General features: G+C 40.7%; 5 protein-coding genes, 2 long non-coding RNA genes and 14 other non-coding genes across 23 annotated transcripts; 5 read left to right on the forward strand and 16 right to left on the reverse strand.

Moving 5' to 3' along the window:
- Window positions 1–18,895: 18,895 nt before the first annotated feature.
- LOC130420356 (E3 ubiquitin/ISG15 ligase TRIM25-like) lies at window positions 18,896–37,719 on the reverse strand. Of its 3 annotated transcripts, XM_056747592.1 has the most exons (7): window positions 37,560–37,719; window positions 22,041–22,073; window positions 20,943–21,513; window positions 20,616–20,849; window positions 20,382–20,541; window positions 20,195–20,254; window positions 18,896–20,069 (listed from the first exon to the last, which is right to left on the reverse strand). In XM_056747592.1, exons 3-7 carry the CDS (start codon window positions 21,498–21,500, stop codon window positions 19,540–19,542), a joined length of 1,542 nt encoding a protein of 513 aa, XP_056603570.1. In that variant the 5' UTR covers window positions 21,501–21,513; window positions 22,041–22,073; window positions 37,560–37,719; the 3' UTR covers window positions 18,896–19,539. The 3 variants fall into 3 exon arrangements, with proteins under 3 accessions (XP_056603570.1, XP_056603568.1, XP_056603569.1); XM_056747590.1 differs by lacking the exon at window positions 37,560–37,719 and adding an exon at window positions 22,171–22,241 and having other exon boundaries at window positions 20,943–22,073; XM_056747591.1 differs by lacking the exon at window positions 37,560–37,719 and having other exon boundaries at window positions 22,041–22,226.
- LOC130420355 (tripartite motif-containing protein 16-like) lies at window positions 22,524–40,081 on the forward strand. Its single transcript, XM_056747588.1, is given in 7 exon segments — window positions 22,524–23,354; window positions 23,357–23,640; window positions 24,665–24,760; window positions 24,836–25,069; window positions 37,636–37,795; window positions 37,953–38,012; window positions 38,688–40,081. Coding segments are annotated over 7 exon segments (1,683 nt in total). The 5' UTR covers window positions 22,524–23,053; the 3' UTR covers window positions 39,236–40,081.
- Window positions 40,082–40,596: 515 nt separating this feature from the next.
- Window positions 40,597–44,425, reverse strand: cdkn1d (cyclin-dependent kinase inhibitor 1D). The gene is made up of 3 exons (XM_056747593.1): window positions 43,988–44,425; window positions 42,722–43,155; window positions 40,597–42,355 (listed from the first exon to the last, which is right to left on the reverse strand). Exons 2-3 carry the CDS (start codon window positions 43,149–43,151, stop codon window positions 42,306–42,308), a joined length of 480 nt encoding a protein of 159 aa, XP_056603571.1. The 5' UTR covers window positions 43,152–43,155; window positions 43,988–44,425; the 3' UTR covers window positions 40,597–42,305.
- Window positions 44,426–49,129: 4,704 nt separating this feature from the next.
- On the reverse strand, window positions 49,130–57,632 carry LOC130421016 (uncharacterized). Its single transcript, XM_056748648.1, has 15 exons — window positions 57,510–57,632; window positions 56,556–56,758; window positions 56,338–56,409; window positions 55,969–56,202; window positions 55,785–55,891; window positions 55,446–55,614; window positions 52,622–53,564; window positions 52,279–52,397; window positions 51,822–51,944; window positions 51,621–51,686; window positions 51,368–51,456; window positions 50,141–50,246; window positions 49,744–49,849; window positions 49,576–49,631; window positions 49,130–49,420 (listed from the first exon to the last, which is right to left on the reverse strand). Exons 1-15 carry the CDS (start codon window positions 57,628–57,630, stop codon window positions 49,325–49,327), a joined length of 2,610 nt encoding a protein of 869 aa, XP_056604626.1. The 5' UTR covers window positions 57,631–57,632; the 3' UTR covers window positions 49,130–49,324.
- A 3,108-nt stretch (window positions 57,633–60,740) lies between these two features.
- On the reverse strand, window positions 60,741–62,121 carry LOC130421017 (uncharacterized). The gene is made up of 2 exons (XR_008906745.1): window positions 61,439–62,121; window positions 60,741–61,317 (listed from the first exon to the last, which is right to left on the reverse strand). It is a non-coding gene; the product is annotated as an uncharacterized LOC130421017 (long non-coding RNA).
- A 7,038-nt stretch (window positions 62,122–69,159) lies between these two features.
- LOC130421261 (uncharacterized) lies at window positions 69,160–72,391 on the forward strand. The gene is made up of 7 exons (XM_056749058.1): window positions 69,160–69,463; window positions 70,729–70,889; window positions 71,006–71,101; window positions 71,176–71,365; window positions 71,713–71,870; window positions 72,029–72,231; window positions 72,325–72,391. Exons 1-7 carry the CDS (start codon window positions 69,256–69,258, stop codon window positions 72,389–72,391), a joined length of 1,083 nt encoding a protein of 360 aa, XP_056605036.1. The 5' UTR covers window positions 69,160–69,255.
- Window positions 72,392–81,608: 9,217 nt separating this feature from the next.
- Window positions 81,609–86,518, forward strand: LOC130421476 (uncharacterized). The gene is made up of 2 exons (XR_008906817.1): window positions 81,609–81,944; window positions 86,063–86,518. It is a non-coding gene; the product is annotated as an uncharacterized LOC130421476 (long non-coding RNA).
- Window positions 86,519–107,730: 21,212 nt separating this feature from the next.
- Window positions 107,731–107,847, forward strand: LOC130421552 (U5 spliceosomal RNA). Its single transcript, XR_008906866.1, has one exon. It is a non-coding gene; the product is annotated as a U5 spliceosomal RNA (small nuclear RNA).
- A 255-nt stretch (window positions 107,848–108,102) lies between these two features.
- Window positions 108,103–108,174, forward strand: trnae-uuc (transfer RNA glutamic acid (anticodon UUC)). The gene has a single exon. It is a non-coding gene; the product is annotated as a tRNA-Glu (tRNA).
- A 14,355-nt stretch (window positions 108,175–122,529) lies between these two features.
- On the reverse strand, window positions 122,530–122,603 carry trnaf-gaa (transfer RNA phenylalanine (anticodon GAA)). Its single transcript has one exon. It is a non-coding gene; the product is annotated as a tRNA-Phe (tRNA).
- Window positions 122,604–126,814: 4,211 nt separating this feature from the next.
- On the reverse strand, window positions 126,815–126,887 carry trnav-aac (transfer RNA valine (anticodon AAC)). The gene has a single exon. It is a non-coding gene; the product is annotated as a tRNA-Val (tRNA).
- A 521-nt stretch (window positions 126,888–127,408) lies between these two features.
- trnav-uac (transfer RNA valine (anticodon UAC)) lies at window positions 127,409–127,481 on the reverse strand. Its single transcript has one exon. It is a non-coding gene; the product is annotated as a tRNA-Val (tRNA).
- Window positions 127,482–130,501: 3,020 nt separating this feature from the next.
- trnav-aac (transfer RNA valine (anticodon AAC)) lies at window positions 130,502–130,574 on the reverse strand. The gene has a single exon. It is a non-coding gene; the product is annotated as a tRNA-Val (tRNA).
- Window positions 130,575–132,770: 2,196 nt separating this feature from the next.
- trnav-uac (transfer RNA valine (anticodon UAC)) lies at window positions 132,771–132,843 on the reverse strand. The gene has a single exon. It is a non-coding gene; the product is annotated as a tRNA-Val (tRNA).
- A 1,306-nt stretch (window positions 132,844–134,149) lies between these two features.
- trnav-cac (transfer RNA valine (anticodon CAC)) lies at window positions 134,150–134,222 on the reverse strand. Its single transcript has one exon. It is a non-coding gene; the product is annotated as a tRNA-Val (tRNA).
- A 2,096-nt stretch (window positions 134,223–136,318) lies between these two features.
- trnav-cac (transfer RNA valine (anticodon CAC)) lies at window positions 136,319–136,391 on the reverse strand. The gene has a single exon. It is a non-coding gene; the product is annotated as a tRNA-Val (tRNA).
- A 192-nt stretch (window positions 136,392–136,583) lies between these two features.
- trnav-uac (transfer RNA valine (anticodon UAC)) lies at window positions 136,584–136,656 on the reverse strand. Its single transcript has one exon. It is a non-coding gene; the product is annotated as a tRNA-Val (tRNA).
- Window positions 136,657–137,444: 788 nt separating this feature from the next.
- Window positions 137,445–137,517, reverse strand: trnav-uac (transfer RNA valine (anticodon UAC)). Its single transcript has one exon. It is a non-coding gene; the product is annotated as a tRNA-Val (tRNA).
- A 3,614-nt stretch (window positions 137,518–141,131) lies between these two features.
- trnav-cac (transfer RNA valine (anticodon CAC)) lies at window positions 141,132–141,204 on the reverse strand. Its single transcript has one exon. It is a non-coding gene; the product is annotated as a tRNA-Val (tRNA).
- A 192-nt stretch (window positions 141,205–141,396) lies between these two features.
- trnav-uac (transfer RNA valine (anticodon UAC)) lies at window positions 141,397–141,469 on the reverse strand. Its single transcript has one exon. It is a non-coding gene; the product is annotated as a tRNA-Val (tRNA).
- Window positions 141,470–142,257: 788 nt separating this feature from the next.
- trnav-uac (transfer RNA valine (anticodon UAC)) lies at window positions 142,258–142,330 on the reverse strand. Its single transcript has one exon. It is a non-coding gene; the product is annotated as a tRNA-Val (tRNA).
- Between the last annotated feature and the right edge of the window lie 1,849 nt (window positions 142,331–144,179).

Below are 144,179 nucleotides of genomic sequence, written 5' to 3' on the forward strand. Positions count from 1 at the left end.
CCCTCTAACATAAAAATGACAATCGGTTTTGCCAACACTCCCTTTATTGGAAGTGTATTTTTAACAGTAATGTCAACAATGTATCTCCTGACATTTTAAGTTGAATTTAAAGACTATTTCCTGAAAAAAAACATGTTTTAATTAAAAATAATATAAAGACTGATTTTCTTGATTTCACTTAATGTAAATACTTGTTTTTATAAAAATAAAAAAACAGCTTTTCTTGACCTGACATATTTAACTGTTAACACTTTAATAATGGCAAAACCTACTATTTATAATCTAAATTATTTATAAATGTAATTTCTTTTTTTTTACATGTTTTATGAACATTGAACCTGTTGTTCACAGAATTAGAGTAGCAAGGAGTGATTTACAAAACAAGTGTAAAACGCACGAAAAGAGAGCATGTCAATCGTGTTTAAGGGCATTTTCTAGCACTGTCTTTGTTTATAAATACTTAAATCTTATATTTCGATTTAGCACACACATGATGTACCATTTTAGAGGTACCAGTCTTATGCCTTTCATATACATACAGTGCCTCACAGTCGTTGCATATTATCTACCCAGTACTTGATTCATCCTGGTTAAAACCACTTCGCTAAAACGCTCCCACACGGTACTTTTCTTTTCTACCTTTTTTTTTTCTTTTTAATTCTCCCTTTTTACATTTCTCTCGGATCTGTTTTGCCTCCATTTCTGCTTTAAGAAATAGACCGTCCTCTACCGCCACCACACACTCACGCATTTTTTTTAAATTAATGCAAATTAGCGCCTGATGAAAAATGCATTTAAAAAACATTCGTATTTTTAGAGAAATGTTGTTAATATTGTGTATTAGATCATCCACCCGTGACCCACCCGCAAATTAATCTGAATGTATTTTTTATCACCCGACCCGCGGATCATCCGCAGCGCCCGTGGATTTAAACTCCATCCGCGCATCACTACTGCCCAATCATCTTCTTCAACTGTCCCCCACTTACTGTTTTTGCACCAAAGTCCAGCATTTGTTGTTCTGGTGGTAGGCGATCTGCTGCTCTCTGCTTCGCACCACCTGGTTGGACTTGCTCTTTAAATTGGTCTGTGCAGTGCTGCGACTCCACTTGTTTCTTCAAATTTGACATAGTGTTTTTGTAGCTAGATAGCACTTTGTCACCAGCACAGAGAGTACAACAAACCTTAATATTGTCATCTAGCGGACACAAACTCGTGACTGTATTTCCAGCTAGAAATGCGCATCTCTCTTCTCCCTCCATTGTTGTTTACGTTTGTGTCGCTGCGTGGTAGGGGCTATTTCACGTGAATTGTCCTCATGCTGAAAACGTGACTTGTCGCATAATGCTATGTGACTTCACTCCCTGAGACGCAAGAAGATAGCAAAAAATACATATTTTTACTAAGGAAAATGACAAAAATAGTAACACACAGTGACTTGGATAAATAACTTTAATCTGATTAATGGTTTAGAAAAAGTAACTCATTAGATTACTCCATTCCATTCCATTCCATTTTCTACCGCTTATCCGAACTTCCTCGGGTCACGGGGAGCCTGCGCCTATCTCAGGAGTCATCGGGCATCAAGGCAGGATACACCCTGGATGGAGTGCCAACCCATCGCAGGGCACACACACTCACTCATTCACTCACGCACTCACACCCTACGGACAATTTTTCCAGAGATGCCAATCAACCTACCATGCATGTCTTTGGACCAGGGGAGGAAACCGGAGTACCCGGAGGAAACCCCCGAGGCACGGGGAGAACATGCTCCACACTCCACACACACAAGTCGGAAGCGGGAATCGAACCCCCCAACCCTGGAGGTGTGAGGCGAACGTGGTAACCACTAAGCCACCGTGCCCCCCTCGTTAGATTACTCGTTTCTGAAAAATGTGATCAGATAAGAGTAACGTGTACTAAGTAACGCGTTACCGGCATCACTGATGTTTACATTAGTCATGTGGAACCTGACAGGCCGGTTTCAGTATTTCTGTAATGATTGTCTATGTAATCAGAAGAGAGGGATGCCTTCTACTTCTCTAGTGAATCTACATATGCCCGGAAGTGTACCCATACCTTGATATCTCTTTGAGATATCTATTTGATGTCTGCCTTCATATATGCAAGACATATTTTTATGATTGTTTGCTCATCTGCAATACATATCACACAGTATTGATAATAAAACAAATTATTTAGGTAACGTCATAACTAGGTTATCGCAATCATCTCCGGATCCAACTGGATCGTAGCACTTTTTGCCACAAAAAATGTAGATACATTGATGACCACAAAAAACAATTGTCACCATTAATTGCTGGTGCAAAAGTGATATAGATTCAATGCCATTAACATTGAATCAATGTTTAAAATTGTTGATGGTTGCTTGCTTTCAGGGCAGGTCCGTCTGTAATGTGTCTGCTAAAGATCTGGAAAATATTTGCTGTGTAAAAACATCTGATAAACAACTAAAAATGGTATTTCCCTTTCCGTCTGTCTCTCGACGTTGCGTTGAACCGACAGATGGGGTTCGCCCTTGAGAACCTATAAACTTCAACTAGATTAGAAAATATATTTGTTTTGGATATCCGGGTATAAAAGGGTAAGGCGTGCTGCATTCATTCACCTATTGTTCCCTGGAGACTTCACACATGATCGACGTCGAGACTTCAAACTTTACGCCGAATTACTGCTGGATTCTCACGACGTGATGCAGCGGACTGTCCCTTCCTGCTGCGACTCCCACCGTCTTGTTCCTCAAACACGTATTTGGAAAAGGTGCGTGATTATGAAGAGGTGTCCCTTAAAGCACCGGAGGGTGACTTACTGACATCTGTCTCCGAAGATTCCTTGCAGCTCCCTCCTCCGGTGGGTTGAGCTCAGGAAGAAGCAGATGTCGAAATGTCAGCCATGCTTTCTCGGGCCGACGTGAGATTTGGAACTGCCTCTGTCAGCGCTCGCGGTCGGATACATGGTGCCTCGGGTTTGCGTGCTGTGCCTGCACCAAGTACAATCTTTCCGGGAAGTGCATGAGGAACTCGGTAACGACCTGGAAACGCGCTGGGTCAGTTTTAACCTCGTGGAGCTCTCTTAAATGCCCTGGCCTGATGGACCTGCAGGATTCAATTCAATTCAAGCTTATTTATATAGCACTTTTCACAATGTGTATTGTTTCAAAGCAGCTTTACAGGGGCAAACAGGAAAAACAGAAAAGTTAAAACACAGCACAGTGCATAGTATTTATACAACGAGTAAGATCATTCAAATAAATAATATATAATTTCTAATTAAATAAATAAATGAATGAATGCAGTCTCCCGGTGAGCAGGCCAATACTGCCCTGCTGTGTCGAGGAACCCAAACTCCAATGATTGATTAATGGAGAAAAAAACCTTGGGAGAAACCAGGCTCAACCGGGAGGGCCAGATCTGTCATAGCTGCACTCAAACTGGTGACATGTGATTTTAGTTTAGCATTTAATACCAAATATTGTAACTTCAGCATTAATAAGACAAATAGTCCGTCTTTGCTCTTGGCTGGGGATGTAGTGGTCTGAGCTTGGATGGTCCGATGGACAGCCATATTTCTCTTGGCTGGTGGTGGAATTGCCTTAGATGGTAAGGCAATTCCAACAGATGCCCATCCCCAATTTGAGATTACGCCAGCTGCAGCTGCAGACTGACTGACCATGGGGTGACTGACTGGTCAGTCAGTCTGCAGCTGCAGCTGGCGTAATCTCAAATTGGGGATGGGCATCTGTTGGTCGTCTGGACATGGTGGAACTTCTTCCTACCTCGGGATGGGCATCCGGAGGCAGAGGCGGAAAGAGAATAAAGAGAATAATTAGCGTAGCTTCTGTTCATTAACTATGCATTAAGTGAAAGCTTGGCTGAAAAGATGTGTCTTTAATCTAGATTTAAATTGGGAGAGTGTGTCTGACCCTCGAATAGTATCAGGAAGGCTATTCCAGAGTTTAGGTGCTACATATGAGAAAGCTCGTCCCCCTTTGGTGGATTTTGTTATTCTAGGTGTTGTCAAAAGTCCTAAGTTTTGAGATCTAAGAGAGCATGATGGGTTGTAACGTGATAAAAGCTCGGTTAAGTAAGTAGGTGCTAAACCGTTCCGGGCTTTGTAAGTAATTATTTTTTTTTTAAAATCAATACGATACTTAATGGGTAGCCAGTGAAGCGATGATAAAACTGGGGTTATGTTATCGTATTTTCTTGACCTAGTAAGAACTCTGTCAGCTGCATTCTGAACTAACTGTAGTTTGTTTATCGATGATACAGGACAACCACTAAGTAGAGCATTACAATAGTCAAGCCGTGAGGTCACAAATGCATGAATAAGCTTTTCTGCGTCTGCAACACACAAACTATATTGTAATTTGGCAACATTTCTAAGGTGGAAGAAGGCTGTTTTTGTGATATTTGAGATGTGATTTTTAAATGACAGATTGCCGTCTAATATAACGCCTAGGTCTTTAACTGTATTTGTTGAAGTAACAGTTCAAACTTTCAATTTGTTGCAAACTTTCAATTTGCAGGCTGTAATCGGAGATATTCTGTTTACTTGATTTTGGTGCTATAAGTAATATTTCTGTTTTGCTAGAGTTTAGGAGGAAATTACTAGTCATCCAATGTTTTATGTCCTCGATGCACTCTGCCAGTTTGGATAGCTTAAAGGAATCATCTGGTCTTGATGAGATATATAGCTGAGTATCATCTGCATAACAGTGGAAGCTAATTCCATGTTTTCTAATAATGTTGCCGAGGGGCAGCATGTATATGGAGAAAAGCAAGGGTACTAAAACCGATCCCTGAGATAATCCATAATTTAATTGCATAAGATTTGACGATTTCCCATTTAAATGGACATATTGATACCTGTCTGTTAAGTAAGATCTGAATCATTGCAGTTCCTGTCCCTGAATGTACAGCTGCTTTGTAACAATGAAAATTGTAAAAAGCGCTATATAAATAAAGTTGAGTTGAGTTGAGTTGAGTTGAATACAGGTATAATTGTGTAAACGATCTAGTAGTATTTTATGGTCTACAGTATTGTAAGCAGCACTAAGGTCAAGCAGGACTAAGAGTGAGATGTTACCTTTATCTGATGCAATAAGAAGGTCATTTGTAATTCTAACGAGCGCAGTTTCAGTGTTTTGATGCGGTCTAAAGCCAGACTGAAACTTTTCGTTCATGTCATTATTTTGTAGGAAGGTACACAGTTGAGTTGACACTACTTTTTCTAGTATTTTAGACAAGTACGGGAGATTTGAAATCGGTCTATAACTTCCAAGTTCATTGGGGTCTAAGTTTGGTTTTTTGATAAGAGGCTTAATTACAGCCAGTTTAAAGCGTCCTGGGACATTGTAACACATCTCAATAAAATGGAAGGAAGGAGTCGGGAACCGGCAAACATTTAAACATTTAATAAAGTAATATAACAGCCGGCGGCCCCTCACGGACGACTGCCGGCGAACAAAACATAATATAAATACAAACATAAGTTCGGGCCCGGTCCTCTCTCCTCGACGGTCCGGTCGCTCGTTCCTTTTATGCTCCCATCTCCTACACACCGGGCTCGAATCACGTAGGAGATGGGAGCATAAAAGGAACGAGCGACCGGACCGTCGAAGAGAGAGGACCGGGCCCGAACTTATGTTATGTTTGTATTTATATTTATGTTCATGTTTTGTTCGCCGGCAGTCGTCCGTGAGGGGCCGCCGGCTGTTATATTAATTTATTAAATGTTTAAATGTTTGCCGGTTCCCGACTCCTTCCTTCCATTTTATTGAGATGTGTTATAGACATGTCCTAGATTAATTGACGAGTTGATTATGTTACAAATGGGCTCAATTACAGCAGGTAGTAACTCTTTTATTAAAGTAGTAGGAATGGGGTCTAATAAGCATGTCGTCGGTTTGGATGTTGCAATAATTTTAATTAAATCTTCCTGATTTATAGGAGAAAAACACTCTAGCTTTTCTTTTTGGGTGACGGTTGAAACTAATTCTTACGACACACTTGGAGGTTTGGTTTTAGCTATGTTGTCTCATATTATTTCGATTTTCTCAGTAAAAAACTTCATGAATTCATTGCTACCAAGGTGCGGCGGAATACCCAGGTCAGGTGGAGTCTCTTTGTTTGTTAGTTTAGCAATTGTACTAAATAAAAACCTTGGATTGTTTTTGTTATTTTCTATGAGGTTACGGAAGTGCTCGGCTTTTGCTGCTTTTAGTGCCTTTTTGTAACAGCTTGCACTCTCTTTCCATGCAATTTTAAAGACCTCTAATTGGGTTTGTTTCCATTTTCGCTCCAGTTTACGCGTTTCTCTTTTTAGGGCGCGAGTGGTGTTATTATACTGATGATCTAGTGATGATCTTTTCATTAATCTTTTTTGACTTCATAGGTGAGACCACTTCTAATGTATTAGAGAAAATAGTGCCCATGTTGCGTGTCATGTCATCGAGCGATTCTATATTAGTTGGAAAGGTTATTAGAGGAGTCAGATCTGGCAAGTTCTTTACAAAACTATCTTTAGTAGTTGAGGTGATTCTTCTACCCTGTCGATAACGAGATATACAACTGATTTCAGCAGTGCGCAGTGTACATGTTATAAGATGGTGATCGGAAACATCGTCGCTTTGAGGTATAACATCGATATTGGTTAGATCGGCTCTGTGAGATATAATCAAGTCTAGGGTATGATTAAGGCGATGAGTATGTCTATTGATGTATTGTGTTACACCACAAGAGTCTAGTAGTTCTTTAAACGCCACAGCTAATGGATCGTTAGCAATATCTACGTGGATATTAAAATCTCCAACAATCAGTACTTTATCGACGTTAACCAATAGATCCAATAAGAAGTCTGCGAACTCTCTCAGAAAATTAGTGTAAGGCCTATAGTGTAAGGTCTATACACAGTAACCAATGTAAGAGAGACCAATGGTTTTTTACTTTTATTTGGAACAGTTATGTTCAACGCAAGCACTTCAAATGATTTAAATGTATGCATTGTTCTCTGAGTAACGGTAAGAAAGTCTCTAAAGATTGTTGCGACACCACCACCTCGACCAACCGGACGTGGCTCATGAATATAACCGTAGCTTGGTGGAGTAGACTCATTTAGACCACAGTAATCATTTGGCTTAAGCCAGGTTTCAGTAAGGCAAAGTATATCAAAACTGTTGTCTGTGATCATTTCATTTACAATAAATGCCTTTGGATTTAGTGATCTAATATTAAGTTGCCCAAACTTTAGGCGTTGGTTTTGCTCATTAAATATATTGTCTTTTGGTTTAATCATGATAAGATTTTTTCTCTGACTTTTAAATAAATTATTATTTGGTTGTATTATTCGGGGGACAGACACAGTCTCTATGTATTTGGAAGCAGTAACATTCTTAACAGGTGAGTGAGAGCAACACAGTCTATGGTTAAAATTTGTACTTACTAGTCAAATGGTGCGTAGCGTCTTTGAGATGTTGTCAGACAGAATTTCCGCTCCAATGCTGCTGGGGTGCAGCCCGTCGGGGCGGAAGAGTCTTGGTCGCTCCTAGAACAGATCAAAATTATTTACAAAGAGCAGCTTCTGTTCAATACACCATGACATTAACCAATTATTAAGCGTAAATAGTCTACTGAACTTTTCGTTCCCTCGTCGGTAAGTAGGAAGCGGCCCTGATACGATGATCCTGGCTGTGGGAGATGCGGTCGGTTTTACCCTAGTGGAGCTCTCTCAAAGCCATGGCTTTGAGAGAGCTCCACTAGGGTAAAACCGACCCAGCGCTTATGCAGGAACTTTGCACTGGCATCGACCTCACTCACAGGCGACCAAGTTGACCGCGCGGGCCCTGGGTCAGACGATGTCCACACTAGTGGTCCAGGAGAGATACCTCTGGCCGAACTTTGCACAGATGAATGACGCTAAGAAGGTTTGCCTTCTACACCAACCCATCTTGCAAGGGGGGCTGTTCGGTGATACTGTCGAGCAGCAGTTCTCGACAGTAAAGAAGCAGACAGAGGTTATCAAGCTTTTCTTCCCCTGCCGGCCTCACCCATCAAGATCCCGTGCACCGTCTGCTTCCCATTAGCCCTGGTCCTCTTCGACGCACTCCTCACTCAGACTCACCACCCCATCAGCAGTTGTACAGATCAAGAATACCTTCGGGCCCGACCCCAGCCATCCCATGGCTGGTTGGTCGATCCGGGACGGGTCCTGCCCCATCCCAACAGCCCACTTCGAAGAGTTTCCTCTCTCTCTGGGTGTTTCTCACAGCCGCTCTACATGACGGTGTTCGGCCACTCATCGTTGCCTCATGGCGAGACACAATGTTGAGGCTAATTAGCAGCCCTCAGCACTCTCAGTCAACGGTGCGTTGTGGTACATCATCGCCAGGCATGTAAGTCATGACAGCCGATCTCCTCCCTGGAAGCTTCCCCACGGCGAGAGATCCGCACTGCCAGCCTTTGAACCACCCCCCTGGAGGTCGATGAAGCAGATCGTAGAGCAATCCTCTTTCTCGGTATGGAACTCAACTCTGTCTCCATGACAGTGCGCAGTACATCAATGCGCGCTCAGTCAGTGTTGAACTGCCTGGAACAATTCAGGCAGTCAGCGATCCCCCTAAAACGCAGAGGCTCCTAGGACAAATGGCATCCTCCGTGGGGGTGATACCCCTCGGGTTGATGCACATGAAACCGCTCCAACACTGGCTATAGAGTCGAGTTCCGTGAAGAGTGTGGCACACCGTCAGCAGGTATTACGCCTCTCTGCCTATGCACCCTAACCCCTTGGTCTTCAATTACCTTTCTACGGAGCAGGTCATGAAGTGCGTCTGGGTGACGACAGACGCATCCCTGCAGGGTTGGGGTGCAGTGTGCAAAGGACACACAATGGCATACCAATTTCTTAGAGGTGTTGGCCGTGCTACAGGCACTGAAGCTACAACCTCCCGTGCAGGACAAGCACGTGCTGATCCGGTCGGACAACACAACTGCCATAGCGTATATCAACCGCCAGGGTGGCATTCACTTACGCCAGTTAACACGAATCGCCCAACGCCTCCTTCTGTGTAGTCAGCAGGTGACCCGCTCCCTGGGAGCCACACATATCCCATGCGACCTGAACCAGACAGCCAACTGTCCTCTCGTCAGTCGACGCCTTGCGGAGAGTGGCGACTCCATTCTGCGCAGTCAAGCTCATTTGGGTGCAGTTCAGGCAGGCTCAGGTAGACCTGTTTGCCTCCCAGGACACCACTCATTGCCCGCTATGGTACTCCCTGTCCGAAAACTCCCTCGGCACGGATGCTCTAGTGCACACCTGGAAAGCAGAAGTACGCCTTCCCGCCAGTGAGCCTCATTGCACAGATCCAGCCCCTTAGGCCGGGTACCAACTGAGTTATCCACCACATAGCTCTAATCGGACCTAGTGCAATCTGACGTTGTAACCCCATTTAGGTGATTCCATGTCATGTATCCTCATGATTGGTTCCCACCTTGGTAACCCATGACCTTACCTAGGTGGACCTCCACCTTGCGATTAACTACTTCAGTCCGCATATTTTTCCCATGAACTCTCCCTTGACAGCGAGACCATGTTGGTGTCACCAATGAAACGCCTCACTATGGTAGGAAGGGGTCTCTCATACGGCATCGCACCGTGGCGTTTTCCATAAGACCCCCATCTGTCGGTTCAACACAACGTCGCGAGGCTGACAGAAAGGGAACGTCTTGGTTACGGATATATCCTCAGTTCCCTGATGGTGGGAACGAGACGTTGTGTCCTTCATGCCACAGCACGTGCCACCTGCTGTAGCAGTAGTGAGAGGCTTGGGTGAATGAATGCAGCACTCACTTTTATACCCGGATATCCGGGGGCGGAGTCCGGCATGCAAATTTCATTCGCCAATTTCATTCGCCTTTTCTAAACTAGTCAGAAGTTGATAGGTTCTCAAGGCGAACCCCATCTTTCGGTTCGAAGCAACATCTCATTCCCTTCATCAGGTAACTGAGGTTACATCCGTAACCAAGACATTTCAGGAGTGATGGTATTACTGCGCTGAGGTCGAAGTACTGCGAAGTGCTCTTCCAACATACATTATAGTGCAAGCCTCTCTCCCTAATGTGAGACTCACGAGAATTCGTTCATTTATGGACTCTGTTCGCGCTCAGTCACTAAACGTGAATTGCTCTTCCTGCTTTGGCATCTAAATTTTGCTATGAGCATCATTCCAAGGTAGGAGTTTTATTTCTCATCTGTTAAATGTAGCCCACTCTGTAAACGACATTGTTCACTGTGAGGAAGGATGTTAATCAGATCTAAGATTCTGGTCTCACTGCTTGATAACTGGAACGGATTCTCCTTCTTCCACAATGACATTCAGGAATCACCTGTCACTTTAGAACCCTTCACAGACGCCAATCCCGTTGGTATCGGGGCTTTTTTTCAAGGTCAAAGGTTTGACGAATCTCGCCTCGTCCACTCTTTATGAGCTTTACCCCATAGCGGTAGCCTGCATTCTATGAAGTTCAGCTTGGTCTCGCAATTTTGCTATAACGAAGCGGCAGTTGCTATAATTAATAAAGAAAGATTGCCCTGTCAAGTTATCATGTCTATCTTGAGAAGGATTATCTGGCAGTCGGTTATTCACAGTTTTATTATTAAAGCTGATGTAGTGTATTTCGGGGAAAACTATGGGTTTAACCACAGTAAAATACGTATAATTAACTAATTCGCCGCCAGCTTCTTTAAAAAAAGTTGCCAGCCTACGCCAGCGTTTTTTAACATTTTCACCTAACTTTAATGGCTCACAGTAAATTGTCTGTAAATAATATATGGACAAAGAATATGTCAAATGAAAGAACAGAGTCTCAGCTTTTAAACAAATTCTTCTGTCTTCATTTGTTTGTTTTTATCACTCCGTAGATGTGGGTAGGTTTCATAAAAAACGCATCATTTTGATCAAACAGCTGAGATAATTAACATATATGTTCTAGGTTCAAGATTCTTTACTTTTTCCCAGTGGTGTCCAATAGCGCCACGTGCTGTACAACAGTACAAACACTGATTGCAGTAATAACTCGTCTTTGGCGAGGAAGCGTTTTTTTTAAATGACGAGATAACTCGTCAATGACGGTGAAAGAGTTAATGGTGATTAACCATACGTATTTTTACACACTTTACCTGATGCAGTAGACCTAAGAATAGCGACAAACTAAATGCACTCGTCCAGCGAGTGATCAGCAGATCGTATATCGACTCTAAGAAATATTACTTTCCTGGCCTTGGAATCATAACACTCTTACTGTACTGCAGTACCGCTTCAAATTGTTCACAGAAACAATTTGAGCTGGAGACAAATGCGGTTTTATTCACCACACTAAAGGGAAAACAAGTCCATCCATCCATCCATTTTCTACCGCTTATATTTCACGTGAATTGTCCTCATGCTGAAAACGTGACTTGTCGCATAATGCTATGTGACTTCAATCCCTGAGACGCAAGAAGATAGCAAAAAATACATATTTTTACTAAGGAAAATGACAAAAATAGTAACACACAGTGACTTGGATAAATAACTTTAATCTGATTAATGGTTTAGAAAAAGTAACGCATTAGATTACTCCATTCCATTCCATTCCATTTTCTACCGCTTATCCGAACTACCTCGGGTCACGGGGAGCCTGCGCCTATCTCAGGAGTCATCGGGCATCAAGGCAGGATACACCCTGGATGGAGTGCCAACCCATCGCAGGGCGGAAAACAAGTCGTCTAACTAAAAAATAACAAACGCTGACAAACAACACATGAAACGTAAAAGCAGTAAAGAAATGGAAGAAGTAGACGAAGCAACGAGTGGCAGTATTACAAACAGCTATTCACATCTGCATGAACCATCGAGGACAGTCTCCTTAGTTAAAAGGGATTACTTAAACGCAGCTATTTAGAATATAGTGGAGATACTTGCATTGGCTTCCTGAGTGTGCTGGGACAAGTTCTTGTGCGCGTGGAAAAGGGTTTTCAGAGTCCTGATGGTTTCAAAGCAAGCGTGTAAGTCTGTCTAATTATTTTGTAGAACCGGATTGGCTGACGAAGGTAGAACGAATTTAGCTGAAGCAAACGGCCTGAAGAAGCTGTCTCCAAGGCGAGAGACAGGTCTCGATGACGTGCCAGGCAGGAGCTTGAGAACAAGCTTTTGAGCATTGTTTGCTCCGTTCACAGATGTTTCAAGCCTAGGAGTTTCACGCCCCTCCAAGGTGGGCAATCCAATGCGATGAGATGATTTTGGGCACAAAATCAATGTCTCTTTGTCCTCATTTGCATTTCTGGTCACCTAGACTTTGAGGCTGTCATACTCTTAGAATAAGATAAAATGAGTATGGTATAAAATACATTACTGTGCTATACACCATATTTTAAGGAATGAAGAGAGAAACATTTAGATGTAAAACATGCCAGGATTATAAGTACATTGACCTGAAGTTTGTACAGGAATGTAAATATATTCAGACTACAACCAAACACAAATGCTTTTGAGGTTATAGGTGAGGCCGAATAACATGGGGACAAGCATACAATCTGGAAAAAGAGATGTATACCCATTTAGACCATTCTTTTGTGGTTAAGGAGAAAGAAAGATAAATTCAAGATGAATGAAACTATTGGCCGCATTCCTTTTTAAGCCATATGGTCTTCTCGCTTGGGGTAGCACTCTGTCCTACCCGTTGGGACTCCTTTGACGTACAGTGGAGTGTATTGGAATCTATTCTGGTCAAATGATGGATGCTTTAAGAGAGGGCAGTTGGATCAGACTTGCTGATGGCGATTAGATTCCTGCGGAGAGGTCATGCTGTTTTACGATGCCCAAATGGTCACCTTTGGTGCGACCAGATCCTACACTGAACACATTCCAAGTTACACCAACGATATTGCTGACTCTCTCTCTTGGTCTCGCTTTCAGGCTTTCAGACGACTCTCTCCAACGGCCAATCTGGTTCCAAGACCCTGCCTGAACCCTGCAAGAATCCTTCTAGATTAAATTCTATCCGTAAACTGATCAAATCAGCCAGTTATTATATCGCTTGTGATGTTACATCTTCCAAACTTAAAACTTGTAATTCTGCGTGGTGACTGTTCACGGCGTTCTTCTTGGCTGATCAAATCATAATTTTTCCAATCATATTTACGACCGTATTTGCCTTGCTAGATAATAATTCCTAGTTCGCAATTTGAAAGTATTTACCTGTGACGAGTCACCCGTTGCGCAATCAGCATCGCCATGGAGACGGGGGAAATCAATGAGACACACCTGCCGGTCGATAAAGGCACAATCCCAACAGCTATAAAAGCTGTTGGCATTCTGAGGGAAGAGGAGCTTGATCTACACAACCTTACTGAGTAACTTACTCACGTCTCATGTTATCTTCCTCCTAGACTCAGAAGGCTGAAGGACGGACTGGACCACCAGATTCATACGGCTGGCTATAGCGCTGACCCGGATATTCCCTCAACGTACTCGTCCACGAGACCCCGAGACGACTGCCACTTTCCCCCGAAGATCAGCAGCACCTTCGACCTTTGTTTATTTCCAGCTATGCCATCAACTCTAGCCCTGTTCAGTCTTCGTGTTTCCCTATAGATAAAACTTCCCCTAGGGCATCTGGGATAGTGAAGTGACAGCTCTCTCCTCGGAGGTGTCTGCCGCTGTGCGTCCAGAAAGGCCGGAGAGTTGGACCTTCTTTACTGGGACCCACCTGGAAGCCCTTACTTCATGGCCAGGTCTATTAAATAAGTACCAGCCCCTACTGAGATGCTATAGGCAGAAAGAGAAGTCCAAACCCTCCTTTCCCCTACTTTAAACTGTTTAGTTTGTCCATGTTGTTTTGAGCTTAAATGCCTCCCTAGGCTATATGACATCATAGCGCCCCCTACCTGCAGGTCCCGTCATAACCCTAGTGTTGCCAACCAGCTGAGCAAAGTAAAGCAAACCTCTCTATTCTCTTTTCTATGTGTCTATTTTTGTTTTGTTATTGATTTAATCATGTCCTGTTTTACCTTCAGTTTCCTAGAAGACTGAAACTGACTGAGCCATCAGGGATTTCCCTGGTTGACCCTGGTCATTTGAATGACACCCTAAGTTTCAACCCATCGACACATTTGCTCAGATTCTTTCCCTGTGCCCACATACTCACATAAGCACCTACTATCCACACTTCCAATTCACCGCCAAGATGAATAGGTGTTTAAGTTTCGCCACTGACTGTTCACCCCAGTTAGCTGCACAACACATGAAATATAAGTGTTGTAGAGCACACTAAACTTGTAGGGACTTTCATTGGCCTTTTGTGCTCTTCTCTCTCACCCCAGTGCGACAGCATGTCCAGATCATCCAACCCTGCCACCCAATGACAGAGGCCCTCCTGCCTGGGGTGACCAGGGATCACAGGACCTGAGCCGTGAGCACCTGGATGATGACTTGAACCGGCTGATGGCCCCCGATCCAAGACAGAGCTACACCTACAAGGAGCTGGCAAGGATTAGATTAGATTAGATTCAACTTTATTGTCATTACACATATACAAGTACAGTGTAACGAAATGTAGTTAAGGTCTAACCAGAAGTGCAATTAGCAAGTGCAGGATATACAGTGTGAATAAATACAGAATACAATATTAGGAAAATACTATACAATGGGCATGTACTATGAAAATATGACAGTCGGTATGTACTATGAACAATATAAACAGAAGGCTGTTCTGTTTATATTGTGTGCTGTACTGTGCTGTACTGTGAACATTAATGTAGAGGTGGTTATGAACAGATAACAATATAGACTATACAATAGTGCAAGTGACTTGAGTGTGCATTAGTTACAGACATTAGCTTTTAAAGTTACAGTGCAGTAGATGAGTGGAATGTTGGCCTGCTCACCGGGAGACTTCATTCATTCATTTATTTATTTAATTAGAAATTAGATATTATTTATTAGAATGATCTTACTCGTTGTATAAATACCATGCACTGTGCTGTGTTTTAACTTTTCTGTTTTACCTGTTTGCCCCTGTAAAGCTGCTTTGAAACAATACACATTGTGAAAAGCGCTATATAAATAAACTTGAATTGAATTGATGCGGTTATTAAAGATACGGTGCAGTACATGAGTTAATGCAGTTATTGAAGGTTATAGTGCAATACATGAGTAGATGCAGTTATACATTTACAGTGCAGTAGATGAGTTAGTGCAGTTATTGAAGTTACAGTGCAGTAGATGCTTTAATGCGGTTATTAACGTTACAGTGCAGTAGATGAGTTAATGCAGTTATTGAAGTTATAGTGCAATAGATGAGTAGATGCAGCTAGTTATGCAATAGATTCAGTAATGCAGTAGATGAGTTACAGGGCAGTAGAGAAGTTGGTGCAGTTATTGAAGTTACAGTGCAGTAGATGAGGTAATGCAGTTATGAAAGTTACAGTGCAGTAGATGAGGTAATGCAGTTATGAAAGTTACAGTGCAGTAGATGAGGTAATGCAGTTATGAAAGTTACAGTGCAGTAGATGAGGTAATGCAGTTATGAGAGTAGTCCATTAGTGCAAATGAGCATTCAGTGTAATATTCCTGGTGTGCAAGTGAGCAGTATAGAGTGCAAATGATGCTATGTGTGTGTAAACAGTCCGATAGAGCAGATAACATGAAGTACTGGTGTGTACAGTTCAGTCATGCATGGCAGCCCTGTAGTGCAACGTAAACAATGTAATAGCAGCATTACCGTTAAAGTTATGAGGGGTAGTGGAATCAGTGGGGAGCAGAGTTCAATAATGAAACAGCTCTGGGAAAAAAGCTGTTTCCTAGTCTGCTGGTTCTTGTCCGGAGGCACCTGAAGCGCCTACCGGAAGGCAGGAGAGTAAACAGTCTATGAGCGGGGTGAGAGGAGTCCTTGATAATGCTGCGAGCTCGACGCAGACAGCGATTCTTTTGGATGTCCTCAATGGAAGAGAGTGTAATCCCTGTGATGCGCTGGGCTGTTTTCACCACCCGCTGCAGTGCCTTGCTCTCAGCAACAGAACAGTTCACGTACCAGACTGTGACACAGTTGGCCACGATGCTCTCTATCGTGCAGCAATAGAAGTTCACCAGGATAGTTGAAGCTATGTGGCCCCCAGAGACTGAGAACCTCAAATTCTTACAAAAAGAATGCCTCTTTCTCTCTCCTTAGCCACAATGAATGGTCTAACTATATATAAATATATATCTCCAGATTGTATGCTGGTCCCCATGTTATTCTGCCTCACCTGTAACCTCAGAGGCATGTGTGCTTAGTTGTATTCTGTTTATATTTACATTCTCCTACAAACTACAGATCAATGTACTTACAACCCTTTCATGTATCATGTCCTTAATGCTTAATGCAGATCTGATTAGCTGATGTTATACTGCCACGCTTTGCTTTGCTTTGTCTATTTCTTTCAATCTTTACTGCTTTTACATTTCATGTGTTGTTTGTTAGCGTTTGTTATTTGTTAGTTGGTTGGTTTGTTTCCCCTTTAGTGTAGTCAATAAACCCGCATTTGTATCCACGCTTGAATTGTTTCTGTGTTTTTCTTATCACATATTAATGTCACTTAAACTGCTTGATTTCGTTATGATTTCTGAAGCGTTACTGCATTACAGTGAGAGAATTTTGTTTCCAAGGCCTGGAAAGTAATATTTCTTAGAGTTCATATACGCTCTCCTGATCACTCGCTGGATCAGTGCATTTAGTTTGTTGCTATTATTAATTGTGTTGCATCAGGTGAAGTGTATAAAATAGGTATGGTTAATCACCATTAATTATACGTATTTTATTGTGGTTAAACTCATAGTTTTCCTTAAATACTCTACACATCACTATGAAGCCTCCTTACAGCTTGTGGCCTAACACTCATGCTTCTAACCCCACGTTAACATCATTTGAGTTATCTGATTAAATATCCATGTTCTCTGCCCGTTTACTCTAGGAACCTTAGTAAGATACTTCACCTTGTCTTTCGGTGTACATTTAGTCATTTAGCAGACGCTTATATCCAAAGCGACTTACAGATGGTGTTAACAATGGAAGCAATTGGGACAGCATAAGTGCAATCAAAAAGACTGGTCTCATATAGCCTACCACAGTTATAGAGAGCTTATCCCTCAGGATTCTTACCTTGGACAGGGCCTACGCCAAAGATCTTTATATAACATGTTATAATTCAAGGTCCTATTGTTCAATAAATATAATTTATCATTCGCCTGCCTCCTCAGTCTTTCTGGTAGAACTGGAAATCCTTCTCAACCAAACGAGTTGAAACTTGTGTAACATTCTTCCTTTCTGCAGAACACATTGGAAAATATTTTGAAGTATGTTGGTAACTGAACAATAGTGGCACTCATTTGATTGGATTGTTGCAACAGAAGTCAATGGGTATGGGTATAGCCGTTGTTTGAAGTGTAAATAATGACAGAATTGTAAATAGTGTTTATAAGTAAGTAACAATTTATATAATTCCTTAATTAAGTCTAAGCATTGAAAGTCCAAATGTGAACGTGACCACAGGTGTATATTCAAAGGTAAATCCAAAATATGAAACTCACTCAAATATTTTGGTGTTTGGTGAGTGTAGTATTGAGTACCATGCTACCTTTTTTATTCTGGCTACTTCCTGTTTCATGTTGGACCAGGGGTGCATCTCAATATGCCTCATCTTTTCCTGACTCCTCCATCCTATGACCCGGAAACCGATCGAGCTCACCCATCTTTAAGGACGTTTTAATTCTCTAATTGCACTGGGAGGAGGCTTTCTGAGGAGTCATGAGCGAGGATAAACATGTTCTCTTTACGGAAGTGTTTTATCGACTAAACCTGCCGGGCGTATTAATTCTTCTCCCCCTGCACATCGTTTCATCTTTAGATCATATTCAAACACAAGATGCAAAACCTGCTGGAACTGTGAGAAGATCATTAAAACTAAATTTTATTATTCATTTAACTTACAGTGAACAAATTTATAAATAAAATAACTAATGAGAGTTTTGACTAAATATAAGAAAAAATTATTTTGATGGTTTTACACTGCATACGAAAGCATCATGTTCGTCTTTCTCTCACCCAGCACATGCAGGGAGAGTGTCTACAGCAACATGCCAAAGTCTGTTTAACAAAAGTCATATGGCTTTAACAAAAGACAGCCTTTCGGACAGCTATTTACGTTATAGCATAGCTATTTAGCATTGCAGTTCTTCCAGTTTATTGTAAAGGCATTGGCGCATTGGCTTGTATATATATTATCTTTGGCCTTGCCCATTAAAAGCGGGGTTGTGGCTAGAAAGGATACAACTACGACCGGAAGTTATGCAAAATCTCACCTTAAAATTACAATAAGTAACATTAGTTAAAACCCCTTCACCTATCCCCAACCCTAAACCGACCCTTACAATAATACAAAATTAGTAATTAACTGCTGTCAGCAAGATAAAAATTAGGCGGTATTGAAGTGTGCATGCCCAGTGGAGGTAGCTGTATCCCTTCTAGGAATAACCAGTGAGCGGTAGTGTTTGCAGTGTTAAACGCACACCGCACATTTGTCTGTTTACTTCGATTACAGCGATCGCGATTGCATTATGTTATTTTAAATACTCTGATGCGCAAAACCTTTTCAAGAAGCTTATTTTACAGGCAGGATGATGAACAGTAAACCAAGAACTGCTGTGAGCTGCCATGGTAAATCTTTAAATTTAATCAATACACCAGGAATTGTACAAGCAGAGCTTTGCTTAAAGAGAATAAAATAAGTCCCGTCAAATAAAGAGAATTGCAATAAAATAGCATTTTTTCCTTCCGAACTTCTTAATATTCCTGTCACATAAGTTTAAATTCACCTTTATTATCATTTATTGTCATAAGCATAGAATAATGAAATAACCAAGCCTTTAGAACTGAACCGAAAACCGTGGGAAAAAACCGAGGTACGTATTGAACATGGGTGAGCTGTATTGTTGCCTCCCTAATAAATAGGACTGTACAAAGAGGCAATCATTCAGTATTATATCTACCAGCCTGTTATATACACACTAAGCAGTGTTCATGTCATCTGGGCTAACCAATGTAGGGCCTATATTGAACCCATGGAAAAAAACGTCTGAGACTCAGATACACAGCCCACATCAAACCCATCTGCGCCCAAAGTGTATTTTCTGGCTGGGACACAAGCCATCACTGAACACAAGTCATTTACAAATCACATACACAAAAGCAGTGAAACAAAAGTTGATGTAAAAAATATGTGGAATTAAATTATTAGTGTAATCCTACTGTTAATGATTCTACCCTTGAGCTGTAAACAAATATAGATTACAAAATATAACTTCATCTCTGTACCATCTACGTCAGTGGTTCCCAATGTCTCCTTTTTATTTTCATTTGATCAACCATTTATAAATAAATAAACATCCTCAAATCAGATACTGTAAGCTCACATGCTCACATACTTTACCTGCATTTGAAACCACTACATTGTTAGATCGCATAATGTCACTTTACCATTCAAAGAAAGTCTAAAGCCAGGATACAGAGGTTGTGTGAAGGTGGTGTTGATGCTGTGGATGAGGGTCATTGTATCTGAGACGTTAAAGAAGGACAAAGTTCCTTCATTATGACCCACATACACTCCTATTCTAGCAGATCTAGACACTACTGGGAGTTTAGTCTCAACATTATTGTGCCAGAATGAACAACTGGAGTCAGAGCAGGACAAACTCCAGGATTTATCATTACGTCCAAACTCACACTCATTACCCCGTCCCTTCCTACTGATGCTCTTATACGACACTGATATCCCCACCTTCACACTCCATTCAACCTCCCAGTAAGAGCGTCCACACACACTCTCTCTACACAACACTTGAAGCAAAGAATTAAATCTGTCTGGATGATCAGAATACTGTCGGGCTCCTGTTGTGTAGGTTACCACTCTGTCCCCCTCAGACTGACGGAGGCGTTCATTCAGTGTGTTTGGATCCAGTGTCAGCTGATGAGAATCTGAGGAACATGAAAATATTTGGAACACCAAATTGTGAAGAATTATATTAAAGTTCCAATTTCAATAAACTGAAAATGAAATTAAAATGTAAGTATTTTTCATAGGGGTATCTGATCTAACTTACATTGAAGAAAAGGCTCCCGGTTGTTGGGATCAGGGCTAGGAATAGTCTCTGTGTATTTCACTTTAAAAACCAACAGACATTTTATTGTAAATGTGAACTGAAATCATTTCTAAAAGTTAAAGATTCATTTTGACATGCATTGAATTTCTACATGATATTTAATGATGGATTTGAAAGAGTGCTTTACCCTTATCAGAAAGCTTTTCTAACTCTTCCCTGCAGAAATGCTCCAGTTTCTCTCTCAGTTGGGATACAGAACTTTCTACATAATCAAAAGAGAGGAGAGGGCTGAAAGTGATGATCGGTGAGTCTGAAGATTCAGGAGGAGCAAAGAGCGACTGGAAACTCTGCACAAACACACAGACAAAAACATTCCAGTGTCTGTAAAACATGACCACTGTTCTAATCACATCTCTGTTACCTGCTGGAATTGCTGGTGATCATCCATGCATGACAGCTGCTCCAGCTCAGCATCTTTCTTCTTCAGGTCATCAATCTCCTGCTTCAATTGCTTCAAGACTCTTTCAGCTTGACTCAGTGCAGCTTTTTCCTGATCTCTGATCAGCTGTGTCACCTCAGAGCGGCTTTTCTCAAAATATGAGATCAGTTCGGTAAATATAACCTCACAGTCCTCCACTGCTGTCTGTGAAGAGCGCTGTTGGGACACACATCACAATCAGATTAAACAACTACATCACAAACACCACAAGTATGCCATTGTGGGCTTGTCATTCTGACGAAAACTCACCTTGTAAGACTCGACACCTGCTCTTAACTCATGAAGCTCCTTCTCTCTCTTCTGGATTCTCTGTCTCTGAATCTCCTTCAACTTACAATAAGGACATACTAACAGCTGACCAGTCCAACATTTAACATCCTTCATTTTACCGTGTACAGGGCAGATCATATCCGGTCCTCTGGTGGCATCCTTGTCTCGCTTCCCTGAGTGAAAATTCTCATGTTGCTCAAGATGATTCTGACAGTAAGAGGTTTGACACTCCAGACAGGACCTAATGGCTTTGTGTTTTCTTCCAGTGCAAACGTCACAGTCCACATCTTCAGCTTGGGATTTTATCTCAACCATTTCAGCCAATATCGGGTTTTTATTCAAAGCAGGTCTAGGACTGAAGGTTTGTCTGCATTGAGGGCAGCTGCAGACTTTCTTTTCAGCTTGATTCCAGTAATCAGTGATACATTTCATACAATAACTGTGTCCACAGGGAACAGTGACAGGATCCTTCAGTAGATCCAAACACACTGAACAGTTTAACAGTGCCGGAGATACTGAAATACTGGATTCTGCCATTTTACTGCATGTACTCAATGACAAAATACAAAACTCATGTCACATATTTGTCATTAGACAACAAGCAGTGATATCAGAAGTTTGCACCCTAAATAGTGCACTTACTGTCATTACTATAAGCATAGAACCATGGTGAACACAAAGGCTATGATGAAAGCATTAAAATAAAGCAATTTATTAAACAGTTACCCAGCTGCCTTTTATGCAAGCAGAAGTCCAAAAAACAAAGAAAAAGATTAAATATCCCCCTCTTGTGGTGAGACAAGATATAAGTTTCGATTATACATTTCAAACGTAAACAGGAAGAAAATTTTGCAATTTTACAGGGATTTCGACATGGAGAAAGAAACAGTCCTACACAAAGTTATTTCACCGTAAGATTTTTTTTAGACTAAAGTAATATGTGAAATGTCAAACACATGACATTATGTATTCACATAATCACAACAAAACATCTTTGCGATATAGAAGTAATTTGTGTCTTCAATGACAGTTTGTAACTTTGATAAATGTCTTAAAGCACTCACGGGCGCAACTTACCGGTATACGCTCTTCAGAAGCCTGTTGTAGACCCTGTGGATTTCAGTTTATATCAGCGGGTAGAATGACATAAAAATTCATATCAGTTTGTATCCAGGTATTAAAACTCTTAAAACTCTTAATGATTTACATAATAACAGCAAGTCTTGTTTTTTTCCGAGCTGATTTTCATTCAGGAATCCTCTGCTGCCGAGTAAACCGAAAGTGAAAGCGTTAGTTATTCCTGATAGACTTAAAGGGATACTCCATCCAACAATAAAAATTCTGTCATAATTTATTTACTGTACCATAAAGATGTTCCAAACCTGTATACATTTATTTGTTCTGTTAAATACAAAAAAAGTTATTTGGAAAAACTTAAGCAACGGAAATTATTTGATTATTGGTGGTCATCTCTTGAAGAAGGAGAAATTAATAATTCACTTGAGAGATAAACTTCAATTAGGTAGCTACAACAAAATGGTAAAACTAAACCAAGTTTATTTTATTACCTAATTGCGTTTTAAACATAACATTTATTCATGTAGTTTGCATAAAACAAAACTAAATACCATAGGCCATTTTACATATTTATACTAGAAAATAAAAATGCTGTTGAGTGATATTTTAAGTATTTGACCGCGTTGTGCACTTTTACTCATCAGATTTGTAAAAAACTTGATGAAACAGCAATAATAGCTTCTACACTGTATCTTTTGCAAATTGACAAAATTTTTGTGTATTTCTGTACATGTATAATTTACACAACTAGCAATTCTTTTCTTTCTTGTGTGTAGTCTGTGAAGAAGCATTCACAAAAGTTTTATATTGTACTTCTACTATTGACAATGAATTTGCATCAGGCAGTTTATGTATGACACCTCCATCTAGTGGACATGTTGATTATTGGACACTCCTATTTGCACATGTCACTTAAGCAAAACAACCAGAAATTCTTGATTCCAGATAAATGAAACTGAACTTACACTGAGCTGTTGTTCATTTCGACATACTAAGTATCTACATACAGTGAGATGGCAGAAGCCAGTATTTTATGGTCTGAGGAACAGTTCAGTTGTTCAGTGTGTTTGGATCTACTGAAGGATCCAGTCACTGTTCCGTGTGGACACAGTTACTGTATGAGCTGTATCACAGGCTGCTGGGATCAGGATGATCAGAAGAGAGTCTACAGCTGCCCTCAGTGCAGAAAGACCATCACTCCAAGAACTGCTTTAGGTAAAAACACCATTCTAGCTGAAATGGTGGAGAAACTAAGTAATACTAAGGAACAAGCTGCTGTTCCTGCATGTTATACTGGACCTGGAGATGTGGATTGTGCGTCTGTATTGGAAGAAAGCGTAAATCTGTCAAGACCTGTCTGATGTGTCTGGAATCGTACTGTCAAACTCATTTCAACCACCATGAGGGATTTCATTCAGGCAAGCGACACAAAATAACTGATGCCACTGGACAACTACAAGAGATAATCTGCCGTCAACATGGCAAAATTATGGATATATACTGTAATACTGATCAGCAGCAAATATGTTATTTGTGTATGGTGGATGAGCACAAAAACCATGAAACTGTAATATCTGCAGCAGAACGAAGTGAGAAACAGGTATGAGTTTAAAGCATTCTCTCTTAATTGTGACACTGTAGACACTTCACGAAAGAATCACAAAAAACTGCTTTAACCAGAATCTCAAGAGGGAGAGTATATTTTAAGTTTATTTTGTAACAAACTAGTTATCAGGACTCACAAACGTTATACTGACTGGCACAGTTATTCATAGCAACATTACATTATACCTCAGGGCTGTTGAATGCTTCAATCTGATTGTTTGACCAATGTTCTTTGGGTATGCTTTAACTTTCGGTAAATGCACACCTATGAAGATGTTCCTGGTCTGCTGACAGCTTCACAGTTCCATATTGCTTCGCAAAGATAAAATAACAGAAAGTTATAGTGTAGCTACAGTTCATCACCGCCCACAACAGCACCCTGCTCTTCATCTGGCATTTATAGTCAAACTTTACTGTTGATGTAAATGCGTGCAGTTTTGTCTCAATAAACAAAGCATTAAAAAAAACAATATAGAAATACATATACTGAAATCAAATAAATCACATAGAAAAACAAAATTAATGAATATACACTGTTAGCCTACTGGTTCGTTTTCCTTTTAATGCTGCTTATAACTGATAACTAATATATTTGGATAGACCTACTCTTTCAAAAGTTTGCGTGATTTTTTTACAGCTGTGATAAAAACAATACGTAGAATAAATGATATTGTTATCACCTGGTTTTCTGTCACATAGCAAACACGCAGGTGTCTCTTGCTCACTAACTCACAAGCCTCTGAGTCCGTTCCCTCTGACATCTGCTAAAATGAGATGTGCAAAAAGGTAGTTCTACCATTTTAAAGAGAATAACATGAATAACTGTGAAATTAAACATTTGAACAATGTCATGTGGTGTGGTTACCGTGGTATAAGCGGAATAATTGACTCTGGTCCGTTCAATTATTCGAAAGTTCATGCATTAACTTTCTAATAATTGAATGGCCCGTTGTCAGTTATTTCTTAATACATTATTATTCATTATGATTTACATTAAAACTGTGTTTTTTTTTGTTCAGATCCAGTTGAAGGCGATCCAAGGAAAATACCAGCAGAGAATCCAAAAGATGCAGACAGAGTTTCAGAGGGTAAGAGCAGTTGTGGAAACATACAAGGTAAGTTTCAACAGAACAACAGCAACTGACATATGGACAACTGAAGCCTGCTCATTGTATTGTGTGTCCTAACAGCGCTCTGCTCAGATAGCAGTGGAGGACAATGAGAGGATCTTTACTGAAATGATCTCAAACTTTGAGAAAATGTGCTCTGAGGTGACACAGTTGATCAGAGATCAGGAAAAATTTGCAGTGAGTCGAGCTGAAGAAGTCTTGAAGAAACTGGAGCAGAAGATTGATGATCTCAAGAGGAGAGACACTGAGCTGGAGCTGCTTTCAAGAACGGATGATCACATAAACTTCCTGCAGGTAACATACATGTGAAAAACAGTTGCTTTTGATTGATGTTTGAGAGGGATAGTTCAGAAACCAGCATGTTCTGCTTTGTTCGGCGCTGTGCAGACCGATAGGAATATGATATCAAACTTCTGTGAGAGGTATTAAAAGCATACACAGAATAAAATGAAACACAGACAGCGGACACAGGTTATGCGTTTAATCTTTCCTGCAGTCTTCACAAGAGAGTCATCTGCTTTGATCAAAAATCACTTTCAATAATCAAATAATTCTTTGCTGGACAAAAATTTGATTTGGTGACCGCCAATAAAATTTCAATGTAGGAAAACGTCTCCGTTACGTCTTTAACCTTCTTTCCCTGATGGAGGGAACGAGACATGGTTGAGAGACAGACTGGGGGTTTGATTCCGAGAACCTATCATCTCCGAGATAAAACTAAAATGCCAATGGGGGTTGGCGAATGGCCCGCCCACGCCAGTCTCCGCCCCGTACATATGGGTATAAAAGGAAGATGGCGGCGTTCATTCATCACCATTCATTTGTGCTGAGGAACCTGAGAGGTGCGCCTTACAGCGGATTGGCAAAGCGTTGTGGCATGAAGACACAATGTCTCGTTCCCTCCATCAGGGAACGAAGGTAACAGACGTAACCGAGACGTTCCCCTTCAGTCGGTCTCTCGACGTTGTTGAGAGACAGACTGGGGATCTATCTTAACACACCAAGATGCTGAGCCGTATTGGACATACTGAGATGCCTGAAAACACTGCTCTCCTAGGAGAGTGTGTTACGGAGACCACATCCTGCCGTACGGGAGGTGACATGTGGAAATAGTGACATGTTCTCTAGAAGGAGATAACATGCGAAGTTGCCGGCCGTAGGGGGCCAGCCCAGGTGGGTGTGCCACCAGAGGGGAGGTCACAGATTCGCCAACAGGGGAATCAGGAGTGAGGAATCATCATACGGGACTACCCAACGGGGGAGTCAATATGTATGGAGCAATAGTCCTAGTATAGGGGTCCACCTATGTAGGGGCGACTCTACCAGTACTGGACTTGGTTCCAACAAACCGCTCCGCCCGGCCGTTACCAATTGCTTAGTGATGGATGGAATGCCTTTACTTCACCCAAGAGAGGGGGAAGTAGGGAGGCAAGGAATAGCACACTGTACCTACCTGGGGGGTAGGATGGCGCTTTGCAGGCGTACGCCCAGACCAGATGCCTATCCTACACGGAAGGATGTAGGAAATGTCTGGGCCTTGGGCACGTAGCCAAGCCTGGGTCTCAGGATCACGTGAGAGTCGACAGGCCCAAATTCTAGGCCACCCTGGGACACGAAAAATGCCTGGAGGTCCCCAACCCTCTTGATAGAAGCGAGCGCCATCAAGAGCGCATTCTTCATCGAGATAAGAGGAAGAGAGGCGTCTCCGAGGGGCTCGAAAGGGCCGTACCAAGGCCATGAAGGACCACATTGAGGTCCCAAGAGGGTACGGAGCGTGGTCGAGGTGAGTTCAGCCTTCTCGCGCCCCTGAGGAACCTGGTGACCAGGTCATCCCGACCCAAAGACTTACCCTCCACGAGATTGTGATGTGCGGCAATCGCGGCAACATACACTTTCAACGTGGATGGGGAGAGGTTACTCTCTAGTCTCTGCTGTAAAAAGGCAAGCACGGACCCGATCTGGCAATTCCGTGGGTTCTCCCCGTGGGAAGAACACCAGGACGAGAAGAGATGCCACTTATAGGGGTACAGCCTCCTTGTGGTGGGGGCTCTAGCCTGCAGGACGGTCTATCTGACCGCCTGGGGCAAGCCGCTCAAGGTCTCCACGTCCCATCCAGAGGCCAGGCATGGAGGTTCCAGAGGCCTGGCTGTGGGTGCCACAACGTGCCCTTCCCCTGCGAGAGAAGGTCTTTCGTCAGGGGAATCGGCCAAGGGGGGGGCAGTTGTCAGAGCAATGAGGTCTGAGAGCCAGGTCCGGGTGGGCCAATAGGGCGCAACCAACAGTACCTGATGCCCCTCTTCCCTGACCTTGCACAGGACCTGTGCAAGGAGGCTCACTGGGGGGGAAGGCGTACTTCCGCTTGTCCCACGGCCAGCTGTGTGCTAAGGCATCCGTGCTGAGGGGACACTCGGTCAAGGAAAACCAAAGCGGGCAATGAGTGGAGTCCCGGGAGGCAAACAGGTCCACCTGTGCCTGCCCGAACCGCTCCCATAAGAGCTGGACTGCGCGGGGATGGAGCCGCCACTCTCCGCGGGGCGTGCTCTGTCGAGAGAGCATGTCGGCTGTCTGGTTCAGATCACCCTGGATAAATGTGGCCTGCAGGGACTTGCTCACCTACTGACTCCATAGGTGGAGGCGTCGGGCGAGTTGTGTCAACTGCCGTGAGCGTATGCCGCCCTGGCTTTTGATGTACGCCACGGCAGTCATGCTGTCCGACCCGACTAGCACGCAATGGTCCCGCACTAGAGGAAGAAGCCTCTCCATTGCCAGGTGGACCGCTAACAACTCCAGGCAGTTGATGTGCCAACGCAGCTGGGAACCCGTCCAACGTCCCGCTACTGCGTGCCCGTTGCACACCACACCCCAACCTTGCAGGGAGGCATCTGTCGTAACCACGACGCGCCTCGAGACCTGCCCGAGCGGGACTCCCCCAGGTAAAAAGGTCAGCTGTGACCAAGGTGTGAGGGTGCGCCGGCACTGAGGCGTGACCGTTATCAACCTGGTGCCGGTGTGCCACGCCGTCCATGGAACCCGACTCTGAAGCCAGTTCTGAAGCGGCCGCATGTGCATCGACCCGAGAGGCATTACCCCTGGCGAGGACGCCATATGCCCCAGCAGCCTCTGGAAGAGCTTCAATGGAACTACGGGAGACTGTCGGAACAGTCTCAGGCAGTTCAGCACCAACTGTTCCCCGCTCGTTGGTGAGACGTGCAGACATAAGAACAGAGTCTAGTTCCATATCGAGATAAGAGGAGCTCTGTACTGGGGAGAGCTTGCTCTTGTCCAGGTTGACCCGTAGGCCAAGCGGTCTAGGTGCCGGCATCTCGCGAGTGTGCCAAGATAAGCTAGTCGTCGAGATAGTTGAGAAGACGCATGCCTTGCTCCCTGACGGGAGCTAAGGCGGTCTCGACGAGTTCTGTGAAAACCCGTGGAGACAGGACCAGACCGAAGGGCAGGACCTTGTACTGAAACGCCCTCCCTTCGAATGCGAACCGCAGGAATGGTCGGTGTCGAGGGAGAATAGAGACGTGAAAGTACGGTGGTGGACAGGGCGGTCACCTCGCACAGGGCAGGACCCCGGGGAGGTTGACGGCTCTGTTGACTTACCTGCCTTAATGGGGCCTATGGGCGCAACGTCCAGTGGAGGTTGCAGCCAGTGGCCCGTTCCAGCCCAGACACTGTCGAGCCGAGAGTGCTGTGGAGGAAAACCCAGGGAAAACTTGTCCTTCTGGACGTCACTCATTTGCGCAAGTTGAGCCACAAATGTCTCTCCAGGGCCACCATGGTAGACACCGACCGTCCCAAGGCACCTGCTGTGATCTTGGTCGCCCTGAGCGCCAGATATGTGGCAGTGCGGAGCTTGCTCATGGGAGCTGGGTCAGGCTTTCCATCCCCCAGGTCCCTCAGGTGGAGCTCGACGTATCCTCTAGCGGCCCCGCCCTCCAGGGAAGTGACAGCTACAGAGCTACCAATGTAGAACGCGTCGAGAAGGGCGCGTTCCAGGACTTCAATAACTCATGCACCTCCGGGAAAAAAGCGGCGTACAGCACGACAGCCCAATGCTCACGGCCGGTCGGTTTAGCATGGCTGACATCTCAGCTTCGGACTCCTCTTGACCTCGACCGACAGAAGACGGGAGATCGGAGGAATCTTCTGCATCTGATGCCAGAAGGTAGCTGTCTGATGCATAGACAGACATTTCGTACTCATCCTTTTTCCAGTTTGCCCGCTATGGGACGGTAGACCGCCGCCCATCGGGGACGCACCAGGTGAGCGTACCGGGGTATGGGTAGTCTGCAGAGCCGGATCTGGCAGAACAACATCCATAGGAACCTCCAAATCAGCCACGTTGCTCGCAGAAGGCGTCGACGCCGCCGTCGCGGTGGACGCCTGGGAGGCAGACGTGGTGGTGGCGGCACTCACAAAGAATGCCGCCAACCGTGACCGCAACACCTTGATCGCCATGTTCTCGCAGACAGAACATGAAGGATCAGAGAAACCGGCCTCAGCATGTTTGACCCCCAAACACATGAGGAAGGTTTTATGGCCGTCTGACTCAGGGATGAGTCTGTCACAACCCAGGACTGGAAGGGCGATAATCCCTTAGACGACACCGGGAGAGAGTTGTGAGCGTACCATAGCAAGTTTGGAACTCCAAGACAGCGGTTCCGCTGAAGCCACGCAACGCAGAACCCTCCCGAGGTCCTGATTAGCCCGCTCAGATTGCCCATTAGTCTGCGGGTGGTACCCGGAGGATAGGCTCGCCATCGCCCCCAGAAGCCGACAGAACTCGGTCCAAAACTTGGATGTAAATTGAGGACCTCTGTCAGAAACCACGTCCGCCGGGAGGCCGTGAATACGGAAGACGTGATCTAAGACAATGGCCGCTGTCTCCCTCGCTGATGGTAATTTAGGGAGGGGAATAAAATGCACCGCCTTCGAGAACCTGTCCACCACCGTGAGAACCACAGTGTTGCCACGGGACGGAGGAAGCCCCGTGACAAAGTCAATGGCGATGTGAGACCAGGGTCTTGAAGGGGTTGGCAGCGGCCGGAGAAGTCCAGCAGGGGGGCGATTGGAGCTCTTGCTCACTGCGCAGATAGGGCAGGCCAAAACAAACTCACTAACATCCCACGCCATGGACCGCCACCAAAACCGCTGCTTGACCAGCGAAAGAGTGCGATTCGCTCCGGGGTGGCAAGCAAGACTGGAGGAGTGCCCCCACTGGAGGACACTGGTTCAAACTGACTGTGGAACAAACAACAAGCCCTCTGGGCAATCAACTGGAACGGGGACGCTGCTCAACGCGTCGCGGACCTTCGACTCCACCTCCCAGGTGACCGTCGCAACCACTCGGCCAGGGGGTACGACAGGCACCAGGGAGCAACAGGCAGTATGGGGCTCAAACATCCGCGAAAGCGCATCCGGTTTGCCGTTCTTACTACCCGGGCGAAAGGAGATGTTAAAATTAAAATGCCCAAAGAAGAGAGCCCAGCGGGCCTGCCGGGAATTTAATCTCTTAACGGATCGGATATATTGTAAGTTCTTATGGTCAGTCCATCCAGAAAAGGAACCTTAGTGCCCTCCAGCCAGTGGCGCCACTCCTCCAGCGCCAACTTGACCGCCAACAACTCCTTATTCCCGATATCGTAGTTCCGCTCCGAGGGGGTAATGCGGCAGGAGAAGAACGCGCAGGGGTGCACCTTGTCGTCAGTGGGGGATCGTTGGGACAAGATCGCCCCTACTCCTGTCTCTGAGGCATCCACCTCCACAATAAACTGGCGGGCTGGGTCGGGGTTACGGAGGATGGGAGCAGAGACAAAGAGGCTCTTTAACCTGACAAAGAAAGAAAATTTTCTAAGAGTGGACATGAGATTTGTCAGAGGCAGGGCGATCTGGCCAAACCCTCGAATGAACCGCCTGTAGAAATTGGCAAACCCCAGGAAACGCTGGACAGCTCTACGATTCTCTGGGGTGGGCCAATCTGTAACAGCTTCTATCTTGGTGGGGTCCATTCAAATACCCTCTGGCGACAAGATAAACCCGAGGAACGGAACCGACTGTGCATGGAACTCACACTTCTCCACCTTAGCGAATAAGCGATTCTCTAGCGGCCGGCGTAGCACTCGCCGAACGTGCTGGACATGATCCCCTTCGTTCTGAGAGAAGACTAAAATGTCGTAGAGGTAGACGAAAACAAAACGGTTGACCATGTCCCTGAGCACGTCATTGACGAGAGCCTGGAAGACCGCGGGAGCATTCGATAGGCCGAAAGGCATACCCCTATATTCAAAATGGCCTGTAGGGGTGTTAAAAGCGGTCTTCCATTCGTCCCCCTTTCTAATTCTAATTAGGTTATAAGCATTGCGCAGGTCTAACTTAGTAAAAATGGTAGCCCCCTGCAAGAGTTCAAAGGCTGAAGACATCAGAGGCAAGGGGTGGCTATTCTTAACCGTGATGTCGTTCAGCCCCCGAAAATCTATGCAGGGGCGGAGTGACCCATCCTTCTTCTCCACAAAGAAAAACCGCGCTCCAGCTGGTAAGGAAGACGGACGAATGTGTTCGGCTAAGAGAGAGTCACTTATATATCTCTCCATGGCCTCCCTCTCGGGGCCAGAGAGCGAATAAAGGCGCCCCTTGGGTGGAGAAGTACCAGGTAACAAGTCAATCGCACAGTCATAAGGGCGGTGCGGAGGGAGAGATGATGCTCGGGACCTACTGAACACTGCTCTCAGATCATGGTAAACTGCCGGCACCCCAGTCAGGTTAACCGGTTCCTCCTGTAACACAGGGACAGATATTAGAGGGGACAAGGCAGATGATAAACACTGAGACAAACAGAAAGAACTCCATTCTACAACAACATGGTTAATCCAGTCAATGAGGGGGTTGTGCTTAGTAAGCCAGGTATGGCCTAACACAATGGGAGCGGAGGGAGAGTGAATAAGGAGGAACTGGATCTCCTCAGTGTGGTTGCCAGAGGTGGTTAGCAACACAAGTCCGGTAATGGAAGTGATCTCTGTTAGGGGGTGTGACGAGTCTCCCTTAGCACAATCAGCGTCGCCATGGAAACAGAGGGTTTCATTGAGGCGCAGCTGCCGGTCGTTAGGAAATAATGAGAGGCAGCATAAAAGCCTGACAAACCCAAAGCAGGGAGAGGTACGACTCCATGGGATGCAGGCTTTAACGTGTCTCTTCCCTTTTCGTAAGCAGGCTCGGACTAACGACCGGCAGTTCGCCTTGGGATCGAGTCTCACAGGAACACGGGGAAGAACACAAACCAGCTGGAGATCACCACGAGCTTTACGAGCTCACCTCACCTCTAAACCTCCCGGACCGAAGTCACCCAGTCACGGACACCTGGGAGATCCTTCACGGCCACGGGAACACATATTCCTTTAAATAAATTCCCCTCCGGGGTGTGTGTGTTTAAGTTCTGGTGTACGTGTCATTTCTCCACCCGCCACACTGGTGGAGAATGCGTGCATATTGGTGAGAAAACGACACGTACCAAACCATTAACAACTCTTTTCGTGGTTTGTTTTTCCAGATCGGTTCTCTCTCCTATCACCTCTGAATTATGGAAGACCTTGCCCGTCGACTCACGGAGATCAGTGTACGACAGCAACAGCTGGTCGAGGTTCTCACCACGAGACAAGACCGTACTGAGCGGGCCATGGAGAAAATGAGTGAGTGTATAGCAGCGCGGGTACCGTTACCAGAGGATCGGACCAATGCTCACCGTCTGCTAACCAAGTTGACCGAGCAAGATGATGTGGAAGCATACCTTCATCTGTTTGAGGTCATCGCGACTCGGGAGGGCTGGACTCGGGCAAATTGGGCGAAAATCCTTGCTCCATTCCTCGCGGGAGAGGCCCAACGTGCATACTACGCTCTACCGACTCCCGCCAATGAAGACTATGATACCCTCAAGGCGGAAATCATGGCCCGAGTAGGATTATCTCCGATTAGTGCGGCCCAGAAGTTTTTTCAGTGGACGTACGAGGAGCAGCTCCCGGTGAGACATCAAGCCACACAACTTTCAAGGATTGCTCACCTATGGTTATTGGCGGACAACCCCTCGGCATCTCAAGTGGCCGAAAGGGTGGTAGTGGACCGTCTCCTAAGAGCCCTCCCTAGACGTCTACGCCACGCCGTTGGCATGCGAGGACCCACCACCATGAAGGAAATGGTGGAGTCGGTAGAGCTTGCCGAGGCATCAGCAGGCCGTGAGGTAGGAGAGAGAACAGGACCACCACCCCGGAGAATGACCCCGCCATGGCGACCATCGGAGGGCACCTCTCGACCAGGCAACAGACCGGCAAATCTTAACCCAGAGGACGAACCCATGCCTACAGACCGAACCCAACCAAGCGCTCGCTCCTGGCTGTCGGGATGTGGACAACACGGACCCACCCTCCCTGGAGCTCCCAGAAGAATTGTCCACATTAACGGTCAGGCTATAACCGCCACCCTAGACTCGGGGAGTTCGGTAACGCTGGCCCAACCAGGAGTCCTTCCGGCTCAAGCTAAGAAGACTACAAGAATACCAGTCATGTGCGTCCACGGCGATATTCGACAAGTCCCAAGCTACCGAATTACATTGTCTACTCAACAAGGAGCCTGGGAGATGGATGTAGGAGAGGTCGAAGACCTTCCAGTGCCAATATTGCTGGGCCGGGACTATCCTGCGTTTGACCAGCTGCTGGCGGCATCCTACAAGAACGCCGATAAGGGGATGGGTCGTCGCCACTGTCGCCAACGACCGAAGCCGAAGGAACACCGAAAGGCGCTACTGGCTACGGAAAGCGAAAGGGAGGGTAAGTGTTCAGACCCTAACCTCTTCTCTACACTATTCCAGCAGATAACCGGAGGAGGATCCTTTGGTAAGGAACAGAGAGAGGATGACCGGCTGAGGAACTGCTGGAACCAAGTGAGAATGGTAGAAGAGGAGGTTCGATTACCGGGTCCCCACCCCCTCCCGTACTTCATTGTCCGGAACGGTCTGTTGTACTGTGTCGCACAAAGACGGGGGGAGGAGAAACATCTACTGGTGGTACCGAAGGGGAAGACTGATACTATCTTAGAACTGGCACACACCCACCCCATGGCCGGCCACCTGGGACCCGCCAATACAACGCAACGTATTCGAGACCGATTCCATTGGCCCGGCCTGGAAGCCGAGGTCAAGAGGTATTGCCAGGCCTGCCCAGTGTGCCAGAAGACTTCCCCTAAGAAACCTCCCCCCAGTCCCCTCATTCCATTACCCATCATCGAGGTGCCCTTCGAACGTGTGGGAATGGACCTGATAGGACCGCTGCCTAAGTCTGCCCGGGGACATGAACACATCCTAGTCATTGTCGATTACGCCACCCGGTATCCGGAAGCCATACCGCTGAGGAAGGCCACCTCTAAGGCCATTGCGAAGGAGCTATTTCTTCTTTTCAGCCGGGTGGGTATCCCCTCGGAGATCCTGACTGACCAGGGGACTCCATTTATGTCCCGGTTGATGGCAGACCTCTGCCACCTACTCCAGGTGAAACAACTCCGCACCTCAGTTTATCACCCTCAGACAGACGGCTTGGTGGAGAGGTTCAACCAAACCTTGAAGAGGATGCTGAGGCGGGTGGTGGCAGAGGATGGGCGCGACTGGGACCTTATGCTCCCGTACGTGCTCTTTGGAGTGAGGGAAGTACCCCAAGCATCCACTGGATTCACACCCTTTGAACTGCTGTTCGGCCGACAGCCAAGAGGACTACTAGATGTTGCCAAAGAAGCCTGGGAACATCAACCAGCCCCGCACCGAACCCTCATTGAGCATGTACAGGAAATGAAGACGCGGATAGACCGAGTGATGCCCTTGGTCCGGGAACACCTCTCCGAGGCCCAGCGTGCCCAACGAAGGTGGTATGACCGGACTGCACAGCCTCGAGAGTTCGTACCTGGGGATCGAGTGATGTTACTTCTCCCAACGGCGACTTCTAAATTCCTGGCATCCTGGAAGGGACCATATAATGTCGTCGAGAGGCTGGGGCCGGTCAACTACCGGATCCGTCAACCGGGACGCCGCAAGGAGGACCAGTTATACCATGTCAACTTGTTGAAGAAATGGGTAGCACCACCGACCCAGACGGCGGCGTTTGCGGAGTCAGGACCACCGGAAATACCCATGGGGGAACATCTATCAGCCCTTCAAAAACAAGACCTCAGGTCCCTGGTCAGTCAGTTTGAGGACGTTTTCTCCGAGAGGCCCGGGCAGACAAGGATTATTCAGCATGAGATTCGGACACCCCCCGGTCTCATAGTCAGGCAGCGTCCTTATCGGGTCCCTGAGGCTCGTCGGCTGGCGATAGAGGAGGAGATCACCAGGATGAGGCAGTTGGGGGTTATAGAGGCATCCCGCAGCCCTTGGTCGAGCCCTATTGTGATGGTTCCCAAGCCCGACGGCACCCTCCGTTTTTGTAATGATTTTCGTCGATTGAACGAGGTATCTAGTTTTGATGGGTACCCCATGCCCCGGGTGGATGAGCTTCTGGAGCGTCTGGGAAAGGCCCGGTATATCTCCACCTTGGACTTGACGAAAGGGTACTGGCAGGTACCTCTGGCTCCAGAAGCTAGGGAAAAGACAGCCTTCAGTACGCCCTCTGGACACTGGCAGTACCGGGTACTACCGTTTGGGCTCCATGGGGCCCCTGCCACGTTCCAGAGGATGATGGATGTCCTTATACGTCCTCACCAAGCATATGCCGCGGCCTACATAGATGATCTAGTCATCCACTCGGAGGCATGGGAGGACCACATAGATAGATTACGGAGGGTACTGGTCGACTTAAGGAAGGCAGGGTTGACGGCGAACCCACGGAAGTGTCACCTGGGGCTCGACGAGGCTCAGTACCTGGGTTTTCGAGTGGGAAGGGGTCTGATCCAACCCCAAGAGAGAAAGGTGGAGGCGGTCAAGAAAGCCCTCCGACCTCAGAATAAGACCCAGGTACGAGCCTTTCTGGGGCTGGCGGGATACTACAGATGCTTCATCCCCAACTTCTCATCAATCGCCAGCCCCCTGACCGACCTGACCAAAAAGGGACAGCCGGAGAAGATTCTATGGACGGCAGAAGCGAATCAAGCCTTTCGAGCCCTCAAGGAGGCTCTCTCGTCGTCCCCAATACTTCATGCTCCCGACTAGAGCTGTCCCTTCATCCTCCAGACCGACGCATCGGACACAGGCCTAGGCGCAGTGTTGTCTCAGAACTACGGGGGTGAAGAACACCCGGTGGTATATATAAGTAAGAAACTCAACCCCGCTGAGACACGCTACGCCACGGTCGAAAAGGAGGCCCTGGCGATCAAGTGGGCAGTCCTGGAGCTCAGGTATTACCTTCTGGGAAGAAGCTTCACTTTGGTTACAGACCATGCCCCACTTCAATGGATGGCCAAAGCAAAGGACACAAATGCGCGGATCACTCGCTGGTTCCTAGCGCTCCAGGACTTCCACTTCACTGTGATACACCGAGCCGGGGCCTCCCATGGCAATGCGGACGGTCTGTCGAGGATGTGGTCAGGTTGGACATCCCGGTCAGGTAAGCGACATCCACCCCCCTTACAACCACATTCTTCCATGGATAGGAGGTCCCGCCGACCCATGACGACGCTTAGGGGGGGGGGATGTGACGAGTCTCCCTTAGCACAATCAGCGTCGCCATGGAAACAGAGGGTTTCATTGAGGCGCAGCTGCCGGTCGTTAGGAAATAATGAGAGGCAGCATAAAAGCCTGACAAACCCAAAGCAGGGAGAGGTACGACTCCATGGTATGCAGGCTTTAACGTGTCTCTTCCCTTTTCGTAAGCAGGCTCGGACTAACGACCGGCAGTTCGCCTTGGGATCGAGTCTCACAGGAACACGGGGAAGAACACAAACCAGCTGGAGATCACCACGAGCTTTACGAGCTCACCTCACCTCTAAACCTCCCGGACCGAAGTCACCCAGTCACGGACACCTGGGAGATCCTTCACGGCCACGGGAACACATATTCCTTTAAATAAATTCCCCTCCGGGGTGTGTGTGTTTAAGTTCTGGTGTACGTGTCATTTCTCCACCCGCCACAGGGGGGTACAACAGAGTGTTCTGGCAGCGATGGCGTCAGTTAGAGGCACGATGGGAATATTCCAGCATCGAGCCAGTTCGACAGAACTGGACAGAAAAATAATGTATAATACTCCTTGAACTTGTTAGAAATAACACACAATTGTCCAGCGGCAAGAATACAGACATCATACGCACAGTACACAAGCTATACCCACACAGACCAAACACAAAGACAGGTTTAAATAGAAAAACGGTAACTAGGACCAGGTGTGGGCTGAATGGGTCCGAGGAGCAGCAATAAGCTAATGGCTGCCCAGCCGAGTGAAGTCAAAAACAGGCATAGAGCGTGACAATCAGCATCAGGTTCCGAAGAACAAGGATGATGAATGACCGCCGCCATCTTCTTTTTATACCCGTATGTACGGGGCGGAGACTGGCGTGGGCGGGACATTCGTCAATCCCCATTGACGTTTTAGTTTTATCTCGGAGATGATAGGTTATCCGAATCAAACCCCCAGTCTGTCTCTCAACAACGTCAAGAGACCGACTGAAGGGGAACCCTGAATATGCTGTGATGCATGCTAGGAATTTTAACTTTCTTTGGACGAACACTAGGTTTAGCCCAACAAAATCATATTAATTTGAAAGGTATTGTGGAATAATTGTTATCATTATACACAAAATAATACATTAACTTTATTACCCTTGTTGAGAGTACAATTTTGTAGTTGGATTCTTTGTGTCTTCAGTTTCTATTGTTTGTCTTTCTGTCTGTCAAGAGTTTCCAGTCTCTCCATGTTCCACCTGAATCTTCAGACTCACCCAGCATCACTGTCAGGTCTGTTTTAGCTTTTGATGATTTAGAAAAACCTTTATCTCATCTGAGAGAGAAACTGGAGCATTTCTGCAAAGAAGAAATTGAAAAAATATCCTTTAGAGGTAAAGTATGAATAATTTACTCCTTGGAAAGAGTAAATATGAAAATCCATTATGCATTAGCATGTAGAAATACAATGTAGATCAAAATGAATTTGAAATGCCTAAGATTTAGTTTTACACTTTTACAGCATTATTTACAATATTATTTTTTTCAAAGTGAAATATGCTGAGATTATTCCCAGCCCTGAACCCAAGACAAGGGAGGAGTTTCTTGTGTGTAAGTTACTTAGATAGTAATTACATGTGCAATGAAAATATTTCTTTAATTCAACTCATAATAATGAGGTCTGAAACTGGCAAAAGCTAATGTATTGTGGGGTCGAAATAAGGGGACAAAATCCAACAAAAATGGAAAGTACATTTGCAATCGAATCACCGCGAGGAGTACAAAAACTTCATGGTAAAAGATTCTGAGCGGAGGAGTAATAAAAACGATTATGCTAATGACCTTGCTAGCAGCTCGCAGTCCCGGTGTGAGATACTCTTTCTGTATCAGCAGCCAATGAGCTTGCTGCTCAATGTTTAAATCTTGGCTAGTGATTGTCGTAGCAAGCAGCGCGCTTCAGAAACCCTTCTCCTTCCCCAGCTCCACTTATAGATATGCTACAAGATGATCATGTACGCTATACTGGGTTTATTCAAATTGGTTATATGTCCAGCAGCAGCATTCCTTACATGCACACAGTAGCATAGTGTGGATGTAATGGCAGTAGCAAGTCGCTGTACTTGCTCCGCCACAGCATCAGTAGCAGCAGCAGCGTAGCAGATCTATTCCGCCATACCCAAATACATTTATATGTCACGTCCACTACCATGCTACAACCTCCGAGAGAGTACATTAAACCATCAAACGTATCATGTTGAAAAGATAATTTTGTTTTATGTTCCCTAGATTCTCATGAGCTGACACTGGATCCAAACACACTGAATGAACGGCTCCGTCTGTCTGAGGGGAACAGAGTGTTAACTAATACTGGCATATTACAGGAGTATCCAGATCATCCAGACAGATTTACTTATTGGTATCAGGGGTTGTGCAGAGATAGTGTGTGTGGACGCTCTTACTGGGAGGTTGAGTGGAGTGGTGATATAGCTATAACAGTGTCATATAAGAGCATCAGAAGAGAGGGACGGGGTGATGAGTGTGAGTTTGGACGTAATGATAAATCCTGGAGTTTGGACTGCACAGACTCCAGATACTCATTCTGGCACAACAACAAACACACTGATCTTCCTGTAGTATCCAGATCTTCTAGAATAGGAGTGTATGTTGATTACAGTGCAGGAACTCTTTCCCTTTACAGCGTCTCTGACACAATGACCCTCATCTACAGCATCCACACCACTTTCACTCATCTTCTCTATCCTGGGTTTAGACTAAATTACTGGCGTAGGGGCCGGGTTGAATCAAAAGTAAAACTCTGTGAACTAACTATGTAAATGTAAAAACACATCCTATAGATTAAATAAAAATATTTTAGGATAAAATATTTTTCAATTACAACCCAGGGTGAAACTATCTGACGTCATTATATCTGACGTAGAGAGTCTACTAATTATATTGTTTTATCACATTTCACATATCACATGTTTGTAGTTCTTGACTTCGTAGTTCTTTACTATCAAAAATCAAAAGGTATTCGCACACAGCAACACAAGACATAAAGCTCTGACAAATTACACCTATAAATAGCAATTGCTTATATGACTTTGAAAAATGTTTGGCACTATACCTCTTCTTATATTATATGTTATATTTACTACATCTACGTTATGTCAGCTCAAAACTTTCCAAACTCAATCAAGGGCAGTTTATTTACAGTTGTGGAAAGAAATGAAGAGAACATTTCTGAATGCACTATTTATAGGTACTGTATGTCTTTAGGTGAGCTTATAATTTTTATTTTATTATGTGGACTACTAACAATAATTCTCCCAAATTTCAAATAAAGCTATTGTTTCAATTTGCATTTATTTGCTGAAAATGAAAACTGGAGAAAATGATAACATAAAATATGGTCTGTGATTTTTCGCACATCAAATGCTGCAAGCAAAAAAAACAAGTTCATGTTCACTTTTAAGCAACAAAAGTCATATTTGTACACGTATTTAGTAAAAAAAAGTATGTGATAACCTCAATTTTTAATTACAGTTTTCATGTGTCTTGTCATGCTGTCATTTTTTTCACATTTCTGTTGGATGACTTTGTGTCCCTTTTCCAAAATCACTTTGTGTTTTTTTCATCTAGAAATGCTGATTAAATAAATATTTGGAATGGTCTCTTAATTTTTTTTCTGCGGCTTTATTTGATATCAATTTCAGTTTATTTTATTTGCTGATTATTTTAATTAATTTTGCCTGTTTCTGCCACATAAAATGGCAGATTCCTTTGCTAATTATCCTTCATGCACTATTTCTGTTAAATCCAACCTCAATCAAATTATCAATCAATATTATAAGGTCACAACATTTGAAAACAGTTCATTGTAATCTGAATTTCAGCAGGTACATTTTCTATGTCCAGGGCCGTATTTTATTTCCTGTGCTACTGTACACCTACCCCTCATTTCACACAGATGCCACATGGACCAATGAATGTAAACGTCCTTTGAGTGATGAACAAAATTTAGGTTTGAATATTGTCACTTGTTACAACTATTCTGCTGTTTTAAGTAAATAATTAGTTTGACCCTTGCTGTTGCCACATTTTTGCTTGCTGTTTTTTATTTAAGTAAATTGTGTTCATTTGTATCAATTATATAATGTTTGCACAAGTAAATAAAGACATACGGGGGAATTAAAATTCTTAATGCATAATTTTATGGTTGACTTTTGCACATAAACAAGATACATAATTTCTGTGAAGTCAGCTAATTTTAACAGGTTTTAATATAGTTTTAACATACAATCACAGAGCATTATATATGGTTATTATATGGCTTATGGTTATATGTTGACATATTTGCTATATGATAAAAATCACTTTATTATTATTATGTTTACATTAAGTGCAAAAAAAGTAAAAAATTTAAAATACAAAACTGGTGATTTCATTAGGCACTTGAAAGGTTTTCCACAAAACAGAATGACACAGGATAAGACAAACATGAGTGACTAGAAAAAATAACGGGGACACTCATGGAACAAATATAACACTATATTACAAATTACTTTACTATTGCTACAAAATCCATACTATTCTGCTGTATTTCTGTGGAATCATACAGCATATCCATGAGTACAAAAACAAATGCTACATCTTAAATGTTTTCTTACAGGTGTGAATGCTTATGAATAAAGGTATGTTTTGTTTCTGAGGTAGAGGTAAGTTTTTAGGGGTATTAATATATTAAAAAAATACATTTGACTGCTGTTCGAAAGTCACTTAAAAAAAATGAATGCAACAAACAGCCTTAATTTGAGATTCTCAAAATTTCAGCATTTAATTACTTATATTAACTAACAACAGTCCAGAAGTCTTTAAGCGGTTGTATTTATCGGGAGAAATTACATTGTTTTTTAGTGACAGTTGTTTTTAACAAAGTTTGGTAAAATACATTTGAACAAATACATAACCAATACACATAAAAACAATACACAATTGTTTAAAACATAATTGTTTAAAAGATTATAAAAATGAATGCATGTTTTAAGACATAAAAAGGTAATGGCTCAGATAATCATCATTTAATGTTTCGGCACTCTTCATTTTATAATCCATTTTACGTGATTTTTTTTAATATAAATTAAACAATAGATTTTATACACTATTTTGAAACATGAAAATTGCTATGCTGTTACAAAAATCAATTAAACAATAATTTCTTAGTGCATTTTTGGGAGATGTTCACAGTATTTGTTACATTTTGTAAATATACATATTCAGTAAACACCAATAGATATGGCCGATAAACATTAAAACATCTGCATCCTGAATTTTTTCATAATTAATTGTGTAACAACAATACATTTAATAAAAAGTAATTTTAAATGTTACTAAGTTGTTCATTCAGTGAACAAATTCAAATATATGAATTGAAGTTTGCAAGGGAGAATTCATACTTGTATTAAATGTGTCTCATGTACAGCTGCTTTGTAACAATGAAAATTGTAAAAAGCGCTATATAAATAAAGTTGAGTTGAGTTGAGGGAGGACACTATTATTCAATAATATCTGACCTTTCTATCAGTTACCTGATAAGGTACATTTCATACTAATGTTTTATTATTACACGATTTGATAAATATTGACGGGATTATAATTCGCAGTTCAGACATCATGGTACCATGTGGTAACATTTAAATCTAAAAAAGTCCTGGGAGTAAATGTTGATGTGCATACTGCATTTATAATATAGAAAACATAATTCAATTTGAAGACTTTCAAAGTCAAATAGGAATCCAAGCACTTGCCTGACGTTATAAGAGCTACATGTGCTACACATGAGCTACATATTGTATATACATGTATATACAAAAACAGTCCAACATAGCATCATGGTCCCTGTCTTTACGAGTTTTTATGATGAAGAAGCCTTTTCTTTGTCACTCTGAAAAAGTCTGAAAGACAAAAGGAATGTATTAGATTGATAATTTAAATCATAAAACTGAAATTATGAAACTATAACTATAACTATTACACTATACTTGGGTAAAAACTGCAGTAAAACTCAAGTTAAAATAAAAAAAAGCTCTTTTCACTGGAGTATTTCCCAGCCTTAAATTATTCCAATAGTAACAAAATAGGGATATTACTGATATATGTTTTTGGTCTGGTTATATGACTATTGGAAGGGCTGGTGGAAAATGTTTAAATTGTGAAGAAACAAATTGACTTGTAACCGCAGCATTACAAATTAGATTAAACACTTAAAAAGAAACATTTGTTTAAAAATGACGATGATCCCTTAGGATCTACTCTCTCACCTGTGATGTTGGCTTGTTTGCGTTTAACCCTCAAACTTGCAGTCATCCTCGTCTCTGGCTTGGTTCCTCTCAATTTATCTTTACTCCGCAGCTCCACATGTTTCTCTGTTGCAGTAGTTGCAGGTGAACCACCTCTAAACCTCGCCATACCAGCCCTCACGACACAGCTACGGTAGAACGCCGGCACATCCTGGCATGGCAGCTCCTCCCACTCAATGGAGCCAGGGGCCGGCTGGTCCCTCTGAAAGTCAAAGTTCCAGCGCTCCTTGGCAACTTCAACGCTCATGCAAAACAGCCTCTGAAAGTCCTGCTGCAACTGCTGATGGTCTACGGGACCAAAGAGGTTCCGACGGACCACTGCCACCTGAGGTTTAATGTCCACCTGCTCCTCCAGTGCCTCAAAATCACACTCGGCTTGTGTCACAGACATGTCCCTGGGTCAAAAGAAAGAAATTAAAGTTTTTGTTTAATGGATCTCAAATGTCATAATAAATGAACAGATAGTGTAATATTACTTGTGTGACTTTTATTGCTCATAACCCCATCGTAATTTGTCAGTATTTGAAAAAAGTCGATAAATAGATAAATTATTAATAAATTGTCAATTAAATACTAGTTTAAAATACATCAAATAGGAATGCATTGCATACATTCGAATAAACAATATGAATTAATAAAACATGAGACATTCCCTGCTAAACAGAATGTGGTACAATAAATGTTTACCTCGATTTTTTCATAATTGATGCAAGCCAAAATAATGTAAAATAATGAACACAGAAAGACAGTCAACGTACGTAATTCTATCCAACTATAGAGGCAAATGTTCACATAATTCCAGATTTGGCTTTGTATTTGCATGATAAACATTAAATCAACTAGTTAACTGACGAAACAATCAAAGACGTACATAAAATAACAACAAAGCAAACAAACTTAACTTTCACACGACCCCTCGTCATACAGTGTGAAATCTCAGGGAGAGTTGTTTACGTCGAAGAAGTGGGCGCAGCACTATCGAATTACCAGCACATTACACAACTACTGTACTACTACTAGTACACACACGCTCCAGTAAACATACCACTGATGTGTAGACGGAAAAATCATAGAAGATATTACCAGTTCTGATGAACGGTTAATAAAGATATGGTTAATATGCTTTGGATTACAACACTTAATCATGGTATTACCATAGTGCGTGTCTACTGTGCTGTTGTTGCTGTCAATGCACGAAGAAAAACATTATTGTGTTAATCAACTTACCATTGAGTGAAATCCGAGCACGTAGTAATCGAAATGCAACACGTACGCAGATTAAATAAACGTTTTTGTAAAAAGCACGACAAACCGCGACCCTCACAGACACATCGCGTCTCTTCTGCTCCGAGTTGTTTGTTATGATCGCGGGGACCGCCCCCTGTCACGTGTCCAGCGCAAAAGTTCACTTCTGCTCGACATAAACATCAACGTACGCGTTTACGTTCATTCAAATCGAGAATCACTTGCGCTTCATTAAAGAAAAAAAGGATGGCTTTGTAAAAGTAACGCTCCGTCGGTGGTTTCTTTAACTCTCTTTGCGCTGTGCTGTTTTTACGGGAAACTGGGTCAATGCCCCCCGCACACCCCCTCCACTTGACACACATTCAGTGTTTTGCTCGCGTCACCGTAGGAGCTGGCGCCGGTGTTGTACCGAAATCCGACTCCCCGGACAAATCATACTCCCCTCGCGTGCACGCGCCTTATTCACATTTGATAGGCGGAGTTAAGAGTTCTGTTTGCTGCGATTCTATTTCACTCTTCTAGCCCCAGGAATGAATGTGTAAATTAGTCGTTGTCAAAGTCCTAAAATCTACGATCACCAAGAGATGTTAAGCAATACTAAGGATTAAAGATGGGTCAAGTAAATAAACACACAACAGCATAGATCGATTGCTCGTGGAAACAATATCTTCAAGACCAACCGGACAATTTTACATGGATTATCACAGTAAAGGGATAGTAATGTTTTTTATGCAGACTAATTTGGATGCCCGATGTCATTTATTTGTGCACAACTTTGTTCCAAAACGTAATGTCACGATAATTCACACCGTCTTTCAAATAACTTTTAGGCTGATCCTTTACATTTCCTTTGATACTTGCATATGAATGTCATTTAAAAATACAAATATTCAATCATTGAAGTATAGAGAAATACATTTATTCAAGGTTATAATGTGCTCTTATAGAAGACGGTGTTAAAAATGCTTGTCAACGTTATACTGCCAAAATTCTTTCATTTATCTCTTTTTTCCCTTCTGTTACATTTTGTATGACCAATGAAATCACGATTAAAAGACAAAACAAATAGTTTTCAAGTGCCTTCTATTTTGATAATATTGAAAATGCGTTATGAGTTATGAAAATACAGAATATTGTATCAGGCTTTTTAACAAACCATTCTAGATTCCTCTATTTCTTTTCAGGTCAAAATATTCTATTCATTGTATGTTTTTCTAGCCTTTGTGTATTGTTAAAAAGCTGGAACAAGAAGCACTTCATTTCTTTAATATATCTTTGGTTGGTGGCCTCGTGACCATTAAGCTTTAGTTTTACTAGAACGAGTTTAATGGGGCAGAAAAATTTCCACAATTTTAAACTTACACTTGCCAAAAATGTACTTCCCTCTTAATCTCACTTTAATATTATCACAGGACCATCACATATAAGATACTGACACATCTTTATATAGAGGTTGTGTCTTTAAAAGCATTTGACTGTAGCTTCAATACAGCGGGTTTATTATAGGGGGTATAATTTCCACAGCAATAACCAATATACCAGTTGAAAATGTACTCCCCTCTTAATCTCACTTTAATATTATCACAGGCACGTCACATATAAGATACAAACACATCTTTATATAGAGGTTGAGTCTTTAAAAGCATTTGACTCTAGCTTCAATACAGTGGGTTTATTATAGGGGGTATAATTTCCACAACAATAACCAATATACCCGTTGAAAATGTACTCCCCTCTTAATCTCACTTTAATATTATCACAGGCACGTCACATATAAGATACTGACACATCTTTATATAGAGGTTGTGTCTTTAAAAGCATTTGACTGTAGCTTCAATATAGCAGGTTTATTATAGGGGGTATAATTTCCACAGCAATAACCAATATACCCGTTGAAAATGTACTCCCCTCTTAATCTCACTTTAATATTATCACAGGCACGTCACATATAAGATACAAACACATCTTTATATAGAGGTTGTGTCTTTAAAAGCATTTGACTGTAGCTTCAATACAGCGGGTTTATTATAGGGGGTATAATTTCCACAGCAATAACCAATATACCCGTTGAAAATGTACTCCCCTCTTAATCTCACTTTAATATTATCACAGGCACGTCACATATAAGATACAAACACATCTTTATATAGAGGTTGTGTCTTTAAAAGCATTTGACTGTAGCTTCAATACCGTGGGTTTATTATAGGGGGTATAATTTCCACAGCAATAACCAATATACCCGTTGAAAATGTACTCCCCTCTTAATCTCACTTTAATATTATCACAGGACCATCACATATAAGATACTGACATATCTTTATATAGAGGTTGTGTTTTTAAAAGCATTTGACTCTAGCTTCAATATAGCAGGTTTATTATAGGGGGTATAATTTCCACAGCAATAACCAATATACCCGTTGAAAATGTACTCCCCTCTTAATCTCACTTTAATATTATCACAGGCACGTCACATATAAGATACTGACACATCTTTATATAGAGGTTGAGTCTTTAAAAGCATTTGACTGTAGCTTCAATACAGTGGGTTTATTATAGGGGGTATAATTTCCACAGCAATAACCAATATACCCGTTGAAAATGTACTCCCCTCTTAATCTCACTTTAATATTATCACAGGCACGTCACATATAAGATACTGACACATCTTTATATAGAGGTTGAGTCTTTAAAAGCATTTGACTGTAGCTTCAATACAGTGGGTTTATTATAGGGGGTATAATTTCCACAGCAATAACCAATATACCCGTTGAAAATGTACTCCCCTCTTAATCTCACTTTAATATTATCACAGGCACGTCACATATAAGATACTGACACATCTTTATATAGAGGTTGTGTCTTTAAAAGCATTTGACTGTAGCTTCAATACAGTGGGTTTATTATAGGGGGTATAATTTCCACAACAATAACCAATATACCCGTGGAAAATGTACTCCCCTCTTAATCTCACTTTAATATTATCACAGGCACGTCACATATAAGATACTGACACATCTTTATATAGAGGTTGAGTCTTTAAAAGCATTTGACTGTAGCTTCAATACAGTGGGTTTATTATAGGGGGTATAATTTCCACAGCAATAACCAATATACCCGTTGAAAATGTACTCCCCTCTTAATCTCACTTTAATATTATCACAGGCACGTCACATATAAGATACTGACACATCTTTATATAGAGGTTGTGTCTTTAAAAGCATTTGACTGTAGCTTCAATACAGTGGGTTTATTATAGGGGGTATAATTTCCACAACAATAACCAATATACCCGTTGAAAATGTACTCCCCTCTTAATCTCACTTTAATATTATCACAGGCACGTCACATATAAGATACAGACACATCTTTATATAGAGGTTGAGTCTTTAAAAGCATTTGACTGTAGCTTCAATACAGTGGGTTTATTATAGGGGGTATAATTTCCACAACAATAACCAATATACCCGTTGAAAATGTACTCACCTCTTAATCTCACTTTAATATTATCACAGGCACGTCACATATAAGATACAAACACATCTTTATATAGAGGTTGTGTCTTTAAAAGCATTTGACTGTAGCTTCAATACAGCGGGTTTATTATAGGGGGTATAATTTCCACAGCAATAACCAATATACCCGTTGAAAATGTACTCCCCTCTTAATCTCACTTTAATATTATCACAGGCACGTCACATATAAGATACAAACACATCTTTATATAGAGGTTGTGTCTTTAAAAGCATTTGACTGTAGCTTCAATACAGTGGGTTTATTATAGGGGGTATAATTTCCACAGCAATAACCAATATACCCGTTGAAAATGTACTCCCCTCTTAATCTCACTTTAATATTATCACAGGACCATCACATATAAGATACTGACATATCTTTATATAGAGGTTGTGTTTTTAAAAGCATTTGACTCTAGCTTCAATATAGCAGGTTTATTATAGGGGGTATAATTTCCACAGCAATAACCAATATACCCGTTGAAAATGTACTCCCCTCTTAATCTCACTTTAATATTATCACAGGCACGTCACATATAAGATACTGACACATCTTTATATAGAGGTTGAGTCTTTAAAAGCATTTGACTGTAGCTTCAATACAGTGGGTTTATTATAGGGGGTATAATTTCCACAGCAATAACCAATATACCCGTTGAAAATGTACTCCCCTCTTAATCTCACTTTAATATTATCACAGGCACGTCACATATAAGATACTGACACATCTTTATATAGAGGTTGTGTCTTTAAAAGCATTTGACTGTAGCTTCAATACAGTGGGTTTATTATAGGGGGTATAATTTCCACAACAATAACCAATATACCCGTTGAAAACGTACTCCCCTCTTAATCTCACTTTAATATTATCACAGGACCATCACATATAAGATACTGACACATCTTTATATAGAGGTTGAGTCTTTAAAAGCATTTGACTCTAGCTTCAATACAGTGGCTTTATTATAGGGGGTATAATTTCCACAGCAATAACCAATATACCCGTTGAAAATGTACTCCCCTCTTAATCTCACTTTAATATTATCACAGGACCATCACATATAAGATACAGACACATCTTTATATAGAGGTTGAGTCTATAAAAGCATTTGACTGTAGCTTCAATATAGCAGGTTTATTATAGGGGGTATAATTTCCACAACAATAACCAATATACCCGTTGAAAACGTACTCCCCTCTTAATCTCACTTTAATATTATCACAGGCACGTCACATATAAGATACTGACACATCTTTATATAGAGGTTGAGTCTTTAAAAGCATTTGACTGTAGCTTCAATACAGTGGCTTTATATAGAGGTAGTGTCTTTATGACAAGCTAGACTCTAGCTTCAATATATATATCATAACTTACTTTATATAATTAAAAATAAAATAATATAACAACCAAATATTACTACATTACAATGTACATTAAGTATTTCTACTGAAAAATGTAAGCATAATATAATTTCAATATATGCAAATGTAAAATTCAAATATAATAGAATTATACAGTATTTTTAACTGTATTTCAACTACAAAATATTTTTGTTTCGTAAGGGGCCACTAGAACTGATGGAATCTGAACACATTGTTTTCCGTTTGCTTTCATGACAACTATTTATTGATTGCTGAACAATTGTTGTCTCTTTTGTAGTGTAACAATAATCATTAATAACAAATACATTTACAAAAACGAAAAATTTGAGACACTGAACACAACTTACTATAAATTACTAAGGGTCTTGAAAACATTTTAGACTTTTTTAAATGTAAAAGCAATATGATGATTTATTTCTACAAGTTACTTCCAACAGGCTGGGCAGATGAAGCTTGACACCTTCACTGATGTTTTTGCACAGACAGTGTGGAACCAGCGTGGGCACACATCACAGCCAATCTAAACATATTGGCAATTAAATCAATTTTAAAATGTAAACAAGCATACATTCAAAATTATTCATTACTCTAAGAGCAATTTTTGCTATAAAAAAAATTGCTTGAAACAGAAGAAATTTTAAATTGTGTTTGAAACGGAAGAACGTCTATACTTACCCAATCACTTCCAGTATTGTGTTCCCCACAGAAGTAACACAAGTCCTTTAAGTTATCTGATGAACAATAGCATCAGGGTAGATAAGGGTGTAAGATGCACAACATTTACTTTTAATACATTACAGTTAATACATATTTACAAGATAGGTGCGAGACCAGAGTGTTTACCTGTTTTCTCCAGGAGGCAAGTTGCAATATTCATCCTTAGATCTTCCACACCATCTTGAGATGCAGAAAATTCAATGGGCTTTTCCTCAAGGACACATTCGGCAAACTAGATTAAAAGGGTAAAGGATTAACAGATAAGGTGTTTCTAAAGCAAAATGTTATGTCTATCATTGTTTGCAGTTGAGAGCGAAAAAACGTTTTATACAGTTATCAAAATTGAGGATACATCTTTGTTTCTCAAGTTGTAAGTACTGACACATTTGGGATAATCTTATTCAGGGTTGTGTTTTCTAATATGTTTTTTACTTATATTGTGACTTACACACAAAAACAACATAAAAAGCTGTTAAAGCTTTTTTGTCAACAATATACAATCAGTTTTATTTTCAATGCTTACCTTTAAGACAAAGGCCCCACATGAAGAGCAATCACTTTGCAGTGGGTGTGGGAGTGTGCCACACACCCATCTGGATATATGAAATCCTTTTTGCCTCATGAATGATCTGTAACAATTTGGAAAGAACACTCAAGAGTAAAAGAGTGCTTAGCATTTTTATTTACTTATTTTGCTACTCTGGGGCCTTGCAACACATCATGTATATGTGATGCAATCTGGGAAAAACCCAACACGTGATTTTTTACATATTTCAGATAACCATTACACCATACCATATGAAAGTTGGGTTCCAGCCCTTTCCAAAATTGTTTTTATTTAGTTGATACCTTGTAGATAACAAAAGTTCCCTTGCTTGTGGGTAAGTCAACTTTGTGTTAAGACATAAGACTTAAGAATCTATCATCTCTAATCCTACTTTTAGAAGGCCAATGAACTGTATTAGAAAGATCTTGCTAGGAAAATTGCACATTGTAAAAAGCGCTATATAAATAAAATAAAATTGACTTGAATTGAAATTGGCGAAAGGGTGTGCATGCAAGTCCTATGCATCTGGTATAAAGGAAGATGGCGTGCCCATTTAAGGAGAGCAAATTATTGGTAGTGATGCAAATTTCTGTTGTTTGTGATGGACATGTTCTCTGAACTATGGATCATCCTGTATCAAGTATGTGTTCTGATAACATTACAGAAGTTGCTCAGATGAGCAGCAGCTCCGACAGCTTCAGAGCTGACAAGCAGGAAATGTGCATTGATACACCTTCATTTTACAGCTATTTGGTTGCTTTGATATTTGAACTGTCTTTGTAGGGTTAAGTGAGGGAATGCTGTGGGCAAGTTAATGAGTTTTAATGATGTGCTGTTGCTGGAACTGTCATTTGTTGGGCAAAAAGTTCATAGTTTTCCATTTATTTCAGTAACAGACATTGGAAAGGGATTCCTGCTTACTAGTTAGTGATTGTGTTATGAATTGATCTCAGTACTGTTTTCAAGGAAATCTGTGTATTATAGTCATTTTAAAATGAGACAACTAACTGAATACAAACTGGACTATAGTAACTGAATAAGATATAACAGTTAAAGGTTTGTACTGATTGTTGTAGTTGTAATTCTGTTTTACAGTTCAAAGAAAATTGTGAGATGGTTCATAATCGTGTGTTTGCAATCAACAAAACTGTAATTTCATGATTATTACAAATTTCACATTACTAGCACAGAAGGATGGATTACCTTGTCACATCCTGGCATCTATTTAGGTTGTTTTGACTCTCCCCCATAGGATCCAGATATAGAGCCCTCTTCTCTTGCGGGATCATGACCTTAATATATGAGCTCACATTACAAAGGTAAATACAGAAAACAGCCAAACCAACCTTAACATTGGCTATGCTTCAACGGCATGTATTAATTGATAGAGAAAAGCATCATGTTTAATTGTTATAGAAACACAAGAGCATAACAGGTAGTAAGCAAAAAATAATACTGTTAGAGTCCAGTGATGGCAGTGATTAATGATTCCTATAATGTATTTATAGTCCCGTGGATCCATCTGAAAATTCAAGAGGTACATTTCATATAACCTCCCAGACATCCATCTACCAATCAATGATTAAATTTCTCTAATTAATTTTTAATGTTTCTGTTGGTATAAAATGTAATAGAAGACATCATGCTATTCACCAACCTTAACTTTTGCCCGCTTGTGTATCCAGATGTTACTCATCTCATAACTGTCAATGCTGGCAGCTCTGTCCTGTGAACTCTCATTAAATTTTCGTACCAAGATGTAGACAAAGGCATTCATGACCTGGTAGAAATAAAATATATATTTAAAATATAATGTATATAGATTATTTTCAGTTTATCTGAATTCAATCTGTGTTTAGGTAAAATTATGTTTTTTCTGTGAACTAGTAACAAACAAAAACATTTTTTCTATTTGTATTCATTTGTAGAAAATGAATTCTGGTGGAAATATAAAAAAAAGATGCTCTGTATTTTTTCAGACATCACATACTAAATAGAATACAAGTTCATAATCACTTTTAAGCAGTACAACAGTAATACTGGTACATGAATTTTCTAAATAAAGATTTGTGAATAAATTATTAAAAACATCCTTTAAGCTGGACCAAGTCTACCTCACTTTCCAGTTCCATTGTGGGTGCAGTCCGATGTATATCAGCATAGAACAATTTGAATGGCCCTATTTTTGCAAGGAGAACATTTACGTTTTTCCCCTTCCAGGCCTCTCTCACACCTATGAAAAAAAGACTGATATGATGCAGGTAAAATAAAGGTACTGTATGTCTCATACTAAGGTTTATTTTCATAGTTAAATAAGGGGGTAAGAGAGAAAATAACCTGAAGTTACATGCCTATTATGCAAGGAAACACCAAACGGTTCAAAAAATTATATTTTACCAATTACTTTAAATACAATGCCACATACTATGCTATGTGTTCGATGTATAAAATACATACATGTTTCTATGTTAATACCGGATATTGGAGTCTTCGGAGCTAAGCTGGCATTAGAGGCAGGAGATATTTGGAGACGAGACTTTGGCACTGATTTGACAGATGAGGACAAACAGCCACGATCAGGAGAGTTTGGCGCTGATTTGACAGATGATGACAGACAGCCATGATCAGGAGACTTTGGCGCTGATTTGACAGATGAGGACAGACAGCCATGATCAGGAGTCTGTGGTGCTGAGCTGAGTGGTAAGGATAGACAGCCAAGATCAGGAGTCTGTGGCGTTGAACTGAGTGGTGAGGATAGAGAGCAAAGATCAGGAGACTTTGGCGCTGATTTGACAGATGAGGACAGACAGCCACGATCAGGAGTCTGTGGTGCTGAGCTGAGTGGTAAGGATAGACAGCCAAGATCAGGAGTCTGTGGCTTTAGGCTGAGTGGGGAGGATAGAGAGCCACGATCAGGAGTCTGTGGTGCTGAGCTGATTGGTGAGGAATGATGGCCACAACCAGGAATCTGTGGTGCTGGGGTCTGTTGAGAGCTGATAGGTCTTCCTTTAATTTGAGAGATAGTTGAGGGTTTCTGTATTTTGTGAGGGACTCTAGGACTCTCTTCACAATATGGCTTCAGATGGTCGATGTTTATTTTGGGTATCTTCACACCCATTCCATTTTCAAGGTCAGCACTCTTTCCTTCTAATGAAGTGATGGTGAAAGGACCAAGGAAGTTTGCGTCAAGTTTTCCACCTTTACGCTGTTTGGTTCTGACATTCTGTCTCCACACTTTGTCACCGACTTTAAATTTTGAAATTAATGATTGACACTTTTTTTGTATCTTTTTTTGGGATTTTTTGATGTTTTCCCCAGCCTCAAGTAATGTTTCACTGAGCTTTATTGCAGACTCTGTCACTTTTTCCACAGATATTGTTTCTTCCATACTGTGGTTGATCTAAACAAGGCAAATAAATAATGACAGGATTTTCATTTTATTGTAAAATATCCCTTAAGGAACTTTTTTTGTGATTCACAAATTTCTAAGTTAATAAAGAACTTTCAATATAAAATTAATAAGTCAATGATCACATGATCTCCTAGATTTCACAGATGGAGTCACGTACACATACACAGATTAAAGACTTAATGTCTATTAAAGACTTACTTGAAATGTATACATAATAAAGACTCAATAAAACTAATAAGACCTACTTACCATTCAGGAAACTACATTAATATACATCGGGGAAAAAAGTATTTGACACATCAGAATTTTTATCAGTAAGGGGATTTCTAAGTGGGCTATTGACACAAAATGTCCACCAGATAAAGCCATCAAGCCAAATATTGAATTCATACAAAGAAATCAGAACATTTAAGTATACAAGTTCAGTCATAATAAGTAAAGTCAAATGATACAGGGAATAAGTATTGAACACATGAAGGTAACAAGGTGCAAAATGGCATAGAAAGCCAGGAGATCACCCGAAATCTGTCAGTATTGAGAGAGAAACCCTGCCCCCTATCAGTACTAATTGATATCAGCTGCTTGAGTCCTAATTGATGGTATATAAAGGTTTCTAATTACCTAGGAGGCACACAGGAAAGACTTCATGATGGGTAAAAGCAAAGAATGCTCTGTAGATCGTTGTAATCTTATCGTTGAAAAGCATTTTGATGTGAATGGTTATAGGTGCATTTTCAGAATGCTGAATGTTCCTGTGAGCACTGTGGGGGCCATTATCCGGAAATTGAAAGAGCATCAGTTCACCATAAACCGGCCACGATCAGGTGCTACAAGTATGATCCCTGTCCGAGGAGTCCAAAGATTCATCAGGAGAGTTCTCCAAGAGCCAAGAACCACTCGGGCAGAACTTCAGGTAGACCTTGCATCAGCAGGTACTGTTGTTTCAAAGAAAACTACCAGCAATGCACTGAACCGCAATGGCATCCATGCACGCTCACCACGCAAGACTCCATTGCTGAACAAAAAGCATGTTGAGGCTCGGTTTATAGCCTGTGGATTATTGGGAGACTATAGTATGGTCAGATGAAAGCAAAACTTAACTTTTTGGCAGTCATTCTACACACCATGTTTGGAGAAGAAATGGCACTGCCCACCACCCCAAGAACACCACACCAACAGTTAAGTTTGGGGGTGGAAGCATCATGGTTTGGGGCTGCTTTTCAGCAAGGGGTACTGGCAGACTTCATATTATTGAAGGGAGGATGAATGGAGAAATGTACCGGGACATTCTGGATAAAACTCTGCTGCCATCTACCAGAAAGCTGAATATGAAAAGAGTGTGGGCAATGATCACAAACACAAGGCCAAGGACACAATGAAGTGGTTTCAAAGAAAGAAAATCAAGCTTCTGGAATGGCCCAGTTAATCACCTGACCTAAATCCCATAGAAAATCTATGGAGAGAACTGAAGATCAAAGTTCTTAAAAGAAGCACAAGGAACCATCAAGATTTAGAGACCATTTGTGTGGAAGAATGGGCAGAATCACTCCTGAGCAATGCAGAGACTGGTCTCTCCATACAAGAGCCGTCTAGAAGCTGTAATCACCAACAAAAGCATTTCTACAAAGTATTAAATAAAGTGTGTTCAATACTTATTCTCTGCGTCATTTCACTTTATTATGACTGACTTGTATACTTAAATGTTCTGATTTCTTTGTATCAATTCAATATTTGGCTTGATGGCTATATCTGGTGGAAATTTCGTGTCAATAGCCCACTTAGAAATCCCCTTACTGATAAAAATGCTGATGTGTCAAATCCTTTTCCCTGCTGTAAATAACCAATTAAAATTCAATGGATTTACATTACCCTGTAGTGCTCTGGAATCTCACTGGGATAACGGGCCTCTCTCCCAAACATCAAAAAGTAAGGTGAGAACTTTGTTGTCATTTGTTTTTTTGTGCGTATAGCAAACATGACAGCATCGAGATGCCTATCCCAGTTCTTTGGCTGGTCCTTGACAAGCTTGCAGAGTGCTCTGATTTTTGAACATGGTTTAATATAAAACAAGATACATTAAAAGCAATAATAACAGTTTAAGTTAATATTACTTGTCTATTTGCTAAATGAAACACAGGCAGAGGCCTACTAACAAATTAATTTTAAACTTAAAGTCATTATGCACAATTTAAATATTTCACAAGATACCTTTGTATGGTAGCATTCATTCGTTCCACAAGACCGTTTGTCTGCGGATGATAGGGTGCACATAAGGACCGCTGGATGTTAAGCACACTGCACACATGTCTGTTTAGCTACAAACAGGAAAATTATTTTTAGTTATTGTTCTGAAGCATGAAGATGATATTAATTTGTTCATATTAAAACTTGCCTGATTCACAAATTCTGTCCCCTGATCTGTTAGCACTCTTTTTGGAGCTTCAAACTGATGCACAAAATTTATCAAACACTGGGTCACTTCTATGGCAGACTTGGATTTCAAAGGATAGGCCTGGGGCCACTTTGTAAGGTAATCAATAATGACACAGATATACTGATTTCCATTATCTGTTAAAGTCAACTTTCCAATGAGATCCATCCCTAAGAGCTCAAAGGGCTGATTAACCTAAAGCAAATTTAAACCAAAAACAAAAACAAATTGTTATTATATCTTGAGACAGTATAATGTTATTTCAAACACCTTAAATATGACCCATTCAATATACTTAACATATTGTGGCGTAAAGAAAATAATACATACCACAATAGGCGTGTATGCAGTCCCCTCTTTTACGGAGGTACTACTGGCTTGGCATTGGCCACACTGTGCCACCTTTTAAAAACATACACAGATATGAGGCTTCAATTAAACTATTGATTTAAAATGTGTTCGTTTTAAATCGTATAAACAAAGAAATATAAATCACAGTGAAATATTACAATGAAGCTACTTAAAAGAATGGTAACTTAGGTTAGTACCCATTTGTCAATATCCTGAGACATGCCAGGCCAATAAAATCTTTTTGAAATGGCATCTCTTGTTTTGTTTTGCCCCGTATGTGCTCCAATGTCGCTGTTATGAAACTCAGCAAATATTCTGTTGGCCTCTTCTATCCCAAGCACAACTTCTGTTTTGATTGCTTTGGGAGTCGATTTGTAGCGGACATAGTACAATTTGCCATCTATGACAAAAAAAATTTACACATAATATAGTTATTCAACATATATATGCAAGATACATAATACACATACTATACATACACATACTGTACAGATTAAGTTATGGTAACCCTTGTGGTGAACAGAGATGAAAGTGTGTCACAACTCTGTTTTTCAAATGCTCTACGATGAATAGTGAGAAGAGTCTGGCTGCAGACATGAAGCACTCTCAGGCGCGCATGCGCACTCGGACACATGCACCTTTACAAATATAAGGTGTGACCCAAATGACATACTATGCACTATGCACTTAAAATATGGCATTTGAGGCTCCATCTTAAGCATTTTTCGAATTGGGATGGCCTTACAATCGGTCTTAAAATGCAGCCTTCAAAGAACGCATACCCTACTAATACTAATTTATGTTTGTCATAAAGACTTTTAATGAAAGTATTTATTTATTAATAACGTCCTACAACGAAGCATGCATGTGCTACATATACACGTCTGTGCATATCACTGTATATTTAGTACAATAGCACTGTATAGTTGCATTAACAAAACTTAATTGATGTTAGTTATTGTATATGCACTCCAATTACACTTTGGTACTGTTTCAATTTAATTTCGTTATCAAGCTTAGTACTTAAACAAGAGCTTTAAAAAAGCGAAATCTGAATTCACCCTTCACAAAATAACTGTTTTAAGCATGGATAGTCAACCATCATCGAAGATATTACAAACGATTAAAGTGGCTTTCATAATAAGGCCTACCTTCAATTTCAAAAAGGTTAGCTTTTTTGCGAAATGAGTTTTTTTCATTCTTGCAGAGTCCATCGGGGTATTTGCCGTGGCATTTATAAGACACAATCTGCTGGTAGATAACTGGATCCATGTTTAAACATGCCAATTTACAAAAAGCAAAATCTGCTAAATTGACCCAAGCGTCAATGAGGACGTGATTGTCACGTGCAGAATGCGTTGTAGTAAGTGCGCAAGGGATAGGACACGTGCATGACGTAGATTACACAAACATACAGTGGATGATTACAAAGTAATTATCACGTAGTAACTAAATCCCCTTTATATAAATTTAATAGTATTGATGTAACCTTAAAAATAAAATGATCGAAAAAAACATCATTCCTTTGGAAGGTGTAATCGATATAATTGTGGTGATTTTACTGACCACGTAAAACCACCGCATTGAAGCTAAAGATTCCTTTAATGGCTTCGTTAAGATGTGTCCGTTACGGATATGACTTGCCCAGAGCCGATCGTTCCGATACGCAAACTACGCAAGTTGCTTAGGACCCCTGCACCAACCCTGCCCCTCGAGAACCGAATGAAAAACACTTTAGTGTAAACAAGACGCGTATTCAACTTTCTGGCTCCGGAGTGTTATGTTACAAACTTTACAGAATTCTTTGAAAAAAATGTAATTCTTAATTTATTTAATAAACTGTGACACATTTGGACATCATGCAGCGCGAACAGGTGATGATGACGACCTCCGCATAATGATAATGAGTCTTTTCATTTGGCCATGGCAAAACGAAGCTATCCGTCTGTAATGGAACAACGTGAAGGAAAATAACAAGAAGGCGTACTATATTTTGTACTATTATTAAGTGTTATTTAGTTTTGCCAACTTATGCAGTTAAAAGTTTTACAAATTCAGTATTTGTTCACTACCATAGTTGGTTTCACTCTGGACGTTCGATTATCGTAAATTTAGGGACCGTCTCCAAAGCCACATTAATTATCTAACTTCAAATGCATTTACAGGGAATGACTTCAGTCGCTTAACAAGCTGTACAATATTCATGTGAGTCACAGCTATAATGCACATCACTGCAAACTAATGTATTTAGTTTGCCCATGCAAATTCTTGTGTCATCACATATAGATTATTATTTATGTGTTTTATATATGAATGTTAAGTTTTCTTGCGTGTACTATAATGATATTTTTTTATTTTGTTACTCACTCAATGGATAGTAAAAACTAGATGGTTCCATAGTCACATGCTACTATACGTGAAGGATTATTTACATGTGAATCAAAATGTGAATTAAATTTTATACTTAATTACTGTAATGTTTTTGTCTTTAAGTCTTATTTCATTTGAGTATTTGCATTGATTTATTATTTTCTTTTCTTTAATTTTCAGTTCCCTTTCTGTCTGTCTCTCGACGTTGTGTCGTGAACGACAGAAGGGGTTCGCCCCAGAGAACCAATCAACTCTGACCTCTATAGAAAAGGCCAATGAAATTTGGCTAATGAATGTCCATCACAATTGCATGCCCATCACAAAGGTTTATATAGGGCCACCTGACATCTAGGATGTGCCTGTGGTTATATTAATCTGAAGCACAACCTCTATATAAAGATGTGTCAGTATTTTATATGTGATGTGCCTGTGATAATATTAAAGTGAGATTAAGAGGGGAGTACATTATTAACGGGTATATTGGTTATTGCTGTGGAAATTATACCCCTATAATAAAGCCACTGTATTGAAGCTAGAGTCAAATGCTTTTAAAGACACAACCTCTATATAAAGATGTGTCAGTATCTTATATGTGACGTGCCTGTGATAATATTAAAGTGAGATTAAGAGGGGAGTACATTTTCAACTGGTATATTGGTTATTGTTGTGGAAATTATACCCCCTATAATAAAGCCACTGTATTGAAGCTAGAGTCAAATGCTTTTAAAGACTCAACCTCTATATAAAGATGTGTCAGTATCTTATATGTGATGGTCCTGTGATAATATTAAAGTGAGATTAAGAGGGGAGTACGTTTTCAACGGGTATATTGGTTATTGTTGTGGAAATTATACCCCCTATAATAAACCCACTGTATTGAAGCTACAGTCAAATGCTTTTATAGACTCAACCTCTATATAAAGATGTGTCTGTATCTTATATGTGACGTGCCTGTGATAATATTAAAGTGAGATTAAGAGGGGAGTACATTTTCAACGGGTATATTGGTTATTGCTGTGGAAATTATACCCCCTATAATAAACCTGCTATATTGAAGCTACAGTCAAATGCTTTTAAAGACTCAACCTCTATATAAAGATGTGTCAGTATCTTATATGTGACGTGCCTGTGATAATATTAAAGTGAGATTAAGAGGGGAGTACGTTTTCAACGGGTATATTGGTTATTGTTGTGGAAATTATACCCCCTATAATAAACCTTCTATATTGAAGCTACAGTCAAATGCTTTTAAAGACTCAACCTCTATATAAAGATGTGTCTGTATCTTATATGTGACGTGCCTGTGATAATATTAAAGTGAGATTAAGAGGGGAGTACATTTTCAACGGGTATATTGGTTATTGCTGTGGAAATTATACCCCCTATAATAAACCTGCTATATTGAAGCTACAGTCAAATGCTTTTAAAGACTCAACCTCTATATAAAGATGTGTCAGTATCTTATATGTGACGTGCCTGTGATAATATTAAAGTGAGATTAAGAGGGGAGTACATTTTCAACGGGTATATTGGTTATTGTTGTGGAAATTATACCCCCTATAATAAACCCACTGTATTGAAGCTACAGTCAAATGCTTTTAAAGACTCAACCTCTATATAAAGATGTGTCTGTATCTTATATGTGACGTGCCTGTGATAATATTAAAGTGAGATTAAGAGGGGAGTACATTTTCAACGGGTATATTGGTTATTGCTGTGGAAATTATACCCCCTATAATAAACCCACTGTATTGAAGCTACACTCTAAAAAAAGGCTGGGTTAAAATAACCCAATTTGGGTTATTTTGGTAACCCAACATTGGGTCAAATATGGACAAACCCAGCGTTGGGTTATTTTAACCCAGCCAGTTGGGTTAAATCTTTGACCCAACATGCTGGGTTGTTTTATTTAAATCAACTTTTGCTTAAAAATTACATTGATGGTTTAAAACAAACCCGAAATGTTTAAAAATAATAATAACAAAATCACAGAGAAAAACTCGAGGCATCAGTAAGAATCAATAGTTTTATTAAGGATCAAAATGCAAGACAAAAGGAATTCATAAAAACATGCAATATGTTATGCTCAATGAACAATAAAATGGCATATAAAACACTTTGATGAAATGTATGTTTATACATATTTAAAGAACATTAATTTCAATAAATTACATTAGTTTAGATTTTAACATATACATTTAACAAGGTTATTAAAGTGGCACAAGTAAATATAAATAGTTAGACAACTTAACACTTCAAAACGCTATAAAAAGTATTTTACTAAACCCTTGTTAATAGAACCGCATTTATATGTTAAAATATAAGTCTATGCACAAGTTTTCTATAAAAAAAGAAATAAACAAGCGTTATGGATGTGAAAAAGGGACACCGTAACTTTCCTCTTCATATAAACTCACAAAACATTTTAAATAGTGTTAGTTCTTTCGGTTTCAGCACTGCTTAACCTGACATATCCATGGAGCAGTCTTACTTAAGAGGATTCTTTTCCTAGGAGTTGTAGACAACAGTGTGGTGTGCACTTTTGGAAGTGGATGTCCAGCAGGAGGGTTTCTTTATCAATTTGTTCATCTATAAAGAGACAAGAAAAGAGACAATAGAAGAATGTAAGGAAACTGGCCAACCCAGAGCACAATGGATTATAATAAACATATAAAGAAGTACATTAACATTTTACCTAAATAATGTTTACCTTTAAGCCTGTTATGAAAACATCCACGTTCCAGTTGACATTCTCTTGAATAGAATGATCCATTAATATTAGCTGTTATTCTGCAACCTGTCAGTGGGGGGAAAAAGAAGAGTGGGATCTAGTACAGAAAGCGAAATACAGTCTTAAAAAATAATATTATAAACGTTAAAACAACCCTTCACTAATTCGACACACTCGGGAATAAGTTTAAGTCTAAAAAGAGCAACAATTGTTCGTCTCATATACCCAAAATTAACTATATCGCATTGTTAACCACTAACGTTATAAGAGCCAGCGGCTATTCCCGAAGCAATGGCCGAGATAGAGCTGCTCTCCACGGAGACACGACCGCTGACAGCCTGAAGCTCACACCTCCGACAGCGTCTTAACAAAATCTCAAAGAGGCGTTATGTTTATATATAAATCACGTATTTGAGTTCTTAACAACAACATTCTCGTCTAAAAGACTCTTAAATCTAAGTTCCGTCACCGAACATTAGCGGTATTTATAAAAAAAAATGAGCTGGATGTTTGCTTTTGCCACGTCGCTCTCGTGTCGACCTTAAACTAATATCAAGTTGCGTAAGTTACTGAACTAAATTCCTCACACAAGTCACACATTTCAGAGGAAATGTTCACCAAAAAGGAAGTTTAAATGATTAAAAAGCTTTAAATTAGAACAACGTGGGCATAACGTTACAGACTAGCTATCCAAAGCTAACGAAGCTAGATTGTAACGTTACTTTCAAACCTAATGCGAACAACCGAATTTTGCATACTTTTGCATTTTTTTTACAGTAATAGTTTTATACATTAAAAACTCGTAAAACATACCTTTTATTCTCCGAATAACAGCTTTCCGAGATGAAGTGGATCAAAATGCCCGCGAAGGTAAAGTTTGTCTGATGCGTAGAGGAGTGGGAGGGGTTTACTCTCTCAACTGTCACTCAATTGGACCAGACTGGTAACCCAGCGTTTGGGTTACTCAAAAAATGACCCAACACTAAGAAAATAACCCAACAAAATGACCCAACAGGCTCAACCCAGCTGTTGGGTTAAACAAATAACCCAGCATTTTTTAGAGTGTACAGTCAAATGCTTTTAAAGACTCAACCTTTATATAAAGATGTGTCAGTATTTTATATGTGACGTGCCTGTGATAATATTAAAGTGAGATTAAGAGGGGAGTACATTTTCAACGGGTATATTGGTTATTGCTGTGGAAATTATACCCCCTATAATAAAGCCACTGTATTGAAGCTAGAGTCAAATGCTTTTAAAGACACAACCTCTATATAAAGATGTGTTTGTATCTTATATGTGACGTGCCTGTGATAATATTAAAGTGAGATTAAGAGGGGAGTACATTTTCAACGGGTATATTGGTTATTGCTGTGGAAATTATTCCCCCTATAATAAACCCACTGTATTGAAGCTACAGTCAAATGCTTTTAAAGACTCAACCTCTATATAAAGATGTGTCTGTATCTTATATGTGACGTGCCTGTGATAATATTAAAGTGAGATTAAGAGGGGAGTACATTTTCAACGGGTATATTGGTTATTGCTGTGGAAATTATTCCCCCTATAATAAACCCACTGTATTGAAGCTAGAGTCAAATGCTTTTAAAGACTCAACCTCTATATAAAGATGTGTCAGTATCTTATATGTGATGGTCCTGTGATAATATTAAAGTGAGATTAAGAGGGAAGTACATTTTTGGCAGGTGTAAGTTTAAAATTTTTGAAATTTTTCTCCCCCATTAAACTCGTTCTAGTAAAACTAAAGCTTAATGGTCACGAGGCCACCAACCAAAGATATATTAAAGAAATGAAGTGCTTCTTGTTCCAGCTTTTTAACAATACACAAAGGTTAGAAAAACATACATTGAATAGAATATTTAGACCTGAAAAGAAATAGAGGAATCTAGAATGGTCTGTTAAAAAGCCTGATACAAAATAACTCATATTTTGTATTTTCATAACTCATAACGCATTTTCAATGTTATCAAAATGGAAGACAATTGAAAACTGTTTGTTTTGTCTTTTAATCGTGATTTCATTGGTCATACAAAATGTAACAGAAGGGAAAAATCCTTAAAAAAAGAGATACATTTATTTCTCTATACTTCAATGACTGAATATTTGTATTTTTAAATGACGTTCATATGCAAGTATCAAAGGAAATGTAAAGGATCAGCCTACAAGTTATTTGAAAGACGGTGTGAACTAGTAACATTACAACAGCAAAACGTCATCCACGAATCCAAAGATATCGTGACATTACTTTTTGGAACAAAGTTGTGCACAAATAAATGACATCGGGCATCCAAATTAGTCTGCATAAAAAACATTACTATCCCTTTACTGTGATAATCCATGTAAAATTTTCCGGTTGGTCTTGAAGATATTGTTTCCACAAGCGAGCTAAATCGATCTATGCTGTTGTGTGTTTATTTACTTGACCCATCTTTAATCCTTAGTATTGCTTAACATCTCTTGGTGATCGTAGATTTTAGGACTTTGACAACGACTAATTTACACATTCATTCCTGGGGTAGAAGAGCGAAATAGAATCGCAGCAAACAGAACTCTTAACTCCGCCTATCAAATGTGAATAATGCGCGTGCACGCGAGGGGAGTATGATTTGTCCGGGGAGTCGGATTTCGGTACAACACCGGCGCTGGAACTGCAGTCACGTTTATTTGCACCGTGACGAGGAGGGACCACAAAGCCGCTGCTGAAAGAGACTTCCTCATGTCCTACTGGTGATTATTTAAATCGTTTTATTAAGAAGTACAGTATTCATACACTGTTAAAATCGAACTTAAAATGGTTCTCCCAAAAATGCAATAAAGTAATCTATCTACCACTTCTCTAGCGCAAGATACATATTTTCAATATTTATAACTGCTTACTGGTGGTACAGAGAACCATGCTGTGTCTGAAACCACTCCCTCGCTCACTCCTTCACCATTCTCAATATAGCGAATGACATTCCACTGTATAGGGAAAAAGTGAATGAAAATAAGTGAACGGAAAGGTTTTGTACACCGATGTAATATAACCTTGTGTTGTCAAAATATTGATATGTTATAGCACCACTTTTTAAGGTTATATCTTTTTTATTCTATGTTTGGCTTACATGTGTTTTTCTTTTGTTTTTTGTTTTTTAGGCTACAGCTGCTTTGATAGAATACAAACAAAGCGCTATAAAAATAAATCTGACTTCACTGTATAATTAGATATTACATATAATTTTGTAGTAAAATGTAGTGTTACATATTTTATTGGTGAAAACTCTAGAGTTATGTATTTTGTGAACTGCTTTTAATCTCATAATAAGAAACACCACATTAATTAATGTCATATGTTTTCATTTGCTAAATGTGTCCCATCGGGTTATAAATACTACATGCTCACTTGGGATCTTCATGCCCACTAGAACACTTAGCCCAAAAACAGGAAATACGTCATGAAAGTAGTCAAGCGAAAAGTCCGAAAGTGAGGGTATTCGGACGCAGCCTCAGTAACACATCTGGCGCTTGGTGCATGCTCGTTTAAGCTCCCCGTGTTCACCACAGCATTCTATGTATGTGCAGTCATCCATAATTTCATCCACTCATTCATTCGCCCTGGTTAAACGTTGTTTATGTTAGAAAGATGTCCAGTGCAGAGTCACCGTAACAGTTCTCATGTTTAATGCACGTGTTTCTGTCTTTATGTGCGCTCTTCAAAGATTTCATCCACTCGTTTCATTTCTCATTAAGTTGATGTTCTAATAAATTTTATTTACCGCTTTTCACTATGTGGATTGTTCCAAAGCTACTTTGCAGGAGTGTAGCGGGTACGACCGAGGGAGTTGCTGAAGACAAGGGGTGTGGCTAGAGGAATAAAGGTGCCCGGTAGGAAGGAGTTGGGAGAGGTGTCTGTTTCTGGCAGTGAGGAATAGAGGGTGACACACTGTCATGTACTGGAATGATGTTCTGTACCTTTAAGAAAAGTTCGATGCATCTTGGGAAACGGGAAGTATAAGTCGCTGTTCAGAATGTCAGCATTGTCGCTACCCGATCCGTCCCGGAAACACGATTTGTTCCGCGCATGCGCGAAAGTGCGTCTACTTCCGGTAATTCCCATTTTCACGACAGTTGACTCGATGCGTTCTAATTGGCGCCACTTCCTGTTATCTTAGATGTTTTACGACAGTCTGTTAGTGGCGATGTTGGAGAGTACAAAAATGGTTTACAGCGCTATGGATTCGTTTGTGTTTTATGAACGACTTCAGAAATTTCTCTAGTCAGTCCTTCAGAGCGTCGTTAGGTTGACTGAGTGGGTGGGTGGGTGGGGTTTGGGTGGTTGTTTGGAATAACCAAATGTGTAAATAAATGTAATAAATACATAAATAACTTTTTCTGTGTGTTTCTTAAATGCAGACATTTGTTAAAATATTAGAAAAGTAAGGTCAATGCCCTGTTCCTTAATCAGCAATTTAAGTAAATGAATAGATGTTTGATTGTGTGACTGAGAGAGGCTGGGTGGGAGGTTGAGATTTAGAGAATGACTAAAGAAAATAAGGAACAAATGTACAAATAAATTGGATGAATTCTGAAAATCCTGCTTGTCAAGGGCAACCATGTAAGGATTTCAATAATCTAATTAGGTTATCAATTTGTGCCACATATTAACCTTGACATATTTTGCCAAAAAAAAAGGTTTTAAGAGAATCACTAATAAACATATTCATTTTAAATTTTATAGTTTTTCTATAAATAAAGAAGTATTTTTATATATAAAAATCAGTTTCTCACTATTTTGTCATATTGTATTTTCTTGGAATCAAAAAATATAATAAAAAGAAACATAAAGATTATTAGAGAAAAACTACTTTTCACTCTTTACAGGATTCCTTGTGTATCCCTCCGTACGTTTCACCAAACCATTATCATTTGTAATATGTTTGATGTCTTTTGATGTTAATTGCTCTTTTTTTATACAGAGTTTATTTAAAAAAATATTTCCGGTATGGACAAACAACTTTTTTTATTAAAACTGCCGTAAATTGTTTCGAACAGAAGTAGACGGAGTTTCACGCATGCTCGGAACAAATCGTATTTGCCGTAAATTATTTCGGCCGGAAGTAGACGCACTTTCGCGCATGCGCGGAACAAATCGTGTTTCCGGGACGGATCGGGTAGCGACAAGCATGCGTGTGGCTGAGTTGATTTGACATATGTGTAAATAAAAAACGAGTACACAACAGACACCGCCTTGCATGTGGATGTTGTGGTACATGTCACTACCCGATCCGTCCCGGAAACACGATCTGTTGCGCGCATGCGCGAAAGTGCGTCTACTTCCGCCCGAAATAATTTACGGCAAACACGATTTGTTCCGCGTGTCGCTACCCGATCCGTCCCGGAAACACGATTTGTTCCGCGCATGCGCGAAAGTGCGTCTACTTCTGGCCGAAATAATTTACGGCAAACACGATTTTTTCCGCGCATGCGTGAAACTCCGTCTACTTCTGTTCGAAACAATTTACGGCAGTTTTAATAAAAAAGTTCTCAGGAGTGAGAAACTGATTTTTATGTATAACAATACTGCTTTATTTATAGAAAAACTATAAAACTTAAAATGAATATGTTTATTAGTGATTCTCTTAAAACCTTTTTTTGGCAAAATATGTCAAGGTTACCCTTACAAAAAATAACTATAGGTTTACTGCAGTACAATGAAGTACAAATGCAGTAAAATTGCAGTACACAAATACAACTGTAGTAAAATGAAGTACAATTGAACTGAGAGAGGGTAGACCCTGGTAAATCCATCACCCTTTTCCACTCTTTCTCCAGGGTGAGTACAAAAATTGCAGCCATGTGCCCCATTAAACTGGTTAATATTTTGCACAGGAGCCCTTGCAACAGAGTCAACAGTGCATAGAATGGTAGCGACTTTGGAACATTCATATGTTTTTTTCGCAGTGTTGTACCACACAACACCTTCACTTTCTAACGATCGACAATCCTCTATGAATGGTTTCAAAAAGCTTTCCATTTTTGGCTTTGTTTGACCAAACCAGAGTGCAGGTACCATGTGTACATGAAATAATAACCCTTACCCAAATGTTCTGATACATTGCATTCTGTATCACACATTGGACAGAGTACGCTCTCAACATCTAGTATACCAATGTAAGCTCCACAATCAGGATTAAGACAGTAATGATGTAACTGCCAGCTGGTTTGGTCAAAAGCTCGATTGAACAGGTAGTTGGTAGAGGGTAAACTATTTTCAGGGAGAAGCATCTGAAGCAAATCCAGTAAATCCTGACATCCTGCCTTGGTCACATGGTGGCGTAGCATGTAGCTCAGAAGTGCGGTTAGACTTTCACCTTTTGAAAGTTTGGCTCCCGGATACAAGGGCTGGTCACCATCATGGATAAAGGTTTGACCTGTGGTATTTCCATCCTCAGGATCGACTGATCCGCTATTCTTGAGATGAAAAAATAGAAGAAATTGATGTATGACTATTGAATGTGATTCCGTCAGAATACGATCTCAATTAAACTTATGATTTAGTCGAAATTAGGAATTAGCTTAATATAAATTTTTAATTCATTTTTTAATTTTATTCAATCACTGGCCTATGATTAATGCCTATAACTATTGAGTTCAGAGCTAAAAGCAATATTCTGCTGGTTTAAAAGTTAGGTTACTAATTTAGTGCTCTGTTCAGATTCTAGAAATAATTTAACTGGACAATGTGTAGGCATCAATATGATATAAGACAGTTTTGCTTGTCTATCAAATGAAATTTACTTTGTCAATGTGTATGAAATCATTAGTATGTACTAAATTGCCTTTGTGTTAAATATACTTTCTCCTGATTTCCTTCTTAATTCCCTATTTCTTGCTAAATACAGATGCATAAAGAACAAATCTTTACATATGAATTAATTAATTAAAAATAAATATTGTAAATATTGTTTTTTTAAGAGCAAGCATACAACTGCAAGTCCATTCCCAATAAGTTCCCTAGATAACAACATTTACCTCCTCATTGCTCAACCACTGTGTGCCATCTACATCAACACCTGCTGTGTCATCTGACTACATGGAGAAATATTTAAATGACACACAGCTTACAACAAATAGCTCACTACAGTACATGTTAAATTAGCAAACTGTAAAGTAATTAGAAAAGAAAATACAGTACAGACAAAGATGTACAGTAAACAATTAATACCAAGAGAAAACTAAATTCATTTTCAGTGCAGCACTGTTACCTCTTCTCTGTAGAGTAATTGTGTGTCTTCAGATTCAGAGTCAGTACCTTCTTGTTCCTTTTCTGAATGTGTCTTAGACAATCAAATCAAATGACCATTAAACTTGTTTAAAAATGTTTCCAGTTTTTATATGCATATAATTGCAAAATGCTAATTACAAAAAAATATAATATAGTTATTATACTAAAGGAGCTGAATTAAAACATAGACTGTTTCTTTTATTCGTACCTCAGATAACAGGCTACCACTTTCTCTGGTATTTCTGCGCACACTGGTGTTCCGAGGAGTTTCTTCTTCGTCATCTTCCAGAAATATTTTGTACTTGTTTCTTCTGCAATGTTTTTTATTTGGAATTACGCGGTCATCTTCTAAAAAGTATTTATACTTTCGCCCTTTGGACATGTTTCACGTATATAGAAATCGTGACTAGATTTAGTTTTTCGCGCCAATGCAACAGTTGTCCTGACAACAAGTCTCGAGCGCTGCTATTTCAGTCAGTCAACAAACAAGCGTCTACAAGTATCCTGCAGGATGGATATAAAATACGCATTAGTTGATTTCTTCACTGACAACACTATTCATATATGTGAACTATCGCAATTAAAACACAGATGTATGACAAAACTGAATCCCGATGCCATTCACAAGTGGGACAAAAATGAAGAGGCGTACATTTTCTGGAAGAAGAGTTCCTCATGCGAGCTCCAGCGCTGGCCTTGTCGAGTCATCCAATTCAGTGGTGAGTAACGTTATAAGTGTTGTACCGTGTTCATAACATTAGTTATAATTTAAGCGAAATGTGAAAGATGTTTTTTTGATAAAAATATTACAAATAAGAGAAACGAGCTTACCCAAACGGATGAAAGTGAGTTAGTCTGAGGAGCGCGAACTTAAAGAAACAGTTCCAATACAATTCTGAATGAAACGATGGTGATAGAGAATATTAATTTTTAAAGTGAACTATCCTTTCATGCGATTGAAAGACTACAGTTTAATTTCCTTACCATGATTAAACTTTGTACTCCTGAGATAGGCGCAGGCTCCCCGTGACCCGAGGTAGTTCGGATAAGCGGTAGAAAATGGATGGATGGATGGATGGATGATTAAACTTTGTCATGTGATGCCCAACGAGGGATTTCTCCGTCAAATTTCATGCAACCTCAGACTGTAGCTAAAAGGATGTCGGTGTTCACACAAAAACCTAAACTGTGTGCACTCAATGGACTGTCAATTGTAATTGCAGTTGCGTTATTACGCCATAATTGGGGCACTGTTTCGTTATCAGCACAGACGCTGGAGAGTAGCAGAAGGAGCTGCATTAGCTGTATTTCACGGCTGTTCAGGTTATGTTTCTTTTGCATTCAAGCACGTTTAATCTCTTGAAAACGTTCCTTAAATTAATGTGGCATACAGCATTGTAATGTTTCAGTTGTGCAGTTGGCTCGTTGAATAAGAGTCAAACTGTACACAGCGTTCGCCAATATGAACGCACATTGTGATCAGAACGACTCGCAAACGAATGGCTCATTTAAACTGATTCGTTTGAACTGTTGAAACTTTTCAGTCACTAGCGGTTATAAGAGATCAATGAATCATTCAAAGCTCAGTGAACCACAAGAGAACGCAGGATGTGAATTTAATAAGACCGGTTAATTCAGTTGCCTGTCAATTGTAGGCTGAAAAGTTGGTTGAAAAATGATAGAGCTTAATTTTTTTTTGGTTGAATTAAAGTAATGTTTTAAATAACTTAATAATTGTCATTTTCATCTTATTCTAGAACTTGTTATATGTTGTTTTTAAAGTGCTTTTTTAATCCACTCAAAGGAACGGTAGGCCTACATGTGCGTTTGTGCAAAAGAACAGGATGGCACCACCTCCGCCTCATTTTGAGCCAGGAAAAACTCTGTATTATTAATCAGTCCAACCAGCTGTACACAAATTTAATTATGCAATTATAAATATGTTATCAGCCTACACTGAATGTACTTTGTAATTTTTTTCAAGGAGAGCGCCAACCCCTAATTGACACTAGGAAAAAAATTGAAAAAGGGTGTGCCTTTGACAGAATACCCCTCTTTGCAAAAGAAGAATCGTTGGGGAAAGGGAGAAGAGAGAAAGTTAAAAGGAACTTCCCAGATGTTGGTGAAACTTCATTCCTGGACCAGGTATATATATTTATTGCTCCCTAGATTTAGTGCTTCTAGAGCTATACATGTACACCTGATTTTAGATGGTGTTTAATCCAGATATTTATTTTATTTATATTGTTTGGTGCTTTCAGGAAAATGCACCAGTTACAGCTAAAAAAAAGAAGACCAAGAACAGTATTCAGCAAAAGATAATGGCAGCTGTGAAAGAAAGTTGTTCTCAAATTGTGGTGAGCAGCAAGCTACTTTATTCATTTGTTCTTATTATAGTAGTTTAGAATTCATAATTGATATTGTACTTCAGGAACCAAGAGCTGTGAGAGGGCAGGAGGAATCATTTTCATCAAGTCCCCTGTCACCTAAGCCATATGAGAGTTCAGACAAGGCTGAGAAGATTAAAGAATTAAAAGATGAAATAAAAGAACTACAGGAAGATTTAAAATATGAGCTGCGCTTCAGGATAAAAGCAGAGAGAGAACTGAGGGAGTGGAAAGGTAATGAAATCTATAACATCACAACATTTTTTTATTTCTAACAACAATCTAAACAATTATTGTGTCCTTAACCACTTAAGTTATTAACATGTCCAAAGTAAACCAAATTTCTGATATTTCAGCATATTCAAAGTAATCATCCTTTCCCTAAATATTCATTTCACTTTACTTTACTTTACTGTAGCAAATTCTTAGCAAACAATACTGAATGGCTGTTTTTTTCATTATTAAATCATCCATTTAAACAATTGCCACAATGTTACATTGACCTTTACAGAAAAATATAATATTTGTGGTGGGCACTGTATAGCATTAAATAGAACAAAACTGAATGTACTTTCTTCCAGAAATTCATGCAGTTGTGCAGGAGCTAAAATGTACAGTTGGGGAAATTAAGGGGATGTGCAATTCAAAAAAGAAACCTGACATATTGCATATGCCATCATCTTTTGAGGACACTGCTGGTCAAAACCAAGAACCACGCATTGCTCAAGAAAGTGGGCAGGTAAGTGAGTCTCAGTGTGTGTCTCAGTCAGCTCCCAGTTAAGTAGTCAGTGCATTGATCAGGGAGTTGGCCATTTTAAGGGCTACACACACCTTACTATGTGTCACTGTGTGTCAAACCTTCATAATAATTACTGCAAACCTGATATTTCCTGGAAGGTAACTGATTACATCAACTTAGGAGAGGGGGTGACAATAAAAAGAAGCCAATTTGAGAGGATCAACACCCAAGATTTTAAAAAATTTACAAGTGAGCTTCTCTTAGTGACCTTTGGGAGAGAAACTCTTGCCACACACTCTCTAAATGGAAGAAAGGCGCCCAATGCCGATACCAGCAAGGAGGCACTTCCGGCTAACAAAGTGTCTGTCTTAATAGGTGACTTCTGGTTTATTTTTTCAGAATAAATGGGTTATTATTTGTTAAATCAGTTTGTTTCTGTTTCTTTTTTTTACAGGCTACATCCAAAAACGGTTTCGTGTTTCCACATCGGAGATAAAGGCAGTCATAAGAACCAAGCTTAACAATGAGGACAAGCTCTTAAAAAAACGAAACCTCTCTGAATGATGACCTCATGCACAATTTGTTGATATACACTGTTATATAATGCATGTTATTTAAGGTTAAAAAAGCTATTTACTCACATCTATTGTTGCAGTTTCTATGTAAATAACATAGATTATATACAGTATTGCTGATGTTTAATAAAACTGCTTCTGGCTACTCAATGGTTGTATTTCAATGATTAAGCAGTTTACTAGCATTTTACTTCACTAGTAGTGTTATTGAGTTGCAGCTGTATTGCAGCAATACTGCACTTGTATTTTAGTTGTACTTCAAATGTATTGTAGTACTATTGCAGTGGTATTTTAATAGTACTTTAAACGTATTGCAGTACGATTGCAGTTGTATTTTAGAAGTACTTGCAGTAATACTGCAGTAACTCCATTAAAACTCTTCAAATGACATTTATTACTATATACTGCAAAATTGCATTTTTTTTGTGTCCAAAAAACTGCATTTTTCTACATGTAATAAAAACTGTAGTATTACTTCTAAAAAACTGCAGTTTTCTTTTGTAAGGGTAATATGTGGCACAAATTGATAACCTAATTAGATTATTGAAATCCTTGGTTGCCCTTGACAAGCAGGATTTTCAGAATTCATCCAATTTATTTTTACATTTGTTCCTTATTTTCTTTAGTCATTCACTAAATCTCAACCTCCCACCCAGCCTCTCTCAGTCACACAATCAAACATCTATTCATTTACTTAACTTGCAGATTAAGGAACAGGGCATTGACCTTACTTTTCTAATATTTTAACAAATGTCTGCATTTAAGAAACACACAGAAAAAGTTATTTATGTATTTATTACATTTATTTACACATTTGGTTATTCCAAACAACAACCGAAACCCCACCCACCCACTCACTCAACCTAACGACGCTCTGAAGGACAGTCAGGAATCTATCCTTTTAAGAGAAATTTCTGAAGTCGTTCATAAAACACAAACGAATCCATAGCGCTGTAAACCATTTTTGTACTCTCCAACATCGCCACTAACAGACTGTCGTAAAACATCTAAGATAACAGGAAGTGGCGCCAATTAGAACGCATCGAGTCGACTGTTGTGAAAATGGTAATTACCGGAAGTAGACGCACTTTCACGCATGCGCGGAACAAATCGTGTTTCCGGGACGGATCGGGTAGCGACACCGCGCAAGCGTGAAACTCCGAAACAATTTACGGCAGTTTTGATAAAAAAGTTGTTTGTCCATACCGGAAATATATATATAAAAAAACTCTGTATAAAAAAGAGCAATTAATATCAATAGACATTAAACACATTACAATTTATAATGGTTTGGTGAAACGTACGAGGGATACACAAATAATCATATAAAGTGTGGAAAGTAGTTTTTCTCTAATAATCTTTATGTTGCTTTTATTATATTTTTTTATTCCAAGAAAATACAATATGACAAGTGAGAAATTTATTTTTATATATAAAATACTTCTTTATTTATAGAAAAACTATAAAACTTAAAATGAATAAATTTATTAGTGATTCTCTTAAAACCTTTATTTGGCAAAATATGTCAAGGTTAATACGTGGCACAAATTGATAACCTAATTAAATTATTTAAATCCTTACCTGATTACCCTTGAATGCAGGATTTTCAGAATCCATCCAATTTATTTATACATTTGTTCCTTATTTTCTTTAGTCATTAACTAAATCTCAACCTCCCATCCAGCCTCTCTCAGTCACACAATCAAACATCTATTCATCTACTTAAATTGCTGATTGAGGAACAGGGCATTGACCTTACTTTTCTAATATTTTAACAAATGTCTTTTAACAAATGTCTGTATTTAAGAAACACACAGAAAAAGTTATGTATTTATTACATTTATTTACACATTTGGTTATTGCAAACAACCACCCAAACTCCACCCACTCACTCAACCTAACCCAATCACCCTTGTTTGCTCACACACTCACTCACACTATCTCATTCTCTCGCGCACTCTCACAATCGCTCACTCACGCTCGCTCACTCACCCTCGCTCGCTCAACAACTCACGCTAGAACATTGCATTGACCTTAAGGCCTTGTTCATCAACACAGTATGACAAAAATGTTTCAATGTCTTCTTGGCAGTAAAATATAAACAAAAAGTCATCCTTTGCTTCAGAGACTTGATCCCCAGGAGGTTCTTTAGAGCATTTTCTTGATCATCCTTGTTCATCTTCAAAAAGGCAGGCTCCTTCATCTCCCCACGGAATAAGTGTTTTTGATTCTGTTGATGACAAACATTCTAAAGGTGTGCATAATGTTTTGACTCATTTAATGGCCCATCGTCAATTACTCCTTAAATAATTAGACAGTTAAATAATAACAAGTTAAACTGTTTATTCCGCATGTATGCAAATGTTACAGTTGTTTCATATAAACTATAATCATTTACCTTATCAATCTCCTCGTCATCCACAACTCTTCTGCTTGTGGTGAATTTCGACACCCTGAAAACAGGCTCAAGGGTCCCCTGAAGGAGTTGGGATTAAGACTTTGATAATATTATCTAACAGCTTTGATAAATTAAACATTCTTACCATCAACATGTAGACACCACAAGAATCCCTACTGGACTGTTGAGGAAAAAACTAACATCCACAGTTAGTTTTAAATACAACTCCTTTTATAATGTAAGGGATGATGTACAGGCAGCAGTTTGTTATCCCAGAATAAACCCAGACCATCAGGACCAGACACGAAGTGGTCTTGTATCACACTGAGAGGTTTATTTTGCGATCAGCTGGCTGTGTGTACATTATACTACCTATTGCATAGCTAGTTACATCCCAAGTAAGTTATTGAACATGATATATTGATTTGATATATATTTTTAGCTAAAGTTGCAGTTAAAAAAATATATTATATGACATCTGACTAAAATGAGACTCCATAATGTTCAATAAAAACATCACGTTAATTAAACCAATGTTATATACAAATGTAATGATTTCAATGGAAATTGTATTGGTTTTAATGGAAACTATAACGGTGTCTGTGCGTCTCTACTGTGTGTTGGGATCTGCTGGTGAAAGATCATCTTGCAGATTGGAACCAACAAAACAACTAAATCCTACAGGAATAAGTCCCAAAACACTCTATAAACATTATTTTGTAAAGGTTTAATGGTAAAGGCTAATGGTTCAGAGTAATATATTATGGACAAAATTAGCATCCCTGTGAAAATTTCTCTTGTTTTCTCATGTGCAGGGTAGCTCAGATACGGGAATATGCTGTAATTAATGATAAAATCTCTTAACACTACTTTTAGAGGATTACTTTTATGAGAAATTTCTGAAGTCGTTCATAAAACACAAACGAATCCATAGCGCTGTCAACCATTTTTGTACTCTCCAATACCACCGCTAACAGACAAGGGCTCAAGATGGTGGAGAGAGTAGACGCATGGTGAACAGCTCAGAGTAGCAAAGCCTTGAAAACCAATGGAATTAACTTTTAACTCAACAAAATCCTGATATATCAGATATAAAACCGTAGGGAACTTATCATAATAATTCAGAATCCTGTAAATGACCCTGAGCACCTCCTGAAGTACGATATTGCAGACCATAACATGTCTAGCACACAGTGTTGGGAAAGTTCACGTTCTACATGAACTAGTTCAAAGTTCAGTTCACAAATTTTAAAATGAACTAGTTCAGTTCATAGTTCAAACTTCAAAATAGTGAACTAAGTTCACTAAGTTCCAAATATGAACTAGTTCATAGTTCTTTTTTTCCCTATGTTGATGCGAGCTATTATTTTTCAAAATTATTGCCACAGCCCATATACAGTAGAATCACAGACAGCAATTATTTTATCAGTTTTAAAATGAAGCTATGCGTCAGATTTCATCTTCATATCCAATTTTGAATCCTTATCCAACCAGGGTTTACATTATCATTGAGGGGACAGCATTTCCCCATTGTTGCTTTAATGCTTTGTTGCTGTCCATCACTCCACACTAGTAGCAGCTGCAGCTTTCAACCCTACAGTACACTCTCAAAAACATGAGGAAAAACGTGCTGCTTGATTGTCTTTTTTAATGAGGAATTATTAAAACAGGACAGTAATCATTAAGGTGCAAACGTTTTTCAATTTTAATAAATTTCCATTGTCCACATGTAACTGATGTGCGGATTTTCTTTTTGAAAGCCGGCGGGCAAAGTTTGAACAGAAAAGTGAGATTTCTCCCATTCTCACCGACCTTGTCATAAAATTATTTTGAATGATCATACTCCTTGCAAACATGCTGCTGTCGCCTCCATGCCTTTTTTTGTTTTGATGACGCGTCACGCATGCGGCGGACGGCGGTGCGACACTGGTGGCTGGTGTTGCCAGATTGGGTGTTTTTCCGCTACATATTAAGACCCGTTTACGGTGTGTTTTAGCTGGGATTTCGCCTGGAAGGCTCTATAGAAATCTGGCACCCTATTGAACGAAGTTAACCTGAGAGAGCATGCGTTCACATACACCAGAATGAACGAGTTCACAGTAACGTTCATCAGGCAGTAATACAGCACGTTCAGTTCACGTTCGCCCAAAATATGAACGCGTTCATGAACTATCGTTCAATGAACGCGTTCAGGTACAACACTGCTAGCACAGAAGCTAATGCTAAATTGAAGGGTCTCCAAGAACACGACTATGGTGGTCCAGAAAGGATGGAAACTAACAGCAGAGGAACTAAAAACACCTTAGCATCCCCTTCCAAGCCACCAGCACCACAGAAAAAGCCAATACTAGACAACGTTGTTCTAACGGGTGCCCATGCTGCAGTCGCCTCCAACGCTGCGATATTGGCTGCTATCGGTACTCTTCAAAACGTGATGCAGTACTTCAAAACGGAGCTAAAGCAGAACACGCTAACCATAGTCAACATCTCGAAAGCGGTAGAGTTTAACTCTGCCGAGATCAAAGATTGTAAAGAACAATGCCAGAAACTGAACGTCGAGGTGAAACAACTGAAAGTGGAGAAAATAGATCTGGGAAAAAGAGTGGCAGAAGTGGAAAAAAGAGCTGGAGAGCTGGAGCGTTATAAAAGAAGATGGAACCTGCGATTAAATGGATTACAGGAGGGAAAAGACGAAAAGACACAACAAATCATCTCTGATATCGTCGGAAAGATTGTGCCACACTGGAGGGAGAAGATGGATTTCATCCTGGATTCAGTGCATCGACTGGGGCCGAGTAACACCAACCGCCCTCTTCAGATCATCATGCAGTTCACAGGACGCCACTTCAGGGATGAGCTCTGGCGGATCACCAAACTTCACCGCGTCTGCAAGGATCTCAACATCCGCTTCGCAGAAGACCTCACTAAGGAAGACAGAGAGGCACGGAGGGCTGTGTGGCGAAAGTTGAACAAGCAAGGAAGGCAGGTCTAAAGACAGTGTTCCGGGGCCCCCATGCTTTCATTAATGGACAAAGAGTCTTACCATAGTCACAACTGTCCAGGGTTTTTCGAATTCCGAAAACAAGTGAGTTTAAATGAAAATGTATTCTCAAGGTTTTGCTACTATTATATATTCCTGATAGGAAAGTTCTACTGTTGTTTTGAATAAGTTCAACAATCCGTTATTGGAGATTATGTTCAGTTTAAAGAGTAACATTTCTCTCATTTCTGTTAATGCAAGGGGTTTAAGAGACATGACAAAAAGAAAAAGTACCGTTTTATTTTGTAAAGGGAAGAAGTCAAACATCATTTTTTTGCAGGAAACACATTCTAAGGTTGATGATGTTGTGTTTTGGTCTAAACAATGGGGAGATAAAACTTTAGCCATGGCACTTCAAGGTCAGCAGGTGTCGCCATCCTCCTAAATAACTTCAAAGGTCATATTGTGTCCCATAAGGCAGATGAGTTTGGTCACCGGCTGATTCTTATCATAAACATAGATGGTCTCAAATTCATCCTAGTCAACATTTATGGATATAACATCAATAGAGAAAACCGAAGCCTACTTGATCGAATTGGCTTAGATTTAGACAATCTCAAATTAACACACACGACTGATAACATCATAATTGGTGGCGACCTAAACCTAGTTCACGATGAATTTCTTGACAAATATCCTTGCAGATACTCTGTAAGTCATCCAAACACCATATACACGAACTTTTGCGAAAAAAAAAAGGGGTTGATGCTTGGAGACACTTAAATCCAGAAATATTTAAATACTCATGGTTTAGTTCAAGCCACAATTATAAATCCAGAATTGATCACTGGTTAATAACAAATAATTTGCTAGTTTATAATATAAGCTCTGATATTTCTGCTGCACCACTAACAGATCATAGTGTTATCTTACTACAGATCAAACCCAATGACAACAATGTACACTCGCACACATATTGGAAACTCAATTCTAGTCTGTTCAAAAATAACGACTACTGCCAAAAAAATCAAATTATTAATTAAAGAATATGCCAATTCTGAGGAGCTAAAATCTGCTACCAAAAAGTGGGAATTCCTAAAATACAAAATACGCCAATTTACCATCTCATTCAGTAAAATAATTTAAAAAGATAGTGAAAAACAAGAAGTAGACATTATTTATCAATTAAATATGTACTGCAATAGACCAAACTCAACTGAAGATGATAGACAGAAGATATTAAGCCTCCAACCTAAACTAGATGAAATTTACAGTCGTATGGCCCAAGGGGCGTTTATTAGATCCAGAGCTAAGTGGATAGAGGAGGGGGAAAAAATTCATAGTACTTCTGTGGTCTTGAGAAAAGAAGACAGGAAAAAAATAGCATCAGATCCCTGATGGTTGATAATAATGAAGTCACAGATGAAAGATTGATCTCTTCAGAAATCTGGAAATTCTATAGCCAGCTCTATAGCTATAAATTCTCTAGCATTGACTGTCAGAATTTTTTTCAGGATATTGCAGAACATATTCCAAAAATAGTGGACGGCCTCAAACAAACATGTGATAATCAAATAACAATTAAAGAACTTGACGCAGTAATTGGTCGTCTCTCTCTTAACAAAGCCCCTGGTTCCGATGGTCTCACAGGTGATTTTTACAGACATTTTTGGATAGATTTAAGAGACCTGCTGCTACAAGTCTTTATTGAAATATTCGAAACATGTGTGCTTCCACCAACAATGAGACATGGAGTTATCATCTCTATCCCAAAACCTGGCAAAGATCCCAGAATTATAGATAACAGAAGACCCATTACGCTCAGAAATTCAGACTACAAACTCCTAACTTACATCTTTGCTGCTCGTCTTCAAACAGGGATTTCAGATCTTATTGCAGATACACAATTAGGGTTCTTAAAAGGAAGATCAATCCATAATAATATAAGATTGGTCATGGACATTATTGAGTACAGAAGCCAAATAGAGGATGATGGTTTCCTTCTCTTTCTAGACTTCTATAAAGCATTTGACTCAGTTGAGCATCCATTTATTCTTTCGGTGCTCAAATACTTTGGATTTGGAATCAAATTTAGGGAATGGGTTGGTGGTTTATATCGAGAAATTAGTAGCTGTGTCCTATTGCCTAGTGGTACCACCCCAAGCTTCAAGATTAATGTGGGTATTCCTCAAGGTTGCCCCATCTCACCATACCTGTTCATCTTAGCCACAGAAATGCTAGCAATCTATATTAAAAACTGTAATGACATTAAAAAACTTAATGTACTTGGCACAGACATAATAATCAGCCAACTAGCGGATGATACAACAATATTCTTAAAAGATAGAAACCAAATTTCAACAACTATTACCAAAATTGAAATTTTTTCGAAAGCCTCAGGTCTAACATTAAACTTAAAAAAAATGTGAATTGCTTGCTGTACATGACACTTCACTAAAAAACATCTGTAATATCCCTATTAAATCAGAAATCAAATACCTGGGCATTTACCCTCCAAGGACCAAAAACAAAGCCAACTTCTGAATGTAGAAAATAAAATTAAAGAATGCAAATCAAGACTAAATATTTGGCTACAGAGGGACTTATCAATACTTGGTCAAATCTACCTAACTAAGATGGAATGTTTTTCAAGATGTATTTACCCAGCCTATTCCAATGCCATTCCAAACAAATTGATTAAATCTATCAACCAAATCAACCTAAACTACATTTGGAGAAACAGACCACATTATATGAAGAAAGGCAATATGGTTAAAGACACAAAGGATGGAGGACTATAAGTAATCGATTTTGACTGCCTTAATGGAACCTTAAAAATAAATTGGTTAAAATCTTGGATCAAACACAACAATTCCTTTTGGTACTGTATTCCGAAGGCCTTATTCAAGAAAATCCGAGGATTAGAATTTCTTCTTCGAGCGGACTTTAATATTAACAAATTACCCATATCATTGTCAGAGTTTCACAAACAAATACTCTTGTATTGGAAAATGTTATACGTACATAGCTTCTCACCCCATACATCTGTACTCTGGAACAACAGATATATTTTGCACCGCAACCGATCTCTGTTCTTTGAGGATTGGTATGGGAGAAACATTTGGTCCATGGCCGACTTGATGGTTACCAACGGTCATTTCTTCAATTATGAACAATTTTGCATAAAACATAATTTCAAACCCTCAAAATCAGACTTTTCTAAATTACATAAATCCCTACCCCAACGTTTTGTCCTTCTTACAAGAAACATTACAGCATACTATTCAATAAAACCTTAATTGGCCCCACTATCAATTCAAGGGATCTGTGTTCTGGATAAAAAATGCACAAACGACTTTATTAGAAAATGTTTTACTGATTATCTTCACCCTGAAAGCCAAAATAAAAATAACATCCTACAAAAATTTGATAAAGACTCAATCACTAAACTAAGAACAATGTATCTAACACTCCCTATACCTCCCAAAGTGAAAGAAACACACTTCAAAGTAATGAACAATATTTACCCCTCTAAAAATTTACTGAGTCTTCGCTTTGGTATAGACGACAATACATGTACATTCTGTGAAAATTATGCTGAAACTACGGACCATGTGTTTTTCTCATGTAATGTGATACAAACATTTTGGTGTGATATATATAAATGGGTAAAGCAACAGATGTCTTCATTCCCAACCTCTTTCTCTAGGGATGATATAGCATTTGTATTGTTATTGCAAAACAAAGGTGATGAGCTCGAGTGCTGGATCAGGTTGGCTTGGGTTGCGGTTTCCGGTTCCTGATTGCATCGCTGCCGGCGGCTAGTTTGTATCCTCTGACACTTGCTTCACCTCACATTTGTTCTTGGTCTTATTATTAGTGTATTTTACTATCGTTACATATCACTGTCGTTGCCGAATTATTTATAACTTTATATTTTAAACCTATATTCATTGAAACGTAACCCCGCTAGCATATTAGCGTGTTAGCTTGCCTTCTGTTTACATTGTGGAATATCATCTCCCCCTATTTGTCTTGTGTGCTAACTGTTTCTCTTTTTAAGTGTATATACTAAGACTCATCAAGCAACCTTGGTAAGTTAGGATTGCACTTCATACCCGGTTGGTTATGGCTTCTATTCCTATTGTTGTTACTTGCACCTCATGTCATATGTTTAGTTTAGCCTTCTCTGTCAGCGGCGAGGGTTTTACATGTGATAAATGCAGGGAAGTAGTTAGGCTGACGGAGAAGATTTTAGAATTAGAGTCTCGCATCCAATCTTTATTTGAGGATAGTAAGAGTGTAAGAACCGTAGAAAACACTTCGGATGCGAGCAATGTTAGTGCACACAGCTCGGTTCCGGTTGAAAATCCCCTGCAGCTGGGAAACTTTGTGACGGTGAGACGGCATAGTCGCAGGACAAAACATCACTCAACCGTTCCGATTAAAGTCTCGAACAGGTTTGCCCCGCTCAGTGACGCACCGACTGAGAAACCTGCTGAAAGTGCCCTAGTAATCGGTGATTCTATTGTCCGGAACGTTAACATAGAGACACCAGCCACAATAGTCAAATGTTTACCGGGAGCCAGAGCGCCTGACATCAAGTCAAACTTAAATGTGCTGGCTAAGGCTAATCGTAAATACAGTAAGATTGTTATTCATGTCGGCACAAATGATGTTAGACTCCGTCAATCGGAGATCACTAAAGATAATATTAAAGAGGTGTGTGAGCTCGCAAAAACGATGTCAGACACTGTAATATTCTCTGGCCCCCTTACTGCTTACCGTGGTGATGAGATTTATAGCAGATTATCATCACTAAATGGCTGGTTGTCTGAGTGGTGCCTGCAGAATAATATAGATTTTATAAATAACTGGAAGAGTTTTGAGGGCAGACCTGACCTGTTGAAACGAGATGGTCTCCATCCCTCCTGGGATGGGGTTTCCCTCCTCTCTAGAAATTTGGCACACAGTCTTAATAATGCTAAAGTCTGACTACCTAGGGCCCAGGTCAGGAAGGAGACAGAATGGCTTAACCAACTGTCTGCTTGCCGTCTCGCGTTACAGAATACACAAAATATACAACATGTAATAATCCCTTCTTACAAACAACATAAAATAGAGACTGTGTCTGTCCCCCGGATTAGCAAACATAAGATATTGCGTAAACCTCTTGAAAGTAATTTAATAAACGTTAAACAAATCAAACATGAACAAAATACAGATAATCAGCTGTTACGACTCGGATTGCTTAATATTAGATCTCTCTCAAATAAAGCACTTTTTGTTAACGATTTGATAATCGATCATAAAATAGACATGCTTTGTTTGACAGAAACATGGCTAAAGCCAGATGATTTTATTACTCTAAATGAATCCGTTCCCCATGATTATTACTATAAACACGAGCCTCGTCTAAAAGGTAGAGGGGGAGGTGTCGCTGCACTTTACAAGAATTCTTTTATTACCTCTCAGAAGTCTAATTTTAAGTACAGTTCTTTCGAAGTCATGGTACTTCACGTATCGACACCTAATACTAAGGACAAAACATTTTTAAAATTTATTCTAGCTATTGTATATAGGCCTCGAGGGCACCACACAGATTTTATTAAAGATTTTGGTGGGTTCTTATCAGAACTAGTACTGGCCGCAGATAGAGTCCTTGTCGTCGGTGACTTTAATATCCATGTAGACAATGATACAGATGCCTTGGGACTGGCTTTCAAAGACACTCTTAACTCCATGGGCGTTAGTCAACATGTGTCAGGACCCACTCACCTTCGTAATCATACTTTAGATTTAATACTTTCTTATGGTATAAATGTGGACGATGTTAAAATCGTTCAGCAGAGTGAAGATATTTCGGATCATTATCTGATATTATGTTTGCTTCAATGGCCTACGGCTGCAAATCAAACTCCTTGTTACAAATATGGTAGAACGATTACTTCAACTACCAAAGATGCGTTTCTCGATAATCTGCCTGAATTGTCTAAAATATCCAGCATGAGTAATAACGTTGACGATTTTGACACTACTATTGAACATTTTAACTCTACTTTCTCGGAAATATTAGACACAGTTGCTCCTCTGCGTTTAAAGAAAATTAAAAATAGCAGCCCAACACCGTGGTATAATGAACACACTCAGACTCTAAAAAAAGCATCCCGTAAAATGGAGCGCAACTTTAAGAAAACGAATTTAGAGGTATTTCGTATAGCATGGAAGGATAGTACTCGAAATTACAGGAATGCAATAAAAACGTCTAGATCCGCCTACTTTTCAACACTAATAGAGGAAAACCATCACAACCCTAGGTTCTTATTTAACACCGTGGCTAAATTAACAAAAAATAAGTCGTCATCGACGTCAGATTCTGATTATCAGCATAACAGTGATGAATTTATGAACTACTTCACAAGTAAAATCCAAGATATAAGAGAAAAAATTATAACAATGCAACCTGTAGTGAAATCCGCTGAACAAACTAACTACAGCACCCCTAAGTAGAAATTGCAATTATTTTCTACAGTAGATCACGATGAACTGTCTAAAATCATTAAATCATCTAAATCATCAACATGCATGCTAGACCCTATACCTACAAAACTACTGAAAGAAATGCTCCCCGAAATTATAGATCCTCTTCTTAGTATTATTAACTCATCTCTGACATTAGGACATGTGCCTAAAGCATTTAAGGTGGCTGTTATAAGGCCTCTTTTAAAAAAAACCAAACTCGACCCCAAAGAACTAGGGAATTACAGGCCTATATCGAATTTACCTTTTATATCTAAAGTTCTGGAAAAAGTAGTTTCAACTCAATTATGCTCCTTCCTCCAAAGGAATGACATTAATGATGAATTCCAGTCTGGATTTCGAGCATGTCACAGTACAGAGACTGCTTTGATCAGAGTTACAAATGATCTGCTTTTAGCGTCTGACCGTGGCTGTATTTCGTTATTGGTGCTGCTAGACCTCAGTGCTGCATTTGACACCATTGACCACAGCATAGTTCTACATAGACTCGAAAATTACGTCGGCATTAACGGAATAGCATTGAAATGGTTTAAGTCTTATTTATCCGACCGTTTTCAATTTGTAGCAATAAACAATGAGGTGTCCCGCAAATCACAAGTCCAGTACGGTGTACCACAGGGCTCAGTCTTGGGACCCCTGCTCTTCGCATTATACATGCTACCTCTAGGAGATATAATAAAGCGACACGGAATTAGCTTTCACTGTTATGCTGATGATACTCAACTTTATATTTCCTCGATGCCTCATGAAACCCAGCAGTTTCATCGAATAAAGGATTGCATAGTTGACTTAAAAATGTGGATGAGTAACAATTTTTTACTACTAAACTCGGACAAAACAGAAGTGTTACTTACTGGACCGAAAACTGCTATGCGTAACAACCAAGAATACTGCTTAACGATTGACGGTTGCTCCATAAAATCCTCGTCATCAGCTAAGAATCTTGGCGTTGTATTTGACAGTACTCTCTCATTTGAAAGCCATGTCGCCAACACCTGTAAAATTGCATTTTTCCATCTTAAGAATATATCTAAATTACGTCATATGCTGTCACTGTCAGATGCAGAGAAATTAATTCATGCATTCATGACATCAAGACTAGATTACTGTAATGCACTTCTAGGTGGTTGCCCTGCGGGCCTATTACAAAAACTGCAACTGGTTCAAAACGCGGCAGCTCGAGTTCTTACACGTACAAAAAAGTATGAGCATATAACCCCGGTTCTGTCAACCTTGCACTGGTTACCTATAAAGCATCGCATTAACTTTAAGATCTTGCTTATTACCTATAAAGCCCTACATGGTCTAGCGCCGCAGTATTTGAATGAACTTCTATTGTATTACAGACCACCACGTACATTACGCTCTAAGGGGTCCTGTCAGTTGGTAATACCTAGAATTTCAAAATCAAGTGCAGGTGGTAGATCCTTTTCTTATCTAGCGCCTAAACTTTGGAATATTCTTCCCTGCACGGTCCGGGAGGCAGACACACTCTGTCAGTTTAAATCTAGACTAAAGACTCATCTTTTTAATCTTGCATACACTACACCACCATAATATTAATCCTCAGAGGATTTAGGCTGCATTATTTAGATCAACCGGAACCAGGAACACATCCAACAACAAATGATGTACTTGTTGCATCAAAGAGTGCAGAACAGTACTCTACTCTCAGCCAGTCTTGTCTCTTTGTTCCAAGGTTACCGCAGGATGCAGTTCATGCCCAGACCTGATGGCAGAGCTGAGAATGGGAAGCGGTGACCTGACAAGTGCTAAGAGGATAGAGCTGGATAAAGGACGCGACAACTTTGTTTTTTTTCTACAACATTTCAAATGCTATTAGATTGTTAATGATAATCTTTAATTTTTATATTTTTATTAAGCCTTGTTGTGCAAGCACTGATGAGCTTGTGCAGAGGCAGCAGCTTTTGCCAGAGGGGAACTGGAATCCCCTGGTTGGGCCTGGGTTCCCCTGAGGTTTTTTTTCTCGATGGGAGTTTTGGGTTCCTCACCACCGTTTGCATATTGTTTTGCACTATCTGCCTGGCCGGGGGGGCTGCTTTAGAATTCATACTTGTATTAAATGTGTCTCATGTACAGCTGCTTTGTAACAATGAAAATTGTAAAAAGCGCTATATAAATAAAGTTGAGTTGAGTTGAGTTGAGAGCTCTGTACTAATACAAATGTTTGTCTAGCTAAATTCTTCATCCACAAATGCAGAATTGTGAAATCATTTCCCAAATTTGTTTTTTTTTTAAGTGAATTTTAACTGTATATGAAGTCTTTAAAAGTGTTGAAAGGTCCTATAGCACAAAAAATATATGATACCCTAAAACACTTCCCAACTGAGGTTAATAGCTGAACAATAATGGAATTTTCCCCTTGTGTCTTATTGTAAATTTAAATTTTTTAATCTTATTTCTTTTTTTTATCTTCTTTTTCTTCTAAGACTGCATATATATTTCCTGTTTGTATTAAGTGCTGTTCCCTCTGGCTATATCTTTTCTGTATTCTATTGTGAAGTAATGGATGTTATGTAGCCATTTTTGTTTGTAAATCGTGAAAATGTAAAAAAAAAAAAAAAACACCAATAACAGACTGTCGTAAAACGACTGCGATAACAGGAAGTGGCGCCAATTAGAACGCATCGAGTCGACTGAAGTAAAAACGGGAATTACCGGAAGTAGACACACTTTCGCGCATGCGCGGAACAAATCGTGTTTCCGGGACGGATCGGGTAGCGACAGTGCGTGTCCTGTGAAACACCCGGAAGGGAACATCGGAAAGGTAACCCGCCTGTTTATTATAGTGAATAGGATGTTGGTTTTAATATGTACGAGAAGGTTTTAATGTTTCTATATTATAGCTTTGTGACTTCCGAAGTAGACGGATGTTCATGCCGGAATCGGAGGAGTTTGTTGTTTGTGAGGGTCTCATTGGACTATTTAGACAGGTATGAAGGGTTGTATAATTGGGGAATCTGGGTTTTTAATGTAATTATAAAAAAGATGTTTCGTTTTCATTTGCAGTACGGCAACGGCTACTTTGGCTCTGCAAGGCCTAATTGTTGCTCTTGTTATTTCTTATTTTGTTTAGGGTCTCTTTTGGTTTCTTTTTGTGTGATGACGCATTTTCTGGTCCGCCTGACACGTGAGGGTGTCTCGGCCTAGAGAGGAGGCCCAGGCGTGACTAGAGCTATTTTTTGTTTGTTTGTTTGTTTGTTTGTTTGTTGTTTTATGTCGAACCTTTCCATGCAGTGCATGCTGACTGCCGCGAGGACTGAAGGTAAAGCGCTTTAGGCAGAGATGAGACCTTAAATATTTGTATGTACAGAGTATCTCAACAGGGGTTTTTATGTGAATGTCATACTGTGTTTGTGTGTATTTCTTTTGTTTTCATTAACTTGATTTGCTGTGGATGCATTGTGAACACTCATCTCTGCTGAGGTAATTTGGGGACCGTCCTTGTGTGTAGTACTTGTGTGAATGTCACCAATAAACTTTTACCTGAACCTGTTTTGTGTAAGAGTATTCATTTAAGGGAGTACTGTAACAGGAGAAAACAAGAAAAACTGAAAAACACAAAATAGGTAAAACCAAGCCATTTTTGGCTTCTGTTATGTATTTGTCCACTGGGGGGCATTGTATTGTGTGGGTATTGGGGAAGAACACAGTTTTTGGGTTTTCCTGCATCTTGTTAAAACCAGGCTTATTGTCTTATTTGTAGAAGCAAGTTGAACAAGTGTCTACAAGGTATGGACCTGTTTTGTGAGCTGAACAAAATAACACCACAGGAAACTAATTTAAGCCGTGTTTATTGGAACACAATAAAGAAAGAGACTGTGTTTGCATCTTACATCTGTTCGCATTGACTCTCAAATCACCAGCGAAGGTTGGAACCTTCTCAGAATGAAGAGAAAGGTCGGTTGTTTTAGAGTGTTGAATTAAGACTGGATATTTGCAAACAGTTGCTGTTCAGACCTTTGTGGTTTGGTTGAACTAACCTGTATATTGTACATTTTATTTATTTTTATACTTTACTGTTGATACATTCTTTGCTGGCTTTTTCATATTTGGAAGAGGAGAAAACAATAATAATTAAGACTAATTAGATCCCCTGCTTTTGAAAAAAGTATTTCAAATGGTGTAGAGGACACAATTATCCCACAATACTTTTTGGCTAGTCTGCAGAGATGAGAAGGTTTGTTCATGATCTCTCCACCAAACTAATGGGTCACTGTTGCAGGGAATTACATTTTCCTCTCCATAGCATCGCATTTCAATTGATGAATGCAACACTCACCAGCGTCTGCCAAATGCGTAAATGTAACTGAGACAATTGTGATAAAAATCAAACTTTCTTTGACAACTAGAAAGCACAAGCAAAGCAAAGGTAATTGACTTAATATCTTTTTGGTTTACGTTAGTAATCTGACTCTACCCATATCTGTTAACATTTGGTTATCAAAATGTCCCAGGGTGTGTTCTGTCTGCTACCGACTGCTTTCCATTGGGCGGGGGAGGTGGGCGTTTCATTGGTCATACCCCAATCATGTTTAACGGGAGACTAACTGATAAATGGATGTTTCACGGGAGAAATAATAAAACGGGATGGTGGTGGGAGGAGATGGGAGTGAAAAACGGTAGACAGCTAAAGCCTGGATCAGACTATAGGAGTTTTAAAATCCTGACAGATTATAAATTCTGGTTGCAGCACACACATAAGGATAATCTTGAAAGATTCTCTTATTCAAAATCTTAAACCTGGCTCAGACGACAGGAGTTTTAAAATCCTCAAAGATTAAAAATCTGGTTGCAGCACACACATAAAAAGAATCTTGACAGATTGTTTTATTTAAATTCTTAAACAAGCTCACACTTATCAGTGTATAACCACGTATACTACACATATTTTACATATCCAGAGGATTTTATAATGCAGTGTTGTTACTGGAGCATATAGAAACCGTTTTAATGGGTTTACTATTTAGATGTTGACATCACATCTATATACATTTAAATTTAAAATTCTTTTTGTTTTCACTAAAAAAACAGGTTTGCCCTTTGTAAATTTGCATATACATCTATATACATGTGAACTTATTTGTACATGTGAAATGTCCAAATAAGAAAACTTTGGGGGGTAAAGTTTAGAAAGTTTGATTGGAAGTTTTTTATTTCATAATTGCACAATAAAATGCATTCAAAGACACCCAAACTACAGGATAATATTAAGATTTTCATACCAGAGAACACCTCTCAGGTCATCTCACCGAGAAACAGAAAACAAAGGGACATCGCAAAGTTCATATCTGTAATGTAGCAAAACAGGTATGTACATGTAGCTGTAGCAAACTGTAGCAAGCATGTAACATTAAATCCTGGAATGCTGTGTCTTTGTCGCTCTGAACGATTCTCTGTCTGTCTGTCCATAGCCGCGGGGACAGATTTTGAGCAGGGAGTGCTTTTTTGCCAGGGCTGAAGTTATGACTGTGCCTTGGACGAGCTGCTTAAGTTTAATGATAATAAATAACGGAAGAAAAAAATTCCGCTGCAGAGAATGAAAATGAATCCTGTCGGATTGTTGCCAATTGTTACAAACAATCAGAGTAGTCTTACTGCCATAAGGCCTGGGAGAGTACAAAAATGCATCACAAGGTGGGAACTTGTTTCAATCCAATTGATTTTATTTCGGACAGCTGTCTTTTCACACGTGAATCCATAGACTTTACCCACAACAAAAAGAAGAAAAAAGAAAAATTTGTTTAAAAAAACATGCTGTGAGCACCAAACCAGACATTACGCTAGCCTCGACATGTACAAAGACATTTGCGGGCTTGGGTCTTTCATTCACCCAAAACCACGCTCAACCAACCTTCCTTTCCTTTGTCTCACCCGCATTTATACACATTTACTCTTCCCGCCCAAAACTAATGGATCGTACCATCCTTAGGGGGTCAATAAACATGCTTTCACTGGCATGAAAAAAAGGTTTTGAGGGCAGTAAATACTATACTCTTAATACAAATTGTTGAATTTAGGGTTAGTATGAAGAGTTTTGATGTCAAAGTGTGTCAGCAACTTATAGTTTAGTCTATTGTAAACATTGAAAGCATTGCCATTAAAGAAAGTTCAGAGTCAAGCACTAAATCAAACACTGATCACAATTCACAAAATCACCTGCGCAGATAACACTGATGTTGATAGGGATGATGCTAGAGCTGGGTTATGCGTGTTTGGCGTGCTGTATGGGAAGCGGGCTATGAGCTCGCCAGATCTATCCAAACCCGAAACACTCTACCTTGGTACGGGCGAGATTGTGAGCTCGGAACCGGTCTGAGCCCAGAGCGCACCCTCATAAAGCGAGAAAGTGGGACAGCTGCCGGAGTACGCATACCCCCCAACGCGATGCTGAGCGCTGTGGATTAGAGGTAGAGACAAGAGGATGGGGTCTCCTTAGGAGGAGTTTGTTGTTTGTGAGGGTGTCATTGGACTATTGAGACGGGTATGAAGGGTTGTATAATTGGGGAATCTGGGTTGTTAAGGTAATTATAAAAAAGATGTTTCGTTTTCATTTGCAGTACGGCAACGGCTACTTTGGCTCTGCAAGGCCTAATTGTTGCTCTTGTTATTTCTTATTTCGTTTAGGGTCTCTTTTTTTTTACTCATTTACGGGAGTACTGTAACAGGAGAAAATAAGAAAAACTGAAAAACACAAAATATGTAAAACCAAGCCATTTTTGGCTTCTGTTATGTATTCGTCCACTGGGAGGAGATGTGGTTCGTTATGAGACGTGAAAGGGGAAAGGTTCCTCCGAGGATGGTTGTGACTGAAAAGATGAAATAAGGGTGCCTGCTGGAGTGATGAGAAGTTGAAATCCACAAGGGGCTGGTAGTAGTGTGTTTAGAGTTTGTAAATATGGGAATTTCAAGAACCATCCAAAATGAACATGGCTTCATGGGTGTCCCTGTTATTGAGACTGATACTGGAAAGAGGTGACTGATGAAGGGATCCAGCTGTTGCAAAGCGCCTGATAGAGGCTCCTGCTAGGGTGATCGCTCCTGTGATGCTTGCTTCCTTAGAAAGTCGTAGGCAGCAGAAAGCAAGACGGAAGCACTGGCCTCTGCGGAGGCGATCGCTGCGGCGACGCTGGCTTCTGCGGATTAGATGGAAGCACGTGCCTCTGCGAGGCGATCGCTGCGGCGATGCTGGCTATTGCGCTATTTAAAATTTTCTGCAGCCAAAAGTGAGACGGACAGAAAAGTAAAATTTATTGCGCCATCGAATGGCGAAAAGGTGCCAAAGTCCATGTGGATTGGCATGACTTTAAATGTGGATGTGATGTTAACTTTGTCTAGCCAAGCGCCACAACCGGCATGTTTTATTAAAGTGATGGCTTGATCGATGTTATGATAGTGCAGGGAAAATTCCTCTATCGGAATGAGGCTATTAATGCTAGGAAAGGCAGAGCCGTGTGGTGACGAGAGATCAAATAGGAGGCGCTTTTTGCCAGAGAATACGTGACACTACGCCAATGGGGCTGATGCGAAATGCAGTAAAAGTTGGAGCGTCGAAGGGGCCTAGTCGACGGGGCCGATAATGAAATTGGTGTCGATCTCCTTTTTTATGTGGAGATCGACTGACTATGGTTCGGCGAGTGCAGACTGGAGGTCAGGGCATATTAAGCTGTGTGATGGAAGACTGATAACGCCGGGGTCGAAGCCGTTCGGGAGACTGATTAGAATATAGTCAGTGAACTGAATGTTTGGGTGCGAAGGCAATTCGAAAGACAAACAAGAAATTTTCGAGAGGTAAGATTTTTATTCTGCTTTTGAGACATTAGGCACACAATTTGGGTATGTGCGTCGCTGCAAAATGAGCACACATGCAGGAAGTGACAACTCTGCCTGGTGCATCTTCCTACATTGAAGTTCCTGCAAGCCTCCAAATTGCTGGGTTGCCCATGGGTTTGGTAAGCTGGGTGGGTTGGCAGGCACGGAACAGAGGAGGTGGATTTGGGAGGGGAAGCTGGGCTTGGTGGAAGAGAGGGAGTGACTAGGGGACAATCTATTGTGGAATGCGCTACAATGTTGCGGACCCCCGGGAAAACCCTGTTTTGCAGCTTAGTGTCCAGTGCTCCTCAGTAGGGGACTGGTTCCACTGAGCCACACAAATGGCACATTTGGCAGAAAAAAGTTTGTGATATGTATAGAAATGCGTGCCCCCATAGGAGAGAGCGAGCTCTGCTAGGTGGCGAGGTAATCACCCAGCTCGTGTCTCTTATGATGCAACGCATTGCAGATCACATCAATGTAGCGGGAAAAAGCGACGTAAAGTCGGGGAAAGACAGCGTGTGGGTGTGGTTGGGTCGCCGTAGGTGATCTGCCGCTCGGTTGACTGGGGTGATAAAGGTGATAGGAGAAAATTAGGTCTGTTTCGGCACCTGTCAAGATCTGAGATCTGATGTTCCCCGAAACTGGAGGCTGTTCCTTCGCTGGTGCGTTAACCGGCACTGGCATTGCTGATTGCTGAATGAAAAGTTTGATCGGCTCTGCAGAAGAGAAAAAAGGGAGGGGATGGCGGCCACCTGAGTGGCTAGCAGAGTCATGCTTGTGCTAGCAGCGGCTTCTAAGGGGGCAGGGAAATGGTCGAGAACCGGCGCCTGCATCGACGAGTGGTCGATGGGTCGTGGGCCAAGAGTCAGGGACGGGGAATGGGTGACACTCTCGTGAGCTATCGTATCTTTACTCATAGCTTAGAGTATCATCAACTGACATATGCTGAGCCACGCCCATAGCAACCAACCAGATTACTATAGCAACCATTTAGCAATGCCTATATCTCTGTATCAGAACATCATAGAGACATTGGGGTTGGTTCATTTTACTAATAGCTAAGAGTATCATCAGCTGACAGATGCTAAGCCACTTCCATAGCAACCAAACAGGTTACCCTAGCAACCATTTAGCAATGCCTATATCTCTGCATCTTAACATCATAGAGACATGGGGGTTGGTTCGTTTCACTCATAGCTTAGAGTATCAACTGACAGATAACCAAACAGATAACCAAACGGTTGCTAGGCTTACCAAACAGGTTAGCCTAGCAACCGTTAAGCAATACCTATATCTCTGCATCGGAACTTCGTAGAGACACAGGGGTTGATTTGTTTTACTCATAGCTTAGATACTGATTGGTTGCCATAGTCAAATGAGCCCACCTCCTTGTCTCTACTACACTGTGCTGTAAAGATATCCATCTGGACTTTTTATAATGGGAGTCTATGGGAGCGGTTGCTATAAATGGTTGCTATGGGCCTGTCTTCGTAACTTACTAAAGTTTCTGGGATACTGATTGGTTGCCTGAGTAAAATGAGCCCACCCCCTTGTCTCTAAGAGGTTGTACTGCGAAGGGACAGTTAACGCCTTATATGAGCATATTTCCTCTTCCATTATAAGTATAGGGGGAATTTTAGGGGGCTCTTACATGAATAATTATTTCACCCGTAACATCAAATATTAACAGTTCACTGCCCGCTTGCAGGACTCTGCTCTGTTAGGTTTTTGTTAAAATAAACTTACAGTCTACATGTTGTGTCCTCATATTCACAGTTATATTGTCATATTAACAGATCTATTGAGGCATAACAATTACTGAGAAAACAGTTATACAATAAAAACAATTATGAAAACATTAACATTAAATTAAGCAGAAGGTTTTTATAACATTTATTATCCATTAAATTGCTAGTGAAGGCAGTGAAACACAGAAAAATACACTTACTGTGTGGCCTCTACATATGTTTGATTTATATAATCTTGTGTTTGGAGCTGCAATTGTGAATGACCAGTAGAATGATAAACTGCATCAACCCCTATCTGGATGATGGGGAACATGATGGGGAACGAGAGGCGCCTAGCTCCCAATCAGCGTCGCCAAGGAAATGGGCACAAACAGCGCGCACACCTACCAGTCGTCCGCACGGGATAAAAGCACTCCTGCGAGTGTTGTGTCTGAGAAGGAGGAGGGTCGGGGGAAATCCCTCGCCAATATTTTGAATTTGAACTGCGATACCAAGCTCAGCTGCTAGGTATCAATTTGACATACGGCTCCTTTAAGTGCATATGAACACATCATACACACCATACAATAAAGCAAAAAGCCGATTTTATAACAGCTAAGAGGCGTTGTTAGGCACAACATTGAGCATCGCTAAATAAATAAAAATCATTACTATTATTTTATTTAATGCATTATTAATAGTTAACTGCATGAATGTACCTTGTTAAACAGTGGGTCGCAAATCTGACAGCTTCCTCTTAACTGCCCCTCAATCCATAACTGCTGTGGTGACCTCCCATGTTCTGTGGAAACAGGGTGTCGATCCCATGTTTGTTTGAAGAGCTGGAGATGAATATTGAGCTTGGGAGCATCACATAATGAAGACAAAATTGTTTAATTCAGTATGAGGATTGAGAGCACCAGTGACGTAAAGATAAAAGTACACATAAAAGTGAGCACAATTGCCACATTTATAATTTCCTGGGGGCAGAGTAGGAATGCCTTGTACCTTGTATGAAGGAAATTCAGAAAACTCATCACAAAGATTATTTTGACATTGGAAAACCAATTAAGGACCACTAGCAAACATTTGAGAAAACTTGGGATCAGTATGTATAATGTGCCAATGTTTTTTTCAGAACATGATGAAAATCTGCACCAAGTACTGAGTACTTCACAATACGAACGGGAGAATCAAACTGCGGTGTTTTAATATTACTCTTTTCTCATGGGTTTTATATCCGAGATGTATTATCAAACTTCTTTCTTGGCATTATCAACCCATTCCTTACGATAGCCACAATTCAAAAATATAGATTGCTGGGAATAAGACTCCTATGTACTGCAAATTCTGCGTGCACGGTTCAACTGGCTAATAGGTAAACTCTTGATAAAAGCTTTAGGATGAAAACTATCACCTCTCAAAATTGTATATCGATCAGTTGGTTTTCCATATAAATCAGTAAGAAGTTTTCCATCACCTATATACACTCTAACATCAAGAAAACTAATACTAGTAATGTCACATTCCATAGTGAAGCTTACATGTTCAGTCCGCAAATTAATAAAGTCCAAAAAATAGATTAACTCTGTAAGAGTATACTTGTTATCATTATTTTTTGAGCAAACAAACCTCCAGTATGGGGAATATTAGTGTTTAAACTCTTCACATCAAAGGTAGTGAGAAGAACGTCATCAAGAGGAAAATCAATATTTAGTAATGACTAAATAAAATCAATAGACTCTCTCACATAAAAGGACAAAATTGGTACAAATGGTTAAATAAAATAATCCACAAAAGCGGAGATAATCTCTGTGAGACTCCCAATTCCGCTCACAAAAGGATGACCCTTTAGAGGAGTATCCAATCCCATGTAAACCTTAGGTAGTGTATAAAGAATTGGTGTACCGGGATCATCTTTGAGAAATTCATATTAGTGTTAGTTAAGATCACCCTTTTCAAAGTATAACAACAATTTTGAGTGAATACTCATTTTTTAAATTGTAAGTAGGATCAAACGGTAAGCATTCATTAAACACACGATCATCTAATTGTTCACAAATTTCTGTTTCATAATCAGAAGCATGTTTAAGTACAATTGTAGTACAACAAGTACAAAAGGGTTTTTAGAAAAAGAGACCTTCGCGTTTGCTAGATACTCGCTTAGTCTCCTGTGTAATCAGAGTTAAATGTTAACGCAGTGCCTTCTGAACGCGAGCGTCTCTTTTATCATAAAGCCTTTCGACGCGTCTGCTGCAGGCACATATTTTGACATGATGCGGGATGCACATAGGTTCAAGGGAAGCGCTGAACACTTATTTTGAATTCCTGATTTCCCTGAAGAGGATGTACCGATCGGCACTGTTTCTCACTGGGGAATGTGACATGACTTCACTGGAACCGATCCAACCGCTTCTGGTCTCTGCGCACACTAATCGGATTTGGAGGAGGTGTGGCTTTGGATGGTGATTCGAGAGAGAGAGGGACTGTTTGATTGCACTGTTAGCAGGCAAACGTTAGAATTTTCCATCTACTCAGATTTTAAGGCGAACACCTGTGCCTATTTAAAGGTGATTTGAAAGCCACAATGCTATTGTGCGTGATGAAGACCTGAAAGTCGAAACGTTGCACTATCTAATAAAATTTGGATCATTTACATCAGTGTGGGGACTACACATTTCCTTCCTTTTGTGATTTACCTTTTTTGTTGTCCAGCAACTGAGCCCAATCTGGGTTACTTGGATGTGCAGACCTCTTTGCGTTTATTGTACCCGTCAATCCCCCATAGGATCACAATTCTCCAACTAGAAACAAAATGAGGGAAAGCAATTATATATGGGAACATGTAACAAGAGAGAAATGAATGCTGCACTTCATACAATATACTGCCTGTTGAACTGCAACAAAATCAAACCTCAGGAGTGTTACTATTGTTTTTTTATGATTTATCTGACTGGGTTTGATCTGTGTTGAAGTGATGCGGGTGGTTTTCTTTTCCCATTATTAACTGAGTTTCTTTTTTTTGTTTGTGACTTTTAAAAAGTTTTTTTTATATAATTAAATACTAAAATATAGTTTTCTACAGGTAATCCAATAAATGTGTACGTGGCAAGGGGGGCGTGGTTTATTGGCGTCTGTCCCGGGGAGGAGAGACACGGGAAAGAGGGTAAGCAAGTAGGTCGATTGCCGATTAAGATCACCTGCGTCTCATTACACTGATTAGTGAGGAGACAGCTTAAAGGGTCACAGAATCGGAGGAGAAGCGAGAGAGACGGACTGGGAGACCTGACGGCTGAGGCAGCAGATCGTATCCTGCTAACGGGGAGAGTGAAATTCGTAGGGACCGTGATCCGGAAAAGTTGAAGAGGACATTTTAGTGTTATAGTTTGTAGACCAGAGCGCATTGGCGCAACGTCTCACGGAGAGAATTGAAATGAAGTGATTCTTGTCTCCCAGTCCACGCTGACCCCGCCTCCTTTCTTCCACATTCTTACGAACCTGATTACAGTGTAATGAAATGGAAAGTTTTCGACTCGAATGAGTAGATTTTGAGCTAATGAAATTTAACCAAACGTTTGTCCTATTTAGCGAATCCAAGATCATATGTACAAAAAATTTGGCAACAACAATTGAGCCTTCACTGTTCTCTCATTGTTCATTGGTAATGTGCAATTATTTGGGTACCTAGAAGAGTTTGTAGCGATAAAGTTGGGGAGAACATTGAGGTTGCACGTTTCATGCTTCAGCATTCAGAGTGAGGTATATAATTAATGTCATATCAAATTCAAAGCTGATGTTAAACATGCTTACTCAAATGATATTCAGAAAAATTCAAAAATTACTTTTTTGTCTTGTTTAAAAAGAAGTTTTATCACTGGGTCCAGTGTTCAAGACCCAAGGATTCATAGACTATGGAGAGATGTTTCTTGTGCAGTGACGGGCAACTATTGCTTTGAATTCCAACCGCTTTACGTCACTGGTGCTCACAATCCTGATAATGAATTAGACATCATTTGTATTCATTATGTTATGCTCCTAAACTCAATTTTCATCTCCAGCTCTTCAAACAAACATGGGATCGACACCCTGTTTCCACAGAAAATGGGAGGTCATCACAGCAGTTATGGATTAAGGGGGAAGTTAAGAGGAAGCAGTAAGATTTGCGATTCACTGTTTAAACTGGTATATTCATACTGTAAACTATGAACAATGCATTTAATAAATGAATAGTAAAATTAATAGTAAAGATTAAAAAAAATGTTTGGCTAACTGCTTTACTATATGGTGTGTTTGTGTTCATAATGCACTTAAAGGAGCCGTATGTCACACATGCTCACTCCCCTCTTTCTCTCTCCAATCTGAAGACATCGTTTCCAAGGTTATTTCTTCTTACCACCCGACTACCTTCACGCTAGATCCCATCCCTATTCATCTCCTCCAGGCCATCTCTGCATCGGTTGTTCCCTCTCTGACCCACATTATCCTCTCGTCTCTCACCACTGGTACAATTCCTACACTCTTCAAAGAGGCCTGTATTACCTAACTACTGAAGAAACCCACTCATAATCCTGCACTGTTAGACAACTACAGACCGGTGTCCCTCCTCCCCTTCATTGCTGAAACTCTTGAATGTGTTGTATGTAAACAGCTCTCATCCTTTCTCACCCAGAACAACCTCCTGAGTATCCTGGAGAGGTGAGGTATTGGAGTCCCAAAATCTCGACACATAGGAGCCTCTGGTTTGGTCCGTTGCTATTTTCTGTATACATGACATCGCTGCTATGCAGATGATGTATTTACATTTATTCATTTGGCAGACGCTTTTATCCAAAGCGACTTTCATTTCATTCTATACATTTTTACTTGGGTATGTGCAATCCCCTGGGATCGAACCCACAACCTTGCAGTGTTAACACAATGCTCTTACCACTGAGCTACAGGAAAGCTGGAGTGATGCACAACTCCACCTGTCTTTTCTGTCTTGACGATCCAGCTGTTTCTGCACGCATTTCAGCATGCCTAGCCGACATCTGGCTCTGGCTGAAGGATCATCAACTGCAGCTGAACCTTGCAAAAACAGAACTGCTTGTAATGTTGGCCAACACAAAGAAACATCACAAATTCTCTATTCAACTGGGTTCATCAACCATCACATCTTCCAGAAAGGAAAATTAGACCCTTCCACTCAGAGAATTTTATGCAAATCCTAGCACAGGCTCTTTTTCTGTCCAGACTGGACTACTGCAATGCACTACAGGCTGGACTTCCAGCTTGCACAACCAAACCTCCTACCAGACCATCATCGGTTCGGCTGCCCCTTATCTCCCCACCCTAATGCAGACGTATGTACCCGCCAGACCCCTGCGGGTACAAATGAAAAACAATAGGGGAATAAATATCTTACACCCCAAACAATGTTCAGGGATGAGTTTTGCACTCTCCATCTCCAGTCCACGAAAGACCCTGGCTTTTGATCATGTTTAAAATAGTTGATTTTAGAGGGGGTCTCCATTTAGGTTTAGGTTCAAAGTTTCAGTAGGGTGGGTCCAAATTGTTAGCTTACATCATTTTAAGGGGGTCTCCTTTTAGGTTTAGGTGCAGAGTTGTAGTAGGGTGGGTCCAATTTTTTAGGTTATAGGATTTTAGAGGGGTCTCCATTTAGTTTTAGGTTCAGAGTTTTGATAGGGTTGGTCCAATTTGTAGGGTTATAGGAATTTAAAGGGGTCTTCATTTAGGTTTAGGGTCAGAGTATTGTTAGGGTGGGTCCAAAATTGTTAGGTTATAGAATTTTATAGGGGTCTCCCTTTAGGTTTAGGTTCAGAATTTAGGCAGGGTGGGTCAAAATTTTTTAGGTTATAGAATTTTTAGGGGCGTCTCCATTTAGGGTTAGGGAGAAAGTTTTGGTAGGGTGGGTCCAAATTGTAGGGTTATAGAATTTTTAGAGGAGTCTCCATGTAGGGTTAGGGACAAAGTTTGGGTAGGGTGGGTCCATATTGTAGGGTTATAGAATATTTAGAGGGGTCCCCATTTAGGTTCAGGTTCAGAATTTCGGTAGCGTGGGTCCAAATTTTAGGGTTATAGAATTTTTAGAGGGGTCTCCATTTAGATTAAGGGACAAAGTTTGGATAGGGTTGGTCTTAATTTGAGTATTTTTGGTTTCAGTTGTACAGACCTCTCGGAAAACGAGTTTCCAGTTTGTTGATCCATCTTGTTTCTGCAATTAATCTGTCTTTTAATGTCCAATGTGTGTTTGACTCTAGATCTGTGTCTCTCAAGGATGAGATATCGTGTTTAATGAAATGGTTGACAATGTGTGTGTGTTTCTCCTCTTCTTTTGTGATGTCTGTATGTGACGATACATTCTTATTCGCATGGAATTTTTTGTTTGTCCCACATATTGTTTGGCACATTTGTGGCATGAAATTATGTACACACAATTTTCGGTCTGAGGACTGAGGGGTCTTTTTAATTTGAAAATCTGTTTTGTATAATGACTGGTGATCCAATTTTTGGTTTCATAATATTTAGGTGTGGCCCCTCTTTTGCTAGGTTTTGTTTTATTGCGCTTAATTTGCTTTGACCAAAAGATCCTTGAGATTGTTTTTTCTCCTAAATGCGAAAATGATTTTGTGTTCTTTAAGGTATGGTCTATCTGACAAAAACTTCTGGAAATTTGCTTTAGTTTCTAGGTTGAGTTGGACACTCATTTCCGAAAACAGTTACAAACAGTATGATCTTGTCTTCTTTTTTTGCATTTTGAGTTTTCTGTTTGAATTGTTTAAAAGCTTTTCTCAAAAATGTCCTCGTGTACCCTCTGCTTCTTAGGGCCTTAAAAAGTGTCCTAGTTGCTTTCTTTAAATGTTTTTCATTATCACAGATTTTGTAGAATCTCAGTAGTTGTGATTTGACGATTCCTTTGAACGTATGTCGGGGATGATAGCTGTTTTTGTGTAGGAGTGAGTGCGTGTCTGTCCATTTAAAGTACACCTTGAAATCTAACTGTCCTGTTTCTTGAAATCGTGTTCCTTTGAGAGATTACGTCCAAAAAATTCACCCAAGTATCATTGATGACGTGCTTTGTATTAATTGATCTTTGATGTTTTTTTAAATTGTGTGTGAATTCTAGAAACTCTTCCTCGGAATATGTCCAGATTCCCCAGATGTCATCGAGGAATCTATAGTAATGAAGGGTTTTCAATGGGGCCGACGCCAGAGCAGATTCTTCCCAATCAGCCATGAATATGTTGGCGTTTGAGGGTGCAAATTTCTTACCCATTGCCGTGCATCTTCTTTACTATATTTCAGCAAAGCTGGAAACTGACTTTGATGGCCCATATCCAGCTGTCCTAAGATATCCTCAGACCAGGCGGGATACTTCTTTTAGTAGCCTTTGCACTCCAGATACTCAGTGGCAAGGTCATACCACCTGTCGATGTCTTAGACCTTGCGAACGGTGCAGTAGAGTCCTGCCGCTGTCAGTCTGTGCTTACCACAGTCTAGGCGAACACAGAAGGAATTAACCACATCTTTGGCGGCATCCATAAAAAAAGGGGCCGACAGCGGAAGAGGTCAGGTTGGGCGGGTGGCTAAGTGTGAATTAAAGAGGGCTGAGGAGGATGCAACCAAACCTTCAGCTGGGACATTAGTTCTGGCTTGCCGGTTCGCAGGTTGGCCCTGAATTGTGTGTTCCGGATCCACTCATGCTGGAAAGGTGGAAGATGATCTTTCCAGTGGCTTGGAAGTTCAGCCAATGGCTGATGATGTGGAAGATCTGGTGTTCTTGCTGTTTCGGCTGATGGAGACGGACCGGCACAGGCCTCTGAGTGGTCAGTAACAAAAAGAATATAAGGATGACTGTTGGATTTGATATTAAAATGCCATAAATGTAGCCCACAAACAGCATGCGAAGCAGTAGTTTTGGACAAGTTTTAATAATTATTATGATTATATTTAGGAATAACAACGTAGCAAATGGACCTAGTGTTAAGAAGCAAAGAACACAGTGTAGATTTTATTAATGTTACAAATATGGAATCGGTTCAGCTCTTTCAGAGTAAGGATCATATGTAATGGAGTTAGATCAACCGGAACCAGGAACACTTCCAAAAACAACTGATATACTTTATGCCTCAAAGAGTGCAGAACAGTACTCTACTCTTAGCGAGTCTTTTCTCATTGTTCCAAGGTTACCCCAGGATGCAGTTCATGCCCAGACCTGATGGCAGAGCGGAGAATGGGAAGCGGTGATCTGACAAGAGCTGAGGTGATAGAGCTGGAAAAAAGGACGCGCCGACCTGACAAGACTTCACTTCAAAATTTCAAAAGCTATAAGATTATTAATGATAATCTTAAATCTAATTAACCCTATTTTTATATTTAGCCTTGTCATGCAAGCACTGTCGTGCTTGTGCAGAGGCAGCCGCTTTTGCTAGAGGGGAACCCTGGTTGGGCCGGGTTTCTCCTGAGTTTTTTTTCTAAATTGACGTTTGGGGTTCCTCGCCATTTTTTCTGTAAATATTTGTGCACATTGTGTGTGTGGAGCATTTGTATGTGGGTATGTCCGTCTTCTGTATTTTCACCTTTTTCTTGTTTTTACAGGTATATGACTTAATTTTTTTCCTTATAGTCAATATGTCTCATCTACAGCTGCTTTGTAACAATGGAAATTGTAAAAAGCGCTATATAAATAAAATTGAGTTGAGAGTTATGTCTGCTGTATACCAGGTTGGAGTGCTATAAGTGGAGGTGCTGAGGCAGTGGAGGCTGTGTGTGGAGGTGAAGAGGCACTAGAGGCTGCGGGTGGAGGTGGAGAAGCACTGGATGTTGCAGATTGAGGTGCAGGCTGCAAACACTGCTGCCCACAGCAGAAGCTCGTCTTTTCACTACATAGTTTTTAAAGATGGCCAAGTTAGTGTTGGGCCAGGCATCTGCCTTAACCAGGTATCTGATGAGGGCTTTGGCCTCTTTGCTGTGGTCCTCATAAACATCCTGCATGGACCGGCCCTTGAAGTCACCAAAACTTGCAGCCCTGGTCTCCATCTGCCAGCTTCAGCTTGCATTTCCTGCTTCCTCTCGTACTTCTCCACTTCTTCTGCCATCTCTCTAATATGAGAAGTGTACTGTAGGAACACTTGTTTATTTTCTGACAGGGGGGTGTGTTCGCCGGCTCATTTGAAATGCTGAGTACCAAATACACTTTGTACCCCAGAGAGTTTTCCCAGAGCCATCTAAATCTCTTGCCCTGGTCCTTCCAAAACTGAAGTTTGCAGTGAGCCAGTGCTACACCATTTGACAAAAGTACTGGCCACTGCCAGCATCTGCTCCTTCGGTTTGGCCCTTCGACTCAGTATTTTCAAGTCGCTTTGCCTCTGGTGATGGCACCATGAGGAGTTGGGTTGATTTTGCAGATTGTCGTCGAAAAACGAGGTCTGTCTACATTTTCTGAGATCAAATCAGAAAGAGACTATTACCTCTAGCAACCTAAAAGATACCAGTATGTTTAGTGTCTAACAATAATTTAACAAGCTACATGTAAACCATATTACAGTTTTTTTACTTATTTTGTTTAACATTTATTTATCCAGGAATAATTTAATTTCACATAGATCACACAGATCTTTAGGCTGATGTGACTTGAGTTGCTTGAGTTTCTAAGGGATCAAACTTAAGGTTTTCCTACAACAGCCGATCAAACTTTCCAGAAATCCCATAGACTTACATTGATAGAATGTTCTGCTGATGATGTTTACTTTCAAATGTCAACTCTCAAACACAAACACACACACATACAGTCTATCACAGTCTACATGTATTCCTCTCTACACTATTTAAAACTTTTAGTCTAGGCTTTCATTTTTTTAACTATGCGTTTGTTAACTTTCACAAATAATGTTTTTCTTATTATTATTATTCTGACCTGAACTCCTAACAAATTCCTTGTGTCAAACGCCGACTCGTTCCATCAGCTTTCCTGATGGGATTGATTGGTGTATTGTAAGGTGAGTGAGTGGGGACAATAACCTCTTTTTTCAAGAAATTATCAATTACCGGTTGAATACCCTCAACCTTTTCAGGTGACAATGGGTATTGCTTCATGTACTCAGGCTTCTGTGTGTTTAATTTCGCTTTGTAAGGGGGTATACCAACAAAGCCTGATTCATCTTTATACTGTGACCACAGCATCGGGTTTACCTCACCAATGTTGTATTTAACTTGTTGTGGTTCATCTTTACTCATGAAGTGTGGCATTAATTCCACAGTTGCATCTTGCACATCTGAAAGCAAAGAAAAATTAACAGAGCTGTCTGAAAATACTTACTTTATGAATGAGATCTCTGCCCAAAATATTCAATGGGGAATTTGGAGTAATAACAAATTTGTGAAAGAAAGGCAGATGTTTAAGTGCCTTTACCTCAATGGCAGGTGTCATGTGACAAATAACTTCAGTCCCTGAAACCCCAACAGATTTGTGATCGGCCCTTCATAAAATTTAGCAGAATAGATGAGCACGTCGCACCAGTGTCAATTAATAAATGAGTAATCTACCTCATTTACTTTTAAATTTACAATGGGTAGGTTATCCGTGGGATTACTAAAAGAAAAACAAATCATTGACTTTGCATTTGGACTTAAATCGCTCTGTGGGCACCCCTAAGCATGTTTTGGATTATTTTGTTCACCCCTCTTGCTCACCCAAGACACCTAATATTGATCAGCAGAACCTTTGCCATATGATGGTGCTTGAGTTTGGTTTATCTGTGGTGCTCGAGGGAGATGTTCGTTGTCATGTTCCTGTTTCATCCTACAGTCTCTCTCCCAGTGGCCTGGTTTACCACAAAAGCGACACACCCCGGACCTTTTAAGACCTCTCCGAGGCAGGCCCCAATTGTATTGAGGTCCGCCCCTTTGGTTTTCTCTGGTACGCATCGACACTGCAGGCATTTGCTGTTGAGAAGCTGCCAGCATAACTTCCTGTTTCGGCTTAAACAGAAAAGAAGTGAAACCACCAGATACATCTAACTCACGAATGCGTTTGCAAAAATCTTCAACAGTTTGTTGCATTAAATTTGCAGTCGATACATAAACCAAACGTGCCAAATCAGGATTCATAATTTTTAAGCATGTATTTATAAACATTGAAGACATTTCACAGCCAACTGGAATACGAGTGTCTTCTTCCCACACACATATAAAATGAGAAACAAAAGCAGAAGCGGATTCAACCTTACTTTGTTTGGTATTTATGGCATGGGTCAAATCTCTACAAACATGAGCACGTGCATCTAGAAAATGTTTAACCTGCTTGAAAAATGTAGTGACATTATCTTGATCGGCCCACCAAAATTCATGAGGGTCTCGCTGTATACCGGAGCCCTCCAAGTCATTGTTATCAAGACTTAAAGCAGGGATTTCCACAGTTAAAGCAATTCAGTAACATCATCAGATAAAACTCTTAACAAGATTGAGCGGTATCTGATCCAGATAATTGTTTAACATATAGTATAAATGTCTGTCATCGTTGCCGGTTTAAGAATAATTGTAGGACCCTCTTGGACCCACGCCATTGACGCCTGTGCTGCAGGGCGTAAAGTTTCTTTGTTTAACTCGGGAGGGGGAGAGGGTTGTGGACTAGAGGGAATTGAAAGCAAAGAGGGCTACAAATTTGACAAAAAACTGGTCTGAGCATGAGTTTGGACAGAAAGCACGGCTCTATCATAAGGTGGCGGTGTCTGTACTGTTGACGGCACATCGATCTATATTTTGTTCGATTTATTAACAAGCATGGGACCTTGGTTCCATATTTTCTTCCTTTTTTGCCAAATTTCATACGATTCACACATATATTTATAATCCCATTGGGGATCACCCCATCCACCCTTAACCATGGATTTCATTAACTCCATATCATCTTTCTTAAAAGATCCGAATCTGGGATATTTGTCAATTTGTGGTCCGGCATTTTCAGACTATCCAGCCAAATTATCAACAAATGGTTGAGTCCAATAACCCGTGTTATTTCTGAACATAAAATCTACCGCGTTTCAGCTGGTAGTGGTTTAGATATTTCTTGTCCCACACTCAACGATTTTAACAAATCAAATATAGAAAGTAAAGAAGAAAATAAAAGACGAAAACTTCCCCCACAAAATCCAACTCCTTTTTTTTCGTTATTTGTTACAATTATGTAATATTTATATAATATCTCAAAATACGCGTTGTGTGCATCTCGACTGCTTATCCTGGCCCTCGGTTAAGGTCACGTAGTGTCACACGCAAATGCAGAGACCCATCACAAACGTGCGGAAACTGCCATCAACAGTATATCACATGAAGGTTATTTAAAAAAACTCTTACCTGTGTGAGACTGCTGGAACCCGTAGAACTTCAGTCTAGCGTGATCTTCAAAACACAGATTTATCAAGTTGGTTTCCCCGGATTTCCGATGAGTAAACTGGGCGAATTTCCCAACTTCATGTTCCTTTCAAACACTAAGTTTCTTCCTGTGTTTTGGATTACCCTTTAAATCAAATCAGAAATAAGTTGGATGTTGTGAGAGAATTCTTCTGCCGATCTGGGAGCACAAGAACTAGACACAGAGGCATCCAGCTTTTGAACGCATTTATTTTAGAAACTACAAGTCTTTATATACAGTAGGTACCAAAAGGCATCTGGATGGTTTCATATGTCCAGGGGTTCACAGAATGACCAAGTAAGGTAAAGCAGGAAAGACAAAGAATGTTTAGCTTAGAAGGAAACCCCCATATAGCCAGAGGGAAACCCTTCCCCTAACTATCTAGCCAGGAATGTATTCAGTAAGCTTAACAACTTCACATTTCATTAGTTTGCAGGCTTGAGTTCATTTATGCGGAAATTAAATCTAACACTAACTAAATGTTCCATCGCTAGGCCTGGGAACCGAGGCCTTCATGAAAGACACCACGAAGAGAAGTCACTTGCACGACCAACGTGGGGCTCAAGCCCATGACACTGACTCTCACCCTTTACTGACCCTGAGTTTAAGAGTGTCATGCTCTACTGACTGAGCTGGCCGGGCATACCTTTGGCCACCTAAAGGCTGACAAAGCAAAACATAGGGAAAAATTGGCAGAGATGACCCAAAACAAGACAAAAGCTCCCCGTCTGGGAATCAAACCCCGGTCTTCGTGTGACAGGTGGAAATACTGTCCACTATACTATCAAGGATTGGCTCACAGTTGCAGAAAAGTTGTGCCGAACTCCAACCAATAGTTCATAGCATTCTCGTTTGAAAGATGAGTTTTTTTTATTTTGGATGTGTGCAGGAGCAAGGCTGAAGCTGGGCTCATTTAGAGTGTTGTGCAGACTTTCTTAATCCTCCTCTGGACCTCGGTGGAATTCTCACTAGATCATCACACTTTAACTTGTTGATGAAAAATAAATCAATAGAAGGAAGAAGGACGCCGTACCCTATCCATTTCCATTTATTCATTTTGCAGACGCTTTTATCCAAAGTAGGAACGCATATAAACCATGTGTCAACCCGCTAAACAGTACCGTTGTTCTGCTTCAGCTAAAGTTGTTGGAGATTGAAGACTTATTTTATTTCCTAGGCAGATCCAGATCCTAGTACCTGTGGTCGGCAGTATGCTAGCTTCAGGAACATCTCTTCAGAGTTGGCTTTTGCAGTAATTTGTTGATAGCAGAGAACTTTGTCTCTTTAGCCCCTCCCAGATGGAATGATCAGGGAGGAGCCTCCACCAAATATTAGCCCCTTGAACATTGTGGTGCGATATAGGAAGCCCACTGGGCCGAGAGCTGCTGGGTGTAGCTCGAGTTTCTCATGATCTACACATAAATCTTCCACCTTTTACGAAAGATTTCCCTAGAGTGAAACCAGAGTGAGTTTAAAGTAATTTTTGACGGCTCTGCTCACAGCAGGCCTTCTTGGTTTTGCCAAGAACCAGAGAGTTTTAGAATCTGCCTCTGTTGGATTGCTTCTGCACATCGTTGTCTCGTGGCTCTTTTGGGACACGTGGTTTTACCCCGTTTGTTGCCAGTTTATTGTCAGCACCTGCTCAGATAGGTAGAGAGTCTTCTGCGATGCTCTTCAGATGTGTGATTGTTATTTCGCATCCTCTGTGCTAGGAAACAGTTGAACTGCACTTCGCCTCCAGGTTGGAAGACGACAGCTAAGGCGTCCCATATGGTCTAGCGGTTAGGATTCCTGGTTTTCACCCAGGTGGCCTGGGTTAAACTCCCGATATGGGAATCGACATTTTCTTGATTGGTTATTTTCAAATGAAAAAGAGGGTGTTTCACAGTGATGCTCTTTCGAGTCAGCTGTGTAGGAGGTCAAACAAATAGCCACTTATCTCGTTTATCAGCCTTTCTGGGCACCTTCTACATTTTAAGCCCTTTGCATAATCCAAATTCAAGTGCGCACACAGTATTTACCTTGTATTATATTGTGCGTCATGAGGTCTCAGGCAACAAGTACTGGTCTCACAGTGTTGTGTCCTGGGTGCGACAATTGAAAAGTACAGAAGATACTGTTGGGAAATTTTAACGAGATGACTTTACACGGTCTTGACGTTTTTAACCTCACCGCTGTGGGTACAAAATGCTCTTTCCAGTTCTGCAACGTAATCTCGGTGAACGACTTGCTAGCAACAGGCAGTGTGCAACAGCAGCCTTACGGTATTGTTAACAAGCCTTCCAAGCAGAAAGAACCCTTCTCCACGACGTGATTTCAACACGCAACCTTCTGATCTGGAATCAGACGCGCTATCGTTGCGCCACTAGGCCCCTCTCGGGAAAGTGCTAACAGATGGGTAAAGTAAGGCTCTGTCAAACAGCCTCGTGACGCGACGTGCCTCCAAACTGAATGGTGCAGAGTGGTGTGAAATTCTTTTGAACTGGTTTCAGATCCCGCAGGGCCCCATTTACTTGCAGGTAAGTGTTTGTGTAAGGCAAGGCAAGGCGAGTTTATTAATATAGCACATTACATACACAAGGGCAATTCAAAGTGCTTTACATAAAATGATTGACAGAAAGAAATAAAACGTATCTTTAAAATGCAAATGATTTAAGATCACAAATACTTTAGATTTTAAGAAACAATAAAACAGCAATAAAATTGATTAAAAAATGTGAGTGTATATATAAAAAGAATGAGACCAAAATAAAATAAATAAGAAATAGAAGTGCAGTTGATGTAAACCAGCACAGTGCTCAGGTTGTGAATAAACAGCTAAACAAGTGTGTTTTTAATCTGGATTTAAAAGTACTGTAGCTACTGTTGATGAACATCTGATGTCTTCTGGAAGCAGATTCCAGTTACGGGTGGCGTAATGGCTAAACGCTGACTCGCCCTGTTTTGAATGAACCCTTGTTATCTCTAACTGACTGTATCCTGATGATCTGAGAAGTCTGTTTGGTTTATATTCAATGAGCATATCTGAGATGTATTTAGGTCCTAGACCATTGAGTGATTTATAGACAATTTATAATACTTTGAAGTTGATTCTAAAAGTAACTGGTAACCAGTGTAAGGACCTGAGGATTGGAGTGATATGCTCAGATTTTTTGGTTCTGGTCAGAATCCTGGCAGCGTTCTGTATGAGCTGCAGCTGTCTGATGGTCTTTTTGGGAAGACCTGTAAGGAGTCCATTACAGTAATCAACCTTGCTGGTGATGAAAGCATGGACTAGTTTCTCTAAATCTTGGCTTGAGACAAAACATCTGATTCTGGCTATATTTCTGAGATGGTAGTACGCAGATTTGCTTATTGCTTTGACATGACTGCTGAAACTAAGGTCCGACTCCAAAATGACCCCAAGATTTTTAACCTTGCTTTGTGTCTTTAGACCTCTTAAGTCAAGGTATGTGTTTACCTTGTTAGTTTCATCCTTGTTACCAAAAACAATGACTTCAGTTTTGTTTTTATTTAACTGAAGGAAGTTTTGACACATCCAGCTGTTAATTTCATCAATGCACTGGCAAAGAGAGGCAATAGGCCTGTAGTCATTGGGTGAGAGGGCTAGATAGATCGGAGTGTCATCTGCATAGCTGTGGTAGGCAATTTGGTACTTTTTTATTATTTGACCGAGTGGGAGCATATACAAATTGAAGAGGAGTGGAGCAAGAATTGAGCCCTGTGGAACACCACAAGTCATGGGTGTCCAGTCAGATTTATGGTTGCCTATGTTCACATAGTAACCTCTCCCTTTAAGGTATGACCCAAACCATTTAAGTACCAACCCAGAAACCCCTACCCAGTTTTCCAGCCTATGTAGGAGTATGGTGTGATCTACCGTGTCAAAAGCAGCACTGAGATCTAGTAAAACCAGAACTGATATTTTGCCTGAATCAGAATTCAATCGAATATCATTAATTAACTTTATGAGCACTGTCTCTGTGCTATGATGCTGACGGAAACCAGACGGATAATTGTCCAGGTAGCCATTTGAGTTCAAGAATTTGGTCAGCTGATTGAAGACAACCTTTTCAATGATCTTGCCTATAAAAGGAAGTTTTGATATTGGTCTGTAGTTAGACAGTAAGGTTTTGTCTAGATTGCCCTTTTTTAGAAGAGGTTTAACAACTGTATTTTTAAGGGACTCTGGGAAACTTACTGAGAGCAGTGAGGTATTAACTATTTTTAGTAGATCTGCTTCCAAATAGTTAAACACTCTTTTAAAAAAGGATGTGGGAAGTGTGTCAAGGCTGCAAGTTGACGCCTTAAGATTATGTACCGTTTCCTCCAGACAAAGTTACTAATTTCTGATGTACTGAAGTCAGACTGACCTGACTACCGCATGGAGCTTTGCTGATTTCCATTCTAATATTACTGATCTTTTGAAGGAAAAAAGTTGCAAACTCATTGCATTTGTCATCAGACAGCATTTCCCTCGGAACTTGACTAGGGGGATTTGTTAGTCTCTCTACAGTTGCAAAACGGGTGCGAGTGTTATTTATTTTGCAGTTTATAATGTTAGAGAAAAAATTCTGTCTAGCTTTGCCTAAGTCGACATTGAATGCATGCAGACAGTCTTTATAGATGTTATAGTGAACTTCAAGTTTGTTTTTTCGCCACATACGCTCAGCTTTTCTGCATGTTCTTTTCATGCTTTGTACTGCTGGTGTGTTTCTCCAGGGTGCGTTACGCCTGCCAGTTATCGCCTTGACCTTTACTGGAGCAATGGCATCGATAGCATTTTTAACTTTTGCATTAAAGCTATCGAGGAGAACATCCATAGAGTCTGCAGATATACTCGGTGACAGAGACATAGCATTCACAAATAGCTCACTGGTTTTCTCATTTATGAATCTCTTTTTATAGAAACGGGTCTATTTTCAGTGGCAGGACTGATTGATATATCAAAGAAAATACAGAAATGATCAGACAGAGCCACATCTCTAATAATAGTGGATGAAATGTTGAGACCCTTGCTAATGAGCAGATCCAGAGTGTGTCCACGATTGTGTGTGGGACCGTGCACAGGCTGGATCAGATCAAAAGTGTTTAAAACGTTTAAAAGTTCCTTTGCAGTGTTGTTTTCTGTCTTGTCTACATGAATATTAAAATCTCCAACAAACTCAACAAAGCAGTCAAATTCTGAGGAAATAGCTGATAGCAGTTCTGAAAAATCATTAACAAAGACTGGGGAGTATTTGGGAGGTCTGTAAATAATTGTAAACAGAATGCGTGGTGCAGCTTTTAGAGCAATATTCAAGAATTCAAAGTACAAAGTGTACCTTCGGACAGACTGCCTCTATTAAGGTTTCACATTTTAGCGGCACCCTGTGCACATGCGGAGGAACGTTCACGAGCGTGTGCTCCCTGGTGGTCAATTGGCTAGGATTCGGCGCAGCCCGGGTTCGATTCCCGGTCAGGGAATGAGGTTTTGGACGCCCTCTGGCTATTTTTCATGGGACTTCAGGAACTGCGTTTGGCACCCTCACACTGGCTGACAGAAATCAGCGCACAGCCGTTTCCATGCAAAGCCGAGGCTGGAGTCTCCAGCGTGTGCAAAGCAATATCAGAACTGGGAATGGAACCCACGCCTCCAGAGGAGACTTGCATCTCAACACAGCACCTTAGACCTCTCGGCCATCCTGACTTTTGTAGGATCTACTCGGACCAAAGGTGACAATGTGGGCATCGTGAAACACAATGACCTCTCAGCAGGAATCTCATCTGCGCCAGCAGTTCTGATCCAACTGCCCTCTCTTAAAGCATCCATCATTTCACCAGGATAGATTCCAATACACTCCCCTGGACTTCAAAGGAGTCCCAACGGGGAGGACGGAGTGCTCCCCCAAGCGAGAAAACCATATGGCTTAAAAAGGAATGCGCCCACTAGTTTCATTCCTCTTTAATATGTCTTTCTTTCTATTTAACCACAAAAGAATGGTCTAAATGGGTATACACCTATATCTCCACATTGTATGCTTGTCCCATGTTATTCGGCCTCATCTATAACTTTTGACCGTTGCTGTCTAATGCTCTGTGCCATGGCACGCCTCGTTGGCGTAGTTTGGCAGAGTGTCAGTCTCCTAATCTGAAGGTCGTGAGTTATGTATACTGAACCAATTGCATTAATGATGAGCATGTTAAGAGCATTTCCTAATGAACCCTGTTTTAATTGGGAAGATTATTTAGAATCAGTTCTTGTATAAATGGCATGGAATGGCGGCATTGTTAATAGCTTTGTCAGTAGGCTACTTTGCTTGCGGTGAATCCATTTCAATTGTTACACTCTGTTTTAAGGTCAAAAACTTGCTCGTTGTCGCTTTAAAGGAATAAACTATTCCTTTAATGCCTTTAAAACATGATCAAAACAGTGATGTGTTTCAAATGACCAAAGTTCAAATAAGTGAGCAAAAAATTGTTATGCATCCCTATAGCAAAGCTGTCTTTTTTTATTGGTTATGCTCAAAAGTTAAGTGTATTAGAGTTTCTCATAATCTCATTTGTTTAATTTACAGACCATTTTGACCATTTTAAACATGATACGTACTTACAACTCAGCCTCTGCCTCACTTTTTCCCCACTAACAGAGTGAAGAATAGACAGAGATAGCTAACAACAATGGATAATTTTGTACAGGAGAAGCTTAAAGAATAGAACTTGGAAAACTTGTAAACTCTTTATAATTCATTGTGGTGTGGGTAGGCAAGCTCTCTTGCATTCTTCTCTTTTTGTCTCTTTTATTTCTTTATCTCTGTACAGATGAACACATTGACAGAGAAACCCTCCTGCTGCTGGATGAAAAATCACTAGAAGCAATGATATCAAAGAAATTTAAAAAGCACCTGAGACAGCTGCTTGTTGTGAGGGAAGAAATGCACATTTAAGTTGCCATATATCTGCTTTAATCGCAAAAAGACTGTTGGGGCTAATGTTAGTTTTTTGTTTTCTCAACTAAGGAGAATGCATAATGTACATAGTTCATCAAGTTATTTTGAATGTGGCCAAGCTTGGTGTCACAGGACATTTAATTACGTCAGATCATTTAAGTGACATCTGCTCCAGCACCATGTAGAGGTTGAGGAAGAAGAACCCCGCCAGTCAACTCACATGCCTTAGACATTGACGCCTGACTGCAGACCTCTGACTGGTCACAGTCAGACTTACGAGGAGGAATATAATGCTGCCGAAGATAATACTGATGACGACATGGAATGGGATGAGTCAGAACAGAACACTATCATAGACAGAGTGGCCTTGTATCTATCAAAGTTAAGGACAAAGTCATCTATGACCCTATATACTGTCAACTTTGTAGTTCACCAAACATCTAGTCTGGTCTTTGATATTGTTGGTACTTTACAAAGACAGAAAATGTTTTTCTTACAAAGGATTGGCCAAAGTGAGACTCTTGAAGTCCAAAGCTGAATCTGCATTTTGCAACTGCATCTAAACCTTTTCAATGCTTGGATTCTGAACACAAGCATATGAAATACTTTGTTCAAGCTGGTTACCTGGTTCAGCCAGTGGAGCAGCCTCTCCCTGGTGTCTCATACACATAACAACAGGTGGCAGTGCAGGATACTTTCCAAAGGATCCCTTTATGTCCACTAGTGAAACTCAAGTGAGTCAAGGGACAATGGAGAAGATAATGGAGTGGAAAAGGAAGCTCAGTGACTAAAACAGTCTGGATGAGACCACTGTGTTGAAAAGTTCTGTTCACCCTACTGACGGCTCACTTCAAAGGCACATTGAATGTTTGGGTTGCCCATATTTGTGGGGATAATTTGGGTTTATATTCAATTCTTGGGTACACAGAGACCATCTCTGGGAACAGTGTTTGTCGTTGGTGCCATGTGGAGAAACAGTTGCTGCGAACACATAAACAATGGAAGATCCTTTACTGTTTAGGAATAAAGATTGCCATCTTCCAGATCTTCTCCAGAGTAATCAAACAGAAACTGGCGTAAAGAGACAGAGCATTTTGAACAACCTGAGATACTTTCACGTGACAGACAATGTGCCACCTGATATCATACATGACTGAGGAAAGTGATGTGGAAGCTTCCGAAGGTTCGGTGAGTCCTGCACCTTATGATATTCCAAGGGTAGATGCAGTAGATCCTACCCTTACGCTAACGATCGTGACGTTCACATCCGCAAATTAGATTTAGAAGCACAAGCTTTGTTAGGGAAGCCGGTCCCTCTGCCACACTCCCGTTTTTCTTCTAGTAATATGTCACCACAGCCCACTGCTAGAGCAGGGCAACGTTCAACTGATTCTCCCTTTGATTTAAGTTGATACATTAAGCTGGTACCGCCATTTGAAAAGCTTAGGTCGATGCCTTCTTTGTAGCTTTTGAACGTATTGCTGAACAGCTTGACTGGCCTCGATATATTGGGGCATTACTGCTTCAATGCAGTTTGTCAGGGAAAGCCCAAGGAGGTTTGTTCCGCTTTGCCACTTGTACAGTCCCTGGATTATGACCAGGTAAAAGCTGCTGATCTTCCTGTGTACAAATTAGTTCCTGAGGCTTTTCGGCAAAAGATGCAAAGACAACCACACAAACACACGTAGAATTTGCGAGGGAAAAGCAAAATTTGTTCAATAAGTGGTGTTTATTCAGTAAAGCCGATCAATTTGAGTCTTTGTAAGAGTTAATTCTGTTGGAGGTCCCCGGAAAAACGTATAACTTTTTTAAACGAACAAAAAGTTGCCTTGCTCTCAGAAGCAGCCGTTGTTTGTATCTACTCCAACTGTAATTCCACACCAAGAAACAGCTTCGCTAAAATCTTCTCGTTTTGTGAAAAACACTTATACTAGAACTAATGGTAGTCCTCCTTACCGCACAAAAAGGAAGCGAGTTTGTTTTTACTGCTTGGACCCTGCTCATTTATTTGCCGATTGTCCAGATTGGATAAAAAAGGTGCACGACCAATAAGTGTTGCCCTGTCGCAGACTTTTTCTGCACCGCACGTGTTAGACGTCTCTTCCTATTCTCCATTTCTCTTAACGGGGTGTGCCTCCTTCCCTGAGCCCGAACAGAAAACCGTCACTATAATGAGTGACACAGGATCAGCACAGTCGTTTATTAAAAACTCTGTTGCTGTTTTCAGTGAACAGGTGTAAATGTATTGGTACGCGGGATAGAAATGGGGTGTGTTTCTGTCCCAATACACAAGGTCCATTAGGACACCGATCTAGTGACAGGTCTAGTCAGTTTGGCAGTACGTGCGCAATTGCCAGTAAATGGTGTAGATGGGTAGAATCTGGTTTAGGTACTAACAAACATGGGGAGCTCCAGGGGCTTTATCTCGGCTAAACCATGTCTTAACAGATATTCTACCTCAGCTTTCATAACTTCACGATATGTGTGTCACGATATTTGTCAGACTTAAATCCCCCTCATTTGTATCTGTCTTATAACAATTTAAGAAGGTTTCATTCCAACAATTTTGTCTTTTGTATGGCTTTTCAGAAACACACTATAACAGCTGATGTAAAAATAAATTAAGGGTAAGAGCCCCACTAAAGGAAACATTATTATGGTTTTTGAACTTATGATGTTTTCTTCAGCGATTAACATCACTTGTTCATCATTATTGATCAATCATCACTTCATTATCTCAATAACTTGTTTAGGTGTTTGTCACGGGGTGACGAAAGGGAAGCGGAACTAAGTCCCGCTGGAATTGTGTTCCCCCCGGGACGGTGTCGCTGTAACACCGGACCACTTCCGGGTTGCGCATTATGTCACCATAACAACGCTAATGACGGATTGACATCTGGTGCGGAGAGTTTGATGTTGGGATCTGTGAGAGGATTGTGGAGGCGGAGTAACCATATAAAAAGGAAGTACAGAGACCATGAAGGGGGTGTTTTTCCTACTGGTTGTTTGTTCTCCCGGTTGTTCTTCCTGGTTGTCCTTTCTTCGGATGTGTTCCCCTGAGAGAAGTGGATTCCTTTGACGGTTGGGCTGGCGTGCGAAGGTATCTGAAGATTGTTGCGGGGTTCGGCTGTGCGACAGATATAACGGCCATCGAGTGGAGATATTGAGGACGGAAAGAGAGTGAGTTATGAGGACCAAGTGAAGACCAAGCCGCGCCATCATCATCGGAGGGAAGATAAGTAATATGATCTTGGAATTCGATTGAATGCATGTACCTGCACTGAGACTGATATAAAGTTGTGAAGTGGATTGATCACGAGGGTTGTGTCACTGGAGAGTGCGCGGATTAAGTGATCATTTGAACTCCTGTCTTCTCCTTCGAGTGTGGGCGAGAAGTGCTCTGTCCCCGGGTCAGTAAGGAGGCATTCACACTTCCTCGCTATTTGGTGAGACCCGATCCAGCCCGACAGTGGAAGGAGCAAGCGTTGGGTGAGTGTTGGCTCTATTTGCACTGAGAGTGGATATGCAGTGCCTGAAGTGGTGTGTTTGCACAATAATTGCTTGAAGTGAAGTTACAGAGTGTGGGGAATATATACAGATTTAATGCCGTACGCTCACCACCTCGAAAGCCCACCACTGTCACCGTAACAAAAACCCAGGCGTTCCGTGTGAAGATTCTCCCTACCTGCTGGAAGATTGTGTGTACGTGTATTAACTTACTCTGCTGTGCAGCTTGCAGGATCCTCCGGGCCAAGCGCCGTATGTGATGTCGCTGTGAAGAGAGGTGGACATCAGAAATATTCCTTTCATCGTCTTGACCGAAGCATCTCCCAGCCGTAAGCCCCCTCACTCGTTCAAAGAACATATACCTGTTGTTGAACTACTTACTCTGCTGTGCAGATTGAAGGATCCCCCTGGCCAAGCGCCGTATGTGATGTCGCTGTGAAGGGAGGTGGACATCAGAAATATTCCTTTCATCGTCTTGACCGAAGCATCTCCCAGCCGTAAGCCCCCTCACTCGTTCAAAGAACATATACCTGTTGTTGAACTACTTACTCTGCTGTGCAGATTGAAGGATCCTCCTGGCCCAGCGCTGTATGTGATGTTGCTGTGAAGAGAGGTGGACATAAGAGATATTCCTTTCCTCGTCTTGACCGAAGCATCTCCCAGCCGTAAGCCTCATCACTCATTCGAAGAACATATACTTGTTGTTGACTACTTACTCTGCTGTGCAGATCGAAGGATCCTCCGGACCAAGTGTCGTATGTGAAGTTGGCTGTAACGAGAGGTGGACATTAAGAAATATTCCTTGCATCGTCTGGACCAAAGCATCTATAAGTTCTACTTACCAGGATACTCCCCCTAAGTGACGGGTGGCCGACTCCTCTTCTCCCTTACCGGCCACGTACAGGCACGAGCTGCCGAAGAGAACTCCACGCCCTCCCGGCGTCCGAGGTCCGATCCCGTTCTGGTTGGGAGACACAGAATTAGCACTGAGACTTTTAATTGATTTTAACTAAATAAACCTTGTCAAACTTTTACTCTCTCGTCTGTCTGGTTTTCCTGGTACGCTCCTCGAGGTGGTCCTGGGTTTCAGGGGTGGGTGCAGTCTGGCTTGACCCCCCGACCTGTGACACCTACATGGTCTAGCGCCGCAGTATTTGAATGAACTTCTATTGTATTACAGACCTCCGCGTACATTACGCTCTCAGGTGTCCTGTCAGTTGGTAATACCTAGAATTTCAAAATCAAGTGCAGGTGGTAGATCCTTTTCTTATCTAGCGCCTAAACTTTGGAATATTCTTCCCTGCACGGTCCGGGAGGCAGACACACTCTGTCAGTTTAAATCTAGACTAAAGACTCATCTTTTTAATCTTGCATACACTACACCTCCATAATATTAATCCTCAGAGGATTTAGGCTGCATTATTTAGATCAACCGGAACCAGGAACACATCCAACAACAAATGATGTACTTGTTGCATCAAAGAGTGCAGAACACTACTCTACTCTCAGCCAGTCTTGTCTCTTTGTTCCAAGGTTACCGCAGGATGGCAGAGCTGAGAATGGGAAGCGGTGACCTGACAAGAGCTAAGAGGATAGAGCTGGATAAAGGACGCGACAACTTTGTTTTTCCTACAACATTTCAAATGCTATTAGATTGTTAATGATAATCTTAAATCCTACATTTTTATATTTTTATTAAGCCTTGTGCAAGCACTGTTGAGCTTGTGCAGAGGCAGCAGCTTTTGCCAGAGGGGAACTGGAATCCCCTGGTTGGGCCTGGCTTCCTCTGAGGTTTTTTTTCTCAATGGGAGTTTTGGGTTCCTCACCACCGTTTGCATATTATTTTGCACTATCTGCCTGGCCGGGGGGCTGCTTTAGAATTCATACTTGTATTCAATGTGTCTCATGTACAGCTGCTTTGTAACAATGAAAATTGTAAAAAGCGCTATATAAGTTGAGTTGAGTTGAGTTAGCCAGAGGAGAGAAACGCGATTGGTCAAAAGTAAGCCCCAGAGACAAATGTGATTGGTCAAAAGTAAGCCCCAGAGACAAACGTGATTGGTCAAAAGTAAGCCCCAGAGGCAAACGTGATTGGTCAAAAGTAAGCCCCAGAGACAAACGTGATTGGTCAAAAGTAAGCCCCAGAGGCAAACGTGATTGGTCAAAAGTAAGCCCCAGAGATAAACGTGATTTGTCAAAAGTAAGCCCCAGAGACAAACGTGATTGGCTCATGTGGGCTTACTACATGGAATTAGCTTCCACTGTTATGCAGATGATACTCAGCTATATATCTCATCAAGACCAGATGATTCCTTTAAGCTATCCAAACTGGCAGAGTGCATCGAGGACATAAAACATTGGATGACTAGTAATTTCCTCCTTTTAAACTCTAGCAAAACAGAAATATTACTTATAGCACCAAAATTAAGTAAACCGAATATCTCCGATTACAGCCTGCAAATTGAAAGCTGCACTGTTACTCCAACAAATACAGTTAAAGACCTAGGCGTTATATTAGACGGCAACCTGTCATTTAAAAATCACATCTCAAATATCACAAAAACAGCCTTCTTCCACCTTAGAAATGTTGCCAAATTACGAAATAGTTTATGTGTTGCAGACGCAGAAAAGCTTATTCATGCATTTGTGACCTCACGGCTTGACTATTGTAATGCTCTACTTAGTGGTTGTCCTGTATCATCGATAAACAAACTACAGTTAGTTCAGAATGCAGCTGCCAGAGTTCTTACTAGGTCAAGAAAATACGATCACATAACCCCAGTTTTATCATCGCTTCACTGGCTACCCATTAAGTATCGCATTGATTTTAAAATTATTTTAATTACTTACAAAGCCCTGAACGGTTTAGCACCTACTTACTTAACCGAGCTTTTATCACGTTACAACCCATCACGCTCGCTGAGATCTCAAAACTTAGGACTTTTGACAATACCTAGAATAACAAAATCCACCAAAGGTGGACGAGCTTTCTCATACGTAGCACCTAAACTCTGGAATAGCCTTCCTGATACTATTCGAGGGTCAGACACACTCTCCCAATTTAAATCTAGATTAAAGACACATCTTTTCAGCCAAGCTTTCACTTAATGCATAGTTAATGAACAGCAGCTACGCTAATTATTCTCTTTATTCTCTTTCCGCCTCTGCCTCGGGATGCCCATCCCGAGGTAGGAAGAAGTTCCACCATGTCCAGACGACCGACAGATGCCCATCCCGAGGTAGGAAGAAGTTCCACCATGTCCAGACGACCGACAGATGCCCATCCCCAATTTGAGATTACACCAGATACAGCTGCAGACTGACTGACCATCCCAGCTCCATCTAAGGCAATTCCACCAGCTGCCAAGAGAAATATGACCATCGGACCATCCCAGCTCAGACCACTACATCCCCAACCAAGAGCAAAGACGGACTATTTGTCTTATTAATGCTGAAGTTACAATATTTGGTATTAAATGCTAAACTAAAATCACATGTCACCAGTCTGAGTGCAGCTATGACACGTCAGAGGGGATCTGGCCCTCCCGGTTGAGCCTGGTTTCTCCCGAGGTTTTTTTCTCCATTAATCAATCATTGGAGTTTGGGTTCCTCGCCACAGCAGGGCAGTGTTGGCCTGCTCACCGGGAGACTGCATTCATTCATTTATTTATTTAGAAATTAGATGTTATTTATTAGAATGAACTTACTCGTTGTATAAATACCATGCACTGTGCTGTGTTTTAACTTTTCTGTTTTTCTTGTTTGCCCCTGTAAAGCTGCTTTGAAACAATACACATTGTGAAAAGCGCTATATAAATAAACTTGAATTGAATTGAATTGAACTTTGGGCTTACTTTGGCGCAACCAGCGAGAAGCAGCAAGCGCAAGCGAGAGGTAGCGGGACCAACGCCCGCATTCACCACATTAGTGGCTTTTGGAGCTTCCTTCGTGCATCTTAGAAAGGGGTGAGCGAGTACAGCATTATCTGTATCTGTATCTGTATCTGTTAACCATATGAATTATCTGTATCCGTATCTGTACTCGGACTGGGCGGGGCCTAACCAGGAAGTGGGCGGGATTTAACCCGGAAATTGGGTCGGGTTGTCTTGAGATGGGCGGGGCTTTAATCGGTATGTTATTTTAAGCATGCAATTGATATGGGTTGATCGGAAATTGTTATATTTAATGCTGATTAGAAAAATATTTACATGACAGCATCAGCATTGAGCTTCAGATCAATGGTTTTGATCACGATGACAAACAAACTTTATACAGAATAAGTTTTGCAACAATTGAATACAACACATGCGGTTGCAATTATGAAGTAACATGTAATGAACAAGAGTTTTCATCTCAACATAACTTTCTTTTTTTAACTTTTAATTAAAAACTGGTTAGAGCCAGCTGACGGTTTAAAGAAGACGGCCAGAGACGCAACGCGAGTCGCATTCTACCAAGCACCACGTCTGAACAAACCCCACGTTTACCAAACTCTAATAGTTAATAAGTAAGTACTACAAACCGAAATAAAAAACCAACCTAATGCTGAAGAAACCCTAAACGTTAACGGGAAAGACCCGCGAACCTGAGTGACTGAGGGAGAAACGGAGAGAGAGCTGTGAACACAGTCAGCAACACAATACATCTGCATGTGTGTAGGGGAGCTGTGACTATCACAGAACGCAGACACAGTCAGCTACCCAATGAGGATTTTTATTCAATCCGAGCACAGATATTGACTCGTATTACTCGTATAATACTCGTACTAGGCAAAAGTGCTTTATCCGTACCGGATACTCGTTTCAGCCGAGTATCCGGCTCAACTCTAATCTTAGCCATCCCTATGCTAACTGTCGAGGCTCACCGCTGCAGAAAAAGGTCTTCGTGTTGATTCCTGCTCATATTTTCACTCACAAAAAGCCTTCAGGGCCCGTTGTCTGTCCTCGCTATGGCACCTGGACACACATGACAAGAGTCTCCCATATTGTGTGTGCATTGGTTTTACCAAGAGCAACTTGATGCAGGACATTTCACGTTCAAAGACAATCAAGTTGTCACTTAAGATTCCACAAGTTTTCTTGCTGTGTTCCTTGCATTTTCAAAAAACCAAAGTGGATGTGTGATGTGTTGTGTCTCTTTGCCCTTTTCTTGTAGTTTCTTGAAAAGCATTATCCCTCATTATTGTTGGGCAGTTGTCAAAATAAGTCCTTAGCCCAGGGCATGAAAAATCTCTCTGCCCAAATTTTTTTGTGTATGTGTGTGGAATCACAAAAACGCTTCAGACATGGGACATTTGTTCCACTTTTTTTTCCGCTTTCACTTGGGTGTATCGTCCTTTGGCGCATTGTGTATCGTTGGCCTGTTGTCAGTATGAAATCAGCAAATGCTACTTTAACTTGAGGCTTACTGAAACCTGGTTGTAACCTACCGTTGTCTTACTTTATCATTACAAAGACCCTTCATCTTTTATGTGGTTCATCTTTCCACAAGTGCAACACTACTCCTGCACATAAACATAGATGAAATTCACTCGTGCTTGTCTTACAGCTCAAACGCTTCAGGAAATAGGTTCAAACAGTGGGGCGGTAACAATCCCTGGCAGGGTCTCCTTTGGACGGGGGTTCTGCTGGGATGCCTCCAAAAAGTTTGGACTTCCAATGAGAGGTCTCAGCAAGATTTGAACTCAGATCACTGGATTCAGAGTCCAGAACGCTAACCATTACACCATGAAAACCAATGTCAATCTATTGTCGACCCACCAAACCCGCGATCGAAACAGGGACCTTTAGATCTTCAGTCTAACGCTCTCCCAACTGAGCTATTTCGGCTATGTAGGTACACGATTGACTTGTGCAACTGTAAGAATCTGGATTTCGTCCTGTCCTCTACAAATATTAAATCTGTGTTTAATACAAAGTTCATATATCATATGTATTCATTCGTATTCATTCCTATAAGTATTAGCTTCAATTCACATAAAATGTGCCTTACTTTCTTGTTGTTTAACCTCGTTGAAAGTCGTATCGTATCTTATGCTGTCTTATGTTGATATAAGTATCTGTTGTTCTCCATCTCAAGGTTCCTAATGATGTCTAGGGACAATTGTTTTGATACTGTAATATTGAGTACGTATATTGAATACGTACTTTGTGATCATATCTGATTGTTCAGGAGGAATAAGACTAAACAGAAAGTCTGGTGATTTTCCACTCAGGTGGTTTTATATGACATCTCCTGTTTCCAGCTTATAAATATTAGTCCTTAAAACAATAAACATTGGACTCTGATTGAACAAGCACCTGGTGTCTGTGTCAAACTTTGTCTCACGATCTGCAAACTCTGTGTGTTCCGTTGACTAGACTCTTCAACCGTCCAATATTGTGTAGACAAGGGGACCTAAGAAGAGGACCTTTTGCGTGTACAGCAAACGTGATAACCCCTACACTACAGAAATGTGGACAGCTTGTAATTACGTTTCACCATATGGCTTAAAGCAGGCGATGTTTCTGCTCGGTTTCGACTAGGGACCTTTCACGTCAGGAGAATGCGACAGTCACTAAAAGAACATAGCTTGTAACATAATAGAGGCTGAATTTGACAATCCCCAAAAGCTTTCAATCAGGCCGATACGCAGTGCAGCTACATTTTACACCGAAGGCATTTGCTCTGCTTGACGCCAAAACCTGAAAACTGTTTTTGCTCGATCTCGATCTCGAACCGAAGACCTTTTGCGTGTTAGGCGAACGTGATAACCACTATACTACAGAAACTCTGAATTTGGCATAAATTTGCCAGTGATGGACTTTATATGTCCTGCATGGTCAAAAATTGGAAAGAGGCAACTCTAACAAATGTTGAAGTTTATTGATCAGAAACAGCGCGCGCTGGATTGTCTCGACACAGTGTCTTACAAATAGAATCAACCCAACGAAATGAGTTTACAACATCTTTATAGTGTTTGGTGACGTGTATCTTCTTTCGTTTCCTGCAGAGGAGGGTCCGCCCTGTGCTGTCCAATCAGCCTTTACTCCTTCGTTCTCCTATTTTTCTGCAAAATATCATATGACACAACACAACACACATTCCTTAGACCTCCCCCATTTTTCTTACCCAACTGCAGCCGAACTACCCCCTCCTTCCCACACACTCACATTCCTGTTGCAAACACACCAATATCAGCACATAGCTTGGGTATCAAATGCATGTATCATATCTATAGTTTTAACACTTCACGCAATAAGAAAAATAACACCCATAAATGATTAAACATAACATATAAATGAGTAAACATAAATGATTAAATGATTAAACATAAATTATTAAATCCCTCATAATCTGCACTCACATACCCTGAGTCTTTAACTGCCTTTCAGCTATTTCCCTTATCTTTGCGCGCAAAGCTGAACCCCCACACACATTCCTGTAACAGGCACTTTCAATCTCAGCACAGAAACCCCTCACAGCTTCTGCTTAAACATTTTCATTAAGTCACACACATTATGTTAATCAAACTATAATAAAACTTATTAGCAAAAAACTCCTTCAGCACACACATTATGTTAATCAAACTATAATAAAAAGTAAAGATTCAAACATAATAAAAACTTATTAAAAAACTCCTTCACCAGTCACAAATTTTAAGGTGTTTCAGGGCAAGATTTTTCAGTAAAGAAATCTTGAACATTCATCTTAGTATGGGACTAGTCTTAAGCCTTGTCTACGAAACCGTGCATTGAATGCTTAAAGGTTTGGTTACCTTGTCATTATATTCCACTCTATGGCTTAAAACAGACTATGTTTCTGCTCGGTTTCGAACCGAGGACCTTTCGCGTGTTAGGCGAACGTGATAACCACTACAGTACAGAAACTCTGAATTTCGCATAAATTTGCCAGAAACAAATTTTAAGGTGTTTCAGGGCAAGATTTTTCAGTTAAGGAATCTCAAAAAATCATCTTAGTCTGGGACTAGTTTTAAGCCTTGTCTACGAAACCGTGCATTGAATGCTTAAAGGTTTGGTTACCTTGTCATTATATTCCACTCTATGGCTTAAAGCAGACTATGTTTCTGCTTTGTTTCGAACCGAGGACCTTTAACGTGTGAAGCAAACGTGATAACCACTACACTACAGAAACGTGGACAATTCCTGCGTACGTCGTGAACCTGGCGCTGGTTTAAAACAGACCACGCAAGCATTGTCTGACTTTGGCAAGAAACTTGCCAGTCACAAATTTGAAGGTGTTCCAGGTCAAGTTTATTCAGGTGAGACATCTCGAACATTCATTTAAGTATGGGACAAGTCTTAAGCCTTGTCTACAAAACAGTGCATTGAATGCTTAAGGTTTGGTTACCTTGTCATTATATTCCACTCTATGGCTTAAAGCAGACTATGTTTCTGCTCGGTTTCGACTAGGGACCTTTCACGTCAGGAGAATGCGACAGTCACTAAAAGAACATAGCTTGTAACATAATAGAGGCTGAATTTCGACAGTCTACAAAACCGTGCAATGAATGCTTAAGGGTTGGTTACCTTGTCGTTATATTCCACTCTATGGCTTAAAGCAGACTATGTTTCTGCTCGGTTTCGACTAGGGACCTTTCACGTCAGGAGAATGCGACAGTCACTAAAAGAACATAGTAGGTGACATAATAGAGGCTGAATTTGACAATCCCAAAAAGCTTTCAATCAGGCCGATACGCAGTGCAGCTACGTTTTACGCCGATGGCATTTGCTCTGGTTGACGCCAAAACCTGAAAACTGTTTCTGCTCGGTCTCGAAACGAGGACCTTTTGCGTGTAAAGCAAACGTGATAACCACTAACCTACAGAAACGTGGACAATTCCTGCATACGTCGTCAACGTGGCGCTGGTTTAAAACAGACCACGCAAGTATTGTCTGACTTTGGCAAGATACTTGCCAGTCACAAATTTGAAAGTGTTCCAGGTCAAGTTTATTCAGGTAAGACATCTCGAACATTCATCTTAGTATGGGACTAGTCTTAAGCCTCGTCTACGAAACCGTGCATTGAATGCTTAAAGTTTTGTTTAACTTGTAATTACGTTTAACCATATGGCTTAAAGAAGGCGATGTTTCTACTCGGTTTCGACTAGGGACCTTTCACGTCAGGAGAATGCGACAGTCACTAAAAGAAAATAGCTTGTAACATAATAGAGGCTGAATTTCGACAGTCTACAAAACCGTGCATTGAATGCTTAAAGGTTTGGTTACCTTAACATTATATTCCACTCTATGGCTTAAAGCAGACTATGTTTCTGCTCGGTTTCGAAACGAGGACCTTTTGCGTGTAAAGCAAACTTGATAACCACTACACTACAGAAACGTGGACAATTCCTGCGTACGTCGTCAACCTGGCGCTGGTTTAAAACAGACCACGCAAGTATTGTCTGACTTTGGCAAGAAACTTGCCAGTCACAAATTTGAAGGTATTCCAGGTCAAGTTTATTCAGGTAAGACATCTCGAACATTCATCTTTGTATGGGACTAGTCTTAAGCCTCGTCTACGAAACCGTGCAGTGAATGCTTAAAGTTTTGTTTAACTTGTAATTACGTTTAACCATATGGCTTAAAGAAGGCGATGTTTCTACTCGGTTTCGACTAGGGACCTTTCACGTCAGGAGAATGCGACAGTCACTAAAAGAACATAGCTTGTAACATAATAGAGGCTGAATTTCGACAGTCTACAAAACCGTGCATTGAATGCTTAAAGGTTTGGTTACCTTGTCATTATATTCCACTCTATGGCTTAAAACAGACTATGTTTCTAATCGGTTTCAAAACGAGGACCTTTCGCGTGTTAGGCGAACGTGATAACCACTACACTACAGAAACTCTGAATTTGGCATAAATTTGCCAGTCACAAATTTTAAGGTGTTTCAGGGCAAGATTTTTCAGTTAAGGAATCTCAAACAATCATCTTAGTCTGGGACTAGTCTTAAGCCTTGTCTACGAAACCGTGCATTGAATGCTTAAAGGTTTGGTTACCTTGTCATTATATTCCACTCTATGGCTTAAAGCAGACTATGTTTCTGCTCGGTTTCGAACCGAGGACCTTTCGCGTGTTAGGCGAACGTGATAACCACTACACTACAGAAACTCTGAATTTCGCATAAATTTGCCAGTAACAAATTTTAAGGTGTTTCAGGGCAAGATTTTTCAGTTAAGGAATCTCAAACAATCATCTTGGTCTGGGACTAGTCTTAAGCCTTGTCTACGAAACCGTGCATTGAATGCTTAAAGGTTTGGTTACCTTGTCATTATATTCCACTCTCTGGCTTAAAGCAGACTATGTTTCTGCTCGGTTTCGAACCGAAGACCTTTTGCGTGTAAAGCAAACGTGATAACCACTACACTACAGAAACGTGGACAATTCCTGCGTACGTCGTCAAACTGGCGCTGGTTTAAAACAGACCACGCAAGTATTGTCTGACTTTGGCAAGAAACTTGCCAGTCACAAATTTGAAGGTATTCCAGGTCAAGTTTATTCAGGTAAGACATCTCGAACAATAATCTTGGTCTGGGACTAGTCTTAAGCCTTGTCTACGAAACCGTGCATTGAATGCTTAAAGGTTTGGTTACCTTGTCATTATATTCCACTCTATGGCTTAAAGCAGACTATGTTTCTGCTCGGTTTCGAACCGAGGACCTTTTGCGTGTAAAGCAAACGTGATAACCACTACACTACAGAAACGTGGACAATTCCTGCGTACGTCGTCAAACTGGCGCTGGTTTAAAACAGACCACGCAAGTATTGTCTGACTTTGGCAAGAAACTTGCCAGTCACAAATTTGAAGGTATTCCAGGTCAAGTTTATTCAGGTAAGACATCTCGAACATTCATCTTAGTATGGGACTAGTCTTAAGCCTTGTCTACGAAACCGTGCATTGAATGCTTAAAGGTTTGGTTACCTTGTCATTATATTCCACTCTATGGCTTAAAGCAGACTATGTTTCTGCTCGGTTTCGAACCGAGGACCTTTTGCGTGTAAAGCAAACGTGATAACCACTACAAAACAGAAACGTGGACAATTCCTGCGTACGTTGTCAACCTGGCGCTGGTTTAAAACAGACCACGCAACTATTGTCTGACTTTGGCAAGAAACTTGCCAGTCACAAATTTGAAGGTATTCCAGGTCAAGTTTATTCAGGTAAGACATCTCAAACGTTCATCTTAGTCTGGGACTAATCTTAAGCGTTGTCTACAAAACTGGGCATTGAATGCTTAAAGTTTTGTTTAGCTTGTAATTACGTTTAACCATATGACTTAAAGAAGGCGATTATTCTGCTCGGTTTCGACTAGGGACCTTTCACGTCAGGAGAATGCGACAGTCATTAAAAGAACATAGTACGTGACATAATAGAGGCTGAATTTGACAATCCCAAAAAGCTTTCAATCAGGCCGATACGCATTGCAGCTACGTTTTACACCGATGGCATTTGCTCTGGTTGACGCCAAAACCTGAAAACTGTTTCTGCTCGGTCTCGAACCGAGGACCCTTCGCGTGTTAGGCGAACGTGATAACCAATACGCTACAGAAACTCTGAATTTCGCATAAATTTGCCAGTCACAAATTTTAAGGTGTTTCAGGGCAAGATTTTTAAGTTAAGAAATCTCAAACACTCATCTTAGTCTGGGACTAGTCTTAAGCCTTGTCTACGAAACCGTGCATTGAATGCTTAAAGGTTTGGTTACCTTGTCATTATATTCCACTCTATGGCTTAAAGCAGACTATGTTTCTGCTTTGTTTCGAACCGAGGACCTTTAACGTGTGAAGCAAACGTGATAACCACTACACTACAGAAACGTGGACAATTCCTGCGTACGTCGTGAACCTGGCGCTGGTTTAAAACAGACCACGCAAGCATTGTCTGAATTTGGCAAGAAACTTGCCAGTCACAAATTTGAAGGTGTTCCAGGTCAAGTTTATTCAGGTGAGACATCTCGAACATTCATTTAAGTATGGGACAAGTCTTAAGCCTTGTCTACAAAACAGTGCATTGAATGCTTAAGGTTTGGTTACCTTGTCATTATATTCCACTCTATGGCTTAAAGCAGACTATGTTTCTGCTCGGTTTCGACTAGGGACCTTTCACGTCAGGAGAATGCGACAGTCACTAAAAGAACATAGCTTGTAACATAATAGAGGCTGAATTTCGACAGTCTACAAAACCGTGCAATGAATGCTTAAGGGTTGGTTACCTTGTCGTTATATTCCACTCTATGGCTTAAAGCAGACTATGTTTCTGCTCGGTTTCGACTAGGGACCTTTCACGTCAGGAGAATGCGACAGTCACTAAAAGAACATAGTAGGTGACATAATAGAGGCTGAATTTGACAATCCCAAAAAGCTTTCAATCAGGCCGATACGCAGTGCAGCTACGTTTTACGCCGATGGCATTTGCTCTGGTTGACGCCAAAACCTGAAAACTGTTTCTGCTCGGTCTCGAAACGAGGACCTTTTGCGTGTAAAGCAAACGTGATAACCACTAACCTACAGAAACGTGGACAATTCCTGCATACGTCGTCAACGTGGCGCTGGTTTAAAACAGACCACGCAAGTATTGTCTGACTTTGGCAAGATACTTGCCAGTCACAAATTTGAAAGTGTTCCAGGTCAAGTTTATTCAGGTAAGACATCTCGAACATTCATCTTAGTATGGGACTAGTCTTAAGCCTCGTCTACGAAACCGTGCATTGAATGCTTAAAGTTTTGTTTAACTTGTAATTACGTTTAACCATATGGCTTAAAGAAGGCGATGTTTCTACTCGGTTTCGACTAGGGACCTTTCACGTCAGGAGAATGCGACAGTCACTAAAAGAAAATAGCTTGTAACATAATAGAGGCTGAATTTCGACAGTCTACAAAACCGTGCATTGAATGCTTAAAGGTTTGGTTACCTTAACATTATATTCCACTCTATGGCTTAAAGCAGACTATGTTTCTGCTCGGTTTCGAAACGAGGACCTTTTGCGTGTAAAGCAAACTTGATAACCACTACACTACAGAAACGTGGACAATTCCTGCGTACGTCGTCAACCTGGCGCTGGTTTAAAACAGACCACGCAAGTATTGTCTGACTTTGGCAAGAAACTTGCCAGTCACAAATTTGAAGGTATTCCAGGTCAAGTTTATTCAGGTAAGACATCTCGAACATTCATCTTTGTATGGGACTAGTCTTAAGCCTCGTCTACGAAACCGTGCAGTGAATGCTTAAAGTTTTGTTTAACTTGTAATTACGTTTAACCATATGGCTTAAAGAAGGCGATGTTTCTACTCGGTTTCGACTAGGGACCTTTCACGTCAGGAGAATGCGACAGTCACTAAAAGAACATAGCTTGTAACATAATAGAGGCTGAATTTCGACAGTCTACAAAACCGTGCATTGAATGCTTAAAGGTTTGGTTACCTTGTCATTATATTCCACTCTATGGCTTAAAACAGACTATGTTTCTGCTCGGTTTCGAAACGAGGACCTTTCGCGTGTTAGGCGAACGTGATAACCACTACACTACAGAAACTCTGAATTTGGCATAAATTTGCCAGTCACAAATTTTAAGGTGTTTCAGGGCAAGATTTTTCAGTTAAGGAATCTCAAACAATCATCTTAGTCTGGGACTAGTCTTAAGCCTTGTCTACGAAACCGTGCATTGAATGCTTAAAGGTTTGGTTACCTTGTCATTATATTCCACTCTATGGCTTAAAGCAGACTATGTTTCTGCTCGGTTTCGAACCGAGGACCTTTCGCGTGTTAGGCGAACGTGATAACCACTACACTACAGAAACTCTGAATTTCGCATAAATTTGCCAGTAACAAATTTTAAGGTGTTTCAGGGCAAGATTTTTCAGTTAAGGAATCTCAAACAATCATCTTGGTCTGGGACTAGTCTTAAGCCTTGTCTACGAAACCGTGCATTGAATGCTTAAAGGTTTGGTTACCTTGTCATTATATTCCACTCTCTGGCTTAAAGCAGACTATGTTTCTGCTCGGTTTCGAACCGAAGACCTTTTGCGTGTAAAGCAAACGTGATAACCACTACACTACAGAAACGTGGACAATTCCTGCGTACGTCGTCAAACTCGCGCTGGTTTAAAACAGACCACGCAAGTATTGTCTGACTTTGGCAAGAAACTTGCCAGTCACAAATTTGAAGGTATTCCAGGTCAAGTTTATTCAGGTAAGACATCTCGAACATTCATCTTAGTATGGGACTAGTCTTAAGCCTTGTCTACGAAACCGTGCATTGAATGCTTAAAGGTTTGGTTACCTTGTCATTATATTCCACTCTATGGCTTAAAGCAGACTATGTTTCTGCTCGGTTTCGAACCGAGGACCTTTTGCGTGTAAAGCAAACGTGATAACCACTACAAAACAGAAACGTGGACAATTCCTGCGTACGTTGTCAACCTGGCGCTGGTTTAAAACAGACCACGCAACTATTGTCTGACTTTGGCAAGAAACTTGCCAGTCACAAATTTGAAGGTATTCCAGGTCAAGTTTATTCAGGTAAGACATCTCAAACGTTCATCTTAGTCTGGGACTAGTCTTAAGCGTTGTCTACAAAACTGGGCATTGAATGCTTAAAGTTTTGTTTAGCTTGTAATTACGTTTAACCATATGACTTAAAGAAGGCGATTATTCTGCTCGGTTTCGACTAGGGACCTTTCACGTCAGGAGAATGCGACAGTCATTAAAAGAACATAGTACGTGACATAATAGAGGCTGAATTTGACAATCCCAAAAAGCTTTCAATCAGGCCGATACGCATTGCAGCTACGTTTTACACCGATGGCATTTGCTCTGGTTGACGCCAAAACCTGAAAACTGTTTCTGCTCGGTCTCGAACCGAGGACCCTTCGCGTGTTAGGCGAACGTGATAACCAATACGCTACAGAAACTCTGAATTTCGCATAAATTTGCCAGTCACAAATTTTAAGGTGTTTCAGGGCAAGATTTTTCAGTTAAGAAATCTCAAACACTCATCTTAGTCTGGGACTAGTCTTAAGCCTTGTCTACGAAACCGTGCATTGAATGCTTAAAGGTTTGGTTACCTTGTCATTATATTCCACTCTATGGCATAAAGCAGACTATGTTTCTGCTCGGTCTCGAACCGAGGACCTTTCGCGTGTTTAGGCGAACGTGATAACCACTACACTACAGAAACTCTGAATTTCGCATAAATTTGCCAGTAACAAATTTTAAGGTGCTTCATGGCAAGATTTTTCAGTTAAGGAATCTCAAACAATCATCTTAGTCTGGGAATAGTCTTAAGCCTTGTCTACGAAACCGTGCATTGAATGCTTAAAGGTTTGGTTACCTTGTCATTATATTCCACTCTATGGCTTAAAGCAGACTATGTTTCTGCTCGGTTTCGACTAGGGACCTTTCACGTCAGGAGAATGCGACAGTCACTAAAAGAACATAGTACGTGACATAATAGAGGCTGAATTTCGACAGTCTACAAAACCGTGCATTGAATGCTTAAAGGTTTGGTTACCTTGTCATTATATTCCACTCTATGGCTTAAAGCAGACTATGTTTCTGCTCGGTTTCGAACCGAGGACCTTTTGCGTGTGAAGCAGACGTGATAACCACTACACTACAGAAACTCTGAATTTGGCAAGAAACTTGCCAGACACAAATTTGAAGGTGTTCCAGGTCAAGTTTATTCAGGTGAGACATCTCGAACATTCATTTCAGTATGGGACTAGTCTTAAGCCTTGTCTACAAAACAGTGCATTGAATGCTTAAGGTTTGGTTACCTTGTCGTTATATTCCACTCTATGGCTTAAAGCAGACTATGTTTCTGCTCGGTTTCGACTAGGGACCTTTCACGTCAGGAGAATGCGACAGTCACTAAAAGAACATAGTACTTGACATAATAGAGGCTGAATTTCGACAGTCTACAAAACCGTGCATTGAATGCTTAAAGGTTTGGTTACCTTGTCATTATATTCCACTCTCTGGCTTAAAGCAGACTATGTTTCTGCTCGGTTTCGAACCGAGGACCTTTTGCGTGTAAAGCAAACGTGATAACCACTACACTACAGAAACGTGGACAATTCCTGCGTACGTCGTCAAACTGGCGCTGGTTTAAAACAGACCACGCAAGTATTGTCTGACTTTGGCAAGAAACTTGCCAGTCACAAATTTGAAGGTATTCCAGGTCAAGTTTATTCAGGTAAGACATCTCGAACATTCATCTTAGTATGGGACTAGTCTTAAGCCTTGTCTACGAAACCGTGCATTGAATGCTTAAAGGTTTGGTTACCTTGTCATTATATTCCACTCTATGGCTTAAAGCAGACTATGTTTCTGCTCGGTGTCGAACCGAGGACCTTTTGCGTGTAAAGCAAACGTGATAACCACTACAAAACAGAAACGTGGACAATTCCTGCGTACGTCGTCAACCTGGCGCTGGTTTAAAACAGACCACGCAACTATTGTCTGACTTTGGCAAGAAACTTGCCAGTCACAAATTTGAAGGTATTCCAGGTCAAGTTTATTCAGGTAAGACATCTCAAACGTTCATCTTAGTCTGGGACTAGTCTTAAGCGTTGTCTACAAAACTGGGCATTGAATGCTTAAAGTTTTGTTTAGCTTGTAATTACGTTTAACCATATGACTTAAAGAAGGCGATTATTCTGCTCGGTTTCGACTAGGGACCTTTCACGTCAGGAGAATGCGACAGTCATTAAAAGAACATAGTACGTGACATAATAGAGGCTGAATTTGACAATCCCAAAAAGCTTTCAATCAGGCCGATACGCATTGCAGCTACGTTTTACACCGATGGCATTTGCTCTGGTTGACGTCAAAACCTGAAAACTGTTTCTGCTCGGTCTCGAACCGAGGACCCTTCGCGTGTTAGGCGAACGTGATAACCAATACGCTACAGAAACTCTGAATTTCGCATAAATTTGCCAGTCACAAATTTTAAGGTGTTTCAGGGCAAGATTTTTCAGTTAAGAAATCTCAAACACTCATCTTAGTCTGGGACTAGTCTTAAGCCTTGTCTACGAAACCGTGCATTGAATGCTTAAAGGTTTGGTTACCTTGTCATTATATTCCACTCTATGGCATAAAGCAGACTATGTTTCTGCTCGGTCTCGAACCGAGGACCTTTCGCGTGTTTAGGCGAACGTGATAACCACTACACTACAGAAACTCTGAATTTCGCATAAATTTGCCAGTAACAAATTTTAAGGTGTTTCATGGCAAGATTTTTCAGTTAAGGAATCTCAAACAATCATCTTAGTCTGGGAATAGTCTTAAGCCTTGTCTACGAAACCGTGCATTGAATGCTTAAAGGTTTGGTTACCTTGTCATTATATTCCACTCTATGGCTTAAAGCAGACTATGTTTCTGCTCGGTTTCGAACCGAGGACCTTTTGCGTGTGAAGCAAACGTGATAACCACTACACTACAGAAACGTGGACAATTCCTGCGTACGTCGTCAAACTGGCGCTGGTTTAAAACAGACCACCCAAGCATTGTCTGACTTTGGCAAGAAACTTGCCAGTCACAAATTTGAAGGTGCAATGCGTCAGGGGAATGCGACAGTCACTAAAAGAACATAGTACGTGACATAATAGAGGCTGAATTTCGACAGTCTACAAAACCGTGCATTGAATGCTTAAAGGTTTGGTTACCTTGTCATTATATTCCACTCTATGGCTTAAAGCAGACTATGTTTCTGCTCGGTTTCGACTAGGGACCTTTCACGTCAGGAGAATGCGACAGTCAATAAAAGAACATTGTACGTGACATAATAGAGGCTGAATTTGACAATCCCAAAAAGCTTTCAATCAGGCCGATACGCATTGCAGCTACGTTTTACACCGATGGCATTTGCTCTGGTTGACGCCAAAACCTGAAAACTGTTTCTGCTCGGTCTCGAACCGAGGACCTTTCGCGTGTTTAGGCGAACGTGATAACCACTACACTACAGAAACTCTGAATTTCGCATAAATTTGCCAGTAACAAATTTTAAGGTGTTTCATGGCAAGATTTTTCAGTTAAGGAATCTCAAACAATCATCTTAGTCTGGGAATAGACTTAAGCCTTGTCTACGAAACCGTGCATTGAATGCTTAAAGGTTTGGTTACCTTGTCATTATATTCCACTCTATGGCTTAAAGCAGACTATGTTTCTGCTCGGTTTCGACTAGGGACCTTTCACGTCAGGAGAATGCGACAGTCACTAAAAGAACATAGTACGTGACATAATAGAGGCTGAATTTCGACAGTCTACAAAACCGTGCATTGAATGCTTAAAGGTTTGGTTACCTTGTCATTATATTCCACTCTATGGCTTAAAGCAGACTATGTTTCTGCTCGGTTTTGAACCGAGGACCATTTGCGTGTGAAGCAAACGTGATAACCACTACACTACAGAAACGTGGACAATTCCTGCGTACGTCGTCAACCTGGCGCTGGTTTAAAACAGACCACGCAAGTATTGAATGACTTTGGCGAGAAACTTGCCAGTCACAAATTTGAAGGTATTCCAGGTCAAGTTTATTCAGGTAAGACATCTCGAACATTCATCTTAGTATGGGACTAGTCTTATGCCTTGTCTACGAAACCGTGCATTGAATGCTTAAAGGTTTGGTTACCTTGTCATTATATTCCACTCTATGGCTTAAAGCAGACTATGTTTCTGCTCGGTTTCGACTAGGGACCTTTCAAGTCAGGAGAATGCGACAGTCACTAAAAGAACATAGTACGTGACATAATAGAGGCTGAATTTCGACAGTCTACAAAACCGTGCATTGAATGCTTAAAGGTTTGGTTACCTTATTGTTATATTCCACTCTATGGCTTAAAGCAGACTATGTTTCTGCTCGGTTTCGACTAGGGACCTTTCACGTCAGGAGAATGCGACAGTCACTAAAAGAACATAGCTTGTAACATAATAGAGGCTGAATTTCGGCAGTCTATAAAAACCGTGCATTGAATGCTTAAAGGTTTGGTTACCTTGTCATTATATTGCTCTCTATGGCTTAAAGCACACTATGTTACTGCTCGGTTTCGAACCGAGGACCTTTTGCGTGTGAAGCAAACGTGATAACCACTACACTACAGAAACGTGGACAATTCCTGCGTACGTCGTCAAACTGGCGCTGGTTTAAAACAGACCACCCAAGCATTGTCTGACTTTGGCAAGAAACTTGCCAGTCACAAATTTGAAGGTGCAATGCGTCAGGGGAATGCGACAGTCACTAAAAGAACATAGTACGTGACATAATAGAGGCTGAATTTCGACAGTCTACAAAACCGTGCATTGAATGCTTAAAGGTTTGGTTACCTTGTCATTATATTCCACTCTATGGCTTAAAGCAGACTATGTTTCTGCTCGGTTTCGACTAGGGACCTTTCACGTCAGGAGAATGCGACAGTCACTAAAAGAACATAGCTTGTAACATAATAGAGGCTGAATTTCGGCAGTCTATAAAAACCGTGCATTGAATGCTTAAAGGTTTGGTTACCTTGTCATTATATTCCACTCTATGGCTTAAAACAGACTATGTTTCTGCTCGGTTTCGAACCGAGGACCTTTCGCGTGTGAGGCGAACGTGATAACCACTACACTACAGAAACTCTGAATTTGGCAAGAAACTTGCCAGTCACAAATTTGAAGGTGTTCCAGGTCAAGTTTATTCAGGTGAGACATCTCGAACATTCATTTCAGTATGGGACTAGTCTTAAGCCTTGTCTACAAAACAGTGCATTGAATGCTTAAGGTTTGGTTACCTTGTCGTTATATTCCACTCTATGGCTTAAAGCAGACTATGTTTCTGCTCGGTTTCGAACCGAGGACCTTTTGCGTGTAAAGCAAACGTGATAACCACTACACTACAGAAACGTGTACAATTCCTGCGTACGTCGTCAAACTGGCGCTGGTTTAAAACAGACCACGCAAGCATTGTCTGACTTTGGCAAGAAACTTGCCAGTCACAAATTTGAAGGTGCAATGCGTCAGGGGAATGCGACAGTCACTAAAAGAACATAGTACGTGACATAATAGAGGCTGAATTTCGACAGTCTACAAAACCGTGCATTGAATGCTTAAAGGTTTGGTTACCTTGTCATTATATTCCACTCTATGGCTTAAAACAGACTATGTTTCTGCTCGGTTTCGAAACGAGGACCTTTCGCGTGTTAGGCGAACGTGATAACCACTACACTACAGAAACTCTGAATTTGGCATAAATTTGCCAGTCACAAATTTTAAGGTGTTTCAGGGCAAGATTTTTCAGTTAAGGAATCTCAAACAATCATCTTAGTCTGGGACTAGTCTTAAGCCTTGTCTACGAAACCGTGCATTGAATGCTTAAAGGTTTGGTTACCTTGTCATTATATTCCACTCTATGGCTTAAAGCAGACTATGTTTCTGCTCGGTTTCGAACCGAGGACCTTTTGCGTGTTAGGCGAACGTGATAACCACTACACTACAGAAACTCTGAATTTCGCATAAATTTGCCAGTAACAAATTTTAAGGTGTTTCAGGGCAAGATTTTTCAGTTAAGGAATCTCAAACAATCATCTTGGTCTGGGACTAGTCTTAAGCCTTGTCTACGAAACCGTGCATTGAATGCTTAAAGGTTTGGTTACCTTGTCATTATATTCCACTCTCTGGCTTAAAGCAGACTATGTTTCTGCTCGGTTTCGAACCGAGGACCTTTTGCGTGTAAAGCAAACGTGATAACCACTACACTACAGAAACGTGGACAATTCCTGCGTACGTCGTCAAACTGGCGCTGGTTTAAAACAGACCACGCAAGTATTGTCTGACTTTGGCAAGAAACTTGCCAGTCACAAATTTGAAGGTATTCCAGGTCAAGTTTATTCAGGTAAGACATCTCGAACATTCATCTTAGTATGGGACTAGTCTTAAGCCTTGTCTACGAAACCGTGCATTGAATGCTTAAAGGTTTGGTTACCTTGTCATTATATTCCACTCTATGGCTTAAAGCAGACTATGTTTCTGCTCGGTTTCGACTAGGGACCTTTCACGTCAGGAGAATGCGACAGTCACTAAAAGAACATAGTACGTGACATAATAGAGGCTGAATTTCGACAGTCTACAAAACCGTGCATTGAATGCTTAAAGGTTTGGTTACCTTGTCATTATATTCCACTCTATGGCTTAAAGCAGACTATGTTTCTGCTCGGTTTTGAACCGAGGACCTTTTGCGTGTGAAGCAAACGTGATAACCACTACACTACAGAAACGTGGACAATTCCTGCGTACGTCGTCAACCTGGCGCTGGTTTAAAACAGACCACGCAAGTATTGAATGACTTTGGCAAGAAACTTGCCAGTCACAAATTTGAAGGTATTCCAGGTCAAGTTTATTCAGGTAAGACATCTCGAACATTCATCTTAGTATGGGACTAGTCTTATGCCTTGTCTACGAAACCGTGCATTGAATGCTTAAAGGTTTGGTTACCTTGTCATTATATTCCACTCTATGGCTTAAAGCAGACTATGTTTCTGCTCGGTTTCGACTAGGGACCTTTCACGTCAGGAGAATGCGACAGTCACTAAAAGAACATAGTACGTGACATAATAGAGGCTGAATTTCGACAGTCTACAAAACCGTGCATTGAATGCTTAAAGGTTTGGTTACCTTGTCATTATATTCCACTCTATGGCTTAAAGCAGACTATGTTTCTGCTCGGTTTCGACTAGGGACCTTTCACGTCAGGAGAATGCGACAGTCACTAAAAGAACATAGCTTGTAACATAATAGAGGCTGAATTTCGGCAGTCTATAAAAACCGTGCATTGAATGCTTAAAGGTTTGGTTACCTTGTCATTATATTGCTCTCTATGGCTTAAAGCACACTATGTTACTGCTCGGTTTCGAACCGAGGACCTTTTGCGTGTGAAGCAAACGTGATAACCACTACACTACAGAAACGTGGACAATTCCTGCGTACGTCGTCAAACTGGCGCTGGTTTAAAACAGACCACCCAAGCATTGTCTGACTTTGGCAAGAAACTTGCCAGTCACAAATTTGAAGGTGCAATGCGTCAGGGGAATGCGACAGTCACTAAAAGAACATAGTACGTGACATAATAGAGGCTGAATTTCGACAGTCTACAAAACCGTGCATTGAATGCTTAAAGGTTTGGTTACCTTGTCATTATATTCCACTCTATGGCTTAAAGCAGACTATGTTTCTGCTCGGTTTCGACTAGGGACCTTTCACGTCAGGAGAATGCGACAGTCACTAAAAGAACATAGCTTGTAACATAATAGAGGCTGAATTTCGGCAGTCTATAAAAACCGTGCATTGAATGCTTAAAGGTTTGGTTACCTTGTCATTATATTCCACTCTATGGCTTAAAGCAGACTATGTTTCTGCTCGGTTTCGAACCGAGGACCTTTTGCGTGTTAGGCGAACGTGATAACCACTACACTACAGAAACTCTGAATTTCGCATAAATTTGCCAGTAACAAATTTTAAGGTGTTTCAGGGCAAGATTTTTCAGTTAAGGAATCTCAAACAATCATCTTGGTCTGGGACTAGTCTCAAGCCTTGTCTACGAAACCGTGCATTGAATGCTTAAAGGTTTGGTTACCTTGTCATTATATTCCACTCTCTGGCTTAAAGCAGACTATGTTTCTGCTCGGTTTCGAACCGAGGACCTTCTGCGTGTAAAGCAAACGTGATAACCACTACACTACAGAAACGTGGACAATTCCTGCGTACGTCGTCAAACTGGCGCTGGTTTAAAACAGACCACGCAAGTATTGTCTGACTTTGGCAAGAAACTTGCCAGTCACAAATTTGAAGGTATTCCAGGTCAAGTTTATTCAGGTAAGACATCTCGAACATTCATCTTAGTATGGGACTAGTCTTAAGCCTTGTCTACGAAACCGTGCATTGAATGCTTAAAGGTTTGGTTACCTTGTCATTATATTCCACTCTATGGCTTAAAGCAGACTATGTTTCTGCTCGGTTTCGACTAGGGACCTTTCACGTCAGGAGAATGCGACAGTCACTAAAAGAACATAGTACGTGACATAATAGAGGCTGAATTTCGACAGTCTACAAAACCGTGCATTGAATGCTTAAAGGTTTGGTTACCTTGTCATTATATTCCACTCTATGGCTTAAAGCAGACTATGTTTCTGCTCGGTTTTGAACCGAGGACCTTTTGCGTGTGAAGCAAACGTGATAACCACTACACTACAGAAACGTGGACAATTCCTGCGTACGTCGTCAACCTGGCGCTGGTTTAAAACAGACCACGCAAGTATTGAATGACTTTGGCGAGAAACTTGCCAGTCACAAATTTGAAGGTATTCCAGGTCAAGTTTATTCAGGTAAGACATCTCGAACATTCATCTTAGTATGGGACTAGTCTTATGCCTTGTCTACGAAACCGTGCATTGAATGCTTAAAGGTTTGGTTACCTTGTCATTATATTCCACTCTATGGCTTAAAGCAGACTATGTTTCTGCTCGGTTTCGACTAGGGACCTTTCAAGTCAGGAGAATGCGACAGTCACTAAAAGAACATAGTACGTGACATAATAGAGGCTGAATTTCGACAGTCTACAAAACCGTGCATTGAATGCTTAAAGGTTTGGTTACCTTATTGTTATATTCCACTCTATGGCTTAAAGCAGACTATGTTTCTGCTCGGTTTCGACTAGGGACCTTTCACGTCAGGAGAATGCGACAGTCACTAAAAGAACATAGCTTGTAACATAATAGAGGCTGAATTTCGGCAGTCTATAAAAACCGTGCATTGAATGCTTAAAGGTTTGGTTACCTTGTCATTATATTGCTCTCTATGGCTTAAAGCACACTATGTTACTGCTCGGTTTCGAACCGAGGACCTTTTGCGTGTGAAGCAAACGTGATAACCACTACACTACAGAAACGTGGACAATTCCTGCGTACGTCGTCAAACTGGCGCTGGTTTAAAACAGACCACCCAAGCATTGTCTGACTTTGGCAAGAAACTTGCCAGTCACAAATTTGAAGGTGCAATGCGTCAGGGGAATGCGACAGTCACTAAAAGAACATAGTACGTGACATAATAGAGGCTGAATTTCGACAGTCTACAAAACCGTGCATTGAATGCTTAAAGGTTTGGTTACCTTGTCATTATATTCCACTCTATGGCTTAAAGCAGACTATGTTTCTGCTCGGTTTCGACTAGGGACCTTTCACGTCAGGAGAATGCGACAGTCACTAAAAGAACATAGCTTGTAACATAATAGAGGCTGAATTTCGGCAGTCTATAAAAACCGTGCATTGAATGCTTAAAGGTTTGGTTACCTTGTCATTATATTCCACTCTATGGCTTAAAACAGACTATGTTTCTGCTCGGTTTCGAACCGAGGACCTTTCGCGTGTGAGGCGAACGTGATAACCACTACACTACAGAAACTCTGAATTTGGCAAGAAACTTGCCAGTCACAAATTTGAAGGTGTTCCAGGTCAAGTTTATTCAGGTGAGACATCTCGAACATTCATTTCAGTATGGGACTAGTCTTAAGCCTTGTCTACAAAACAGTGCATTGAATGCTTAAGGTTTGGTTACCTTGTCGTTATATTCCACTCTATGGCTTAAAGCAGACTATGTTTCTGCTCGGTTTCGAACCGAGGACCTTTTGCGTGTAAAGCAAACGTGATAACCACTACACTACAGAAACGTGTACAATTCCTGCGTACGTCGTCAAACTGGCGCTGGTTTAAAACAGACCACGCAAGCATTGTCTGACTTTGGCAAGAAACTTGCCAGTCACAAATTTGAAGGTGCAATGCGTCAGGGGAATGCGACAGTCACTAAAAGAACATAGTACGTGACATAATAGAGGCTGAATTTCGACAGTCTACAAAACCGTGCATTGAATGCTTAAAGGTTTGGTTACCTTGTCATTATATTCCACTCTATGGCTTAAAACAGACTATGTTTCTGCTCGGTTTCGAAACGAGGACCTTTCGCGTGTTAGGCGAACGTGATAACCACTACACTACAGAAACTCTGAATTTGGCATAAATTTGCCAGCCACAAATTTTAAGGTGTTTCAGGGCAAGATTTTTCAGTTAAGGAATCTCAAACAATCATCTTAGTCTGGGACTAGTCTTAAGCCTTGTCTACGAAACCGTGCATTGAATGCTTAAAGGTTTGGTTACCTTGTCATTATATTCCACTCTATGGCTTAAAGCAGACTATGTTTCTGCTCGGTTTCGAACCGAGGACCTTTTGCGTGTTAGGCGAACGTGATAACCACTACACTACAGAAACTCTGAATTTCGCATAAATTTGCCAGTAACAAATTTTAAGGTGTTTCAGGGCAAGATTTTTCAGTTAAGGAATCTCAAACAATCATCTTGGTCTGGGACTAGTCTTAAGCCTTGTCTACGAAACCTTGCATTGAATGCTTAAAGGTTTGGTTACCTTGTCATTATATTCCACTCTCTGGCTTAAAGCAGACTATGTTTCTGCTCGGTTTCGAACCGAGGACCTTTTGCGTGTAAAGCAAACGTGATAACCACTACACTACAGAAACGTGGACAATTCCTGCGTACGTCGTCAAACTGGCGCTGGTTTAAAACAGACCACGCAAGTATTGTCTGACTTTGGCAAGAAACTTGCCAGTCACAAATTTGAAGGTATTCCAGGTCAAGTTTATTCAGGTAAGACATCTCGAACATTCATCTTAGTATGGGACTAGTCTTAAGCCTTGTCTACGAAACCGTGCATTGAATGCTTAAAGGTTTGGTTACCTTGTCATTATATTCCACTCTATGGCTTAAAGCAGACTATGATTCTGCTCGGTGTCGAACCGAGGACCTTTTGCGTGTAAAGCAAACGTGATAACCACTACAAAACAGAAACGTGGACAATTCCTGCGTACGTCGTCAACCTGGCGCTGGTTTAAAACAGACCACGCAACTATTGTCTGACTTTGGCAAGAAACTTGCCAGTCACAAATTTGAAGGTATTCCAGGTCAAGTTTATTCAGGTAAGACATCTCAAACGTTCATCTTAGTCTGGGACTAGTCTTAAGCGTTGTCTACAAAACTGGGCATTGAATGCTTAAAGTTTTGTTTAGCTTGTAATTACGTTTAACCATATGACTTAAAGAAGGCGATTATTCTGCTCGGTTTCGACTAGGGACCTTTCACGTCAGGAGAATGCGACAGTCATTAAAAGAACATAGTACGTGACATAATAGAGGCTGAATTTGACAATCCCAAAAAGCTTTCAATCAGGCCGATACGCATTGCAGCTACGTTTTACACCGATGGCATTTGCTCTGGTTGACGCCAAAACCTGAAAACTGTTTCTGCTCGGTCTCGAACCGAGGACCCTTCGCGTGTTAGGCGAACGTGATAACCAATACGCTACAGAAACTCTGAATTTCGCATAAATTTGCCAGTCACAAATTTTAAGGTGTTTCAGGGCAAGATTTTTCAGTTAAGAAATCTCAAACACTCATCTTAGTCTGGGACTAGTCTTAAGCCTTGTCTACGAAACCGTGCATTGAATGCTTAAAGGTTTGGTTACCTTGTCATTATATTCCACTCTATGGCATAAAGCAGACTATGTTTCTGCTCGGTCTCGAACCGAGGACCTTTCGCGTGTTTAGGCGAACGTGATAACCACTACACTACAGAAACTCTGAATTTCGCATAAATTTGCCAGTAACAAATTTTAAGGTGTTTCATGGCAAGATTTTTCAGTTAAGGAATCTCAAACAATCATCTTAGTCTGGGAATAGTCTTAAGCCTTGTCTACGAAACCGTGCATTGAATGCTTAAAGGTTTGGTTACCTTGTCATTATATTCCACTCTATGGCTTAAAGCAGACTATGTTTCTGCTCGGTTTCGACTAGGGACCTTTCACGTCAGGAGAATGCGACAGTCACTAAAAGAACATAGTACGTGACATAATAGAGGCTGAATTTCGACAGTCTACAAAACCGTGCATTGAATGCTTAAAGGTTTGGTTACCTTGTCATTATATTCCACTCTATGGCTTAAAGCACACTATGTTTCTGCTCGGTTTCGAAACGAGGACCTTTCGCGTGTTAGGCGAACGTGATAACCACTACACTACAGAAACTCTGAAATTGGCATAAATTTGCCAGTCACAAATTTTAAGGTGTTTCAGGGCAAGATTTTTCAGTTAAGGAATCTCAAACAATCATCTTAGTCTGGGACTAGTCTTAAGCCTTGTCTACGAAACCGTGCATTGAATGCTTAAAGGTTTGGTTACCTTGTCATTATATTCCACTCTATGGCTTAAAGCAGACTATGTTTCTGCTCGGGTTTCGAAGCGAGGACCTTTAGCGTGTAAAGCAAACGTGATAACCACTACACTACAGAAACGTGGACAATTCCTGCGTACGTCGT

Source organism: Triplophysa dalaica, chromosome 5 (assembly GCF_015846415.1).
Source record: "Triplophysa dalaica isolate WHDGS20190420 chromosome 5, ASM1584641v1, whole genome shotgun sequence".
Lineage (NCBI taxonomy): Eukaryota > Metazoa > Chordata > Actinopteri > Cypriniformes > Nemacheilidae > Triplophysa > Triplophysa dalaica.

What these genes read in the sequence shown, in the direction of transcription:
- LOC130421261 (XM_056749058.1), top strand. Translation starts at nt 69,256, where the DNA reads ATGGATATAAAATACGCATTAGTTGATTTCTTCACTGACAACACTATT. An exon ending in AAACTTCATTCCTGGACCAG is followed by an intron (nt 70,890 to 71,005) that starts GTATATATATTT and finishes TGGTGCTTTCAG; the next exon opens with GAAAATGCACCAGTTACAGC. An exon ending in AGAACTGAGGGAGTGGAAAG is followed by an intron (nt 71,366 to 71,712) that starts GTAATGAAATCT and finishes ACTTTCTTCCAG; the next exon opens with AAATTCATGCAGTTGTGCAG.
- cdkn1d (XM_056747593.1), bottom strand. Translation starts at nt 43,151, where the DNA reads ATGTCTGTGACACAAGCCGAGTGTGATTTTGAGGCACTGGAGGAGCAG. An exon ending in CAAACAAGCCAACATCACAG is followed by an intron (nt 42,356 to 42,721) that starts GTGAGAGAGTAG and finishes TTTGTCTTTCAG; the next exon opens with ACTTTTTCAGAGTGACAAAG.
- LOC130421016 (XM_056748648.1), bottom strand. Translation starts at nt 57,630, where the DNA reads ATGGATCCAGTTATCTACCAGCAGATTGTGTCTTATAAATGCCACGGC. An exon ending in ACAAGCGGGCAAAAGTTAAG is followed by an intron (nt 51,687 to 51,821) that starts GTTGGTGAATAG and finishes TTGAATTTTCAG; the next exon opens with ATGGATCCACGGGACTATAA. An exon ending in GCCATCACTGGACTCTAACA is followed by an intron (nt 51,457 to 51,620) that starts GTATTATTTTTT and finishes TCATATATTAAG; the next exon opens with GTCATGATCCCGCAAGAGAA.
- LOC130420356 (XM_056747592.1), bottom strand. Translation starts at nt 21,500, where the DNA reads ATGGCAGAATCCAGTATTTCAGTATCTCCGGCACTGTTAAACTGTTCA. An exon ending in CAGGTGTCGAGTCTTACAAG is followed by an intron (nt 20,850 to 20,942) that starts GTGAGTTTTCGT and finishes GTGTCCCAACAG; the next exon opens with CGCTCTTCACAGACAGCAGT. An exon ending in CCGGGAGCCTTTTCTTCAAT is followed by an intron (nt 20,070 to 20,194) that starts GTAAGTTAGATC and finishes CATGTTCCTCAG; the next exon opens with ATTCTCATCAGCTGACACTG.